General features: G+C 35.1%; 4 protein-coding genes and 1 long non-coding RNA gene across 5 annotated transcripts; 4 read left to right on the forward strand and 1 right to left on the reverse strand.

Annotated features, from left to right (window-relative positions):
* Positions 1 to 2,705: 2,705 nt before the first annotated feature.
* On the forward strand, positions 2,706 to 6,395 carry LOC118647910. The gene has a single exon (XM_036293856.1). It carries the CDS (start codon positions 2,706 to 2,708, stop codon positions 6,393 to 6,395), a length of 3,690 nt encoding a protein of 1,229 aa, XP_036149749.1.
* A 7,857-nt stretch (positions 6,396 to 14,252) lies between these two features.
* LOC105834049 (putative odorant-binding protein A10) lies at positions 14,253 to 19,306 on the forward strand. Its single transcript, XM_012676245.2, has 2 exons — positions 14,253 to 14,457; positions 18,953 to 19,306. Exons 1-2 carry the CDS (start codon positions 14,253 to 14,255, stop codon positions 19,108 to 19,110), a joined length of 363 nt encoding a protein of 120 aa, XP_012531699.1. The 3' UTR covers positions 19,111 to 19,306.
* Positions 19,307 to 35,154: 15,848 nt separating this feature from the next.
* LOC118647923 (probable medium-chain specific acyl-CoA dehydrogenase, mitochondrial) lies at positions 35,155 to 38,949 on the forward strand. Its single transcript, XM_036293902.1, has 10 exons — positions 35,155 to 35,416; positions 35,593 to 35,671; positions 36,709 to 36,876; positions 37,052 to 37,152; positions 37,399 to 37,479; positions 37,545 to 37,675; positions 37,752 to 37,860; positions 37,948 to 38,088; positions 38,170 to 38,445; positions 38,562 to 38,949. The coding sequence occupies exons 1-10, from the start codon at positions 35,402 to 35,404 to the stop codon at positions 38,712 to 38,714; spliced, it is 1,254 nt and encodes a 417-aa protein (XP_036149795.1). The 5' UTR covers positions 35,155 to 35,401; the 3' UTR covers positions 38,715 to 38,949.
* A 51-nt stretch (positions 38,950 to 39,000) lies between these two features.
* Positions 39,001 to 96,768, forward strand: LOC105832436. Its single transcript, XM_012673358.3, has 2 exons — positions 39,001 to 41,970; positions 90,958 to 96,768. Exons 1-2 carry the CDS (start codon positions 41,637 to 41,639, stop codon positions 91,203 to 91,205), a joined length of 582 nt encoding a protein of 193 aa, XP_012528812.2. The 5' UTR covers positions 39,001 to 41,636; the 3' UTR covers positions 91,206 to 96,768.
* On the reverse strand, positions 45,674 to 55,412 carry LOC118647924. The gene is made up of 2 exons (XR_004965072.1): positions 47,027 to 55,412; positions 45,674 to 46,161 (listed from the first exon to the last, which is right to left on the reverse strand). It is a non-coding gene; the product is annotated as an uncharacterized LOC118647924 (long non-coding RNA).
* Positions 96,769 to 109,274: the final 12,506 nt, after the last annotated feature.

The following is a 109,274-nucleotide window of genomic DNA, read 5'->3' on the forward strand; positions in this document are numbered from 1 at the left end:
TTCTGTCGGTAAAACAGACGACTTTAGGATTCCCTTAAGGGGATACTAAACTGCTCTGTTTTGTCACTAATTTCTAGGACACCGAAATCTTTTTATTGATTGCATGGAATTGAAAATCCTTCTCCAAAATTAAAGTATAGATAGTAATGCGGTGCGCTGCGATCAATTTCATACGAAAAACGAAAAAAAGTTAGAAAATTATAGTTTTGTTATCGACTTCTGTAGTCGACTCGTGACAACATTTGCTGCGTATAAAAGTTTTAGACTTTGTACGTATAAAATAAGCATGAAGCGCACTTGGCATTTCAGCAAAGAACAATACTGTGCTTTTAGAATAAGCCTAGGAACTTTAGAAAAAAAGTTTTCCGTGTTTCCCTTAAGGGGATGCTAAATTGCTCGTCAAACTTAATCGAGGTCGATAATGTAGAGTCATTTGGGCACGTCATTAACAAAATTTTGTACGTATTTCTTTTATAGATTTAGAAATCCTTTTCCAGAATTAATTGTAGAGAATTTTTAATTCTGTAAATTCAATAAAAAGTTATACATTGGAACAAACCCAGTGAACACAGTAATATAGCAGCAGTGTAACAGCAATGTAACCGAATATAACAGTTTACGTTACTCTGAAATTACACGTAACTTACATGTAAGTTACAATTTCCGACTCAGCAATATAACATGTTATAATTACATGTTATCTAACCGTTACACAACAGTTACAAAGAAAAATAAAATAAAATAAAAATTTCATTTTTTTGAATTTATTTTTATCAACAGCACATACTACATTTAGAATAAATTTTTGTTAATTAATTAAATTTAAATTGTTATTTTTTATTTTATTCTTACTTGCCGTTGCTAGGTTTGAACCCGGGACCTTAGGATTACGAACCTTGTACTCTACCTGCTACACCAATTTGACTCATCGATATGGGTACTTGTTATTGTCTACATAGACCTACAGGATGAGTTTTAATTGTGAGCATCGTCCACGTATTTTAGGAATGCACTTAGACAGAATTAAGATATATTGTTATTAAGCATAAAACTACTTATCATCTACGGAATGCACTTACAGAGGATTAGAGATATACTCCTAATGTATATTTTCCATTATTCTGTTTTTAAGAAGTACTTTACATTGTTCTCCTCTGAGTGTATGGAATTTCCCTTTTTTTTTTCTAGTAAACATAATACGTCATTCTACCCATATAAATAGGGCACCCTTCGACGACAGAGTCAGTTCTCTCAGTTAACAGTTCACAGTACGTAGTACTCAGAATCACGTAGTTATAAGTAATAATTGTAAAAATTTGTGAAATAAAGTTTTTTTTATAAGAAGAAAAACAACGATTCTTACAATTGGTGGCAGCGGTGGGATATAATTAGCAAATAGTGAAAAGTGCTTTTACTTCGAGGACAATATACTAGTTGCACTAGTTACCTCCGAGGAGGACCCGAAGATTATCCTGCTGTATCGAACTCAACGGGGACAGACTGGCGTGGACAGAGTACAGAGGGGTAAGAGAAATAATTGCCTCTGAAACGGAATCAAGCGAGGGTAGCAATATTCTAGAGTCAAGAATTTTCGTTACCGCTCCAATGTCGCGCGCACAGAGTCCTAACCGCGAGCAAACGCTCACTTTCAACATATTAACCGACAAAATGCTCGAAATGACAGACGCAATAAGAGAACTCAAAAATCAAATAACGGAAATTAAAATAAACGGACATGCAAATCAAATTCCATTGCAAACGATAAGAGAAGAGACTGTTGAACCTGAAAACATTATAAAAAATTACAATAAAGTTATGCAACTAATTCCGGAATTTGATGGAAATAATGTGGAAACCTTTATAAACCACATACAAACAGCAGTAAAACGATTAGCAGTCGATCAACATGAGCTGCTTCTCTGTAGCATTGTGGCACAGAAACTCACGGGAAGAGCAAAAAACTCAATTAGAACAGACACTACGCCAAACTTTCCACAGTTTTACGAAAAACTGAGATATCTTTACGGCAAAGCACAGAATATCTCCGCTTTAGAGGTGCAAAGAGACACCTGCATCCAACGTCAGAGCGAGTCCATCGATGAATTCATAAATAGATTTCTTCGCATACATGATGAAATCATTCACGCAGTAAATTCACAGGGCACTGGCATCGCAACTATTTGTGTACAGGAACAGCTATACCAGCAGAAAGCTGTGGAAGTGTTTCGCCGCAACGTAAAACCTGAGATTGGTGATCATTTGTATTGTTTTGAGTTCAACCTGCTCAACGAGGCATTCTCCAAAGCGAGAGCTTTCGAGGGAGAGCTCCGACTAAGAAAAATGCGAATGCAACGCTATGAATCTTCAAAAAGATTCTCTCAAGAAAAAACACGGTTTCAACCCAAGGAATGCAGCTATTGTAAGAAGCGTGGACATGAAGAAAAGGAGTGCAGAACGAAGGCATTCCACCTGCAAAAGGGGCAGCAAAATTTTCGCGAGCGTCAACATCCCAATCAACCACCGGACCGAGCATCGCATCATTTGTATGCAGCCAATCAGGACCTAAACAACAGCAACGACGAGAAGTCTACCAAGGACCCGGCGGCACGTACGTCAGAGCACCCAGAATTAAATTGAAGATTCCAGGTTTCAAAGATACTATTTTCTTAGTAGATACAGGTTCAGACATATCTTTAATACATGAAATGTTTATTGAAAATCATAACTTACTAAAGTTAGACGCAATAATTGTATCTGGAGTCACTACGCACTCCATAAAAACTAAATACGCGGTAGTAGTAGAGGTATTTGAAAAAAAACATACATTTCATGTATTAGATGATCATTCGCCAGTACAGCATCAAGGAATACTAGGTATTGATTTTCTCACAGCAAACAATTTTATATTTTCAAACGAGCGACTAATTCTAAGCGGAAAAGAATTTAAAAGGTGCGATAAACCGCATCCCGATAACGTGAAAAGAAAACAAGACGTGTTAGTAATATTCAAAGATGGCACTGGAGCGATCACGAGAATGAATGACTCTAATAAACCTATATTGCCGTCACACTTACATTCTGAGATAAAAGGCATTGAAAGTTTTTACGAGACATCAATCTATCCCATTTCAGAAAAGATATTAGATAACACGCGTTTAGAACTATTGAAAGAAAATACCCGTCTTTCACATATTCAAGAACATTCCAGCGAGATCTGGGATATCATAACGGAATTCCATGATATTTTTACCTTACCAGGAGACCCTCTTCCTCTTACTAAATTAATTGAACACGAAATTAAAACCTCGGACGAAATTCCTGTTAACACAAAACAATATCGTTATCCTCCAATACACCAAGAGGAAATTAAGAAACAGATTAAAGACATGCTTGCAAAAGGAATTATACAGGAATCAGATTCACCTTATAATTCACCCCTTTGGATTGTACCTAAAAAGCAGGATGCTTCTGGTAAACCCAAATGGAGATTAGTAATAGATTTTAGAAAACTTAATGAAAAGACCATTCAAGACGCTTATCCGCTTCCAAATATAGACGAAATATTAGATCAGTTAGGTAATGCGCGATATTTTTCTGCTTTTGATCTGGCATCGGGTTTCCATCAAATCGGCATGCATCCCAAAGACATTCAGAAAACAGCCTTTTCTACTCCAAACGGACATTATGAATACACTCGAATGCCCTTCGGTTTAAAAAATGCACCTCCTACCTTTCAAAGAATGATGAATCGGGGCTTAAAGGGATTAATTGGTAATAATTGCTTAGTTTATATAGACGACATAATAGTTTATGGAAAAACAATCGAAGAGCATAACAAAAATTTAAGAATATTATTTGAAAGACTTAGACAAGTCGGGCTAAAATTACAACCCGATAAGTGCGAATACCTCAAACCGGAACTTGAATATTTAGGGCACGTTATTTCGGAACAAGGCATACAACCTAACCCTAATCGAATCGAGAAGGTAAAAACTTACCCAGTACCAAGAAATCCGAAAGAAATCAAACAATTCCTTGGGCTAGTCGGTTACTACCGTAAATTTATCAAAGACTTTTCCAAGATAGCGAAACCGTTAACACGATTACTCCAAAAATCCTCAACCTTTCAATGGACTAACGAACAACAACATTCTTTTGAATCTCTCAAATCCAAGTTAATAACGCAACCTGTATTATCTTATCCTGACTGGAACAGACCGTTTGTTTTGACCACTGACGCATCTAATGAGGCCATCGGGGCAATACTCTCACAAGGAACAATAGGCAAAGACAAGCCATTGGCTTTTGCCTTTAGAACGCTTAATAAAGCAGAGACTCGATATAGCACTACGGAAAAAGAATTACTCGCAATTGTATGGGCGACAAAACATTTTAGACAATATTTATACGGAAAAAAATTTACAATCGTAACGGACCATAAACCTTTAGTCTGGCTAATGAACGTGAAAGATCCTAACTCCAGATTAATGAGATGGAGACTTAAATTAGAAGAATTCGATTACAAAATTGTTTATAAACCGGGAAAAACTAATACTAACGCCGACGGACTGTCACGAATTCCAGTAAATGCAATCGACTCCTATCTTTCCGATGAAGATATCGAACACATATTATCAGACATAATAAAAGAGAAACGCGAAATTAAGATTGCTTTTAACAAAGATCCAGTTCCGGGATGGTTAAATATTGATCCGAAATCTGTCTCCTTGGAAAATCTCTTAACTTTAATATCACCAATCATTGAGGATACAAATGCTGATCCTGACAAATGGACGTTATATTTCATAGGACCTATTAATACCAAGACACGAAACACTATAGACGCTTTAATTAACACGTACAACTTGCAGTCTAAAACTAAGACGATAATAGAAGAACGACCGTCTCAATGGTTTGAAGATAAGTTTCCACTACCAACTCCAACGAACGAATACTTACCTGAAAACGATTACGAAATACAAAAGGGACCATCATCTTCTCCCTCAATTCCATCCTCATCCAAACCAAAAGTGAATAAACAAATAATAGTAAGAAATCAAGTCGGTAGGCAAACCAATAAAACAATATTATTTATCGAAACCCCTCCTGAAATTACTAGAGAAAACGAAGTTTATGTATCTCCTCACGCAACTCACAGACAATTAAGTATTCAACTACATGACTTTTTAACTGAGAACGATCATCATCTAAATATAATACACGATCAGAAGGAAGTTAGTAAATTGATTTCAGTTATCGACGAATATTATCTTGGAGACAAATTATACATTTACGTTTCTCAGTATCTTCCAGAAATTAAAAATAAAAATGAAATTATATCGGATGCACATTCCGGCATATTAGGCGGTCATTATTCAATAGAAAAGACGCTTCAAAAGATTAGACAAAAATACAATTGGCCAAACATAACTGTTGACGTCAAAGAATTCATTGACAAGTGTGAATTATGTCAACTCAACAAGCCAGGTACTCAAAAACCTTACATCTATTCTTCTCCTGATATCCCACAAACTCCAAATGACAAAATATCCATCGATATCATGGGACCGTTTGAAATAACAAACAGAGGAAACCGGTATATCCTTGTTACCCAAGACTACCTGACACGATATATTCTCGTAGAACCTCTAGTAGATAAATCTACGGCCGCGATTATTAGAGCCTTGTGGTACTCCTGGCTCAGATATTTCGGAAAACCTAAAGAACTACTTTCCGATAACGCTTTAGAATTTACTTCTAACGAATTTAAGACACTTTGTGATAAATTGCATGTAAAACACGTACTAACTTCAGTTTATCATCCGCAATCGAACGGAAAAAATGAGAGATCACACTTAATACTAACCGAATATATTAGACATTACATTAACGAACAAGAGCAATGGGATATGATACTACCCCAAGCAATGCTCACATACAATTGCACAGTTAATAAAAATACAGGCTATACGCCTTACGAGTTACAATTCGGTAGGGAACCAAATCACATCTTCAGTGAAGAAGATGAAAGGGTAACCCTTCAAAAACAAATTGAAGACTCACGTTTTCAACACGAAAATAAATTGGAAGAAGCGCGTAGGAGCATACGCGACTATCAAAATTCCAATATTCCTATCAAAAATTACGTACCAATTGAAAGCAATGAGTTGATTCTTGTAAAGAATTTCAATGCCAAGTCATTCGAGCCACAATGGAAAGGTCCTTTTCCTGTTGTTCGACATGACAAATTCATAACATATCATATTAGAGAAAACGGAGAAATTAAACAATATCACAGAAGTGATATTAAACCTTTCGTTTCAGGCAATGGGAATGGATCTGATACGAATCATTCCGATACTTCTTCTCCTGATTCCCCAGGGTCATCTTACTGACAATGTAGAGAGAGAGAAGTTCAAGATCGCTCAGCTAGATGATAGTGAAGTAATTTACCTTGAAACTTTAGATAAAGTAAAATTATACCACGAACAATGGAAGATTGTAGTAGGATATGATTTATCGGATTTAGAGAAAAACTTTGCTATACTTAAAAAAGCGTATACTGATTTACTTAACCATTATTGTGTTAGTGAAGGGAAATGGATATGTTCCTCCCAAAAACGAATAACTAAGCGATTAGATCAACTAAGCGAAATAGAAAACGAAGTAGAGAACGTTCAATATTTAGCCGGATTTCAAAAGTTAAATAGAACCAAGCGCGGATTATTTAATTTTATAGGTGAAGTCAGCAAAACATTATTTGGAACTTTAGATGATACCGACGCGACCTATTATAATAACAAGCTAGATAAATTGTATGCGGATCAGAAAAATATTATTCAATACGTAAAAAATCAAACTAGCATAATACTTAAAACAATCAAAGGCTTCACATCCATTGCAAATACAGTAACTAACGTAAACGAACAATTCAATCGCCTTAGAAATGTATCACAATCTATTATCGACACTACTCAAAAACTCATTTTATTAGATTCATTTAGAACTATATTTATGCCAATTAGTGAAATAGAATTAACCCCAGCGAAAAGAATCGGTAAATATCAATTACTAAAACGAATCTATCCTGATTATAAAGTAGGTATTAAAGATAATTGTTTAACGGAAATTATTACAAAACGCGAATCAGAAAAATGTACAACTAAGTACATGCAAATTCAAAACACTTTATGATCCAACTCCATACAAATCGGGATTGGATTGGTATAGCTCCAAAAGAAGAGCTGGTGCATGTACTTTGTTCCGATAAAATACCTCGTAGCGCACGAGTCTTTCGAAATTTTATGCTTCATTTAGAACCAGATTGTACAGTAATTTCCAATACAGCTACTTTAAAACCTGACAATATAGCTGTAGACGAAATCGAAATACACAAGACTATTCATTTAATAGATCAAAAATCAATTAATGAGACACTCTTTCAATATCAATTAACAGATATACCTATGGACTTAATAAAAGAAACTCATATTGAACCGGAACGATTGCAAACTTTAGGCAAAACTTTAGAAGAATTAGATAACATAGCGGAACGAATATCAACACATCAAAGAACCATTACATGGAAAGAAAAATTTATGTATTATCTTCAATTGGCAGGATATATAGCCCTTGGCTCTGTCCTGTTTGTATTTCTTTATAAAATCGGATTATTTTCAAGCATTATTTATCTTTTGAAACAGCTGTGTGGAAATTGCTATAATCAGTGTAGCTTTGGAAATCGCGCACCTACGCAACATGTACATTACACGCCTCATGCTCTACATGTTAATAATGAACTAGAACCAGCAATTAGACGATTAGTCCGAACCAAAATTTGAATAAACCTCAAATTTCTTTATAAGGAGGGAGGTGTGAGCATCGTCCACGTATTTTAGGAATGCACTTAGACAGAATTAAGATATATTGTTATTAAGCATAAAACTACTTATCATCTACGGAATGCACTTACAGAGGATTAGAGATATACTCCTAATGTATATTTTCCATTATTCTGTTTTTAAGAAGTACTTTACATTGTTCTCCTCTGAGTGTATGGAATTTCCCTTTTTTTTTTCTAGTAAACATAATACGTCATTCTACCCATATAAATAGGGCACCCTTCGACGACAGAGTCAGTTCTCTCAGTTAACAGTTCACAGTACGTAGTACTCAGAATCACGTAGTTATAAGTAATAATTGTAAAAATTTGTGAAATAAAGTTTTTTTTATAAGAAGAAAAACGACGATTCTTACATAATGGCTGTCCCAACTTTTTACCATGAGAGATGGAATTACCGACTGCAATCTTAGTACACACATGTACGGCATTTGCACATGCATATGTCGTACATGTGTGTACTAAGATTGCAGTCGGTAATTCCATCTCTCATGGTAAAAAGTTGGGACAGCCATTAAAACTCACCCTGTATATGTAAACTGACGCGACTATATTATTTTTTATAAAAGCAATTAAATTTTGCAAAACATATTAAAAATAAATAGCATTAATTTATTTACTTATTAATTTTATTGTTAAATTTATCTTTTTGTATAACCTTAATAATTTGATGGAAATTGCGATCTATTTAGCACTAATCTTTGAACCGTTCAAATGATTAATTAGATGGTTAACTATATAGATCATAATTCTAAGAAAAATTGAATAGTATACATTTATTATTCTGTTTTTGTTCAGCACATAATGAATTTAGATTTTGTGCATTTTTTGTGCGCAGTAATTGTAGACAAACCGTTATTTTTGAAAACATTATCTTTATAATAATTTTTTTTTATTATTAAATAGATCTGTCATTCAGGATGTTATAATGTCTGATTTCTGAGTCAACTACGACGCATCGTTCCGTAATAACATTGATACGAACGTGTTATGTTACGATTATACAATTTTTGTTGAATAACTGTAACGCCAAAACGATGTATAACAGCTAAATCACTTGCGTATAACAAATATTACGTAACAGGTTATTTCCATGTCATATAGCACCTACATATCACAAGAATAACAATGTTAAATTACATGTAACTTCCATGTTATATTGCCGTTATAAAATGTGTTCACTGGGAATTGTACAATTTTGTCGATAAAACAGATAGGATCCCCTTAAACACGAAAAATTTTTTTTCTAAAGTTCCTAGGCTTATTCTAAAAGCACAGTATGCTGAAATGTCAAGTGCGCCTCATGCTTATTTTATACGTACAAAGTATAAAACTTATACGCAGCAAATGTTTTAACAAGTCGACTACAGAAGTCGATAACAAAACTATAATTTTCTAACTTTCTTTTGTTTTTTGTATGAAATTGATCGCAGCGCACCGCGTTATTATCTGTACTTTAATTTTGGAGGATTTTTAATTCCATGCAATCAATAAAAAGATTTCAGTGTCCAAAAAATTAGTGATAAAACAGAGCAGTTTAGTAAAATTTTCATTGTAGACAAGGCCTTAGTAAATACTACGCTGCAAAACAATATTTATAAATATACATGTTTTAAGAAACAAACACGAGCTTAGTTTTAATAATTAACTATTGTATATAAATCTTAATGCGTTATTAATACTGCTGAATAAACTGCTATGAAAAATAACTTTGTTATTAATTTTCTATTTTTAATTAATTTTAATATTTATTCTTTTGCATAATGTAATTTTACTTTTATTGTTGTATTTTTTTAGTTTTTTATACAAAATATGATAATGAAAATAAAATTTTAAGCAATATATTTAATTCAATTTACTTCGATTCGATTCGTTTCGATTCGAATAAAAAAATTCATCGATTTGATTCAATTCGCTTCGATATCAAAAATCTTTGATTTGCACATCTCTAGTACACTATATTAACACAAAATGATAACTAATTAAATGCAAAAACTGAGCAAATAATTTACTGTTTTTATATTATTTATAATATATTAGGTGCGCAAAAAAGTTCTGGGCTTTAGATTTCAAACAACTGAAATCACAATTTAAATTGTACTTTTTCTCCCGTCCTTTTGCGATTTTATAGCGTTGATGTTTAAGCCTTTTAAAATACCACGCGGTTTAATGTTGCAGCATAATCTTAAAAATCAGTAGCGTTCATGATGGCAATAATAAAAGAGCATATTCGATTTTCCATCCACTTCGCGTTTTATTTGAAGAAAAGCGCTGCTGAAGCCACTGAAATGATTTGTACTGCATATGGCAAGAACGCTGTAAGTCATTCTACGTGTGAAAGATGGAGGTATCAAAAATTTCGCCAAGGAGATTTCAGTCTTGAAGATGAACCGTGTACTGGACGCTCTCACCCTGGTGAAAATGTAAAATTGGAGCATAAGTTGAATGTAAAGGGAGAGTAATAGAAGCGTTAACAAACATTCTACGAAGGGAAAATTAAAACAATAAAATGTAAAAGAAGCGTTAACACTTCTTTTACATTTTATTGTTCCAATTTACGCTTTGTAGAATGTTTGTTAATGCTTCTATTACTCTCCCTTTACATTCAACTTACGCTCCGATTTTACATTTTCACCAGGGCAGAAGATTGAAATGGACGAACTACAAGCACTGCCGGGTGAAACAATCACGGCAGACTGCTATCAAGAACAATTGATTAATTTGATCGATGCGTTGGAGAAAAAAAGGCCATTTATATACTGGCTGAGGACGTCATAAAATAATTTTGTTACATAACAATGCCCGACCACATATTGCGAAAGCGACTCAGTATCTTATCTTTGCGTTAGGCTGGGAACGTCTCCCGCACGCGGCGTAAAGTCCAGACATAGCGCCTTTCGATTAATTATACTACCTATTTCGATCGCTGCAGCATCACTTGGCTGATACACACTTCGTGACAATTGAAGAAATACGAAAATGCATTGATGATTTTATTGCCTCGATTGAAGCCAGTGAATTTCTATCATCAGGGAATTCGCAAGCTGCTCAACAGATGGCAAAAGGTCATCGATGCAAATGGAGAATATTTCGCTGATTAATATTTTTTTGTTTATTTTTAAATAAACAAAATAAATAATAAATAAATTTTAAATAAAGGTTGAATTTTGCATAAAAAAGCCCAGAACTTTTTTGCGCACCTAATAATTAAATAATTTCTTAATATAATCAAATTCCGCAGTTATGCTCGAAATGTAGATTAATTCTGGATGAGCATATAAGGATTAAAAACGAGTGCTACACGTTATGTAAAAAAAAAACTAAAGGACAAGTCTATAGATTAAAATCGTAAAAAAATGTTTAGATATATAATCTTTTATGTGCTAATGTGGGAGGGAGGAAGGAAAAGAAAATTATTAACAGATTAGAAAATATTATTAATTATACATATATTTAGTTTATATTATAATTATAGTTAATTTATGAGTACAATACTAATTGTATACTGTATACTTAAAACATACGTATTATATGTATAAAATATTTTTATACATATTATTATTACACATAACTATGTATATTTTACAATTATATGTAAAAATAAGTATCTAATTTTAGTAAACTAACGTTAAGGTTAATAACCCAGACAGCACCAGATATCGTACGAATATTATACTCTCATACGTAATGTACTGTGATCATACCGAATATACGTAAAACATTCATATAACGTCTCAGTAGAATGTCATTTTGATATATCCTCAAGATAAACTTAGAATATAGCGACTGAACTTCGCAACTCCTACTGAATATACTGAGATTATATCTAATATACTCAAAACATCCGTAAAATATCCTATGATATATCTCATGTATATCTATCACATATTTCCAAAATATCCGCGTAATATCGAAAGTGAATCATGTCAACGCTATCTATGATCTGTAACGTTACGCATTTTCGTCTGCCGTGTGATGCAGACACGTGGTGAAGTGTAGGGTGTGAACGTGCGAACACGAACTCACGGACAACGTGGTTTTCTCAGGAATTACGCCCAGATAACTCTGGTATGTACATAAGATATAATATAGTAACGTAAACTATAATAATATATATATTGTATATATACATATATTATTTAGGTTATAACCTACAATTATCTGAGCATAATTTCCCAAAGCACCCCAGCGTATTCAACAGATATTACGCTTCATTTTTTGCGATAGCTTCCTGATGTGCGAAATGATTAATTCCTCTTCTTATTTCTTCTTGCTAATTCTGTATGTTTAATTCCTTGTTCCTTATTCCTCTCATTATGCATGAGCCCATATAATGTGAACATACTGTAGACATATTGTGAATATACTGAAGATATACTTTAGACATACGTATAACATTCTTAAGATATATTCAGTATATTCTCATAAACTGCCAGCGAAATTCTATGGGATAAGGCAACGCGGACATAGTACGTTATGAGTATATACTCGCCATATCACAGACGTATCTCTAATATTATACGAATATTGCAATATACTTTCGCAATATCCTATTATCGTTCTCATAATCTACATGTGCTGTCTGGGAATATGGTTAAACAATGAATGCAACCTTCAGACTAATCTTGTTCTTGGAACAAACATCACACGACGAGAAAACGAGTCTGAAATAAGGAAAATGAAGCAATAAACATGAATACCACAATTCAATTTCAAGTTTAAAACTATAAATTATGGAAACCACTAAAGTTAATAATACTGTGGCCATAATTTAAAATTCTTATTGGGTTTTTCCATATTGATTTTTTACTTAAGAAACAAGAAATGAATTCTTCTGTTGTCAGGAGAAACAAGAAATAAATTTTTCTTGCTGTCTAGGTACCAAAATTTATTTTGCTTTCTTTCTCCATGAACTATTTCGTCAATTTATTTCATTTCTCACTCTATTTATTTACAAAATTGAAATACTTATTTTATGCAACTTATCTTGACAAGATTTAATTTAATTTATGATTGAAAGATTTTCGAATTTGGCTGACGATTTATTAATATACATTCTAAAAAACAGAAAGTCTTTGCTTTACACTTTTTGGCGATATCTAACAATAAGACATATCAATAAAAAGATTTAGTTATTTTAATACCGAAAAATAGAAAAAGATTTGTTTCTTCTAACGACAAATGCAACAACAAGAAACAGGTTTCTTATTCTGATTAATCGTGATTCTTAGAATCTTTGATGTACCTTGGATTTTACTCGGGATACTTATGACTATTTATCAACTAAGATGGATTTTTCCTTTTTTTTTTACAATTATATATATATAATTGTAAAAAAATGTATATCGTATACATGTACATGCTGTATATATATATATATATATAGCATACAATAATTATTGATAATTATTAGCACAAGGTTACCTCTGTCACTATTATGTTTCATAGTAAATAATAAATTGTATAAAAAAGTAATTGTATGTGTGAGGGGGTGGAGGTAGGGAGAGAGAGAGAGAGAGAGAGAGAGAGAGAGAGATCGGGAGAAATTTATTATGTATTCGCATCCGTGTTATAACTTTGTAACTCATTTCAATTTACAATTAGACATGCTATTCAAACGGTTTAAATAAATAAATGCAAATGTATGTAATATATATAGTGTGTGTATGTATATAAAGGATATTTGAGTCAAATAAGGCCCAGTACTAAATAAGGTCCCTTTTTGAATTTACTATGCGCTTTAAGTCTAAAAGCATACAATTCATTTCTGTTAAATATAAAATTTTTTTCTATTCTCCCTCTACCCTCTCTTATAAAATGTAATAAAAATGTAATACTGAATAGTATTAAATTGACTCGTAATTATTATTTATTTTGAGTATTAAAAATATTAATACAATGCTTTTAATATTTAAAATAAGTATTAATTACTGATTAATTTAATACTGCCTAGTACTACTTTTTTATAAGGGTATATTGTTTTCTAAATATTAATCATAATAAAATATGCGAATACAAAAGACAAAAACTTATTTCTGAAATTTTCAGAGAACTAAAAAAAGCACGTGTATAAATATTCTTTTTAAATTATGAGTCGCGCGTAAATCAATTATGCTGACGCTTGAACACTAAGAAACGATTTATACCTTTGTTAATCTTGATTCTTATTTTTCCTTTCATTCATTATAAATACTGTCATTATCGGAATATAAGAACAACCAAGTTCTTATCTGTACTATGTTCACTCTGACACAACAGTTTTTTATTGTGTTGAATCTCTATAAATGGACTGTACGAGTAATTGATTACTTAGTATTTTTGCAGAGCTAATGTGCAAAAGGTAAAAGAGACAATGGCTCGGCTCAGCTTCATCGTAACAATCATCGCCGTTACATTGGCGTGCGTACTCGCGGAAGAGTATGTAGAGTTGTATTCGAATCGGTACGACGATGTCGATATCGAAGGAATTTTGACAAACGACAAACTGCGAATGCAATATTACCAGTGCTTCATGGGCACCTCACCGTGCAAGACTGCAGATGCGAAATTCTTTAATGGTAATCATATACATAAAATATCTTATGTTTATTGTATTATATTTGCTAATTTTTTATTACTTTAAAATTAATTTTTTATCTTAATAATTTATATCAATAAATTGAGTCAAAAATAAAAATATTATAAATAAGAATAACTTTATTCAATTAACGTAAGTTTTACAGTAATTTAATTCAAGAAATATTTTTTAATCATAGAAATGAATTTCAAAACGGGGAAGTTATTATAATTACTATAGTTATAATGAAAAAATTGATTCTAAATTATCAAAAGAGATTTACTATTTTATTACTAAAGAAAAAATGGATTTTTTCTTTTATTATATTTTGCATATAAGCATGAAATATTAAAGTAACATTTAGAAATTAATTTTATGTATATATATTTTAAATAAACATTTTATGAAGATTGATATATGTGTAGGAAATAATATGTTAAATGTTTATTAAGGAAATGAAAGAAAGTCACGCAAACTTATATAGCGTTCCATATAACTCTTAATTCGCGAAACGTTACTCGAAATTCACAAAATTCGTAATAAACTCGCAATTCTCGCAATTTGACTATCCGAAAATATCCGCTCGTCTGACAAGAAAATTATCTTTCGCGATTTATTTTAAAACAAAGAAAAATGCTTGCACACGCTATACTTCTCACACACATGATGATTTTTTCGAAATATTGTTGAAATATTTTAAAAATATTATCTCCAAGTTATGGTCGAAGTTTGTTCTGATGTATCAGATAGCCAAGTTTGTCTAAACTGTCTAAAGTATGCCAAGTGTCTGCTATCAATCGTTGTCAGCAAAAGGGCTACAAATTGCACAAGGAGTTTATAATATCAGAAGATGTCGACAAATTTTCATCGAAAATATGACAAAGCTTGCTGATTATGCTATGCCTACAGATTAGCAGCAGTAATCGAGCAAAATTTATTATTTTTACTCGATTTTTGTTACCAATCTTCAGTCAGATTGCCTGCATGCAGATTCAGCTCGATTTCTGCTATCGATCTGCTGTCAGATTCTGGTGAACAAGCTTTGTTAGCAAATCGTAAGCATATTGTTGAAATAACAGATGCCAATTTGTTATCAATTTCTGAGAAAATCTGTTGTCAATCTGTTAACATATTACACGCATTTTACTTACAAAGATTGTATATTATATAATATTAAACATTATCCCAGGTAGCAAGGTGACGTCTAATTGACGGCATTTTTTGGTCATTTTATGACGAACCAGACGTCATAATGTCGAGATAAAATGACGTCTAAATGTCGTAAAACTGACGTACATTTGTCTCATCTTAACGACGTCATATATTAACGTCAAAAATACGTCATTATTTTCATATTATTGACGTCATTTTCAAGAAGCTAGTATCGTACATTTGACGGTATTTTATTGTTATTTTTATGACAAAACATAGGTTTTTAGATTACATTTAATAAAGACGACATTTTAACGTCATTTTTATGACTATCCCAGGTAGTAAAAGCCATTATTTTGACGTTTTAGAAAATATTTCGGATACATGTCCTATATATGCAGTACTTGCATTATGAAAATATCGAAATAACATAATTATAATGTAAAAAAAAAAATCTACGTTGTTTCTCAACAAGCATCACGACCCACCACACCATAGTCACATTTGGAATTGCCTAACTTCCGCGGTCACCCATTCAACTCTGAACCGCCGTCGACGTTGCTTGACTTCGAAGATCGTACGCTACCTAGCCCTTCGTGATGATCCATGAACACTTGATGCTCATGAATACATATTTGTTATAGATCAGTTCAATAAAGAAACATGAAACTTGTAGTTAACTAATATTTTTATAAATAAATATAAATTTACAGTTTTTTTCCTGATTTTTACATATGCGAAATAACATGTGGAATAACTTATAAAAATATGTTTTTGCTCTGTTCTTTTGATAAAGCTAAATTATACCTTAGACAAAACGCAATATTTATAAAATATTTATAAAATGTTTATAATATTTATTTAAATATTTTATAAATATTTATCCAAATATTTTATAAATATTTTTGTGGTCTTAGATTTGACAAATCATAAAGATTTATTATAAATATTATAAAAATATTTATGAAATATTTATAAATATTTACAAAATATTACTTATACAAATCTTTATCTTTTATTTACCATAAATATTATATAAAATATTTAAGCTATATTTTAATATGTTGAATAAAGATTTTTTTCTTTGTATATATAAAATATGTGTAAAATATTTATATAATATTTTGAAAAAATAAATATTAATAAATATTAATAAATATTTATCATAAATATTATGTGCTGCCTGGGATGATTCTAAAATATTGATAGTATTAATTATATAAAATATTATATTAATTTTAATAATGTTGTTTATTAACCAATCTTTAATTAATGATTAATAGTTATAGGTAGCAAGGTGTCGTCCACTAGACCTCAATAATTCGTCATTTGAGGTCAAATCGTCAATTATTACAAAGAATTATAGTTAACGTCAGTAATTAGTCACTAATAAAATCTTATTAATACGTCGTAAAATGATCAATTAACTGACGTTATTAATTAGTTAAGAATATGACGTCGGAAATACGTTGTAGGATGGATAAATGACTGACGTAATTAATAGGTCAAAAAATGATGTTACTATTACGTCTTAATTTGGTAACATGACGTCCGCGACCTTAAATGACGAATTATTGACGTCGTATTAACGTCACCTTGCTACCTGGGATGCTATACTTCAATTTTAAATCCGGTGTATAAAACTGCATTATAAGAAAAATAAGAAAGAGAAAAATGTAATTAAAATAATTTTAAGATACTACAAACAAGTAAAACAATTTAAGGGAATGCTAAAATGCTCGTCAAATTTGATCGTCGGGATCGATAACGTATAATTATTTGTACACATCATTAATAAGATTTCTATGTATTTCTTTTATAGATTTGAAAATCCTTTTCTAGAATTGCAGTATACGTATTAATATCAATCTACGAATTGGACTTTATATCGAAAATAAAAGAATTTTTCAGATTGCTCTTTTTATCATCTGGATTTGCAATTATAAATAGTTAAAGTAGCTAATCTTTTTTTCTAGGCTTTTAATCTTAGTTTGAATTGCATGATATGGTTTGTATATGTTAAATTATCCCTAGGAATACGGTTTCATTTTGTACTGCATATACATATTTTATATATCGTAGGTTTTGTATATTGAACAAATATTGCCATCAAGTGACAGTTCTACGTACAAAAAATAATTTTTTGTTTTTTATATGATAAATTTGACTGTTTTCCTCTAGATTTTTGTGCGTACTTTGTACTTTAATTCTATAAAAGATTTTTGGAAATCTATATATCAATTAAAAAATTAGTTTATTTTAAAAGTATTGTTAAAACAAACAACGTTTGGATTATCAAATATTAACCTTAAAAATTAAATTAAGAATTAAAATTTTTAATACATTACTTATACTTTTATATTGTTTAACCTATATGCAATTTACAAAAAAATGTTTAATTTTGCTTTAAAAAAAATTATTTTTAAATTTCATTAAAGAACCAAGTTATGAACATAAAAACTATAGATTTTTACTTGTTTAATTGTTTAAACAAATCATGTTTTTATCAGTATTAATAAAATGCAAATTAAGTTGGAATTAAGTTGAAATTTCGAGAAACTATGGGAGTAGAAGACTAATGTCGATATTTTCATACTTTTCTCTATATACAAATATATGTATACATAAAAAAAAATATTGTCCATAGAAGAAAAAAAATTCACTTCTTATTCCGTTATTCGAAAGCAGCTATTCTCGCTGCAACATTGTCAGAAATAGAATAATAAAAGAAGAAAAAAAAGAAATCAATCAGCAAGTTCTACGAACAAATCTATTCAAAAGATTGTTTTAGCAATAGATTTTTTATAAAACATATCTTTTGAAGGATTACAAAATTGCATTAATTCAGTAATATTTGAAGGTTTAACGATTTTATTGTGTTCTTCGAATAAAACGTGTTTTAGAAATATAGACTTTAATTTTTTTTAACACATATATCACTCATTTACTGCAACAATTTTTCAAAAATAATTATTTTTTAATTATTTGTAAAAAAACAATACAAATATAAAGATTAAGAATTAAATTTGATAATTTTATTTTTTATATAACCGCAGTTATTACAGTAAAATCGTATTTAAAAATGATTTTACAGAATTATAATGATTCAAAACAAACTTATTTTCTGGAAAATTTTGCTTATTTTTAATTGTATGTTACAGCAAATGAGTTATGTGATTTGAGGCAATGTTGACAACTTTTTCAAATATTATTTTTAAAATATCAATTTTTTAAATATTCTCTTTTTTTTAATCTTTTTTGTTTTTTAGAATTCTTTATTATTTTTAGTACATACTTTTAAAATTTTATAAAACGGAGAAGTGTTAATCTTGTTGTGATTTCAGATGTCATAGGTGAAGCTCTACAAACTCAATGCAAAAGGTGTACCGAAAAACAAAAACATCTTTTGGACCGCCTTGCCGAATGGTATACAGCGAATGATCCCGAACTATGGGAAGCCTTTATTCATAAAACTATAGAGGATGCACAAAAGAAAAATTAAAGGACTTGGCCTGGTGATAATGAATGCTAATAAAACTTTGACAAAGTAATGAAATGGCAATTACCTAAAAAGTTATTCTTTATATCTGGAAATTTAATTTTATTGTTCAGAGAAGAAATTCATGCTGTAAATAATTTTGGAGATATTGTATTGTAGTACTATATATTATTGGAATAAATATGTAAAATAAATTCAATTTTATTCCTTTTATTATCCAACTATTAAGGGGATTGCTAGAGTCAGTTCGTTTTACTGATTAAACGCTATTATTTTCGGATAAGGCTCTTTTTATTGATTTCATAGAATTATAAATCCTTCTCCAGAAAGATTGACAGTAACATAGAATGCTAGCAACAATTTTATTTAAAAAACAAAAAAATTAGAAAATTATACTTTTGTTATTGATGTGTGTAGGCGCCACGTGACTTTCATCTGCAATACTAAGTTTTAAAGACTCTGTACGTATGTACATATATGTACATAATTATTAAACATCCTGGTCATTACATGAAAGAGTAATAATATACTTTTAGAAGTGAGCTAATTAATTTAAAGCAAATAAAATAAAATAAAAAGTTTAACTGTCAACATCGAGACTATATTATACAAATATTGCAAAGATATTCTTTTATAAACAATACGTGATATTAAGCAATAATTGTCCTGCAGATATTCTATGAATATTTGACAATAAGATATCTTAAAATTGATTTAAACTTGTAAATACAAAGGTATCTGATTGTGTTTCAAATATATTTTGCTATATACATGGGTGTTCCGAAATAAAAATCAATACACCGAAATGTATTAACAAGAAAAAAAAACGAAAGAAAAATATTGCTTAATAAATCGGTATATAAATAATTTAATACTGACTTGATTAATGATTTTTCTATTACAATATAATGCAAATCAGTTTCTTATTGAATCTGTTGTCAGATTATTATCACGTACTTAACTCATTTCTGCCGCCAATCTGACGTCAGGGCTTGTTAGCAGGTTTTGCTCGATTTCTGCTGTCAGTTCCCTAACGGAAAAATTTCTACAAAATTCTAAAAAAGCTATAAAAATTTACAAAAGTGTTCCAATTCTATCATTTTTATTAGAAAAAAATTGCTTCAAATCGCTGAAAAAAAAACTAAAAATCGAGTTTTTTTTTAATTGGTTTTTTTGGAAAAAATTACTATTTGCTGTATATATGCGAACAGAAATGCCTGGCTAATACTAACTAATATACACAAATTCCGAGAGGTTTCTGAATAATTAAAACGACCCAGGTGTCCTTGCAATGACATATTTCTGAGTTAATTTTGAAACAATTTTTCCTTTACGAAAATTTTATCCAAAGCTTACTTTTGAATTATTAAATAAAATAATTACCAAATCACAGGAGGCATATATAAAAGGTAAGCAAGGGCGACGCGATCATCTAACATGGGTTATTACAAATTCGATGTCTTTATACTGTTTGTTTGACGGTTAACTAATTTTACCGGAAATAAACATTTTTTTACATGGAACAACACAGAAAGAAATTTTTTTTTTAGATTTAATAAATTTTCTTTAAGTCAAACAAATTTAAACATTGAGATAATCCAGCCAAACTGATGTTTGAACTAACAAATGCAGTTGTTTGACTTTTCAAAAAAATAATTGTTTTTTTAATAAAATATTTTTTGAAAAATTTAATTTTTTCTTTGATTCAAATTATAATGTTATTAAACCATAAAACACTATTTGAGCGCATATTTTTCTTCTAAGGAGACAGAAGCTCGTGACCAAATACGTGATTATCACTACACGCAGAAAAAGGATTTGTACCGAAGCTAAATTTAGCCATGACAACTAAGATGTATTTTTAAGACGTAATAAAAAATACTACGTAAGCCCCGAGAGCTCACTACCCAGATAGCACAAGACGTCCTCAGGATCATCCTGAATATGTCCCGGGATGTCCTGGGATCTTGTCAGGATATAATAGTTGTATTATTGTAAATATTTTATGTATAAATTTGACTTCTAAAGTAAGTTTAGAATGTTAAATTCTGTAATAGTATTAATATGAATTGAAATTTTACTCATGTCTTGAGGACATCCTTGGGATGTCCTGAGGATATATGTATTCTAGCTGAAAACGTTATTCTTAAAATATTGTATAAAGAGTTTCATTAGCTACAAAATGTCTGAAGATAAACTTAAATATAATGACTGTATAAATACCAGACATTTTAGATAGCACAGAATGTTCTAAGAATGATATCCTGAAAGTCCTCAGGACATCCTAAGACAGTCCTCAGGACATTCTAAAACAATCCTCAGGACATCCCAAGACAGTCCTTAGGACGTCCTAAGAGAGTCCTCAGGACATCCTACGAAAGTCCTCAGGACATCCTAAAATAGTATTCAGGACATCCTGGACGTATAGTAATTTTTGAAAAAAACGTAAATTAATATAGCAAGTGAGAAATCTTTGAATATCATACGTATTTCTAGAATGTATTGCAAAATCAAATGTGTAAAAATGTTGACTTTAAAGTCAGATTGAATGTCTACACTTATTGAAACAATATGGCATATTAACAATACTAAAAAATTATAAAAGATGACATTAAATAATTTTTTAATTTTATTTTATACAAACGGCGCAAAAACAGTTTTTTAATAAGTTATTCTACATGCTATTTCGCGCGCATATGTAAAAATGACTTTAAAAAACTGTAAAACTTTATATTTATTTATAAAAATATAAGTTAACTATATATGTTTCATTCTTCTGACAACATCTATTGTAATGATCTATAACAAATATGTATGCATAAACAAGAAGTACTCATGGATCATCACGAAGCGTTAGGATGCGTATACGAAGTCAAGCATCGTCGGCGATGGTTGATACTTGGATGGGTGACCGTTTTCTCGGGTACAGAGATTAAACATGCTTTAACAGGTACAACTGTCGCTAAAACATGTATAGTCTTCTTCCTCTTACAAAATTATCGTAGAAATAACTAGAACTTTTAATTTTTTGTTAAAGTTTTTTTTCAATTCTCAAAAACTGTTAAAAATACTTAGAAATATTTAAAAAATTTTCTAAATTAATTGGAATTTTTTATTTTTTAAATTTTTCTGAGAAACGTTTCAAAAAATTTCTTATAAGTTTCTTATAAAAAATCGATACATTTATCAAAAATCCTAAAAAAAAAATCTAAACAATCTGATAAAAAGTGGTCATTGTTTGCTATTCCTGAGGATGTCCTGAGGAAATCCTATGGTATCCTCAGGACGTCCGATGGACTGTCCTCAGGATGTCCGATAGACTGTCCTCAGGATGTCCTGAGGACTAAAAAGTGGCGCTCGTTTGCTATTCCTCAGGATGTCCTGAGGACGTCCCGGGATAAAATCAGGACGTCTTCAGGATATCCACGAAGTCCGTCTTGGACGTCCTGAGGACGTCCTAAGGACGTCCGTGTGCTATCTGGGTACGATAGGATACCCAAAGAAAAATAGCAGATCGGATAGACATTGAATCGACATTTGTCTTTTAGATGTGTCAAGATCTAATTTGACGTCTATGTATACTTTTATTTACTGTGTAGGAAAAGATTTATAAAATTGTATGACAAAATATTGCAAAAGATTTATAATCCGTCAAGATAAGGGCATAGTTGAGAAAATAGATGTAGAAACATTAACCTTTTATAAAACATTAATAAATGTTTGCGCAATTAAATTTTGAAATAATATGTTTTAATTGGCATAACAATTGCGATATGGCAAATCATTTTAACAGCATATTTGCAAAATTAAATTTAGAAATAAATTGTACAATAATTGAGAAAAATATTTTAGTCGTAACATGTTTAAAACATTTAGAAATATAATTGTGCACAAAAAACTCAAATTATTCCCCAATTATTCCTAAATTATGATGCACAAATACTAAAACATGGAATGTGTAATATTGCATGTTTCAATATTTGTGCATTATAATTAATGTAGAAGTGATTTAAGAATTTCTGACTGCTATATTACTATCAATGAGATACTTAATTCTCCAACGGACACAACTAATCTGTCAAAGTGCTTTTTTTTAAATCTTTATTAAATGTTTGGTGAATAAACAATATTTGTTAAATTCATTGTAATACCTTTTGATATTAATTTTGAATTAAATATTAAAGATTAAATGCTATAACTCAATGAGCACACAATATTTTTTAAACGTTTTTTAAATATTTATTTTTAATTATTTTTACATTATTACCGTTTATTGTACAAATAATATTTATTTAATATTTATTAAACATTAGTTTTATATTAATTATTTATTTCAAATAATGAATTGGAAAAAATATTGATAAAATGTTAATTTAATGTTGATTTAATATTTATAAATTATTAATTTTTTATTAAAAATAATATTTAATATTTATGTAATAAAATAAAACTTAATATTTAAAAATTAAAAATAAAATTTAATATTTATGTAATATTTATTTTACAATTAAAAAATTAATTTAAACCATATTTTTAAAAATATTTATTTAATGTTGATTTAATATTTATGTTACAATAATTAATTATTTAAAATAATGATTAGGACAAATATTTATATAATATATATTAAATTGATGTTTTTATAATATCAACTTAACATTTTAATAAATCGTTTAAAATAATATTTAAGGAACATTTATTTAATGCTATGTAATAATTATTTTACATTTAAAGTTTAAAATATTATTTTAAAAAATATTTTACTCCTGGTTAAGAAGCTTCACTAATTATAATGGAGCGTAAATCAAATATAGGGTGCTGTCCCATAAAGCGGATTATGCGGAAGCGGAACGAGCGGATCACCAATCGCGAGATCATTCTGATAGAACTCTTTCAAAGATTCCGTCGAAACGGTCCTGTGATTGGTGATCCGCTCGTTCCGCTTCCGCATAATCCGCTTCATGGGACCGCACCCTCAGGGCGCGGGTCCAATAGAAATAACCATGATATAATAAGAAAGGTGTACCTATGAAGACTAGGGTATCGATCATGTAACTTTTCCCCTAGGATGGAATGTGAAAAATGAAAAATTTTACGTGAACTTTAGGACCGATTTCACCAACTCCGGTTACCTTAACCGGCCGGTTATTCCATTAGAATTGACCAATCGTATTTGTCATTAAGCAAAATTAACAAATGCGATTGGTCAATTCTAATGGAATAACCGGCCGGTTAAGGTAACCGGAGTTGGTGAAATCGGCCCTTAATGATTTCAACGATTATGTAACTTTTCGAATTGCTGAAATGTGAAAATTTTCACGTGAATGTTTTAGCCATGGGATTAGTTGGCAAAAAGGCGAAAATTTAGTAAAGTCTAGTAATTTCAGTTTTTTTAACTGGGGCTCGATTCTTGAATTCATTCGCAAGAGAAACGTATACGCAAGTACTCGCTCTAACAAAAAAGTTGCAAGTTTATTGGTTAATAGCCATACGATAACCAATAAAGTTCCAACTTTTCTGTAAGATCAGAATTTGCGAATACGTTTCTCTTACGAATGAATTTAAGAATAGAGCCCCTGAATATGGCTATGTAGCTAGACTTTTCATTGTCAATCAGCAAAAAAGGTATAACCAGGGGCTCGATTCTTGAATTCATTCGCAAGAAAACGTATGCGCAAATACCCGCTCTAACAGAAAAGTTGCAAGTTTATTGGTTAGAAGTCATACGATAGCCAATAAATTTTCAACTTTTCTGTAAGAACAGAATTTGCGAATACGTTTCTCTTGCAAATGAATTCAAGAATCGAGCCCCAGAGAGAAACTTGAAAGCGGCCACCGCGGCCTTTTTTGTGCGACCGATATTTGACTAGCATCAGCGCCAAACATGGATGTAAAGTCTGTTTTAAGCCTCGTCTACAGAAGTCGCAAGCAGCCAGTTGCAACTTGCGACAGCCAATGAGCGTCTAGTTTCTAGTTAAAACTCGACAATCATTGGCTGTCGCAAAACGCAACTGGCTTGCAACTTCTGTAGACGAGGCTTTACATTAATCGCAAGCAGCTAGTTGCGACTTGCGACATCCAATAGGCGCTTAGTTTCTAGTTAAAACTCGACATTTATTGAGTGTTACAAATTGCAACTGGCGACTGTAATTAATGTAGAACGGGCTTTACATCCACGTTTGGCGCTGATGCTAGTCAAATATTGGTCGCACGAAAAAAGCCGCGGTGGTCGCTCTCAGGTTTCTCTCTGGTATAAATAAGACACTATAAAAAGGCGATTTTTGGCGATCGTTTGGTATATGTATTGAAGTGTACCAATATGTACCAGGGGCTCTATTCTTGAATTCATTCGCAAGAGAAACGTATTCGCAAATTCTGATCTTACAGAAAAGTTGGAAATTTATTGGCTATCGTATGGCTATTAACCAATAAACTTGTAACTTTTCTGTTAGAGCGAGTACTTGCGTATACGTTTCTCTTGCGAATGAATTCAAGAATCGAGCCCCAGAGCGTTTTCGCGTGTTTAGTACTTTTTGGTTAAGGCGTAGCTAACCATTTTGGTACATTTCTGGTTGATACCAGCTATACCTTGCAACGAAGTAAGGTAGTTTTTTCCAAATCTGCGGTATGAAAAAAGAGAAAAGAACCAGTCCGTTTTAGCTATTCATAGTGGTACATGGTAGTGGTACATCATACCAAGATAAGCTCTACCCCTACCAATATCAACCTTGGTACATGTACCAAACGATCGCCAAAAATTGCCTAAAGTGAGTATTCTCCTTTGAGTATATATACATGGAGGAGGAATGCCAGCACTGAAAGTGTGTCCAAGATCTGTGCGAGAGAGAAAGGTATATCATGATACCTGCTCTCTCTGCGCATGCGTCAAACGCTATATGTACAATGGCTGGCATTGTATGTTTCACACACACATACAATCCGTAAATAAGTACAAAAGTGCACAAGAAGTGCACAAGAAGTGTTGAAACTGCGGTGCAGATAATGATATTAACGCATGCGCAGAGAAAGCGAGTATCATGATATACCCCACTAAACACCAAGTTACATGTAACGTACCTGGGGCTCGATTCTTGAATTTAGTCGCAAGAGAAACGTATTCGCAAATTCTGTTCTTACAGAAAAGTTAGAAATTTATTGGCTATCGTATGGCTATTAACCAATAAACTTACAACTTTCTGTTAGAGCGAGTATTTGCGTATACGTTTCTCTTGCGAATGACTTCAAGAATCGGGCCCCTGTTAGTTGTAATTTCCCACTCAACAATGTAATTGTAATATAACACGTGTGTTATATTGCAATTATATTATTGAGTGGGAAATTACAACTAACAAGCACGTTACATGTAACTTTGTGTTTGCTGGGACCTTTCTCTCTCGCACAGATCTTGGACACACTTTCGGTCTACAACTACATGAAACCATAGCAATTTCTCCTCCATGTATATATACTCAAAGGTATTCTCACGTCCGCCATTTTTCTTCAAACTAGTCAAGTAACTAGCATAATGTTTTATATACAGGGTGTCCCAACGCACGTGGGACATTACTCGTAACCATTACTCGTAAAAAGGTAAAAGGGGATCGAGATGAATATAAAAGTCTAATATTGTCTTGGGTTAGGTCTTGGGTTAAGTCTCGGGTTAGGTCCACCAATAATCAAGGTATTAATTTTTCAAATTATGCGAATGAGAGCGCGCCGAGAAAAGAGTTTGATCCGCTTGAGCCATAACACAGAAAAAAATCTATTATAAATGTTTGATAAGCTTTTATTATTTACTGTTCACAATTACGATAGAAATTAATTAGATTATTTGAGAATTCCATACGTTAATAACAAGACAATATTGGACTGTTATGTTCATCTCGATCCCTTTTACCTCTTTACGAGTAATGGTCCACGTGCGTTGGGACAACCTGTATATAATACATCGCAATAACTTTTACAGTCTCAAGATCATAAATATCGTGTCTTTGTTTTATTGTCGCATAAAGTTTGGTGTTTCCAAACATTATTGACGTACATATGTACAAAACATATTTAACTTTTCATGCTAGTTACTTGCTAGTTTGAAGAAAAATGGCGGACGTAAGAATACCTACTTTTCTAGTGCTCTAGTATAACCTGTTGACCTAGTTTACACCGAGCACTTGGTACGCGTATCAAATAGTAAATAACTTACCTACTAGTTTACACCGAGCACTTGGTACGCGTATCAAGTAGTGAATTTAAGCTGATCAGCCAATGATTAAACACATTCAATAGTTATTTACTATTTGATACGCGTACCAAGTGCTCCGTGTAAACTAGGTCAATGAATGTGTTTAATCATTGGCTGATCAGCTTAAATTCACTACTTGTTACGCGTACCAAGTGCTCGGTGTAAACTAGAGCATTGGCCTAGTTTACATCGTGCATTTGATACGCGTATCAAGTAGTGAATTTAAGCTGATCAGCCAATGATTAAACACATTCACTAGTTATTTACTATTTGATACGCGTATCAAATGCACGATGTAAACTAGGCCATTATTTGATACGCGTACCAAGTGCTATGAGATAGAACGATATGTAGTAAGGTGTCGTCTTCGTCACTGCCCTAGTTTACACCAAGCACTTGGTACGCGTATCAAGTAATGAATTTAAGCTGATCAACCAATGATTTAACACACTCACTAGTTATTTACTATTTGATACGCGTACCAAGTGCTCAATGTAAACTAGAGGTCTGTTCGCGTCACATGCCCCAACATGCTCCTATTCACCCCAACGCACTCCAATACGTTGATTCCGATGACGCCAACCTATTAGAATGCGTTGGAGTGAGTAGGAGCATGTCGGAGCATGGCGACGCGAACAAACCATAGGTTACTCAGTTGGTCTGGTTAAATTACCGATTACCATGACCTAGTTTACACCAAGCACTTGGTACGCGTATCAAATAGTAAATAACTAGTGAATGTGTTTAATCATTGGCTGATTAGCTTAAATTCACTACTTGATACGCGTACCAAGTGCTCGGTGTAAACTAGTAGCATGTTTTGACGTACGGTAACTGTACGTTGTACAGATGCTTAAATTACCATACAAGTACGGTAATTACCGTACGGTTGGCAACACGCTGCCATAGAGATATATAATATAGCCTTAGTTTACACCAAGCTGGTACGCGTATCAAATAGTAAATAACCAGTGAATGTGTTTAATTATTGGCTGATCAGCTTAAATTGAGGGTGCGGTCCCATGAAGCGGATTACGGGGAAGCGGAACGAGCGGATCACCAATCGCGGGATCATTCTGATAGAACTCTTTTAAAGATTACGTCGAAACGGTCCTGTGATTGGTGATCCGCTCGTTCCGCTTCCGCATAATCCGCGCCATGGGACGTCACCCTCAGGGTGACGTCCCATGGCGCGTATTGCGATACGCGCGTATCGGGCGTATCGAACTCTGCAACCAATCACAGACATTCCGCTGCTTTCAGTACGCCGAAATATGTCTCTTATGTCCCATGAAGCGGATTACGCGGAAGCGGAACGAGCGGATCACCAATCATGGGACTGTTTCAACGGAATTTTTGAAAAGGTTCTATTAGAACGATCCCGTGATTAGTGATCCGCTGATTCTGCTTCCGCGTAATCCGCTCCATGGGACATAAGAGCCACATTTCGGCGTATCGAACATACACACACACAAGCATGCGTGGCCATTTCTAACCTTTTCGTGCCCATAAGAAGTACACAAAAAGTGACAAGAAGGAGTACCACGCGTAGTACTCATAAATCTGAAGAGGTTATAGTAAAAAGAAGTAAATTATATACACCGCCCAGTGCACACGCCATGTAACATTATACGACTGTGCATATATATGTGTGCGATCCGCTCGATTATGAATTTCCGCGGATCGTCAACGTATCAAAAACGGCGGATCGTCTGTCATTGGTCGAAATTTAATACGCCCGATACGCGCGTATCGCAATACGCGCCATGGGACGTCACCCTCAGGGTGCGGTCCCATGGAGCGGATTATGCGGAAGCGGAACGAGCGGATCACCAATCACAGGACCGTTTCGACGGAATCTTTGAAAGAGTTCTATCAGAATAATCTCGCGATTGGTGATCCGCTCGTTCCGCTTCCGCATAATCCACTTCATGGGACCGCACTCTCACTACTTGATACGCATACCAAGTGCTCAGTGTAAACTAAGCCCGAAATCACATGGTGCGGAATAGAGCTGCGGAATAGAACGTGCGTCATAAAAGCAGCCAATCAGAGCTTTGCCGCATTAGAATGCGTTGATGCGGCAAAGCTCTGATTGGCTGCTTTTATGACGCACGTTCTATTCCGCAACTCTATTCCGCACCATGTGATTTCAGCCTTAATGGAAGGGCCTTGGTGCATCGCAACGCGGGGAAAATCGACAGACAGGTGGATATATTGCCTGCGTTCAAAAATAGCTTTAGCTGGTGTTGGGAAAAAAGGTTAAGTTGGTAGTTTTGAGAATTCCCAACGCTGTGTTCGGAGCTGGAAGTAGTTGGAGATCGATCGAATAGGTGCATTTAGTGCAAATGACAACAAAATATCTTAACAAGCGATAACGTACGCACGTGTTTTATATAACTTATACGTACGATTGCTGAAATTTAGCAAATTCAAGGTAATCCTTTTCCTTTGTTTAATAACACTTAAATGTAAAATAGAGTAAATGTAAAATAACATTATTAATAAATAAAAAGCAAGAAATAAGAGGAACATTAAAATTCTCTTAATATCTTTTATTGTTGTGTGGTTGTGACATAAAATTTAACAAATTACTTGAAATAAAATATTTTCTTAATGCAAATTCATAAATTATTACTTTTCGTAAATTAACTAATCAATATAAAAAATTACTGAATATATAAATAATTATTTAATATAATGTATTTACAGGCTATTTCTTTTTATATTGTTGAACAAGAAACGAAAGTCAATAAAAAGAATATACAAATTTAATCAACATTAATTATTATTATTATGGAAAAGTTATTATTGAAGAATATTTTACTCAAAAACATGTTTGATTCTTCTAGTATAGTTTATCGTCTAATAACAGTGATGACGACGATGAAGAATTACAAAATATCTTGTTCAGTAACAACACAAGATGAAAGGAGAAACGTACCAAAAATAAAAAATTATTTGGAACACATTGTAGCAATCAAGTTATAATACATAAAGAATTATCGAACTATTATTCGCATACGGTTGTACCTTTTATTTTTGCTACCTATAAGGCATAGACGGCAACCATTATAATAAAAAATATTAATAAAATTTAATGTTCTTTTTATTCTTTGCTTTTTATTTATTAATATAAATGTTAAACTTTATTTTATATTTAAGTGTTATTAAACAAAGAAAAAATATTACCTTGAATTGACTGATAAATTTTGGTTACATAAAATATATGCATACGTTATCGCGCCTGACATATTTCATTGCTATTTGCACTAAATGCCCTATTTGATCGGTCTCCAACTACTCCCAGCTCCCAGCTGGGAGAAAACGAACGCAGCTTTGGAAATTCTCAATACTACCAACTTAACTTTTTCTCCCAGCACCAGCAAAAACTATTTTCGAACGCACCCATTCTGTCATTTTTCGTGTGGGAACAGGTTCGTAACTATACAATCTGAGGCTCAATTCTCGAACTCGTATGAAAAAAAATTGCTTACAAAGATAATACTGGGGCCCGATTCTTGAAGTCATTCGCAAGAGAAACGTATACGCAAATACTCGCTCTAACAGAAAATTGTAAGTTTATTGGTTAATAGCCATACGATAGCCAATAAATTTCTAACTTTTCTGTAAGAACAGAATTTGCGAATACGTTTCTCTTGCAAATGAATTCAAGAATAGAGCCCCTGTGCATTCATTAAGGGTGCGTTCGGGGAGACACTATTAACGCTACAAATGCTAACGCTATCTGAACTGTTTGTGGAGCCAATAGTGGAGCGGTAGTGATAGCGAGTTCCGTGAACAGCTATAGCGTAGCAAACACTGTTGGGCAGTTGATTAGCCACTGCCAGCAATATTAACAAAATGTTTATATATATATTAATAATTATTTATGTTAACAATGTTACTCAGTATATTTATTATTATTTTTCTATATATATATATATGATACTTATTTGTTTACATTTATTTTATATTCAATATTTTAATAATTATAAAATGATTATTAAACAATTAAATTTTTCCATGGAAATTGAAATTATTGAAGTTCACAAAATAAAAATTATTAAAGTTATTTACGATCTTATTAAATAAATTTTTTAATTTTTAAATAAATTAAATAATAATTAATAAGTCCTATATATTACTCTTTAATTAAAATTATTTTATATGTAATAAAATAAAATAATTTAAACAATTTCCTATAAATTTTTATTTTGTTCCATTTTTCTATCTCAATTCAAAATCAAATTAATTAATTATTAATTTATATTTATTTTACATAATATTATATGTTTAAAGCTTATGCCTAATATAATTTTTTTATGTAAATTTATGTTCTTTTGTACTATGTCGTATACTGTCGCTCTTGAATTGCATTAATTATTTAAACTAAAATTTTAAAATAATATATGATTACGTTATTAATTTAATTGATAATAATGATACTTAAGTCGTTTACATATTTGCAATTGGTACAGAAAAGGATTGCATTTTAAGACAAACAGTACATGCAGTGTAATGAATCAAAATAGTATATATTATTATATACATATTTTTGATGAAAAATAATATTAAACTCAAAGATCCAGTCTTGATCATCTTGATAGAAATATATTAATGAAATATTTTACAGAAACTTTTTTATTTGATCCCTTTTTATTATTTATTAAGATTTATTAAAATGCATTAAAATTTATTAAAAATTAATATTTAACATTTATTAAAATTTATAAAATTTATTTATATAATAAATAACAATGTAATAAAATAAATTTTATGAATTTTAAGAAATTTTAACAAATTTAAATGAGTATATATTAAGGAATTTTAATATATTTTAATAAATTTAATAAATTTTAATGAAACAGATCTCCTCTCTCTCTCTCTCTCTCTCTCTCTCTCTCTCTCTCTCTCTCTCAATGAAGAGAGATTTTTAATTAAATATTTTCATTAGGACATATAAACAATTTCTTATTTTATTCTTTCAAGATCACGCATAAATTTTCTCTAACCTTAAAAGAGAGATAGCACGTGATGTTTAAACAGACAATGGTGGGGATTGAACCAAACGCTATCCATGCACTACCTCTGAAGCAGTAGCATGGATAGCGCGCGTTTATGACGTCAAACGCTACGGACAGTGACGTCATCATAATTTTGATAGCGCTATCTAGCGTCTCCGCGAACAGCGGTAGTGCTGCGTAGCGCTAATAGTGAGCTCCCCGAACGCACCCTAAATGGTACATAATTTAGAATCTAAAAGATGCATGCCAATAAATGAATGCACAGTATTACTTTCGTATGTAAAAATTTTTTGTACTAATTGTAACAGCCCAAGGCCCAAGTAAGCACCAAGTAGGTAGGCTTGTACCTGTCGTACCGCTCGTATGTGCGCTTCTTTCCTTCTAGAAAATGGAGTGGTGGAGATGTCCAACACGAAAAGAGACAGAATATATGAGAATATATTCATGGCTCTGTCACAGTTTAGCTATAACCAGTTACGACAGTCAGCGAAATTCTTCGTATAATATTTTACGACGCATGCGTCAACTGTACTATCTAAAATATGGTGGACATGGCGAGCCACGCGGTACGAAGCTATGGCTTAGTTTACATCGTGCATTTGATACGCGTATCAGGTACCATATTCGTATCAAATTCGTACTAAATATTTAGTACGCACGATGTAAACGCTGCCGGATCAATTTGGTACGAGCGTATTGGCTTAGTTTACATCGTCAAAACCTTAGTACGCGTATTAAGTTTGGTGCGCACCAAAGCCTTAGTACGGGCGCGTTTACATCGAATGTATTAAGCATGTACTGTGAAAAATATAATACAAATTTAATTCATGTTGATGTCTTCTACTAAGACATTTTCACACCGGTTTTTAGATTTTAGCACTGAGGTTATGCTCAATTGCTAAATTCTCTCTAAAATGCGTTTTATGCGTTTACATCGACATTTGTATCACTTGGTACGCGTATCAGTTTAGTACGATACTCCTACTTGATACGCTCGTACCAAATTGATCCGGCAGCGTTTACATCGTGTGTACTAAATATTTAGTACGAATTTGATACAAATATGGTACCTGATACGCGTATCAAATGCACGATGTAAACTAAGCCATTAAGTAGGAGTATCGTACTAAACTGATACGCGTACCAAGTGATACAAATGTCGATGTAAACGCATAAAACGCATTTTAGGCCGGTATTCATAATCAAATCTTATTTCAAGATCGTCTCAAGCAATGTCTTAAGATGCTAATACGGCTCTGTGATTGGTTGATGGCATCTTAAGACAGTACTTAAGATGATCTTAAATATAAGACCCGACTATGAATACCGGCCTTAGAGAGAATTTAGCAATTGAGCATAACCTCAGTGCTAAAATCTAAAAACCGGTGTGAAAATGTCTTAGTAGGAGACATCAACATGAATTAAATTTGTATTATATTTTTCACAGTACATGCTTAATACATTCGATGTAAACGCGCCCGTACTAAGGCTTTGGTGCGCACCAAACTTAATACGCGTACTAAGGTTTTGACGATGTAAACTAAGCCTATGAGCTAGACATGTGATAATTGCGTGTTAGAGGTTATATTGTGTGAATAATTTTTCAGTGATATTAAGCGATATTAATTAGGTATTATTTTGAAAAGATTATTAATGAAGATCATCTTCAGTGTTTTTTTCATAATCATTTATTTTGAAATAAATTATAATAATGAGTAAAGTTAGTAAAGGTGGATTTTCCTGTGTCATGTGTAAAAACATATCTGAACGAAACGCAGGAATAAAATTTTTTTGTTTTCCAAAAAATCCATTTATTTATTATTGTTTAACCTCATTTCAGAATTTAACTTTTTTTAACTTTTTCTGTAATTTTTTTTATTTATTCACTTATCTCTTTAATAACAATGTGACACGAATCATAAGAAATATTTTTACTATCTTTTTTTGTTTTATATCTTCGAATAACGCGCTTTCTTACAATCCAAAACATGGCGGATGGTCACGTGACTAGGTAACATAAACATCAAAGGTTCCGACTGTCGTAACTGGTTATAGCTAAACCACAGTTTAGCTATAACCAGTTACGACAGTACAGTCGGAACCTTTGATGTTTATGTTACCTAATCACGTGACCATCCGCCATGTTTTGGATTGTAAGAAAGCGCGTTATTCGAAGATATAAAACAAAAAAAGATAGTAAAAATATTTCTTATGATTTGTGTCAAATTGTTATTAAAGAGATAAGTGAATAAATAAAAAAAATTACAGAAAAAGTTAAAAAATTTTATTCCTGTGTTTCATCCAGATATGTTTTTACACATGACACAGGAAAATCCACCTTTACTAACTTTACTCATTATTATAATTTATTTCAAAATAAATGATATTGAAAAAACACTGAAGATGATCTTCATTAATAATCTTTTCTAAATTAATACCTAATTAATATCGCTTAATATCAGTGAAAAATTATTCACACAATATAACCTCTAACACGCAATTATCACATGTCTAGCTCATAGCTTCGTACCGCGTGGCTCGCCATGTCCGCCATATTTTAGATAGTACAGTTGACGCATGCGTCGTAAAATATTATACGAAGAATTTCGCTGACTGTCGTAACTGGTTATAGCTAAACTGTGGCTAAACTGTGGCTCTGTCGATTCTCCCCGCGAGGACTTCGGCATATAGCAATGACCCCTCCATTAATACAAGCTCTATGGCTAAAAATCACATTCGCCATGCTGCGCCATGCCATCAATATACTTTACTTTGAGAAGGAATTAAAAGATATATTTTCTCTCATTCTGACCTAGAACTTGATAAACCGTCTATCCCTACTTTTCTGCTGTTGAACTTTGTACTTTAAACCTGTACAAAACAAATATTTATAACTCTGCTCTTTCTTTGATATCATTTCTTAACGACAATTTTCGCATTGTCATTAGTTTCTGCCACATTGTCGAAAGCAACATTTGAACGTGTTACTGTCTTTTATTCTGTTTAGAAAAAGTATTGTCAATACACAATGATGCTCAGAAAGGTAAGGAGCAAAAAAAATCTATTATTCAAGTTGTTCGATTGTTAAAATTATATTGTGCAGTTTTTTTAATACTCTATGTTATATTTACAATTAGATGATGGTAGTTAAAATATTATTATTTGAGTTAACTATTCAGTTAAAGTGTTAAAACATCTATTGTAAAATAATTTTTTTAGGTATTTCGCCCAAAAATGTGCCAAAAAATGGCACGATCCTTCTCAGCAGCTGTTGAATCTGCGCAAGGATATTCTTTTGGTTAGTATATTTGTAATATCTTAGGTAATATAAAATATAGGAAACCATGTTCTTAAAGAATGAATCAGAATAAATAAAAATCTTAAAGAAATCTAAAAGATTTGTACCAATGTAATATTTACAAAAGTATTACTATACTTTAGACACACACACACACATACATACACACATACATACACACACACACACATATATACTTATATAAGTACAATTATAAATAAATGTTTAATTAACTTCAAAGATAAGATAAATTAAATATGTTAGCAAATAGAGAAAAGCATGATTTTATTATTTGATTGTTGTTTTATTTTGTTTGTCTGGTGTTTTATAGATTGACAATATTTAATTTCTTAAATAAGATAAAACATTTATATATTACGTTTATGCTTATTTAGCTTTTCCATAAAAATATTATACTTTATTTTAATTTGCATAAATACATTGAATATAAAGTATATTTATATTATTTATTTATATACATATATTATTATGAAATGTTATATATAGAAAATTTTATCTCATATTTGACTTAAAAAAATATTTCTGTAGATATATTAAAAAATAAATATGTACATATCCATAAAGATATATAATTTGGTGTTTACATTATATTAACTACAGGACTATCGTATCTCATGATATTTTAAATAATTTTTTTATATTAATAGTTAGATATTAAACATACATCTTGTAATTAATTTTATTTTTGTGATAATATTTTGTGATAAGAAACTTTGTGATAATATTTAACAAGCACATTTATATTATATCAAATAAATAAAAGTTATACTTACAAATAATTCCATATATATCATATTTAAATTAACGAAATGTTTCTGTACATTTTTTCATAATCATATTTTAATATTTTTAACTATAATGTAAATATTGTAAATTGTGAAAACATTTTTACAGTTATATATAAGATATTTATATTTTATTTGATTGAAATTTTATACATATTTGTATATTACATGTATTACATCTCATTTTAAAGAATAGTTATGAGTATTACTATATCTTATTGAAATTTTTAGAACTATCTGATACTCAAAAGGAAATGCAAGAAGTAGCGCGAAAGTTTACTAGAGAAGAGATTATCCCAGTAGCTGCAGAATATGATAGAACAGGAAAATATCCATGGGATATTATTAAAAAGGCATGGAATATTGGTCTTCTAAATAAAAGCATTCCACAACATTGTGGTACGTTTGACATATCAAATTTTATTATGAATGTGTGTGTGTGTGTGTGTGTGTGTTGTGTGTGTGTGTGTGTGTTATAAAACACAAGTATAGTATATAGATATAGCATAATATTGTTAGATAGAGAATAATGCTGATGCAAGAATAAAATTTACAAACTTATAACTTATTCCAGGTGGTTTAGAAAGTAGTATTTTTGATTCATGCTTGGTTACTGAAGAATTGGCTTATGGATGTACAGGAATAACAACTGCAATAGAAGCTACAGGTCTTGGAGTATGTCTCTTTTTTATTATGATCTCAGTTCTATATTACATAAAATTTTAGCAATAGTTTTTTCAATAAAATAAAAATTTTTCTTTGGTTTTATTAAGTTTCAATTCCTTTGTTAAATCTTATATTTTATTTATTTAATATAGCAATCACACATACACACACACGCGCACGCGCGCGTGTGTGTGTGTGTAAAATTTTTCTAGCTTTATTATAAATATACATATATTTATATTTTTACCTATTTAGCAAACTCCAGTTATCATAGCTGGAACAAAGGAACAGCAAAAGAAATATCTTGGCAGACTTTTAGAAGAGCCACTTGTTGCGGTAAATTTACAATTAAATTTGTATGTAAAAGTTATATATATATATATGTATATATATATTTGTAGGCATATTGTGTTACTGAACCTGCTGCAGGATCTGACGTGGCAGGTATCAAAACTAAAGCTGAAAAAAAAGGAAAAGAATGGGTAATTAATGGCACAAAGATGTGGATCACAAATGGTGGTGTTGCCAATTGGTACAATAATATACTCCAATATTTAGCATTAATTTTTAAGAGCATTATTTACATTTTTAATTTTTTTATCATATAGGTATTTTGTTCTGGCAAGAACAAATCCAGATCCAAAAGCTCCAGCTAATAAGGCTTTTACAGGTTTTATTGTAGAACGTGAAAGTGATGGCTTAACTCCTGGTCGTAAGGTAATTACGACCAATATGATAGACTTTATTTATATTTTATTGAATTCTATTAAAATTTTTACTGATACGACTCCTTTTCACTTTAAGGAAATTAATATGGGACAAAGAGCAAGCGACACACGAATGATAACATTTGAAGACGTTCGTGTTCCCGAAGAGAATGTATTGCTTAAAGAAGGAGAAGGTTTTAAAATAGCTATGAAGACTTTTACTAGGACACGATCACCAGTAATGTCTATTCATTCGTTAAATGCCAAATAAGTTTAATATAACATTTATGCAAACGTTATCTTCACGTTTATATTGCAGGTTGCAGCATCGTCTACTGGTTTGGCCCAGAGAGCTCTGGATGAAGCAACAAAATATTCGATGGAACGCAAAACATTTGGTATACCGATAGCGCAACATCAAGCAATAGCTTTTATGCTAGCTGATATGGCTGTTGGCGTTGAAACTTCTAGATTAGCATGGATGAAGGCAGCCTGGGCTGCTGACAAAGATTTACCGAATGCTACATTGCTCGCTAGTATCGCAAAATGTTATGGTGCTGATGTAGCTAATAAATGTGCTACAGACGCTGTACAGGTACGATGTAATAATTTATATATCTATGAATTTTATGTTAAGTTGTAACAGTCAGTAAAAGGCTCGAGTATGTCCTCTTTTTACAATTTGTCATACATGACAATTTTTCAATTTAGGTTTTCGGTGGTGCGGGTTTCAATTCAGAGTATCCAGTAGAGAAGCTTATGCGCGATGCGAAAATTTATCAGATATATGAAGGTACTTCACAGATTCAAAGGTTGATTATATCGCGTGGTCTCTTTGACGAAGCTAAACAAAAGAGCAGCTAAATAATCATGTGCCAATTGAATTATGAAGAAAATTTGAATTATAAAATTTATTTTTATAAAGAAGTATTTTTTTTATAGTATTCTTATACAAGTTACAAAATGGTAAACTTATATCTACATTTAACATCATATATGCAATGTTTATACTCTTAGAATATGCTTATACTTTTAAAACATACATTAATATAAGAAAAAGTTGAAATTTTTATACTTGAATGTGATATTGTAAATTTGATATAATTATTTAAAAAAATATGTCAACTACACAAATTATGCAAATTTTTTAATGTAAATAAAGAATTGTAATATTTCATGAGAAAAAATATAATACATATTTTATGAAATCATAATTCTTTTTAATTTATTCTGAAAACTGATAGAAATTATTTAAGAACGATGTGAATGTAAAAACTAACAAAGTATTAACAAAAAAGCAGATTTGTATACAGTGTTAGCTACAATTTTAATTGCTCCGATATACAATATTTAGTTCTTTACGTATTTACATTTTTATGGAATTTAATTTATGGCGGAGCCTTTATTGTGTATTTAAAAAAATTAAGCCCTCAAAAAGATCGCGATTTAAATAAAATCGTTCCATTCTTTAACTCTCGATAATCTTTCGCATCTCGGGAAATTTTTTATGTGGGTCGATTTCAACACATTCGTACTCTAGCAAAGGGATGAACAACTAGCAACTATAGGAGAAAAAAACGCAGACTCCTAGTCGCGCAACGACGTCAAAGGCGAAAGCTCGCGAACGCGGGAAGCTTGTGCGCGTTTTCGTCGTGACACGTTGAACCATTTCAAAAGGGCCGCGCTCCCATAACAGACGGCGCTAGCCGCGCCACGATTGGGAGTGCGTTAGTCAAGTGCATTGTTCATTGAAAACGTATTACGGTTGCATTATGTCCGTCGAGCCGTAGCCTTTTTCACGCGGTTTTATTCGGTGAGAAGTCGCGCGTGACGAGTTATGCAACGTGCGCCGCGTAAGGGCGGCCCGCGCCCGGCGATCGGACCCCGCGGCAGCTGACCTACTTAGAGCTCGGCCTATCATCGTCGTACCCCACGACGCGGCGGCGAATCGTGCCGCCGATCGCGCGAGAGAGGAGAGGTTCGTGACGGATCCCCGGGTGCATGTGGCGAGAGAGCGGCCGGCGGAAAAGCCGGCGCACGAGATCGTTTCCGGGGGAAAACGTAATTGCGGCCGCGGCCGCCGCCGACGGCCGTGATCTCGCGGCACGAGCACGACGACGGCGGCGAGGGGCGAGGGGAGGGGGCCGAACTGCTTTTGGAAATTGCGTCTTTCCGTCCGCGACGGAGTTCGCCGATGGGGCGCGCAGGGCCGTAGCCAACGCGCCACGGTCACGGGGCCGTTCCTCGAGACTTGTCTCTCTCTCTCTCTCTCTCACACACACACACACACACACACACACACACACCGCACGCGCGCACACACTCCGCTTTTCGTCTTCTCGCTTTTATCTCTTTCGTGTCACGTCTCTCTCGTCTTCGTGTCACGGAAGCGACGGCACGTTGTCTCGGCAGTGAGCGAGAAAGTGAGTGCCGCCGGCACGCTCACAATTTTCCCTTTCGTTCGAGACCACTGCCGTACCGGGTATCCGCGCGCGCGCGCTGTCCGATCGGAGCGACACGTGCGTGCGCGCGCGCACGCGTACGAGCGCCCACACCATGCATACCGGCGTTGTTTCACGCCGTCGGGAGAGGATCATCCCAAAGTTCCCACATGACCCCGACCTTCACCGTTTCGTCGCGAATGACGCGATCTTTGGGATAATTCTCGCGTAATCTCTCTCTCGACTCGGACCGCGTGGCACTAAGGAGGGCTTCGTCAGGTCGATTTGAAATTTCCAGCCGATCCGTGGATTCCATTCTTCGCCGGGAAGAAGAAAAGATAGTAGGAAAGAAAGGATCTCAACGGGACGGAAGACAGAGACGTGTGGCGTGGTAATTAGGTAGTACGGTCCTGGCGCGGCTCTCGTGCTGTCAGTGCGCGACACTGCGCGCCGGATGCTCGCTTGACTTAGGGAGTGCCCGTGCCGATGCAAAGTGTAAGTGAAGTGGCCTACAGACCTACATTTGTCTAACGTTCCATTTTTTCACGGGCCGACGGGAATGGGTGGTTAACGAGTATCGCGCGCGTCACCTCCGCTCCTTTCCGCGGTGAAGCGCGGCCTGTGCGTGTGTCTGCGATGCCGTCGTCCCGTGATATACCGACGTTCGGCTGACGAGACGGACGGGAGCGAAAGAGACCGAGAGAAAGATAAACGGGCCGGACGAGGACGGAGCGAGCGAGCGAGCGAGTTAACCGTGGCGGTGCTGTGCAGTTTCGGTACGCTCTCGGACACGGCGCTTCGACCGGCGCGCGCCCCGCGCGTACTCGTGAAAAGAGACCGAGCGAGAGACGGAGGCAGGGAGAGAGGGAGAGACGACTCGTGAGCGTGCGCGAGAGTGAGAGAGAGGGAGAGCGGAGGGGAACGATAGGCGAGCGCACGAGAGGGAAAGCGAGTGAGCGTGACGTTGTCGGCAAGGTGGGAGAGGGGGAGAGAAAGAGAGAGTGAGTGTGAGCGTGGAAAAAGAGGCACGGAGCGCGCGCGCGCGCGCGCGTACGCTACGGAAAATCTCGTGGAGAAAAAGGAGCGAGCGAGAGAGTGAATGAGTAAGTGAGTGAGTGTGTGTATGTGTGTATGAGGAGAGAGAAAGAGAGAGAGAGGGAGAGAGAGAGAGAGAGAGAGAGAGAGAGAGACACACACACACCGAAAGGGATATGTAAAAGAGTGTAGGTGTCCTTCCGAGAAGTGCGTGCACTCGCGGAAAACAACGTGCAGGAGAAGTGGAGGGAATCCTGTCTATCCGTTTGTCCGTCTGTCCGTCTATCCGCCGGGACACGCGAGGCCCGGAATGGCTGCGAGGACAGGGGCGGGCGGGGGTGAGACCCCCGCGACTGTCCTCGACGACAATGCCGGCATCGTGACGACGACGGCGGGTCCCCTCGCGGAATCGTCCACGTCGTCTTCGTCTACCACCACCTCCTCCTGCTCCTCCTCCGTTACCGCCGTCGCCGGTGCCGCGGTGCCAACGGTGATCCTGACGGAGAGTACCGCTACGAGCGCCGGGAGCCTGCCCTTGACGGGATCTCAACAACAGAGCAACTTGCATCAGGTGCATCAGCCGCAACAACCGTCGCGACAGAGAATCAACCTCATCACCGACGTGGCCGTCAATGATGTCGCAGGTAACCTCAATGACTCTTAACTATTCGCTCTTGGAGCCTTTGTTGTCGCTAATGTTGCCGCTTGCCAACCCCTCCCCCTCCCTCTTCCTCTTCCTCTTCTCTTTTTCTCTCCTGGCTTTGCTCTCGCATCTTCGTCTCTCTCTTTCTCTCTCTCTCTCTCTCTCTCTCTCTCTCTCTCTTTCTCTCTTTCTCCTTTCGTCCGATACTCTTCATCTCTTTTCTGTCTACTCCTTCCCTTCCTCGTGTCTCGAATCCTCTGTCGTCTGTTGATTCGTGCGCGCGCACATTCGTCCGGGTTCTCGAGCCACTTCCGAATTCGTAGGACTCTCCGTTGTCATCGAATAAACAACGAAGAAGCCGGAATACTTTATTCTTCCCTCGAGAGAATCAAAAGTATGAGAAGGAACGGGACGTTCTCGATACAATCGAAAGGCATAAATTAGCAATTAAGTGCAAATTGTTTAATATCCGCCTGCGCGATTGGATTTTCGCCGAAGTGCATTCAGTCGCGATCACGTGGACCACGCTCGCAGACAGTTGCATAGAGAGACAACGGCCCCGCGTTCCTGATTTAGTGCCGACTCGCGTAGCGGTGTTGTAGTGGCGCAACAGGCGTTTCGGAACGAATTCCGTAGCCGAGTCGCGCGCAAAGTCGCCTCTTCGTCCGCCGTCCGTCATCGTCTCGAATTTAGAACAGACAGCCTTCAAGCAACTCCCTTTATGAATGCCACTGGTTGCAGCATACCCCTCGATCCTCTTCGCGGGGCAAAATAGCGGTTCGTCGAAACGAGATTCGGCCGCCTTTATTTACGTCGACACTCTTCCCCTCCCACTTCCGTCTCCTTTACTCCTTTTTCTCTACGCCTTTTTTAATTCTCGTACTTTTCCTTTCCTCTGCGACGCGACGCGAGAAATTGCGAGTTTTTCTCGAGCTATATTCTGATTAAAATGGACAAAAAATGTATCTTCTCTGCAAAAGTAATGATATATACGAAGAAAATACGTCAACTATATGAAAATGGGTACTTATACGAACTAAAAAGTTTATTAATTACTCTTACTTTTTAATATTTATTTTATTCAATAATATGGTTCTGTATATAGCGTAAAGTGTTTTAAGCGTTTCGATTAATATATTAACGTTAGATAAAAAACAAAGAAAATATAATAAAGAAAAATATTTTATTGAAAAAAAACTGCCTTGTTCTAGAAAATAATGAAAACAATTTATTGTAATATATTATAAATAAATAATATTTATAATGATTAATTTTAGAGTGATTGTTACTAATTTTTGATTATTTTCTACATTAAGTTTTTTTCAATGAAACATTTATCTTTATTACTTTCTTTTCTTTCTATCTAATATTAATATGTTAATATGTGTTGCTTAGAAGAGAGAAGGGGCTTATAAACTACTATTTTGTTTTATTATTTTTGTTTTATAAATAACTCAGTAAAAATTTGTGACACAATTCTTGTTAGTACAAATTTGTTACCCATAGAGTTCTACCAATCATATTTAAGCAGAAGTTCTTCGGATATACATAACGAACATAATTAACAATTTACTAAAAAGGGAAAAAAGATTGCGGTTATGGGACCTGTAAGGGGATATGAAACTTTACCAACAAATATTTTCAAAATTATTTTTAATTCTAAAAAATAAAACATTAATGCTGTTTGGCGGATCTTAGGTATCAACATCACAAAAGTATCAATATCTTGTACATAATATGACACAAAGGAATCAAAAGTATAAATATAAAAATCTTTGATTCTTGCGACTTTGCGTATTATAGAAATACTATAAAAGGATTATAACAAACAATATTAGCTAAGTGTCGTAAAAATATTGTAAAAAATATTACGAGGGAAGAGATTATGGAACTTAGATTTGCGATAATTGCAAGGGTCCAAAACGTAAGCAGTATATTTTACACGTCAAATGCATGCACACATTACGCCAAACATTAAATTTAATTACGTCATTTGAAAGCTATATTCAAGCTCTTTAAATTACACTAATCTTAAAGTTTGATATCCGACATATTTCTCAAAATGAGGTAAAGAATAGACACCTATAGAACTTTCGGCTACTTGCGATACTGAAATGCAGCTTTTATGACAACAAAACAAACACTAATGACCAGTGGCTATGTTATAACATCTAAACAGTATATAAAGAAGTGATTTGGACAGTTATTTCCAGAACTCAACATAAAGTATACGAGATATCGCGAATTCCATAACCGCCTTCTCTGCTCTAAGAATTAAAACACTTCATTATATACAGAACCACATTATTGAATAAAACAAATATTAAAAAGTAATAATGAATAATAAACTTTCTAGTTCGTATAAATATCCATTCTTATAGCTGATGCATTTTCTTCATATCATTGGATGAAAGAAAATCTGTACTGTTGTACTCTTATTTTAAAAAGTAATATCTTGGGATTTTACACATTTTGTAATGCCACATTAAAATAATTTTGTACAAAATTTTTCTTTGAGGGGACTTTCTTAGACACACACATATATATATATATATATATATATATATATATGGCGCCTCTTTTTGTACTTTTTAAAATAAAAAATTAATTTTGTTATGATTGTAATTAATTTGTAAGTATTCGCGCGGATTCTTTGAAAATTCCAGTCAGTTTTATTTTAACATGGTAAAATAACTCATTATTTCATCACTTAGAATTTTAGATAATTTCGTTCCAAATTTCCAAAACATAACCTGCTTTCTATTATGAAAATTTAGTGACTCAGTTTTTATATATAAGATAACAAAGATCGTTGGGGCTAAAATACTTCACGCGGTCTTGACATTTTTACAATATTAATATTATAATATTATTTATTTTTAAAAATATAATGTAAAAATATAATTTGATATTATTTTGTGATCTAATCCCATTTCACATTTGTTAATATAATTTTCAATTTAGTTTTTAGTGTGTTTATACTATTTTTATACTTACATAAAAAATGCTTTTTTATATCAAATATTCCTATAATGTAAAATTGAAGTAATAAATTATGCAACAACTAATATAATTACTTAAGTAATTACTAATGTAATTATTTAAGATTATTTACATTGTTTACTTTATTCTACATATAACTAAACTACGGATTTGTACACCTTTAAAGAGAAGATTTATATTGTTTAATCTTTATTCTGAAAAGCTATTTTTGGCATTTTTAAAATGTATATAAATTTTCCTTTTTAATAATTCTTTTATATTATTATATTATTTAATGTCTGCAGAATATATATATACACACATGACATTAAAGAGTTAAAAAATTTTTTTAATTTATTATTTACAACAATTTTTCTAAATCTACACATTTTTATAAAAATTTACATAAGTTTTTTGTTATGTGTTTTGTATTATATATAAATGTATGATTAAATACATTTTTTACATTAATAATTACTAAGGTGCATAAATTGTAGATAAGATACGTACATTTATTTATTAAAAAATAATATTAATATATGTACATATTATTACAAAAATAATTTATGGTACTACAATACTCCACGCAAGTAATTACGTTACCAAAAACCGTGTGGTACTTCAAGTTAACTTTTCGCAGGTGATTCTTATCCTTTTCCCCTTCTCTTCCTCTCTGCCTTTTCTCTCTTCTTTCTGTCTTTCTTTTTCGTTTTATTTCCCTCTTTTTCCTCTCAATGGCTCTCTCCAACTGCACACCACTTCTTTGTTTTGTCTCTGCGTTCATTCGAGACGAGCCGGTATTCCACGAAGCTCGTTTGCAAAGTATCCGCACGCTTCTACCCAACGCGACGATGACTCCACTGAATCATTTAAGTATAGTAGACTGGGGCAAGCCGGTTCCGTTTAAATACAGGTGCTAAATAAAACGATGATCAGGAAGAGAAGCGAGTTAATTATTATTTCACAAATTATGAAAATATTTTTTTAATACTTGAAATTTGATGACGTTTTTGTCGTGTTTTTGAATCCATGAAATTATTAATAAATTTGTCAAACAGAGTTTTTGTTTTAATATTTGCCCCGTTCTTCCACTTGTCCCAGTTTATCCGTCCATTTGTCTAGTCATCTCAAACCTTTGCTCCACTTCAGAATTATCTAATTAATAAGTTGCATGTTCTTAGCCGCTCTTACCCTGCTGTTATTCTCTGTGCTTTTTAAAAGAACCACAATCGTTTTAATAGGGTTACATAATGAGAATCAAAGAAAGCAAAGTTTCTTTTTCGTATTATAACTAGAGTCCGACCGAAACCGAAACCGAATTTTGGTTTTCAAATCAGTTTCGGCCGAAACTGAAACCGAAACTTTTTTAAAATTAAGTTATACATAATTAATATAATTAAATTACGGAACAAACTACATATTATTAATAAAACATATTAATTATTTAATAGAATTAAGACTTTTACATAAAATCTTATCAAATACAAATAAAATATTTTTCTTCGAAAAATGAAACAAAAACATATTAAACTCTATTTAAACATAAAACAATATAAATTTTTTTAAACAAAATTAATATTTTCTAATTTCTATTTTGATTTGCACAGAGTTAAAATGTAATTAATAAAATATAAATATTTTGTAATTTCTTAAGAGCGCTTTGCGCAGTACATGACCGACCGAGTAAGCCAGCTGAGATCGTAAGATGTGCCGGATACAGAGTTTCGACAGCAAAGATTCGGTTTTGGCCATTTTTTGGCTGAAACCGAAAATCGTGTTTTGGGCCGAAACCAGCCGAAACCGAAACCGAAACCGAACTTTCGGTCGGACACTAATTATAACCTCTTCACTAATATATATATATTTTTTATCGTGTGCAATAGCATTACGTGAGATACAATCCTAATATAAAAAAGTAAGTAAAATGAAAGATTTTTATATTTCGGGAAGGATGTATTTTTATGTAAATTAATATTATTGTATTATTAATCTAGTTTTATTATAAGTGGTTGCGTTTAAAAGTCCGAAAGTAATGACGTGCAATTTTTAAATAAGTTAGAAAGTATATTACTCACACAAGAAGCACAAAAATCCGCCATGATCGTTTATTCACCTATCTAATTCTCTACTTGAATTGCGTCATATACATATATGATATTATATGTATTGTAATTATAAATAAAAGAATCCTGATCTGTGAAATAAAAAAGCAATGTACATCGTCGCACAAGTATCGCTGCATTTAAACGTTGAACAAAATCTGACTCGCGAAGACGTGCCGGACGCAACAACCCGTGGTTGAATCTGTTCGCATAAAATTTGCATGCGATTTCGACATATACGAATTAAAGTGGATAATTAGTGTCACGGAGGCGTCGGACGGTCGACCTGCTCCACTTTTCGCGCGGTCAGCTTCCGTTTTTTGTTTTTTTTTGCAACTATCGGCAAACGCCGTTGGGTCGTTTTTGAATCACAAAAATAATCAATTTCGTTTGTAGATAAATTCGACGATACATTATAGTTTCAAAGAAAACAGTCAAAGATTAAATATAAAACGTTCGTGCTCACTCGTTTTTAATTCAAGGTATATTAAACTATTTTATGTGACATTTTTGCTATTTTCTCAAGAATTATTTCTTTAAGCGAATAATAATTCTTTTTTTATTGATTTTTTTCTCGTGGCATACTCATAGACATCCACGAGAATAAGTAGTTATTGAATTCTGTATTGTGTAGTAGTCGGGAAAACTACTTCAAAATAAGTTATTATGGTTCCGATGTTCCACACGGATCAAAATTTGTAGAAACGCGTTTATACTTTCATCGTAATTTATCGACCAGACATCTCCGTACTCACGTCGCGCACTATTGTCGACTTTACAACACGCAGCAAAGCTGGTTGACGCTTTCTGTTACGATGCGTCGAAGTAATTTATAACAGGAAAGACAATTGTGTGTCTCTCTCACGTGGCTGACAATGACGTGACACTCGCCGCTATGATCGCCGAACCATACCCGGAATTGTGTTGGCACGCGAGATCACCATGCGTTTCCGGTAACATCGGTAAACAAATGATAAATACCGAGTTGCAAAGCAATTTTTTTTAAGATATTTTTTACAAAGTTATACCTTTTATTAAACACGTTTTTATCTGCTTAATCAAAATCTTATGACGAAAATTACACATGAATTATGTAATTATATTAAATACATTTAAAAATAGTTAAATTTGCTAATTGTTTGCTTAAAGGAAAAACAATATTGTCTGTGAATGTTATACTTGAATATGTCTCATGATTTTCTTATCGACTCTTGAATGTACATCCTTTTTCGGATGAAGTATGAATGATGAAGACACAATCGATTGTCACTTGATGAACAAGTACAAGTGTCGCTGTTCATCGCGAAACGGGTATCAGAATAGATAATGTATAGGAAATGACATAAAATTATCAACAGGAAGTATCGCGCACAGCTCCTGCCAATTTGATAATGTAGCGCGTGAGATTCCGCCATCGGAAATATTCCGGTCGCAATTTTGCAATTGCCACGCATATACTAATGATGGCTTAATTTGGATACCGGCAGCTTAACGCGAGTGCAAATCTGTCATTATTGTCCTCTAAATAACAATTACACAAAGTATAATCTCTTCGATATTGTACAAAGATAATAACTAAGTAAAAAACGATTAATAATAGAAACAGAACCAATATGATGCAAGGTGAAGCGATTAGTCCAAAATGAAGTGATTAGTAATTACCAAAGACCCGAAATAAAATTATGGTTCGGTTTCAGTTATGATTTAATCAAATATTTGGAAACTACCGGTTTTCAGTTTCAGTTTCTTGACAAATAAAAAAAAAAGTTTAAATTGCGGTTTTTTCGATTACAGTTTCGATTCTTGATCTTAATATCACTTAATAAGTAATAATTGAATAGTAATTAATAATATTTAATAACATGTAATAGTAATTTAAATAATTGAGTACGTAGAGGAGGCAAAGGTTGATTTGAATTGTCCCCATAAACTCATTGCATTGCAAAAGAGAAAAACAAAGAATAATGAAGAGAACCAAGAAAAAAAGACAGGAATAGTTGTAAGCAAAATTGCAAGCAAAACGTAGCAAACAAAATTAATGTATATTGTGTTTAATTAATATGATTAATAATTTATATTTAGAATATATATTTAATTCTCCTTTCTTTGTTATAAATATTGTGTGTATGTGCGTATATAAATGCTTCGTTTAATATAATTTTTTTACATGGTAAAAAAATTCTTAATTTAAATTCTTAGTAAGACTTTCTTATATAATTCCTTACATAATATAATATATATAATTATATTTTAGGCCTCGTTTCGATGAATAATAATATAGTCGCGCTTCCACGCGACTACATTATTATTCATCCGGACGAGAGCCCGGATATAATTTAGATCGAACTTCACTTGCTAAGTTTATTTAATTTTATAATTATACATAATATAATTCTTATACGTAATACATATTTAATAAATAATATTATTTTTATTCATTCACTATGTTTCACTGTGTGCGACAGTCTGCGGTCCACTTGACGCTATAAACGCTCCAAAGCATTTTATTGACCAATTACAACAAAGAATTTCATGAATTGATTAACCAAAAAATGCTTCGAAGCGTTTATAGTATCAAGCTAAACCTTAGCCATAAGCGTAGTAGAACCAAATCCAAAATTTTGCCAAATTTACCACGCGGAGTGTGTTACATTTGAAAGATATGCATAATGTAATCATGACATTGGTTTCATCATTATCGAAATATTATTAAAATGACCAGTTAAGAAAAGAATAAAAAATTTAAATAAGTCATATAAGTTTGTACAAAATAAATTGAAACAACTGAAAATATACTGAAAAGAACTATAAATCGAAAATAATTTAATGATTTCGATGTTTTAAATTTAATAGAATTTTAATATACTTTACGCTCTGACTGTAACGGTTGTGAAATGTTCGGTTTCGATTCCGGTTTGACTCGGAATCTTGATAATTACGCGTGTCAATATATTAATATAAAAATTACATTTTTATAATTATCTGAAATTATACCTTCTATGTAATTAAAATATTTTTTGCATATAATTAAACATAAATTTAAATGTAGTTATAAACAATACAAGATTTGTAAATTAAAAATTTACAAATGATCTATTATCTCTTATTTTTATATATTCATAATAGTTGATTGTATATTTCACGAAACTACTTGAAAAATCGGTAATGGTGTAGGCAAATAAAATTACTTAATATATGTCGAATCAATTAAACAATTGAGTAAATTTATTATTACTAGTTGATTTATAATATGTAGAATGTACGCAAAAGATTGAGGCAGTTGTACCGACAAATTTTATAGCAACATGTTGCATTTATCTTATTTTGACGAACGCAATAAAGCAATTTTCCTAGAAAGAAAAAAAACTGAATTCAAAGGGTTCAGAAGTGTATGCCAATTATAGTTAATTTTTCTTAGGTAGTTTCACTCAAAGCTTATAATTTTTTCAATGAATACGAAGCTCGTTGGATGAGAAATTTTATTTCTTTGCTTCAAACATTTTCCTTTTTTTGTGTTTCTTTTTTGTATTTTATTTGTGACTGGTGTACTTTGTCACATTTCAAACTTTTCGGTCTGTTTTATTGTCGTAACAATGTACTTTATATTTTGTTTATGATTGTTACGGCAGTTTCAGCGTGAAATATAAATCAGTTTGGTCGGCTTTTATTTGTACGAACGTAACGAAAGAATGAAACAAAGGAAAGATTCCTGCTGTGCTTTCATCATGAAATTTGGCGCGTGCCACACAAAATTCAGAAATTCTACCGCTCATAATAAATTCAAAGAGAGGACAAGGCGGGTGCACGCACGCAGGTAGAGTCCTTAGAATAGACTTGGACTAAACTAGAAAGTCCCTATTCTAGGGATTCTATGTAAGTATCGCGTGATGTACACTGTTAATTTCCATTGTCGCAATTGCTCCAACTCGATATTTGGTTAATTTGACTAAACCAAGTAATTAATTTGAGTAATGTTAAATAAGTACTTACTCGATATATCGTTGATTTATTAAATTTAATCTTTCTATTGGGTAGGAGCAATGGCGACCTATTAAATCGTTAAAAATGATTTAAATTAAGTAGTTTGACAATACCAGTTTAACAATGTAAATAAGAGTGCATCAATATCCATTGTTACCAGAGATACACTTGTTGCGCATCTTGCTTGCATCAGGCGAATGACACACGCTTCGCACGCGCAAAATCACTTACGTGATTTATGTGTGTTCGGTTAAAGAAGAAAAATTTCATTTCTTACCCGAGCGAAAGGTCTCATCATTCATCCGAGTCATGGCAAATAGAAAAGCAAGGGAGGAAAAGTGAGTATTGTTCAAAGAAAAATGTAACGTTGAGGGTAAATTGATTGTAGAAGTATTCGATGTTGTGCACACGCAAGTGACGACGATCCCGCTTTCACTTTGTTATTACGTAACAGCAGGGATGAAAGATTTGGTTACGGTCGTGTAACAACATTGCCCAATTGTCTCTCGGACATTTTACAACGCCGATGTAAATGCCTATTACGATAACATTGTATTGTCCTTTGTCGTGTAGCGCGTGCGCGCGAATTATTAGATAAACGTAATTTTATCATGTCACTTTTAAATTAAAAAATTTGTAGAATTGGGAAGAGGTAAAAATATCCCTTTTTATTACATCACGTGTTTGTGATGTAATAATTTTATTCGTAATTCCACGTACCTATCTAACTGCGTTTTTTGCCAAATTATGTATCGGATTCGGACGAATATTCTACATGCGTGCACTTTCCTCTTTCTTTCATCATAAATTTGGGTCGTCGATGACGGAATTTCTTAATTTCGTCATGCCACGTGTCAAATTTCATGGCGAAAGCACGACGGGATCTCCTCTTTTGTTGTGATACGAATAAAAACTCGAAACTTTTTAACACAAAGATTCAAAGAACTTTTACCGCAAACATGTGACGAGAATCGGAAAATCGCGTAAATAACTTATTGATATGAAATTTCTGCCTACATTAATATAAGACACTTAAAATTTCGCTTAAACATCATGAGAAAGTACTCAGTTTTGTCTTTGATATTTTATGATAGGCATGTCGAAATAAAAGTTAAATGTATCTTATAATTAAATATGTAATTTTGTCTGAGTGTACAAAAGTTAGCCATGTGCTTCTCGAACTCTATAAAAGGTGTCCGAAATTCTGGCAATTGCGTTTTAACGTATGGAAAGAAACCTGCGTCAAAAGATACGACAATGATAGAAGGTATCTTTGAATGTTTCAATAAGGCGTCGATAAATTACGATATCTGAATAGAACTTTCCCTTTTCTGTCTTTATTCGGAAATAATTAAGATAACAATGGACACGCGACCCTCTTTATACTTATATTTTTTACTGTCAATCCTTTTCCATTTCATCTTTATCATTTACTCCATGCATTAGTTCCAGTAACTTTTCATTAGTGACTGTCTGCCTTTGATATAAAATCGTCTTTGAAGGAAAAACACCTTTTTTTTTTTAATCATTCCGTTTTGTTAAGGATATTACGTAAGAAATATCTATATAATAGAATCTCGTTTGTTTTCCAATTCACAACTGATGTTGCTTCACATTCTCACCAGGAGGTGTGTAAAGATGCTCCGACATGAATGATTTATGTCTGGATCATATCTGTCTCAAGGATATTATATAGTAGTGGACAGACATAAATTATTCTTTTATTTTATTCATGATTTTTTTGAGTTAGCCCAAAAGACATTTAAAATTATGCAATTGTACTATGAGGAGGTAACTATATGTTATCTCCTACTGTGAGGTTCGTAAACTGTAGCTTCCGTAATGGATTCACAGAATCTAATTGGGGTAAAGCGTACCATGAAATTTTTTTAAACAAAATTTAGAAGAAGAAAGAAAAGAAACGAATAGAAGTGAATTGAGAAAATGTTACGAAAAGAAATACACATTTCAAGATTTAGGTCGCTTCATGCTTATTTTACGTAATTTTTTTATTTTGTCAATCCGTCCAACTTATATTCATCATATTACATCCAATTTATATTCTAATAGGAGTTGATGCTAAAAAATTTTTTTTAAACCGTTTTGTGTTCAATTAAATTAAGAAAAAAATAAAAGGAACAAAATGGTTATATATCACTTTCTTTTTACGCCGTAGGTGTAATTGGGAAGGTAAAACAACCGTCTTTTTTTCTCAATCCACTTCCACGTATGATTAAAAGAAATGCCAGGGATAACGTCTCTCGTCGTTGCACCGAGATATTTCCACCGATTTTGACGCGCGAAAGAATCTTTTTTCCTTTTCTTTCTCCCCGTTTTCTTTCTCCATAAACGCAAATACTCCCGGATTGGTGTACAACCGGTAACACGTAAACGACTCCTACATACGCGGTTTTTATGACACGAGCACACACGTCCACCACCCACGCCGTTAAAGACGATGAGTCCGTTTCTCCTCCGTCGCGGCCGCTATTGAATCGCTTGACCCACTTTGATAAACTCGCATTGGAATAACTCAATAGTACCGTGTCGCGAGCCGACAACAGTAATTATTATTCAACGTCTCCCGGGCGAGGCCCGGGTTTTGATTTGCGGGAGAGCGCACGGTGTACATACACGCATACGCACGCATACACGCACGCACAATCGATATATGCATCAATTTATCTAGATAGATACCTGCATATTCGGGATATACTTAATTCTCGCTAAAGCTTCGTGAAATTAAACGCGACACTGTCGAGCAAGCCGCAGAATCTTCGCATGAAATTTGTAACTTGATTACTTGGTTACTATTTTAACGACTAAAAGATAATTTTTTTTTTATTAAACAATATTTTACTTTTTTAGATCCGGCGACGAGGTTTGCAATGTATTCCACCAATTTGTCTTGCTCTAACGCAATACCTTCCTCGATTAACGGTAGATAGATACATCGTGCAGGTCGCAAGAAATTTACGTTTTTAATATTATATAAATTTGCAGTCAGCACAAATAATTCGCATATATCGAGGAAACATGAATAAATGAGTTTAAAAAGTTGATGCTTTATTAGGTGGTCACGATATGATTACCAAGTCGAAAGGAATAATTGCAAAATAATTTTTTAAAAAGATGTATTTAAATGCATATCGAAGTCAATTTGACATAGCATTATTACTTCATACTTTCTACAGGACTTTTAATTCTATTCTCCGTGATCCGTAACAAAATTCGCTGTCGGTTATGCTGACAAAATTCCATCTGCCGTCGCGTGGCGCCCTCGCGTTGTTATCAATAACTACCATCTCGCTCTGATATCTGATATACGGGACTGATATTTATGCAAGCATATATGCACGTATTGCGATAGACTTGGGCGCATGTCATGTTCGGTTTGTCGCGCCAAATTCTCATTATTTTCTTTTTTGAAAATATTGGCTCTCACCAATCGGTATGTGATATCGTTCTGATATCGATTTTCTGTATACTATTCTGTACTTTGGAGTACGTCGAATTACGTGTAATCTAACAAACCGAAGGAGGCAATGTTAAAAAGACGAAAGTGTTAAAAGGTTTAGCACGTGGTGGAAACGTTCGATTTGCTCAGCCATGCGTATTTAGAATGTAGAGCGATCGGTGATAGAACGGAACGCAAGTGAGAAATGCAGTGATTGATTGCGATACAATAGATATCCGATTTTTATATAGCTATTCCAATTTTTTCTTTCTTATTCGCGCGTGTGTGTGTGTGTGTATATATATATATTGTATATATATGTATGTATGTATATGTATATATATGCAAAAAAAAAAACAAATATTTTATATTGTCTGTAGACAAAGAATTCTTTTTGTGTGTTGCACAGACAAACCTTTAAGGAAATTCATGTACGACTTTTTAATCAATAGTCGCGAATTTTTTGGACTATTATTTTATTCTTTTATATATTTCTTTTGTATATTATTTTATATATTATTTATTCATATACTTTGTATATAAAGTAAATGGTTTTTTAAGATGAATTAAATTTTCAATATTCTTCTTTTAAATTAAAATATTTTTTTAGATACTAATATGACTTGAGTTCTGTAAACGCTATTTAAATTTGACAATTTAAACTATTCTTGAAAAAAAAGTTCCAATTTTATGTAAGAGGAGTTTTATATGTAAATTTACGAAACAATTAAAGTGGCAGAATAATACAGATTAATAAGTCAAGGAACGAGATTTAAATTTTTAGAAAGAAAAAGGATGAATATTTACAGATCAGGCACAAACACGCACGCACACGCGCACGCACACACACACACACACACGCACACACATACAAAACATGCCGCAAGATCTGAGATTTTATGTATTTTACGTTTTTTTAAATTAAATATTAATAATAAACTGTCGGCATTATATATATTGTTTGTGGTTATTAAAAAGTTTGCGATTTATATTTTATATAACCTAGTTTTTTATTTATGTGCTCAATAATTACTAAAAGAAAAATTTATACTTCCGGTGAAAAATTGAACGACTCCCATGAACTATCTTAAAATTTCGAAACTTTAAGAGACTTTCTAGCATATATGTACGACGAGCTTATCTCATAGTTCACGAGAATGTATATTGACACTTAAGTAATAATTCTTGTAAGAGCTAAATCTGCAGTACTTCGCTATGTTCACATGAATTACCTTAATGAACTTTACGAATCGCAAAACTTTGAGTCTTTTCATGTAACAAAGTAACTGAGATTCTATATATGAAATATAATTGCAAATTTAATTGAATTTACCGTGAAAATATACAGATACATGAAAAAATGATGTATTAAGGGGATGCTAGTGCTCGTCAAATTTGATAGTGATCGATAATACAGAATCATTCGGGCACATCATTAATAAGATTTCGTATATATTTCTTTTATAGATTGGGAAATTTGTTTCTAGAATTACAATATACGTATTAATATTAATCTATGAATTAGATTTTATACCAAAAATAATTTTTGTTTTCAGGTTCTTTTTATCATCCTGTATCTGGATTTGCAATTATAAATAATTAAAGTAGCTAATCTTTTTCTAGGCTTTTATTCCTAATTTGACATGATCTTGTTTGTATATGTTATACCTAGAGAAATACGGTTTTATTTTGTACATATATTAGAGGAAAGGCGCCAATAGGATCATCACTTTATTTTTGGACTATATTTCTTAAATAATGATTAGAAAAACACTTTTGAAAACACGAATTTAAATTAGAAAGCATCTTCTATCAAATGATATAGTGATTTTTATAATATTATTTCGTATTTTTTAAATTATAATTAATGTTTTCGTGACACATGTCAAAAAGGGCATCTGACAAAATAAGCGCCTAATTTGGAACTCGTATACGATCGAAGTATTAATGTTACTTTTTGTTGATTCATACATCTTACCTAAATTATGTAATTCTATAGACTCATATGTTATTCTGTTAGGTTAGGTTCGTCCAAGTAGCATATTTTTTAACAGCTTTTTTCGACTCGCCTATTGTCTCTCGATGTAAATCGTGAAATTTTATGTGGAAACGTTTGGGTTATTATACATATAGATTATATATTAAAGTTACGGTCACGACCTAGCTATACTACGTTCACGGCGTAGTAACAATTGTTATAGGCTGGTATTCATACATAGAGAGAAAGATTTCTTTAGATTTAATAAACTTTTTTTCAAGACTAACTTCTTAATAAACTTCTTAAACACAAATACAATTGTTTGACTTTTAAACAAAGCAATTGTTTCTTTTAATTAAAATATTTTTTTGAAAGAATTTAATTTTTTCTTTGATTCATATTATAATGTTTTTAAACAATGAACTATTTGAGCATATTTTTCTTCTAAGAAGACAGAAGCTCCGTGACTGAATACGTGATTATCAGTATTACTACACGCAGAAAAAGGATTCGTTACCGAAGCTAAAATTTAGCCATAACAGCTAAGTTGTGTTTTTAAGACGCAATAAAAATAATACATAGATCCCGAGAGCTCACTACGATAGCATAGGTTGATCCGTTCTTCAGGTGGTCTGCTTATGTAGCTCTGAGAGTGTAAATTTCATTACGAGAAGGGTGTCGCGTCGTCGCCTAGTAGCAGTCCGCGAACTATATCGCGGCTGCTGCGGCCATATAAGATTATTTAAATCACATAATGTTTGTATTTGAATTAAATATTTCAAGTATTATTTTAAATAATAGTGATTGTTCCGTCAAACAATATAATTTAATGTAACGAAACAATCAAATTTTTATTTAATAAAATAATATTTTGTAAAAAATAACGTTTTTATTTAAATAAAATAGTTCAAGTATTATTTCAAATAATAGTGATTATTTGGTCAAACAGTATGATTTAATGTAACAAAACATTTAAATTTTTATTCAATAAACTAATATTTTGTAAGAAATAAATTTTTTCCGGCAAAATAAATACAATTCAAACAAATACATACATTAAATTCAAACAAACAGTTCTCTTTGTGTAGTCAGGTCTTACATTTAAGATCGTCTTAAGATGTCATCAACCAAACAAAACCGTATTAACATCTTAACACTTTAAGGGGCACATTTTTTGTAGCAATTATGTCGGATAGATCTTGTCGTATTTGTATGTTTCAGATCATGCGGAAACCGAATTCGAGGTCAAAAATTAAAATTTAAAATGGCGGATTTAATATGGCGGACGTCAAACATAAAAATAAACAAAATATAAAGAGCTTGTTAATGCTAAGCAAAAATAATAAGATAAACAGGTCAATATGTCGAGCTAATACTAATTTTTACAATATAATATAATTTATTAAATCAAAAATATATTGTTATAAACAATTGTTTCAAAATTTGTTTAACAATTTTAACAGTTGTTTTTAATAGCGTTTATAATAATATATAATAATATTTTTGATTTAATAAATTGTATTATATTGTGAAAATAGGTATTAGCTTGACATATTGACCTCTTTATCTTATTATAAAAATTCAAAATTTGGGGATAAAAAAATATAGCCATATTCTCACAAAATTTCTAATTAAAAAGATCTCTTTCGATTTTTTGTTAAAATGCATAGTTTTCGATAAAAAATTCCCGGAATTATATTCTTAAAATTATTTTATCCGATATTTTGTAGCCGCCATTTTGAATTTTACATTTTTTAAATCATTTTCATAATCAGCAATCCAAATAATTATTAAGTACGAAATTCTATACAATTGACTTATTAAATGAATTAATTAATTTCATAAACTGAAAATATCATTTTTGCAAAATATTTTGTTGAATACAAAATAATAATATACTTTTTGCAACTTCAACTTTATATGACTTAGTTTATTATCTCTAGAATCTAAAATTATGGTTTAGAAGTTTATTTACATTCAAGAGGCTTCTAGAACGAATTTATCGTGAAAAAAGAACATTTTTTGTCATTGTTTGATAACAATTGCAAAATGCATGATTGATACAAAACTCGTATAGAAGTGTATAGTTCTAACATTAACAAGTATAGAACCATTTATTTTATACAATGTAACAGATCTCAATTATATTGAAAAAACCGAAGAAAATAAGGTGGAAAGTATACTTCCCATCGTGCCTTGAAGGGTTAAAACAATACTTGAAACCATCTTGAAATAAGATTCGACTATGAATACCGACCATAGGTAAGATTAGTAATAAATCTCTGATCTTACGGAGTGTTCCAATTTATGCACGGCAACTTTATATTAAAAAATGCACTACGAAATAAATAAAAAGAAAAAGTTTTAGGGAACTACAAACATGTAAAATGATAGTAATGTTATCGATACTCACTATTGTTTGAATTGTGCAATTTGCAAGAGAAAATCGTGCGAATTAAACTCTCTTTTAACGAATTCGTTTTTAGCAGATTTTACGTAGAAAAGAGCATGAATGTATGAAATGTCACGTTCTAATTTAATTGTCCGTTTTGAGTCAATACATTTAAGTAATTTACCCGGGGATGGACAAATTTGTGAGGTTAATTAATCTTCACCGAAAAGATAACGAATTATTATAAGTTTGGTAACGAGGATCCGATTTCTTAATAGTTTTAAAGTGCGGAAAGTTAACTTCAAAATCAATCTTTTTAAGTTTATATTTTAATGAATTAAGAAGGTCAATTTTAATAAGTTTATATTTGTTTTGTTCAAAAGGTTTTTCAAAAGTTTGAGTCAGAAATTTATCTAATTCTGCTATTAACATCAGAGAATCGCGACTTGTGATTATAGCTTGATTAATTTGATATTTCAATCTTTTAATTTTCACACGTTTACCCCACTTTTGGGGTAAATCATCTAAATATTTAGAAGATAGGTTTAAATTCTTTGTTGCCACGCTTTGGGCAGAGACAGGATTCAGGCGATCTGTTGCCACGCTTATGTCAGCGACAGGACCCGAAAGATCTGCCTCTATACTCTCGGCAGCGACAAAGTTAAGATTAGAACTGTTGCCACACAAATGGCAGCAACAGAATTTAACAAGGGAATTCTAAATAATCTTTAAAAGAGGAGTTAAGTTAATTACCTTTATTCCGAAAACTGATTTCGAACAAACCCTGAGGTTTTAGACCCGGCTGACGCTATAGGCTAACTGCAGATTAACAGAGTCGTTCGGTAAGAAACTAAGATTAGACTTCGACTATGACAAAGTAACAAGACCGCTGATTGACTGACTGATTAAGACTAAGACAAGACTAACTTACTTAAACGCATTGATTCTCTTATTTATACCTAATTTCCCTCTACATTTTTCCCCTACGCAAATTTATTTCTTTGTGGAGGAGGAAGGTTTTGTCTCAGGGTGTAACCCTATGCTCGATCGATTTTGATTCCGATATCGACCTGCGCCTGGTACCATCGGAAACCAAATAAGAAATCAATATTTTTCTACTGTTTGCTGCATTCCAATGTTTAAGATTGAGTTGAAAAATAATTTACTGAAGCTAAAATTTATTATTTAAAAATATGTTTACTTGTATACGTTACAGAAATATGAGTTTTTACTTCTTTAATTAACCAAGCGGATCATGTTTTTATTGATATTCGTACGGTGCGATGTTTAGTTCCGAGAAATAAGAGGATTCCAATTTGGGAAACTTTCAAATTTGGTACCTTTCCTCTATATATCGTAAGTTTTGTATATTAAACAAATATTATTATTAAGTGACAGTTCTACAGTAAAATAATTTTGTTTTTGTTTTTTATATGAACTTGATCGTTTTCCTCTAGATTTTTGTGCGTATTTTAATTCTGTAAAAGACTTTTGCAATTCTATAAAGCCAATTAAAATACAAAGTGTTAAAACAGATGACTTTAGGATTCCCTTAACAGTATTGGTGTAATTGAAAATAATCATGTCATTTCAATAATAATATTAATTTTTAAGGGCAGGTGAGGTAGTCCTCCGCGATTGAGGCCATATTTTCTTAAATATTTCACATTTTGATTGACAACAGAGCTAATCGATTCCCATTGTTAAATTCTTAAAGTTCATTATTTAAAAATTTTTTTATCTCATAAAGGTATAACTAATATAAATTTATCTATAACATAATGATGCATTACCTATCCACTTAAAAATCGATGAAACCAATAACATTTTATTAAAATAAAAGCATGGCGTATTTGTTTTATTAACTTTTATTAAATTGAGATTATTTTTTGTTAAATTGCTGTTAGCTAGTGCTGTTTTTTTTTTTGTTTTTTTCCGATATACGTATTGGAACGTATTTTGCTTAGACGCTTCAAAATGTAGAAAGTACTTTTTGTATGAAAATTACAAATATTTTTCAAAACTAAACAACCTTCCTGCCGCTGCTGAACGTAAAAATTCTAAACGCTATCAAAATTTCAATTCATAGCTCATCGCAATAACAAAGGTCACGTTTGTAACCGATGAAATTGATAACTGCGTTTTTAGCGATTGATCTGCTTAAATACGATTCTACGTCGTTTGCGGTATATACGTCGTATTCGCAAGCGTTTCTAAATACGCTCGATCAACCTTGCTGCACGAAGAGCCAAGGTCGTGTCCCAGATTTTCGTGAAAATTAATCACGAACTTCTGTCGATGCCGCGGAGATTTTGAAAAAGAAACAAGCGTGCAATTGATACGCGCGCGCGCAGCTTCCGACGCTTTCCTTCGATTACCAACCGATAGTGCTGCTCGCCTTTACGTCATCAGGATCAAAATTATATAGAATACTCGATAACATAGGGTCATCCATTACAAGCGAAGCGATGTGTTCCATACGTCGAGAAATAAAGGGATTTTTTAATGAAATTTAATCAGATCATGTTTCTAAGTTTTTCAACAATCCAAATAATTAAATCAATATTTATATGTAATTTAATACTTGACGTTTGACAACTATTTTTTTGAAATGATAAAAAGACATTTATGCTAGCGCCACACTATGCACGTATTTGCGATTCGTAATTCATAATTCGCGATTTATCTGACCACTCGACCAGCGAATCAATGTGAATGACGAATCGCGCATGATGAATCAACGAATTTTTTCTCCACACTATTCATGAACGTCAGATAAAACGCGAATTACGAATTACGAATCGTACGAATCGCAAATACGCATATAGTGTGGCGCTAGCATTAGACGTTTAGTTAACGTTAACAAAACGTTTGGAAAATAGAACCGTTCGTTCGAAATAATGGAGAATAAAAGACCGAAAGGTAATGCTGATGCGTAACTTAGATTTAAATTTGTATTAAAAAAATTAATTTTCATTGTCTTTACAATATCGCACATTGTTCGTCCATTCTCCATTTCCATGTAGCGCGTTAAATTTTGAAATCATTCCGTCGAGCTCCGCGCCAAGGCGCTGATCGCGCCACGCGCGTCGAAACGATCCATCTCGCTCCGAGCCGCGCCGCTACATCCGCGCGCTCATACGTACGTTTCTCGTGCTAGTTATGATGAATTCGATTGGGTAATACCAGCACGGCACTGCGCGGCGCGGCGCGGCGCGGCGCGGTGCGGTACGCCGAGGCACAAGAAGTGACGCCATGGGACACGGTCTGTGGTTTTTAATACGCGTCCTACTTTCCGCTATCTCTTCACGGGCATGGTGTGGCGCAGGCGGGGCAGAGCGGGGCGGGGCGAGACGGACAGCCGGCCGAGTGAGCGAGTCGAGTATCGCCTTCTCTGCGTCTCTCCTTTTCCCCTGCGTCGCGACTCACCGCGCTTCTCTAGTTACGCTCGCGCGTAAAGAAGCGTGACGTGATTGGCGCGTGTCGGTAGCTCAGCCTCTATCCCTCTACCATTTCAGTATAACTTTGCGTTACTATCTCTTTCCCTTTCACCGTTGCTATTTCCCTCTCTTTGTCATGCGCGCGTCATCATACCTTTGCCGGTAGCGATCGAGATAGACCGCCGAGCAAGAGGGAGCGATTCGTCAGGTAAACGGCGAGAGAAAGAAAGAGAGAGAGAGAGGGAGAGAGCAGTAGCAGGAGGAACGGACAGAGAGGAAGCAGATAGAGAGAAAAGTGGCGAGGAGGGCGAGAGCGTGAGATAACGACGCGCGCACAGCGCGCGTTATATATGGCTAGAAGGACTGAAATTGAAAGTGGTCGTCCCACTGGCCCACTGACCTGATTACCCACTGACAATGACATGAATCCTTGCCTCCCACTGCACTCTCCCGCGCCTCCCTTCTTCCCGCCACCGTATTGCGACCTCTATCTTTCTCTCTCTCTTTCTCTTTCTCTCTCTCTCTCTCTCTCTCTCTCTCTCTCTCTCTCTCTCTCTCTCTCTCTCTCTCTCTCTCTCTTTCTCTCTCTCTCTCCCACCGTCCTTCCTCAGCCACGTACGGGGACGCGCGGGCGCCTTATTCTCGCATCTATCGCTCGCCCCGAGTCAACGACGACCGCGGCGATGGCGCAGGCGTCGTCCACGTCTGCCACGAGGACGCGCACAGGTAATGCTTTTTTATCTCGGTATCCATAAATCGCCGCGTCGCGCCACGCCGCGCTGTCCGCGCAAATGGAGGACGCGATGCACGAAGGCCACGAGGGACGCAACAAGTGCATTTCCGAAATGACGCAGGTCGCCTAAAAAGGGAGCAACCTGGGTTTGATCCCCGGGGACGGGGCCAAACGATCGAGCCTTACGATCGAGGCGCGAAAGAATTCGGGGTCGCGAAATGACGCACCGACCCTCTGGGGTAACCGGTAAAATTGAATTTTTTCTGTCGAATTTATGAATTTACGAAGGGCGAGACTTTGAATATTGATAATCGGGGTGGTTAACGTGCCCTAGTTTCAGTGAAACGTTTCCACATAGTCGCATGTATCAATCTTACGCGACCCGTGTTCATATTTAAACGACCCACTTTGGGAATTAGAGATTCAGTCGTGTATTGTTGAAACGTAAGAAGCGAGTTTTTCGAGTAGCGGGGCGAATAAAACCTCGCTCTGGCATTGTACCAAAAGAGTAATCGCAGGCCAGCCTAAAATGCTCTGCGTACAGAGCCGCTCATTTTCGAGCACATTACGTGGCCAAAATTGCCAAACTCCTAGCTTGCGGAGATACATCCTAATAGTAGTGCAAATCGCAGCGATCGATGCGAGATCAACTGATTTGACAATTCATTTGTTTTAATGTTAGCACAGGAATGCACATTAATTGTCGCTTGGAATTTCCGATATAGCCGAGTGATCGGCTTTGTTCTGGCGTATAAAGATTAAGGGTATCAATTCTTACACGCGGAACGAAACGCTTTGGAAACGATCACGCGCTCGTGGGAAACACGTGAACAGTAAATCCCTCTAACGGATGGCACTTTCTCAAGATGATCGGGAATAAATCGAATTACATAAACGTTTCAAGAGCGGCCGATCGTTTTCATAATACATATGAGCCGACTTTATTCATGCGTAGAAATGGCGGCCTGCTTTTTGTCTCGCTATGCTTCTCCTGTCTCTCGCCCGCGGCCCGTTAAACCCTGTTTATTGAAACACTCGTGAGGCGTTTTTACCGTCATTGCTCGCCCAACGAAATTCTCTCTTACATTTTAATTAGTTCGCGTGAGGTAATCCCTGTGGCAGCGTGTTTTTTTTTTTTTTTTTTTAGAAAGGGCTTTGGGCCCAAAAGTGTCGTAAACACGCGTACGAAATAGGTAAGATCGAAACGGTTAATGTCGATGAAAAATGTAATTTTAGAAAAACCAAGACATGAAATTAAATATCGAACAGCTTTCAAAATGGCCTTTTTCTTTCATATTAGGAAAAGGAATTTGTAATGTATTTGTAATTGTAACGTGTGCAAAATTTAATTAATATTTTTAATCTATGCGTTCACATTATATCAGATGACAAGAGAAACGTAATCTCAGAATAATGTGGAGAGAAACGTTACACGGAAAAGTAATAATTTTTTTAAAAATTACTTGGAGAATAGATTTAAACTTTCGAATGCACTGCGAAACCATTGACGTGTTTGATTATTGAAGGTTATGTTAAGCTCTTGACTTCCTTGACGTGATTAAGTAATATTGACAAGTGACAAGTTTCGGCCCTTCTCAAGCATGTTAGCTCATATTAGTGTGTATTTCATTTGAACATCCGCACAAGAAAACAGGATGCGGGCACTTCTTACCCGCTTATTGTTCGTACAGTATAATATTTTATTAGTCCTCCGCGCTGTTTTTGCAAAAGCATTTCTTCGCAGCGCTTTCATGATTTCCGTGTACTCACGAGATAGCGCATTCGAAATAGAACGTTTTTTACCTTATCGACTTGCGCGCCAGTTGAATACCGAAGTCATTATTATATACTTGGTCAGGGTCTGGCACTAACATGGCTCATGACAATTCCCCGATAATCATTTCCACCGTCTATAAACAAAACGCTACAGAGTAGTATACTTGAGATACAGTTTTGCAGCTACGTTAATTTTCTGATAATTGCGCTTTTGTGAATAATTTTCCATTTGTGTTGACGCAATGCAATTTGATGTGTTCTGGAAACAATTATAAGCAAAAATTACATATATGTAGTACATTAAAGAAATTATTCAAACTAGTTACGGTTTATGCTTACGTATGTATTTTATGCTTTAGAATGCATAGAAGCAAAAGAAAAAAATTGCCATAAGAATAACGTATAATTTTGCAAAAAAAAGTTAGAAACTGATACTAAGAATTGGTTTTTTTACCTAAGCTAAGAAGACAAAAAAATTTTTTTTTTAATTATCCATTTAATTCATACGTACAGTTCTTATTATAAGGGAGGCTAAGAGATCGATTGAATTTTCCATTTAAAATTTGGTGCGCGGGCCCAACATGTGCCCAACGATCATTCGTGATCCCTCGGGGCCTCTCCACTCTCGCTTTCGGCGCAAAGAAGGTGCTCTTTTAGCGGGATTTCGTAATTCTTTTTCCAATCCGGGCGAGCCGTGAAGTGCACACACGCACGCATTCCCACGTACCTTCATTCTTCTGGTGACTGTATGTCGCGAGAATTATCTGAATGTCTCTCGCTCTCTGTGCGCGCGCGGTGTGTGTGTGTGTGTGTGTCTCCAATACGACACGTTCTCGTGCGTCCGTCTACTTTCGCTAGTTTGCGTAAGAAATATACGTTGAAGAAACCGAATACTCGTATTCGGTTAGTATTTCGATAACAACTGGAGTAACGTGGTTTCTAATCAACAAATCTTCTTTTTCTTAATGGATTATCTTAAATATCTGTGACGAAATTTATGATTTGTTTAACCAGATTGTTTCAAATAAATAATTAAATTTATATTAATATTTTTTTATTTTGAGAACATGACTTGTAGGATAAAGAAAAAAATGGGATTAACATTTTAAAAAGTGACAATGTCTCAGTTATTTTATGCATAAATTAATCAGATAATATAGATTTTTAACAATTGCTAATAGAGTATTTTGTTTTAATTTACTGCACATTTCAAAATGATAAAATTGCAAAACTACCAAACTTTCAAATTTTTAAAGTTTTCGCGTCGAGATCGTTGGTTATTTTTTCGGTGCAGTCTAAGGATAAAAGTGAAATTGTACACACTTTCCGTTTGTACTACAATCAACACTTGTGGTTTCTTGTCGATTATATCTCTTCCCTAAACCATTTACATTTAAATAATCGATAATGCGAAAAGTATTATGCAAAAAAGGTGCAATTAATGTTTCTCCTATCTTAAGTAACAGATAGTCATCGATACTTGAAAGTCTCGAAAGTATTGTTGCCTCTTCCGCGATGCTGATTGGCTCTTTTGCTGCGCTAACTTCATGAGAAACTGTCATCGTGGAGTTAGCAAATAATAATTTGGTAGATGGTTATTATACAATTATCGTTGCAATTTATTTTTAATAAGTAAAAAATAAAACGCTGAATAACGTACGCGTAAGCATAAAAATATGCTTTTTTAAGACAAGTTTTTCTTTCACAAAAATCAAATCGTATTATCGTATTATTGAAACATTACCATCACTGAAGAATACAATAAGTTTAATCTAAAAAAAATGATATGATGACGCTTTTGTCTTATTTGTGTGCAAATGTATCTCAAATTTTCGGTTTGTTATTTTGAGAGAAAGTTACATACAGGTACACAAATCGTAAAAATTTCCAAATCCCTAAGATACCGATGTACTCTCCTTTGTTAAATATGCGCTGCATCGCGGGACCTTGCAGCTACCCGTCGCGGCTACATAAATCTGAACGTGTGTCTGACTCGAGCGAGCAAAGGTCTTCCCGTATGAAAATCGAAGGACGCTCGGCGTTCGGCCTCGCGCTTTCCGCGCGTATTGCGTGTGACGGCGCTTGAAATGAAAACATGAAAAAAGAGGAACGCGCGCCACGCACTATCACCCCATCCACGCCATTTCGATGGAGGTCACCCGGTGAGTTAAGTGGGTCTCGACCACTTGGTTAGTATGTCACGGCGTACTCGTTGTTGAATAAACTTAATCTCAATACCGCAGTTAATAAACCAATCGCGACAGTCTCATGCGATCCTCTTCCCTCCCTCTTTTCTTTATTTTCTTTCTTTCCGTCTTTGTCCTCTCTTTTTTTCTCCCGCACTCTCTTATTTCCTATTCTATGTAGACCGCGAATATTTTTCTCAGGGATGTGTCGGGCTATCATGGTCGAGAGGTTGATGAGTTATTTTTAACTGAAGACTCGTCGAGGGTTTCTCGCGAAAATAATTACATGGTCATTCGTTATTTAAATTCATAAACCGTGTTATTTTAGATTAAGCCTATTAAATATTTTTACTTTTTTGCCTATAATAATTTCAAGACTAGAATAGTGATTTTATATTAAATTCATATTATTAATGATTTTATATTAATCCTGACATATTTGAACATGTTTTAAAAACTACTATTAGATATATATATATCATTTTTTACTGAGAAATTTAATGAATTAAAACTATTCGCATAACATCAAAATTTTAATACTACGGATTCTCTAATGTTGATTTTCCGAGAAATATCTAATTACGAAGACATACTGAAAATTAATTGGATTTGTTGCAAACGACGCTTCTAGAATGTAAAGTTCAAATATATAAACAAAACTTTGTTTCTTAATTAAATTTAAGTGAAGTTTGTTGGTTTATAAAATTTAAAAAGCAGAGATCTAATTGCTCAAATATACAACATCAATGGAAAAGCTAAAAAAATTCAGCAAACTTAAGAAAGTTAATTTTTTAAAGAATTATCTCTATATTCATGTACATTGATTTATGTATTTAAAAATAATTTATTTGAGAGACAGTAATTACAGATTTTTAAGTAAAAATGAGAAATGTAGGTTATTATCATAAAGTTGCGTATTATTGGAAAAAATTATAAAATTTGGTTGGGCTGTTTTTATTTTATTCATATGCCGTCTTTTTTACATCGATGAAGCATGCAATAAGTTCTGCATGATTTTAAAAACAATTTTCCAACAGTATTGAGCGGAGATTTAGTCTTCTGTTCCGTGACACGCAAAGCTCCTTAGTGTCCGTACACCTGAGCTCTTAGTCAGAAATTAAGCTCCTCGATATTCTTGTAATACGATCTAGACACGCGATGGACAATAATGTCTTACGTCTTTTTCCAAAAGCACAATCGCGACCGGATATTTGCCAAACGTGTCTAACTGTATAAATTAAATTGATTGCTTGTTATTACATTAAACTAAAGCAACATTAGAATATTATTTTTTAATCTTCGCAATATATATAAGAAAAAAAAGAAAAATATATAATCATAGTGGCAATTATGCAATTAAGTACATAGCATGAATCAAGTCAAGAATTTAAAATAGCTGCCTTGTATCAGAGATATTAAAAAAAAAAATTTGCTTTGATTGCATCATGGTAACGCGATCGTTAGCGACCATTTAAGCGATTGCGAATGTTTCGCAAAATCTATTTATTCGGGTTTCAGGTAAAATTCAGGCATCCTACCGCTCTTATCGCCGTATCCCATCCATTCGGGTCGCCCGTCTACCCCGGTGACCCGGTTTCGCCCACGGGCAGTCGATTTCGTGAGCTCGTAATTTCTGTAACTCGCGCGCATGGCTATCGATTATGGAGCTTAAAGTTGATTGTTCAAGAGACGCGCGCGAGCAGGTTTATAATTATAATTTGAGGCCGGCGCAAGTGGAATCACGGCACATTTTTTTTTTTAAATCAGTGTATTATGTTGCACTGTACTCCACCTGATCTGTGACGAAACGGCGATGCTCGATATGTGTATAATATATAATGTTGCATTACCTTGGATATATTTAGTAGTGCAAATTTATGTCTCCTTGGGGGTTGATTTTGTTTCTGGCATAAGATTCGCGAAAATAAACATGCCTAACTAGATCGTTGTTAAATTGCAATACGGATTTATTTCTTAAATAATAAGAAAAATTAAGATAAACTTGATAATCACGTATCGAGAATTAATTTTTGATATTTATTGCACTTTGATATTATAACCAAGAAGTAGAACTTGATTTACAATAGAATTTTTAATTTTACTCATTTCTCGTGTACATCGCTTTATCTTAAAATTAAAATTAGATTAAATTAAATTTAAATTAGCGTTGATGCTTTATTAAATTACTTAAGCAGTGTAAAACAATACAACACAATATAATGCTAAAAATAGTAATATAATGACAATACAAAATAATGATAATATATACAGTAGAAATGTAGAGTAGAAATTAATTTTTTTATAATTTATAAAAATTTATTAGATGATTATATCATTGTAGAATAATTTTTACAAAACATATATAATATTTGGTTACATATATGCACTATTTCTCTTCGCATTATAATTCACAAATTATATATAATAACTTGAAAGTTTCTTTCTTAGCATTCTTATGGGGAGATTCTTGACACGTAAAGGATTAATAATAGACATGACGTTTGCGCCGTGGCACGCTAATAATCATAGCCGCCAGTTTTGTTCGAAAACCACGACCCAGGGTAAGAAAAAAGAATTATCTGTCCGTGGCATGCCGGTTTGTAACAGGTCGCTTCAGTTTCGTGTCGTTCATGATCTGAGACCCTGAAAAGGAGGGAGATCAGGGAGAGGGATAGGCGGAGAGTTGATACATCGAGTACATCGAGATGATTTCGCGACAGCCACGAATTCACCATGGTGTTTTGAAGGCAGACCGAGAATGACCTTGGGCCCAATTTTACTTCGATCCGTTTTGGCGGCATATTACGACGCTCCTCGATCGCCTGCGGCTGTCGCAAAAAACCGCAAGTCAATATATGTAATACCCAACATACGGTCGCGCGAAGCGATCCACTATGATTCGAAGATCACTCGTAATAATTATTCGCTGGACAAATTTCTTGTATAGACTATCTTGTATGTTAGTGCGGGTCTATATTGTAGTAGAAATAAATACGTATTTGATTATTTGCCAGTAATGACCCGTTATTGAATGGCAGGTTCTTGACCAATGATTGACTGCCATATATCGATCAAATGTTGATTCTACTGTAATGTCTGGCTATCTTATGTGGGTACAAGCATATCTAACAATTCTTCAAAGAAACCTTATACCAAAGAAACCTATATTAATTAGAACGGATGATAGTTTTACATAAAAATACAATACTGCATACGTACGAAGGCAAAGAAAAAATATTGACATCGCGATAAATGATTATCTCTTCCGGTATTCTTGATAAGAAATAATGGAATCTCTATATATCGATCAAATACTTTATTTATTATTAAATAAAAAGTAATGCGAACAGAAATTCTCTTATGAATCAGTAAATTTTAATCTTTTCTTGTATTATGATATTCACGCATTTATAAAAGTCTCCAGCATTAAAATGTGTACGTTTGAATAATTTGGAATTTTGGTAGTTGTGTCCCTTTACGCTGTATTAACTTTACGAGAATTTTATTACCCGAGGATCGCGTATCTAGTACACGGTCGTATTATCCTTTATTGAATTGTTGTGGCCGAAAGTAGGACGTCGCCAGGAAATTCCGTATTCAGTCTATCTGATAATGAAATATTCACCAGGATTTTTCTTGCTGCCATTTCGTAGGGAAACGTTGTAATTGATCAACGTCTATTCCAGACCGTGACTTTAGCCTACACCACAGCATAGAAATATAAAACCGCGAAAGAATATTTACCTGCTCCAATAGTTAATAAAATGCGAATGCTGACGTAGTAATGTCGAACATTTAACTTTACATCTCATAAAGTGTCATTTGACTTTTTAAGACTTCACAGAAACCAATTGCAAATAATGCCTCTGCTCTTTCCGCAGTTCGCTCAACGGTTCGTATCTTCGCGAAATGTTCACTCTCATCTACACGTTTCATCCTAAGAATGTTTTCTGAACGTTTTATTATTTTATTTGAATGCTTTTCGTGTGCAAGCGCAATACTTTTTCTTTAATCTTTTGTATCAAAAGGCGTTTTTATTAGCTTGAAAACTATAATAGAACAATAACATAATTTGGATTTTCAAAAAGAATTTTCTTTGCACGAGAGTTTATATTTTACCAAATTATCACGAAAATCTTACCCGCGATTGCGGAAATATATACAAGCTTAACATTATAAGCTTAAACCGGAAAAGTCCTTATAAGACGAGCAAAATAGCGAATGCGAGATAGAGAAGGAGGACGGATAAGAATGTGTGTCTAGTTTAGTGGGCAAGTAGGTCGCGAGGGAAACCAACGGCGACGTGGGTTACGCAACGTAGTTCCAGTGTTATACAACTATTGACTCACCGGATTAACAAGCAGGCTGGGTGAAAACGAAAGCTGAGTGCCCGTCAGGCCGCCTTCGCTCTCCTCGTCTCGCCTCGTCCCGCCTCGTCCGATCGTGCCTCGCGCTGCGCCACTCCGCGTCGCGCCTCACCACGCTTTTGCTCGCGAGAAGCGTCGACGTAGGCACGCGCGGTGGTATGTATGCCTTTACGTGAGAAAGATTATGAGCGAGGCGCGATCAAGCATTTGTACAAATGGCGTGGATAATTAGACACGTTGTTTAGCAATCAGCTAGTTTGCTGCGGATTCGCTTGGAGAAATTTGTTGTTTGTTACGCTAAACGTAATACAAATCGCGTGAGAATAAATATATCGTTAATGCTGTCAATCATTTTGTTTCTTAAAATGAATCAACCGAGTAAAATTTTGATTTTGTATTATAAAAATAACTTTTTAATTAAAATTTTTTTAATTAAATTTATTGGAGAACAAATGGTACACAATAGAGTTAAATGAAAACATATATATTGATTTTAAACTACTTTAGTAAAAAAAAAAATTTGGAAAGCAAACTTTAGCTTCGACAGCACCTGGCTTTATTTTGCATTTTCGTTTTTCCCAGTAGGTGACGACCCTAATTTTAGCACTTTTAATTGACTGGCCTTTAGATTCTCGGTTACCTCGCTGCCTCGGGAAAATAGCTCGGTAGAACCGTAGATGCAAATCGATCCGCATATTTTTTGACGAGCACCGTAAAAAGAAATCAGGCCACTCGCAACGGCGGCGCGGTGCGGATTTCTTTCGCGCAAGGCACGCGACGAGGCGAGCTATGCAAATTGCAGCACAGAAATCATCAGCTGCCGTAATTCGATCTGAACGTACTTCTCGGTTTTTCATTCTAACAATAAGTATAGTTTTATAATAGTAAACATCTCGCAATGTATCTCTTTTTTGTTCATTGCGGCCTCTGTGTTTCACAGAATCGCGAAACATCCCGCGCGCAAAGAGAGCCTCGATCAGCTTGAGTGCTTTCCCATACTTATCGTGGTTCGCGCAGTGAGTCGATTCTTTACCTCGATCGAGAGCGAAGTAGCAAAGGCGACGTTGCGTAAGACGGTCGGCTTTTGCTTAACCGATTTCAACCCAAACGGTCGAGAACGACCGCAAGTAAAGTGCTCGGAACGAGATTCATCTGACCGATTCTCTTTTTTTTCTCTATTGCGCTCCATGTAATTTACACCACGAGATTCGAGTCTGCCCAAGAAGATTGTCGTTCATTTCGCGGCGTGAGTTTTACAAAATAACCAAGCATCAAAGAGAAAGACACTAAAGTTACCGCAATTTCCACGTATTTACTCCATCGTGATAGCATGTAAACTCGAACAACCGTTTTCTGCTTGAGATCATGATCGCGCGTTTACAGCTGTTTGCCTTGAGCCCTTGATTACACTGTACTTGATTATATGTGCAATATATGAGTTACGTCAATGTAATGTAATAGCTGAGAAGTGAAATTTAGCACGAAACGTTTTGGTGACAAAGGGACTGAAAAAAAAAAACTGTATTTTGCTGCAAATTTGTAAGAAAAAGAATAAAATGATACCATGTTGGAGCAAAATCCTCTGAGTTGCTTCCGATATGACTTTATATGTATATTTGCTATCATCTGCTATCATTTTTTATTGGAAAGTTAGATTGTTATCTCCGTTAAATATTATGGCGTGTGATTTTAATGTCACTTGCGGGGGAGATTTCTTTCTTTGACCTACATGTTCGGTAGAACAGATAAGACCTCGTAACACTTAAAGAATACATCATTTACAGTTCGTGGTATCGAATGATTTCATGTAAAAGCGTTTTATATATACATATATATATATATATATATATATATATATATATATCGCTATAAATGTGTGTGTGTGTGTGTGTGTTTCTTTCGCGTTATGCCGTCATACGACATGCAGATCCACAAAGTCTAATACACCGATAAATTTACACTCGATAATCAATAATTATCTTATAACGGCACCCATTAACGGCACAAATGCGAAACTGCGATAGCTATAATAGTCTTGCGTTGACAAGAATCCTAGCACGAAATTAACTTACTGATTACTAATTAATTTTATTAATTAATTAATTTATTTATTAATTATTATTTGAGATTTATGAAGAGTTTATAAAGAAAACAAATTTTTCACAAAAAATTAGAAAAAGTGCGCCATTTCTCGGTTGAAGCGGATCTTAAAGTTTAATGATATGTTCATAGCAATTATTGTTATTAATATATTTTTCGCGCTTCTTTATTTTAGCATACGCAGTTGTTATGTTTGTCTAAAGTAATTCTCAAGTTATAAGGTGCTACGTGTAAGATCGGGCCCAAGCCGCGAACAAATATCTCGCTAGAAGGAGTACGGCAATACTGTCCATTCGTGTTTATTTGCGGTGACTCGCTTGGTCTATAGATCCGGTTTAAGATAACTGTGCGCGTTGCTATTTCTGTCTCTGCACGGATGGAGTCACTTTCGATTCTTTCGATTCTTTCGATGCGTCCGGTCGCACCAAACCAGTTTCTCTCTGTCTTTCCTCATTCAAATTAGCGGCAACAGCAACGACGGTCGTATTCACACTGCCACGGGAGGAGGGACCACATCGTGTCTGTCACCGAGCCGCTCGCTGTCTTATCGAGCAGCCGGATCGACGAAGGTAAAGCAGGTCGCGATACATGTGCCTCGTTACCGACCTGCCTCAAATTGCGCGCGAGGCGCGATTCTCGCCGCGAATAAGAACACTCTATTCTATTTCGGAGAATAAATATCGCGCCACGATGGTCTTTATTAAAAATTCTGTGAGACCGAACTTTTCTACGTTTAAATGTAATGAATTTGCCTCTTTATAAAGTTAGGACTGGACACGCGCGATTAGTTCGAGATTTGCAATTTATTTGAGTATTATATATTCATGTTGATTTGCTAGCAATTTTTTGAAATAAACAAGCACGAATTACTATAAATAATTGATTTGTGTATAGAGTTACATGGTATACAAGCAGTAAACAACAAACCATGCGAGGAAGAAAGTCTATACATATTAATGAACAACAATTCTTTGCGAATGGCAAACAGCGAATTAAGAATTACAAGTTGCGCATAATTTGGTGCTAACTTAAGACTTTTCGATTGTTAATTTAAAAGAGAAGAAGTGACGCGAGAATGATTTTAAAGTTAATTTACGAAACATCGAGAACTTATTCACGCGATAGTCTTTCGATACATCGTAATGAAAGTGAAAAAAAAAGGTTGAAAAGCTTTCTCAACTAAATAACTTATAACGTTTCTTTTAGCTTTGCGCTGCAATAGTTTCGATCTCTTTTGTAACATTTCGGCTTCGATTTCTGTGACTCCCTTAACATAACTTCTCTCGAAAAATAAAATGTTAATCGCGCGAGCTATTTTACATCACGGTTTCGCAATAGCTCTCTGATTGAGTATGGAAATGTATTTGACACCGAAAAGAACCGGTTTGCGCGCTTGATCGCGCGCTCCAGCTAATCTTACGCGCGATGCCACATGCTTACGCGTACGACGCATAATAGAGATTGACGCTACGTTAGCCGTTAACGTTGTGGATCATTGACAGAACGATTTACTAATCGCGGGACACCGAGCCGACCGGTATAAGTACCTACCTCTATCGTGCAACGAAAGACGACTTTAAAAGGCGGCACCGAACTATCTTTTTTCGTGTGGCGCAAGACAGGCGGACGGATGTACAGAGTACATTAATGCTACGGCGTTTCTCAATTTTCTGATTTCGAATCTGGCAGCCCTTAATTACGACACATCCAAGAATGTGATTGCATTTCAAAAGAGCTCGATAGATTTAGTCGTCTAAGATGATTCTCTAAAACGATGAGTTACCAAAGACCCTTCCCCCTGCCCCCGTTATCTCTGTTCTCCCAAACTGAAATAGTGAAATCGGCTCCAAAAGCCCCCGTTACGCAACGAGGAAACATTAGGCTGAGGAGGACCTGTTGACCAACATCGGAAACATTACGTACCGTATTACATTCACTAGAGTATTATTCGACCCGTGGCTCGGAAGTGAAAGAAAGATTGCGAGTAGCCTAGAAAAATTTCTCTTCTTTAAACCTCAAATTATTCTACAACGTTGCGCATTAATGAGTAATTAACTGAACTAAATTAATCAAGTTATACATATAATGGGATTGAGGCGCATTTCAGAAAGAAATTTTTTCCAAAAAGTTTAAAACGCAAAACAAAAAGGAAAGTGATAAATGCCGGAAAAGAGAAGCAACATTAAATATTAGAATAATTTGAAATTTTTCTTGCGTGTACCTCACACAACGGATTAGAAACTAAACTTATGTCTGACAATGTCGAAGGATAAATATACTCGAGAAAGTCGTCAAAGATAAAGGCCTCGCCATCTCAAATAAAGGAAGGAAAAGAAACTGAGGGAAATATGTCGCGTCTTCCATCTCTTTTTTTTCTCTCTATTTCTCGTGCGCATGATGATTGTCGATAATTATCGAGAAAATGCTACAGTTTTGTGACCTAATAGAGTGAGAGAGATTCATTTTGTACGCGAACATTCTCGTATCGCGAGCAAGAGAACGAAGAAGGGAACAGGGAAGAGACGACAAATGAAAATAAACTGTTGCGACAGTTTGTCCGTCCTTTCCCCTCTCCCCTTTCCCCTCGCTCTCCCTGCTCCCGCCTCCCGGCGCGTGGTACCTTTGCCCCACAGCTAGCGATAAGTGCTGCCGCAAGGGGTTGTGGGTGGATGAATGTGATCAATAAGCGGTGACATACTTACCGAGTAAACCTGGCCCAGTTTCAGCGTGACCTCATTCCATCGTTCCTCCCTCTTCCTTCTTCTCCGCCGTTCGCCATCCATTTCTGCTTCAACCCCCGCCGCGCGCTTTCTTTCTAACCCACCCTCTCGTCAGTTTTTCCTATACCCGCCGCTTCTAACCCTTTGACGCACGATGCATTTCTCACCTTGGTAAAGTAACGTTATAAATTGTCTACGATAAATCATCAATTTTATCTTTAACCTGAAAACTCTAATCGACTCTTATTATTATTATTATTATTATTATTATTATTATCGTCATCATTGTCCTCTTGTTGTTATGTAATATTTAAATTTTTACATAAATTTAAATTTTTGTTCGCGTGATTTATTATAACTTGAAGATAAAGTAAGATTCTCGATAAGGTAAACAGAGTCCTACAATTAAAGTGATATTAAATTACGCTTTTGCTCGTGGGCATACTTCATACTCGTAGGCGTTTGTATCAGATCCAGCTCTCAGTAAGCTAACATTATAGAGTAATAGAAGTAATTGATCAAAAGTATATATTGTAGGGGTTAATTCATAGGATCGCCTAGATCGCGGTCTGATGTACGACGAATCGATTTGGTACGTAGCCGTCATTGATATTTCGTCACACGAGAATATTACTTAAATTATGAGATTCACAACGGAGATGGTCGTTTACGTAAACACAACAGCTTACTGCAACGTGAGATTTATTTTATAAATTAGATCAGGAACTTAAGACGCGGAACTGTCTAGCGAAATCCGAGTTGCGCAGTCTGACCTAATTACCATTCGTATCACTCGGAAGCTTCCATTTGCATGACATGTAAGCGCTTTATCAATATGTATTTTTTTTATTTTTTTTTTTCATCCTTTTTTGATCCGATAATAAGTTTCGCTCTATTTACACGCCAAAAAGACACACGGAGGAGGAGGAGTAAAATATGCAATGACCTAAAAACATCATTCTGACGCTATAATTACAAAAGCTTGATTTTACAGTTCGCCGGGATTTATTCCGACTGTAAGTTTTTGCAGAAAAAAAATATCATTAACGCAAATCGCTCAAAGAGAATATGTTATTAGTGCTAGATACCGCGCAGGATCTTCGATCGTACGCTACGTGGAAAGAGTCTGACCTTTAAATCCGTGACACGGTTAAACCTTCCGTTGCGAGTGTGCGCTCTCGATTCTGAGAAGTGTTAATTTATTGTCATTACAGAACGTGTGCGCGTAATGTGAGAAATTTGTTTATTATTATATTGAATTAGTAATCATTGAATACATATATCGCGCGATTGCGAACATCTTTGATGCAGTTCGCTATTTATCTCTCTATTTACATGTCACCGCCATATTATATTGTTAATGTATTATTTAGTATAATAATGTAAGAATTGAAGTTAACAGAAATAATTATTTTCAAAGAGAATTCTCGAGAATTTCTCGAGAAGCTGAGTGTCAAGTGCAATGAAAATTTTTAGCTTTATTCAACAAACAAGAAAATTGCGAGAGCGATGTAGACATAAGACGAGGATCGCTGAACCGCTTGTAAGTGAGCATACTCAACTTTCGGCTAAGAAACATATAATGACGCCTCGTTCTTCTCGTTGATCTCGTCCATCTCAAGATGGTGTTTTCGGTAATGAAGATAAGTCCAGTCGTAATTACGCCGATCATTAAGCAAGTCGGACGAGCCATCGTTACTCGGAATAATTATGCATTCATTAGCTGCCGACCAGCCCGCGCCCTCCTCTCGTATCCTCCACTGGCTGTTTATCAGATATTGCGAAACGCCGGCGCGGTGGGACTTGCCTGTCTCGACGTAGGAAATGACGTAGGGTGAAAAACGTAATTGGCGACGTTATCGCGTTAATTCGACGATACGGTCGCCCGTGACGCACCGTACCGCGAATGGTTTCGTAATTCATTAAATTTTGATCGGCGCAGAATCGTCGTTGATCCGTACGTCGAGCCACCCGAATGTAGTGGCGCTGTATATTTTCTCGTGGACGTGGATAATGGTATAAAACGCGATCGATTTTCGTCATCGATGAGTACAGGACAGTCGGTGGCTAAACGACGAGTCAACACCGGCGAAACGGTCGCGGAAAGGCACACAACTCGTCCTCCCCGTAACGAAACGCTCGGCTGCGCTAAAGACTGACCTTGAATGTACTTATCTACCGATGGGAAAGACCGCTCGCAACTGGTTGCTACGCGTCTTACTCGGCTTGTTCTGAATAATTTCACAGCTTGTGTATATCGCGGGTGCCGCGTTCATTGCGTGAACCGTCCTGACCGAGACGAAGCGATCACTGATACTCGAAACTTCTGATCGACCTAATATCTTAAATCATTCTAAAACAGAAAATACACGTAAAATATTAAAGACAAATATCAGAGACTACTGTGTTCTGACTTGACCCTTGAAATTCTGTTTAAGAGATTGTTGATGAATTAGTTAATTTTCATGATAAAATTTCGATCTTTCCTCTAAAAACCAGGAATTCCAATCAGGGGTCCGCGAGAACTAAATTAAGGTCCGCAAAATAAAGTCACATTGATTTTCAATTAAAAGTTCTCTATTATAAAAATATATTTAAATATTATTCTAAGTTTAATGTTAACTAAAAGTTATGATTCAAATTTATTTTCAAATTCTCGGAATGTTTATTTTGAACCTTGGGGTCCCTGCACCGAACAAAAAAGTCCTAGTGGTCCCTGGTCAAAGAAAGGTTGGGAACCACTGCTCGAAACTGAAATATCAATACAACAATAGTTTTACAGTTACTTGATTGCGAAAGGAAGAACTCGTTATGATTCAAGAATTACTTCTAGAATTGAAGTAGAAATTGATATTCAATTAGATATCCAATACGCACTCTTGTATGTTTAAAAAATTGAGACTGCAAGTGTTGAAATTTGTAATTAAGATTTATCAAGATAATTGAAAATTGGAATAGAATGTTTTGTGGTAGCAAAAAGTCATTTGAAATTATATGTCTACTGTCTTTCATTTTTGTAATATTCGACCTCTATATTGATACGTCTTACATCTAGCGTTTGTCTCGATGGATAAGTTCTCGGAGCAAAATCAAATTGGGAATGTTGCATTATTAATAAATAACTCTATAGATATTCTATAGATATTAGGTAAACCACACGGTGAAGAGTTTCTCCTTAGTCGTTCTCTTGAGGGCCCACACGCGTTTCTGATTCGTCGCGACGATCTAGATTAGGTAACGGCCCAAACCGATCTACCCGGATCCGAGTTGGCCAGATTTGGTCCCGTGGTAATGCAATCATCTCACAATTGTGTCTACCTCTATATTTCATCACGAGTCGGATCTTAGCCGAAAATCCGTTGCGAGAGAAACCGCAACTTGTGGCGCATATGCACGGATGCATATGCAGACACACGGGGAAAGGTGTGCGCGCCCTCGGTCCGGTCCGCGCGAGCTTGTCTAACAGCGAGAACGCGCTTCTCTTCTGCGCGCACGGAGAATTGTGTCAAGGGCAGAGGCAACGGGGCGGCGGAGCCGAAACGAAACGAAGCGAAATGAAACGAGAGTTTTACCTGCCCCTGGACTGCCCGGTCCGTCCGCGAATCTTGAAATCTCGCCATCTTCCTCTCCGGCTATGAAATCTCTTCTGTCTCCGTCCGCCTATCGTTCTCCACGTTATTTCCACGAATCGCATCAAGATTATCGGTGCGAGCGTCCGTCGGCTCCGTCGGCGAATCCTTTTGCACACGTCATTGGAAGAAATGAGAATTATTAATCACGTGTCGACCACGCCAGCCCATCATAGGTATACGTCATTGCGGTCTGTGAAAATTAGGGATGGCCACTGCGCTGATATAATGGATGGAAGGAGGAGGAAGATGCCGACTTGAAAACAAGATTAAATCGCTGTACACACAGCGATATTAGAAATGTTGGCGTAACGATATAATAATATAATGGTGCCTGTAAAACTGTCAGATTAATCGCATTCAATGAAATGCGAGCGAAGCTCGCGCAAGAGCTTCTATCGTTCCTGAAGAACGAAGAAAATTATAAGAACGAATTTGCAGTATTCACCATGCGCTGTCACCTTTATTCACTTTCATCTGCATATACATTAAAATCAGATCGCGAACCTCCGCTCGACCTCCGACCCTCCGGGTTGGAATTTGGATCAAGGAGGGCTCTTTGCTCAGCGAGCGTGACGCCTTTATGGTGCTTACACACGGAACGACCGACACCCGCACTCTCGAAGACTAGTGAATCGATCGCGCGAACAGGATCGTTATCGACTTATTGCCGGTTATCGCTGATTATATATATATCGATTACGTCAGTGTAGTTAATCGTTATTTTTATTATTATTAACTCTTTGTCTCTTTCTAGTTTCCCGGAAAGAGTAGAAAGGAAGCGGATAATTATTTGTAGCAATAGATAAAAGGAAATTTATTAATACCATCTGAAACTCGAGAGAAGATGTTTACAAAAAACATGTTTTTATCATAAAAGTAACAAGTTAAACTAGTTAGATTACTAAATCGCCAACAAATCGTAATGAATATTATTATATGGATATGAGTCACTCTTGCGTTTCTAGGGTATTGGCGGTTCAGTTAATAGTAATAACGGCGATAAAATTACATAAATACTGGCTGACGCGTATTCACGTTCCATGTAGTCTTTGGTTCTTATTGGTATTATTCATTTAATGCTGAATGCATCATTCTGATTTTTAGTTGTCAAAAGATTCATAACTATTACTTTTAGCGAATACGCACACGAGAATGCAGAAAAGAGAAACGGCAATTAAGCGCACTTGCAACGTATGCAGCGTGATTTGCGAAATTTGTAAACCATTTTGTTTTCTATTAATAGATCAAGTTATCTCTGAAAAATTCCGGCTTTGATTAGATCTTTTGGAATTTTAAGGGCAACATAATTGGGAGAAAGCGTGAGACTGTCTTCTCAATGAGTATTCAGTAGGCTTTGGACGGCATGAACGGTACGTGAGTTCCTCCGATTTCGTTTACTTGCCATACAACCTTATTTTTTTATATTTATAAAAACTTGAAAGAATTATACCATATTTCACGAAGTAGTACAAGAATTTTTTTTTAAACTCTATTTTGGAACCCAAACGGATCACGTCTAACAATAAGTGAAGATATATTACTCTCACCATTTAAAAAAAAAAAAACCCATTTATAGTACTTCGAGATTGTGGTACGGTGCTTGATATTTAGATATTCCGTTATATACCCACATAGAGATGTTTAACGTTATTGACTACGATACGATGGGCGCGCGAGAGAGCCACGCTTGTTCGAACCGCATGACAAAGTAAATCGAAATCGAGTGACACAATACCAAGTGGAATTGGGACAACGGCGATATATATGACCGCGCAGAGGTTTTGTTGCGGTACGCCTTTTTTCGCGCTCGACGAGCGCGCGGATCTCTCGGCGCGTACGAGCGACAGAGAAGGAGAAACGGACACAAAGGTGGCTGAGTGCATCGAAGCGAAACGCACGCACGTCTCGACACCGCGCGTTTCATCGTATGCATGCCGACCGGCATATACATCTCCTCTCGGCCGCGAGACTCAGCCGGTGGATTCCGATCCGAAGGGACAAAGGAAAAATCTCCGCGCGATTTCTTCCGGAAGATGAACTTCCTCCTGCTCTCACGCTCGCGTCCGCTTCGGTAATGAAAACGCGGCGGCTTCTCCGTAAAATTTCGTGTCCGACTTGCGTTAACGGCAGATCGATACGAATACATTTCGATGCGGCAGCGACTTCGATCGCCGCGGAAAGCGATAATTTATTTATGTCATACAGAGCACTGCTTGCTTGCACCGTTGACTCTACAGCGGTTACGCGACGATCTTTTTTTCTTTTTCATCGATATTAAAATTTAGATTCTCAATTAAAACTTTTGTAATTGCAAAATTTTTAAACGTTGACAATTGAAAATTTTTAATGAAGCTTTGCTTGTTTTCAAGTAAATTCTAATTTTAGTAATTTTTCACTTGAGGTTTAATTAGCAAGCTGTCTCGATATCGAAAATCCATAAGTTGTAAAAAAAAACAAACTAGTGCTCGTTGGAGTTTTCGTTAAGAAAAGTTCCAACGGATAATACCAACAATAGCAAAGAATTTTTTTAATGAGCAACATTCGCATGCGAAGATTTGCGTATAACGGGTTTTAAAATTGCTGCGATTTTCGGCTAAATAGCAGTGTTATTTTGTTTCCTTTGTGTCGCGCGACGAGAGCAGCACGACGAGGGAAGCCAGAATTAGGACAGCGGGTGCAATTATTACGAAGGGTCTCGCGTTGGCGAGCCTTTTTGCCTCTCTTCACAAGCCACGGGAACGTGGAGGAGCGCATCGGAGTGGAACGCACCGCGTCTCGACACTCTCGGTACTTATATTCAGTCTACGCGTACGCAAGAGAAAAAGAAAGAAACTGGAATCGCGCGACTCAATGCCGTGTACTAAATCTCAATTGGAGTCGCATCCGCTTTCTGCGTCTTTCATCGTCTATTACGTGTATCTCTGTATCGATAACAGCGGCAATTTCTGTTCGCAATTGGAATTTTCATGTTATTTCGTTGGCTCTGTCGTTCGATATCACGTAAAGAACAAACCTAAAAGTCGAAAGATTTTTTTCTCTTTATAAACAAGACACTGAAAGAAATCTTTATCAATGTGTTGATATAAAAAAAATATAATAAAAAATAAAAGAACATACATATATATACATACGTGTTGGAGTAGTAGAGATTACATTTTTATTTAGGATTTATTAGATTAAATGACGCATTTTATTAATATGTCTTTGCAAATTCTAAACTATCTTGTGACGCATTACATTAAAATTAAAATAAAATTTAAATGATTTCCAACTACGCAAAGATGCGTATCTTTTTAATTTATTCCTAAGTGGCCACAAGTGTCGGCTGCTCTAAGAACGAGTACGTAAACAAATGCGAATGCTCGTCTGAAAAACGTTCATACACGGCCTTTCACACCCGACATGGATATGCGTAATCCTATGAATATCCGCCTGCGTCTGACATTTTGCGTATATATTCGCGCGACCATATGTATTTTCGTCTCCGACGTTCATTTCTTTCGCTCCGCAAAATATTTTCCCACGCGGAAAAGAACAAGTCGCAAAAGGCGAAGCGCTCTTCTGTCCTCCGCGTCCGCGTCCGCGTCTCTTTTACGAGTTTCGCGGGCGCGCGGTGCGGCGAGGCGCGCGCAATGTTTAAGTCTCTACCTGTTATATTCCGTGGCGTGTCAGCCTATTTATATCGGCCTAGATTCCGCTTTTACATCGCGAGCCACAGGTACGCGCCCCGAGGAACACCGACGCGCCGCGCGATTCTCTCTCACGATAAACGCGCAATTAATTTTTGCGAAACTGCACCCTCGCGCCCAGCAAGCACGTTTCATGCGTGCACGTCCCTCTCTCCGCCCTCCTCCATAGACTTGCACCGTTTACTGGTTCACGTGGTGCGTGTAAAACGAGACGTTGCGTTTACATAAAGGGGCGATCGTGATTTCGCAAGAATGCGTACGCAAAGAGAATGGTTTTGCTAAGGTATTTAAAAATTTAGCTATATAGAAGCAGATTTGAAAAGAGTTTTTTGTTAGACTATGATAAATTAATTATGTACAGGACGCTCAAGTTGATCGTCAGAATGTCAAAATTTTTGGCATCTTTCATCATGGTTGAATGTCCTACTTAATTATTTTGATCCAGTTCAATAAAATTATTTTCAGATCTATATCTATAACTAAATTGTTAGACTTGTAAAACTTCTTATAGTGAACTATGAGTATAATTTAAATGGCGATAAAAACGTTTAAGCAAGACGCTATTATTAAATAAACAAAAATAAACAGGATTGAGTTATCAGTCCCGAGTCGTATACTTGCCATTCATATTAAAAAATGGAAACGATTAAAAAAAATTGATTTTTTCATTGTTGTACTTCATTGTTCTACCTTCATATTATATATTAAGCTTGTCACTTTCAATCAGATTATTCCGTAATTTTATTAACAATATTTAATCCTGTTAATTTGATCGAATAAATTAATTGTTCTTATTAGCTTACTTCTAAATACTTACTTGCTATCCTTTTCTAATTCTTAGAAGAGAAAAAGATGAGAACGATTAAATTTTAAAGTTAAGCTACACTGATGCAAACAGGCTTAAGTGTTAAACGCAGCATAACTTGATATATTCAGCAATATATTAATTATAACTGTATAAGTATTCGATCATATTATAAAAAATATTTTGTATTTAAGTGACGAGTGAAAAAGCAGAAGGAGAAAGAGTATTATAAAATCTTTATAAGAGAGAAATTTTTCTATAACTTTCCCTCGTGCTTTTGCTACCGACTGTACCAGTGAGATTTAAAGAATCGTGTCGTGGGCCGAGTTCGTTGCCCTCCGTTGTGCTTTTTACCAGTGCACAAAGGGTCTAAAGTGCGCATACCTCTGCGACGATTTAGAGTTCTCGACGGAAACCTTACACATCGGCTCGCCTCAGCGAGTCATCGCCGATTACTTTAGCACGCTGCTTATTCGGACGGTTTACGAGTTCCGTAATCGGAAGGTATGTAAAACAATGGCCAAGTTCCCTCTCGGTTTCAGTCGCGACTCGATGCGATTTCCTGGTATCGCGATACGTTCTCGTGGGGATACGCTCTCTCATGCCGCTCGGAAAACGTATTATATTTTCCCACGTCGGCATCCGTCGAGCACGGCCTACTTGGCGCCGCGTAAAAAGGGCTCGGCTCTAAATCGGGAGCAAGTTTACACGGCGACTATCTCTCCGCTCTAGCTTTACGGGTTATTCCCCAATACCGGCGAGAGTGAGCCCGGCGGCTGCGGCGCCCCGGTTCTGTCCGCGGATGCGCGCCCAAAAATCCCTCGCGTTCGATTGCGTTCAACGATTGGCTCTGACATCCACTTTATTTACTGTACTGTCACGTCAGTCGAACGATGAGTCAGTAATTGGCACCGCTAAAGTTACTGGCGTCCCGCCGCGAAATATTTTTGTCAATTTTTCGCGCCTTTTAAACACTGTTAAACTCGTAGTGTCAAATTTTACTTAATTTGAATAATTTTTTACGATTTCATAGGTCGCCATTGCTCCTACCCAATAGGAAAGTTAAATTTAATAACTCAACGATATATTGAATAAGTATAACTTACTCAATATTAATCAAGTTAACTACTTGATTTAGTCAAATTAACCAAATATTGAGTAGGAAACTGGCGACTCAATGGAAATTAACAGTGAAAACTGCTCCATTAATAAGAGTATTCTTATTCTCTCAATCTGATTTTGATATACATTAAAGTAATGAATTAAAAAAAAAAACATGATTTCAGCTGTTTAAAAAACAAGAAAGACTTATTTACACGGAATATTTCAATTCAGTTATTTTAATAACCGAATCTCATAAACGATTAAATGTCCTGGCGAATCGGATTTTCATTTTCAAGTACGTACCGCGAAATTCTGGAGCGCAAAGCGACTTATAAAAGATGTACGTTATCATGACGTAGATTCGAAATGTCGCCGAATTGAAATTTGGACGACGTTTCATAGCACGGACGTGCTGAAACTAAATTCGTCGCATTTAACTCGACACAACATTGCGCGCGCGCACGCGATGCGATTTTTTCGCGAGTCGGTCTCTCCGGGGTTCTCTCGACGCGTGAGTTGCAGCGTGCAGCCAGGCGTGCTACGGTGCGGGGGCTTTCGTGCGTGGAATAGGCTCAAGGCCTGCGCCGCCGCGCCGGTGTAACGTCAGAATAACCGACTACTTACGGCATACTCTGCCTACTGTTCACTGCCGGTATACACCCGGCCCCGAAGAGAGCTACCTGCTCTCCTGATTGATTGATCGATCTGATGAGATCGAGGATTGGTGGAAAGACGCGCGCGCATAAAATGTCGAGTCGTATGTGTTCATCTCCGCGATGCTTACAACGACGCTTAAATCTTCGCGTGCAGGCACGTCCGGTGAAACGTCATTCCACATAGAGGCTTTGGGAATTACTTTTATACATGCAACACGAATCTATTAATTTGTTTACGTATTGCAATATTAATATATTAATCCACGTTGCCCTCTCATTAAAGTTAATATTTAGGAGCCGTCGATGATGCTAGAAAATTTGTACGAGTAATGGACGGTCTTATCTATTGTTTGAAAATTATTAATTGAAAATGTTTTGTCTGTTGTTAAAAAATTCTTGCATGATTGAGATTATTATATTATATTAAAAGCGGAAAATGAGAATTTACGATATTTTGGCGAAAATATTTTATTTAACTACGTTACTATATGCAATACTTTATTTAATGAAAAAGAAATATATATATATATATATATATATATATATACATACATACATACACACACACACATCTTTTTTGTAGCTCCTAATTAGCTATCACTAAATAAAACAAAATTCGCGGAATAAATCACCAATAGAATCTTCATTACACAGTACGCACGCTTGTAGATACAGACTTACGCGTTTACAATACGCACACTATATTATAGATAAAGACGAGTTGTAAATTTTTTTATTTAGTATAATATTTTTATTCTTTCTATTATAGATCTTTCTATTGTAATCCTTTTCTAAAGTAAACTATCTTATTTTTTACTAGTTAATCAGACTACCTGGGTAACTGATAAATAGTTGCATTTTTAAAGAGTTTTTTGGGCTCTAAAAAAATCTAAATTCTATACGTGACTCTTAATATATAAGATAAATAATACGATTGTACAATTATATGACTAGAAAACCCCATTTTTTTACTTTTTTAATATTATGTCCGAATTTAAGGCAGAGTCGGTAATAAAAGGTAGGAAAAATCGTCTAGGTTAATGTGACTCAGGTTAATCTGCGGAGGATTAAACTATGAATATATTATCAATAGAAGATTATACAAGTTGAATTTAAATCATCCAAATATTCCTTATGTGATATTGTCACACATCCAATCGCCGGTTTACGCATGATCACAATCAATTTTCCTAGCTTTTACTTTTTCTTGATAGCTATCGTTATTTGAAAAATATATTATATTTTATTATTTCGGAACTATATATATTTTACGAACGAAAGATTGCGTTTGACCTTAAGAGATAAATCTCTGCGTCGTGCTTATTAGAGACGGAATTCCGAACATGATAATTTTTATATTTGCAAAGTTCATTCTGATTTATGGTATTTCCGCACAGGAGTGCGAGTGTATAGCATACTTCTTGCCATTCGATGTGCATTAATTGGACGGTAAGACCGAGCACGTTCCCCGCGCACAAGCGGAATTCCAGTCTAGTAACCATACGTGCGATTGCCGGTTTAAACCCTTTAAAATATTTTCCACGACATGATAATATACCCGAGCATACACCGAGCATTTTCAAATTTGTATCAACTATTTCTTTATAGTTCTCATCATTTCAAGATTCTAGAATGTACGATCGTGAGATAATAACGAGAGTTTAATCTGACGACCTAAAGATGAAAAAAAAACTAAAAACTTTGGCGAAAAAATTCAATAAAAAAGATTATTAATTGAACAAAATATAAAAGTTTGCCAATAATGATTGAAGACTAAAAGATAATGGATACATTTAAATAAAAAAATAAAGTACAAATATAAATTAGGTCATTACGATTAAGAAAGTCTTACTTTAATTCAAAAGTAAACGCATATATAGTAATACAAATAAAAAAGAAAATTAATTTAATTTTTAGTTGTTTTTAAATATAGTAATTCTTTAAATAAAAGAAGATTTAGGATATAACACATTTGTTTTGCATCACAACAGGTAATTTAAAAAAAAAGGATTGTGACAAATTTATTTGTACGAAAGGAAGCGCGTTACTATATAGGATTCAAAAAGCGCCGGATTAAAGCAATCATCTAGATTACACGGTATTGTGAAACGAAACGATTCCTCGCGATTGGATCATCAGGATTCATAAATCGGCGCATAAATTCGAGTCATCATACGCTCGATTGTTCATCCATAATTTTTCCTGGGAAAAATCCGGGCCGGTGTTTCTTTACTACATTTCTCTCTTGCACCACGCAGGAAAGCGGGATATTCGAATTTTCCGCATGACGTATATACGGTGAAAAATATCAGCGGAGGAGATATCGCGATTTCATGAAAAAGATTTTGGGATTATTTGTGAGAGATTTTGGAATTTATTCGGGAGTGATTTATGTATTATAAGTTACTTCAAAATATTACGAATTTCATTGATATGTACATAGATATAAACTGAGGCGATACGTCATTGTCAATATAAGCTCTAAAAAATTGGAACATGTCGAAATGAAGGATTTACCTTAGAGTTAATAATTGAGTTAGATTTAAAGTTAATTGATTTAATGTCTGAAAAGAACATGTTTAAGACTTATAAGTTTTATAGTTTTGTTTGTCTGAGAGGGAGAAATTCATTATTTTATCATCTTTAGATACGAGAATTCTCTTTGAGTGCAGGTATAAAGTTATTTAAATTTTGTTTTGTGTTACACTGAAAAAAATGTTAATTTAACTAAATTTTCTAACTAAATTAAATTTTGTCTTCAATTAACTATTTATATATTTCAATTAACTATATAAATACTTAAATTAAAATTTATGCATTTAAGTTAAATGCATAAATTGAACTGACAAAATTTTAATTTAGTTGGAAAATTTTGTCAAATCAACAATATATTTTTTTCATTGTCGGTATACGAAAGCTGGACTTTCGAAAACTCCTTTATTATCCTCGGAAAATTTTGGATAGCAATTTGTGATTGACATATATGTATACGCGAATACAACGTTTACTTTAATATTCAAATTACCAGCGTGCGTATTAATCGAAATGTCAAGTTGGTCGCTCTATTAAATTTTGTTAGCAAATAGAGGCTCGGCGTTGGAGCGTATGGGGGCGTCGTGATGGCGCGTCGTGAGGGTAAAAAAAAGAGAAAAGAGCAAATAGGCGGAGATAAAGCGGGACAAGCAAAATAGTGAAGAATATGCGAATAATCGCACCCCTCTAAAGGAGATTGTTGGAATGAGGATTATTGCAGACAAATTGTCGCGCAAAATCTTAGCTTGCAATTCAAATTGAGACCGCTTGAATTTAACGCGCTTGATATCGACGTATATGTATGTATATATCGAATTCAAAGGCTCACAACGTATAACTTCTAACGATATAATCGCTCTTCATCTCTCTGTGTCATAGCAGCCAATCAATCATCTGGATTTCAATATCGTCGTTATGTAGAATTTTATAAAATTTAAACATTTATGTCTTACGCCTTTATAATGTAATTTAATGGATGTTTTTTTTTTCGCGAGGAACAAACGACGGAACGCGACATCTTCTCGAGCGAACGTATTATAATATTAACGTATCGAAACATTGGAACGATAGCACTCGAATTTCACGTAAATGGTACTTAAGGGAGGATAAAAGCAAGCGAGAAGAGGAGAGAAGGAGACGCAATTTGACCTACAGAGAATGTATTAGCCATCGGACGAGCGAGCCCTCTGTGTGATGCTTAGTGGGGCAAGGGTGAACTGCATACATATATTGACGACACAATGCGATAATGGTGATGGTGACGGCGACTGTGACGGCAGCGGTGTTGCGTCCAGACGAAGAGAGCGAGAAAGAGCGTGGGGGATGTGAAGAGGGGGAGGGGAGCGAAACGCCGGTTCCCGTAGATCGGGGGAGGACGGGACGGGTAGAGAAGGGTAGCTACAGAAGGGCGCTAGTAGCGGGAAGGGACGTGGCGGAGTGCGGTCAAGTGTACTGGGTAACTAGGTCAATGAGAAAACCGAGAAAGAGCGACGTTGTTGTGGGAGCGCAAGCGCAATCGCGCCCCCGATCCCGGCCGCGTCCTTCCTTCCTCCCTCCTTTCCTTTCCTTTCCTTTCCTTTCCTTCATCCCCTGTTTACCCTCTTTTCCGAAAGTCCTTCCCGGAAGGTATCCATCTCTATAATGGAACAATTCGAATCCTCATCTTTCTCATGCATGTCGAATCATTCATTTTCCTCGTCGAGCAGAAGGAGGGAGTTCAATGAAGATATCGAGATATTACTCTGTTGTTTATGGGAACGCGCAAGAAAATCCTTTAAGGAAAAGTTTGTGATGGGACAAACACATTTGTTAGCACAAATATGGCTAACTTTTTCCCTGGACACTTTTTTCGTTCGAATCTTAAACGAGATGTTCGTTTTATTTTAATCTTAAAAGAGATGTCCGTTCTATTGAAATATGACGTTATAAAGAAGTCTCTTTCTGTATGATGTTTATAATATACTAGGATATTTTATTTATTTAATAATTTTAAAAGGCGATAAAAGAAAATTGCATAATACAAAACATTTTAAATTTTGTTTAAAGAACTGTTGATCTTTGTTTTTTCTTTAATTTCTACTAAATATCTTTACATTTTGGTATGTTTGGTTTTTATAGTTTTGCATTTTATTTTATTTTTTATCTTACACACACACACACACACACACACACACACACACACACACACACACACACACACACACTCTCTCTCTCTCTCTCTCTCTCTCTCTCTCTCTCTCTCTCTCTCTCTCTCTCTCTCTTTCTCTCTCTCTGTTATTTATAAATTATAATCATTTAATATTCTATATTTAAAAATGTCACTATTTAGCTTTTAAAACATTTTAATTTGAAATAGGAAGGAAGCTATCTCTCTTCTTTTTTCCGTCTTCCTCTCGCCGCTACTTACAAGCAACTCCGGAATTGACGCCGGTCCAAAGTTCTGTTTCTCCAAGCATCCTTTATACTATCAGCTACTTAGTTATGGAATTTGCAAGTTTATTTGGTGGCGTTCATAATTCAACCGTCCTTCTTCTCATCGAATGGATATCATCAGCCACTGCTGCTTCATGCTCAAGCATCTTTCGTCTATTCGCATACCAGTAACAAAACGCTTATACGCGACAGACGCGAATTTTTGGACGCTGCGGACAATTCGTACAACTTTGTAAATGCACTGAAAAAAGTTTGGTAATAACTACCAAATATTGAATGAATTAATGCTAATTAAATTATTCAATTAATATAATGAAAAATAATTTTATTTTTAAAAATATTTAGAAAATATAAGTATCTATCAAACGGTTGTTTACATTATTATGTTCGTGATAATATCTACTAAATATTTGGAGAAGAAAAATTATTTTTGTGACTATATGTCAATCGAGTATTTAATTGGCATTATTTCACTCAACATTTAATAGCTATTAACTCTTTTTTAGCATGGGACACGGGTATGTTGCACAAATTTTGAGTAACCTCGATTACCTGGCGCGATACACCGAGCACATCGATAGCGATATTACTGAAATTATAATTGCGAAATTAACAGAAACGTGGTCTCTATATTTAAAGAAAGAAAAGGAAAACATTATTTATTATCGTATACGAAATGATTCAAAGCATAAAACTTTGCTATTTGTAATATTTAAGCGTAAATTTAAGCTCTAATAGGATAGAATCATTTTATAGTAAAATATATATCGATCAGCGGCGAGATTATCTGTTGTCGCAACAAGTGTACGAATAATGCGCATACTCGTTGTTAATCGCGCCGCCAATTCACTTTTGCTGACATATTGTATTGTTAATATTGTCGCACATACAACGACGGCAAACTTGCTTGCAGACAACATTGAGCGGCATTATTACCGTCATCAAATTTGCTATCGTCGTGCTTTATCGTGCGTACGCCAGTATTTGTACCGCCTACCTTCCTCTTGAAAAATATTTCAATGTCGTCAAATCTCTACATGTTGTTGCCCATCTTTTCTTTGTCTCGGATAAGCAACATAACAACCCCCTTTCAACAACACGCGGTTCCAAGTTGTCGCGTCGCTCGGAATAAAATGCTGCGTCGGGGTTCGCGCACGCGTCAATCTCATCTGTGTGAGTGCGAACATTTTACTACATATAAAAACACACGCGCGCGCAACACGTACACACGCATGGGGATCCATTCGAGCGTCGAGCAGTACAAGGTGGTCCAAGTGCATCGGGTAAATGGGTCAAGCGAATTAATTCACGCTGGCTGGCAAGCCGCGCGCTTCGTCGTGTCTCTCGCTACACACAACAAAAACAATATAGAACGCGCTATGGTTACAAAGTAAGAGCTAAGCGAGACACGCACTAAATGCAGTTCGCGGAAAGCGTATATAACATAAACACGAAAACTGCATTAACGGACGCTGCTCTTGTATCTTGTCTCTTAGGGGAAAGAAAAAAAAAAAAAAGAAAAAAAACTACAAAACTGATAGATGCTTTTGCTACCTCGGGCTTTTACAATTTCACGACGAATAAATTAAGTTTTGCTATATCTATTGCCCTGCGATTCGCATATTTTTATGTATTCTATTATATAACTTTATTCTTTTGATGTGATACATTGATCTGATTTTATATGTCGTTTATTTAAATTGTGTTATCGTTTTTAAAAGTATATTGAAGATGAAAATATTTTAGTTTTTTTTTTTCACGTAAAAACTATTGTTTGAAATTCAGAACATAACTTTCCTAATCAATTTCAAATTTCAAATTATCAATAATAAACGCAAAGGAAATATGGATGTGTTATGTGAAATTTCCATAGTCCATAATACGAAAGAAAGTTAACTTGCGTTTTGCTCGATGTTATATCTTTGAATGAAGATTTATATATTATGAATTTATGTTATCGTAACTTTGCTTAGTTATCATCGATGCCTCTCAAAACGTCTTCCGGCAAGAACGACGGAAACTTATGCGTGTGCGATTGCCTTATCACGTAGAACAAACATTGCAGTGGTCACAATGTTGCATGGTCACGTTATGTGAGCACGAGACGTATTTATTTCCGCGCCAATTACCAAATTGATGTCGTAATATTCTATTCGTATAGTGTCGCGGGGAGGAACAATGTCCCGGATTCCCGCAATGTATGTGGCATATTATAATTAACGCCACAATTGAAATAATCTCATACATATAGCGCGAATATAAAATATTATAAAATATAGGAATACTAAATAATATACTTAAAGTCAAGACAATACAATGAAAGTAGTTATTCTTTCTACTTTAATGCGCTTTCTATAACTGTTTATTAAAAGAAAAAAAGTTTTTTAATATTAAATATAGTGATTTATTAAATTTGAAAGCGCGAGATTACAGATGTTTCGCATCAGGATTTATAGAAGATCTTTATTTCACAATGTAGACAGTTGGCGAATAAAATATACCGAACGGAAACTTGATTGTGTCGTCAGCATACCTCTGTCGCAGGTTATATCGACTTTGATTACTTCAATCTACACACCTGAGAGTATTGAGATAAAGTCGCTCAAGTCTTGCGTGTCCGCACGAAACCGGCTTCTATATCGCTCTTACACCGAGTGCTCTTAAAATTTTGTATAATATCATTGCAGTAATTTTTTAAACAAAAAATTAATATAGTTACTTCACGGAGAAAATTTTATATTAAAATTCACTATGTATGATATGTAGCTGTGGATCATAAGAAAAAAATTTCTAAGAATTATATACCACACACTTGCACACATATTATGGCAATTTGATGAAAAACAGTAAAAACTTGTTTAATTCCTTAGTCTGCGTTTACCGCTTACCATAGTAATTTTTGGTAAATTTTCTTCGTGTTTTTATGAAAAACTCAATATTTTTAAAAAAATTTCTTAGATTGGGCATTTCAATATAAATAAAATTCTAGTACAACCTGATGTAATGTTAATTCAGACTTTATTATATTCCGAAAGCTTAAATTGAAAAGATTCTTTGTATTATTTACAAAAATTTAAAACTCAAAAGCATCATAGCAAAATGTTATTTAAGCTGCAGTAAGTGCAATTTATGAGTTTAAATTTTTAGCGCAATAGAAATATATCTTTGAGAAACGTATGAAGAGAGTACGGGGACTGAATAGCACTTGCTATTGTCTCACACAAAAATATGTTATACGTTTAGAAAATATAAGCAAACAATTAGTCACACATTTCTTTTACGCTTCTTAACTTCTTTGAAGAAAAGGTATCTCGATTTTTTACACAATGACACCCTGCAGTGAAGTCCTATCCGTTGACACATGGGTCCCATTTTACAGGGGGTACATGAAACGCATATAGATCTTAACGAGTGGTACTTAGTCAGAATTGTGCTCGGCGAGTGTGCACAAATATACACACAAAGAGACGCGTAGCGTCGGCGTCGCCGGCGGCGACACGCATGCGGATCGGCTGGTAACATTGGTGCCAGCCAGAAATCAGGTCATTCGTATCAAACTGACCTACATACCGTTATCATCTGTATTATCGCCTTTGATAAAGCGTTTATTAACCGCACGATTATACACTAGTAAAAGATCCATAAAAGACGTTTTTATCCCCTTCTCTTTCTTTTCCTCTTATAGCCTAACTTCCGTCGTGACATTGCGTGTTTGTAGTACATTGAGTCGTCAGTTTCCTATTACCGTTGTGCGTTACTCCCTTTGATAGTTAGCCCTTTGGAGACTTAATCCCAGGGCACAGAATAGATATCTCGAACTCTTATCTTTCTCCCCTTCCACCCTCGCCCTCCTCCTTCTGTTTTCTTTTCCCTCAATTTATGTGGCCTCCCTCTGCTTCCCTCCAAATCTCTCGTTTGGCGCTTATCGAACTCCCATCGGTTTGATTTCTTTTTATTTATCCCTCACCCGCCTTCACTTTGACGGCCGCGACGGTAATAATAATTCAGGGTAAAAACGCCTTATCCCTCTCTCGCGGCGTCATGCTAAAAATAACAGGCAACAAACGACGCGGCTGACCTCGTCCTGGCCACCGTCCTTCCTCAACGCTTCGAACTCTTCAACTTGATCTAATTACATATCTGCCCCCGCAAACTTTCGAGCGAGATCACGCGGATGCGTATGGAGAAAACGATCGATTCTCCTCGATATTCGTCTAATATACGACGCGTAACGTCCTTGAAAGAGCGCGAGGGAAATTCCGGAAGGCTAAATAAAGGGTGGCTGCCTGTCACGTGACATATTATTTGCGGGTGGACAAATTAAATATTGAAAAGTCTGTCTTGGTGAGGAAAGATAATTCAATATTTCACAGTATCGCACCTCCATCTTTCGAGCACTGTTTGTCAAAGAGAATTTGAACATAATTCTGAATTAATTCTTAAAATCTTAAATTACTGAGCAACAATTAATTGTTGCTTTAGTGAAATTAAACTAGTCTTTTAAGCTATTGAAAGGATTTCCCACGTATACAATTTCTTTATTCGAATAGATTATATATTCTCTTAGAAAATTAAAGGTTAAACATATTATATATATTTTTGACACAGCAAAATGTTACATCTTTTTTGCCTTATTACTACGTCATTAACATTATTATTATGTATCGTTGCTCATTAACTTATCTCTATCAATAAATTATCATTTTTTGTGTAATGGACATTTGCATTCTGACAACAAACACGGAGTAAAACGCGTTGCAAATTTTCCGCTAATTCAAAGTTAACCGAAAAGAACACATTTTCGTAAAACTGAATTTGCGTGAGAGTATAAAATTAAAAATCGGAAAATCTTAAAATTGATTAACTTAAGAAATCGAATTATTTTGAATGTCGCGATTTTAGTTAGTGATACCCTTGACCTAGAAATAGCCACGGAGGGAGCAGTTTACATCTCAGCGACTCAAAATAGAACAGACATTTTCGTCGATTCGTCCGACTTTATTAGAATTGTCGATAAATGTCCCTTCACAGTTAATTCGAGAACTTGAATTATTATCAATATTTTACTTATTTTTTTACATTATATATCTCTCAATTATATAAGAAAATGTAAGTAAAAAATCCATCAAATTAAGAAAAGTGATGCAGAAAAGTAATTAACTGTATCAAGACGGACTGCTTAAAATGAAGCTTCACCAGATGACACCGTCACCTTTTTACGGCACATCTTAATCTGACACTTGAATTACTCTCGGGTCTGGTTAATTTCTCTTAATATGCGCATGTATAAAAAGATTAACAAGAAATTACTTTGTATAATTTGATTTCGTTAAAAAGTAATATCCCACAAGGCTCTAGAGTCAAGGAAATTTTATCTTATTTCATTATTTCATTATTTGTAAGTTTTATTATTATTTGGCGAGAAAAATGAAAATCAATTATCGTTAAAGTTCACATGCTATATAAGTATCAAGTATCTTATATTGTATATAAAGGAAGAAGAAGAGAAATTTGATCAGGCACGAATGACCTGGATACACCGTTTAATATTTTAGCAATTTAGAAAATAGAGCGCAAAAGATCCATCCCTGCGAGCGATCGTCGTGAGATATTCACGGATGACGATAGAGGGAGACAGAAAGAAAAGTAGGATCTGGCATTGTGGACGGCGACGCGTTCTCTCACTGCAAGCGAAAGTGCAAGCAAGAATGTCGAGAGTGATCGTGACGCGACGGAAAGAGGGAAAGAATCAGCGGCTTACTTCACTCATGGCGCGCGGCGGTGAGTTTGCTTGAGTCGAGGGGTCTCGTCGAGAGCGAACTCTTGCATCTCCGTCGCGTAACCACTCGACGTAACAGCCGTAACAGCCGTAACTAGTACCATTGCCAATGAAAGTCGGCATCGCGGAAAGTAAAAGCGGATGAGCCAGTTTTCGCGCGCACGGCTGCAGCTTTGCGACGGGAAACGGAGGGAAAAAGAGAGAGAGAGAGAGAGAGAGAGAGGAGGGGGGGGGGAGACAGAATCACAACGATAGCGTGCAAAGACCGGTCGACAAACGAGAGCGAAAGACTTTCGCCCATTCATTGCTCGACGCGACTCTCCGACTTGGCTTAGATAGTTATATCTGTTGCGTTGTCTAGAGCTCTATATTTAGAAAGAGAGAGAAAAGGAGAAAAGGAGAGAAGGAGTGACAGTCGACTTGAGGAATTTGATTGGTGCATGACGGATTGTTTGATCCGTCTTTATTTCCGTAATTATTTTCAATTAATGATAACGCGATTTTTTTGTTTAATTATAATGCTATATAATTAGTATCAGCGATTTATTACGATTTATTACTCAAATATATACAGTTTGTTTGTTTTAACAAGTAAACCTACCCAAGTGTTCCATTCCGATTTTGATAAAATTTTGCATGCGTATAGAGCATCGAAAAATATTAAACACGTATTTTTTTATATTGGCCCATAAAGCATTTTAAGGGTAGAAACCACATAAAATGTCAATTTTTCCGCTTTCTTGGCCTGTCCGTAAATGCTCAATATCACGAAATGTTTGAGAAAATTACGTTTCCAGAGGAACAAAGCAATTTTTATGTTATCAAATCCGAATTCACCCGAAAATTTTAGACTTTCAAAATGGCAGATTTAATATGGTGGATCGATATTTGAAGAATATCATGATTCTGTCGTAATCGGCATACATTTATTAATTTTCTGCAATTTACATATCTCAAGGTCTTCAGAGTAAGAAGCAAATCTAGAATCAGATTTTGTAACTCAAAATGTCGGATCCTTTTTTAATTCGAAGAAATTAAGGAAAGCGAAAATTTGACATTTTAGGGGTGATTTCTACCCTTAAAACGCTTTATGAATCGATATAAAAACATACATGTTCTAATATTTTAGTATACACATGTAAAATTTCGTCAAAATCGGAATGGGACACTAGGTAGGTAGGTTTACTTGTAAGTAATAGAACAATAACAATATAAGGTCAATCGAGACGAATCTAATATTGGAAGTTTCTTTTAAATCAATTAATTTATTGAATTCTTTATTTTATTCCGTGCTAAAAATTATTACAATTAAAATCGATACGTTTTGGTTTAACTTGGCTTTCTTCAGTCAATTAAATTATTACATTAAAGCTAAAATGACATCCAAAAAGATTTTTTGCTGATATAGACAGATTTTTTGAAGTCACAATTAAAATGTGTCGCTAATTAATAAATCTGCTAGAATTTTGGCTGTAAATTCTGCTTCTATCAGTTAGATTGATTGAATATAATACATGATGTATATATCACAGTGTTTGCTAATCATTTATCTATTTCAGCTAATTTTTACACACATATAATTTTAAAAATTGCAAGATTATTTTTTGTGTGGATAGAATTATTACATTATACGGATATATTATCTATTACATTAAAGTCAAATAATTACATTTTACGTTCCAATATACCGAATAATAGCGTAAAAACGATATGGTAAGTTCGCAATGTGGATAACCCATAAATCTAAGTATTCTTTTCTCCGGTTTTTCTTTACAGGTGAATCACTTGTAAGTAGTGACACTGAAAGGATCACGATGAAATTGATCCTTTGATGAATCGATCCTGAATATTACAACATAACCATCATACACAAATTATTAGATAATTCCGACCGAAAAAATCTGTTATAATTTGACTCAACTTTTTCTCGCCTGCAAACGAGAAATAATTCAATCTCTAATTTTAATTATTGACAATAAGAATATCGGATCTATAATAATGATTTAAACAAGGAAAACCCGGAGAAAAGAACACTTTAATCCATGGCTCATCCGGATTGCAAACTTGCCACATCACTAATATTCAGTTTAGCAATTATTTGACTTTATGTAATAATCTATCCGTATAATGTAATAATTCTATCGTTTTAGCTTTAATGTAATAATTTAATTGACTGAAGAAGGCCAAGTCAGGCCAAAACGTATCAATTTTAATTGTAATAATTTTTCGGCATAAAACTGAAGAATTAAATAAATTGGTTGATTTAAAAGAAATATCCAATATTAGAGTCGCCTCGATTAGACTTCATATTGTTGTCATTTGTGTAGAGTACTTTAAATTTTTATAATTTTTAATTCGAGATTGTTGGTCCTCACTGGCGAAAATATTTATGTTCAATCTGTTCAGTATTGATTAGAATTACAAATAAACTACGTACGACTGTAGTCATTATGCACTATCGCGTCAGTAGTTTAATTAAGATAAAAAATATCTCTTCTGAGATGCAGGTAGAGGTTAGTATCTTAATTTTATTCGATTTATATAGATGAGAATTTATTGTATGTTAATATATTTATTATATCGCGTGAGATTGCCAATAGTTGGATTTTCAAATTGTGAATCAAACATTTTCACGCAATGCTAGACGCGTGCGTTCGCGAATACGTAATGCCGATGCCAGTGCAATTCATGACGAACGATACGCAGGCGGCACGTCATCTCGCGAAATCGTCGGACATTTGCGTCATGTGTTATGGGAAAACATTTTGGCACGTGCCGCCTCAACTTCGTTTTGCGTACAGTCGGAATTGTTTCGTACTATTCAAGATCAATCAGACCTCGATAACAATTAATACATATTTTGAATTCGATAAAATTTGAGAAACCCCTCTTTCTCTCTCTCTCTCTCTCTCTCTCTCTCTCTCTCTCATCTTGCTTTTATATTAAAATAGATACAAAAAAGAGATAAAAGTTCGTGTTTAGAAATTAAAGGTTTTATCATTTTGGTTTCAATACAACGTCTTTTTAATCCTCGGGGAACACACCTATTTTTTCAAACACCGAGAACAGTTTGGGTTAACGTGACTCTGTGCACTTTTTCATCCGCTGCCATTTAAAGACAATCCGATTACTGCCAAAAAAATCTGAGATAAACTTTAAACATTTTTTAATAAATTTATTTAGTTCAAATGTTTAGTAAAAATTATTAACATAGTTAAAAAATTGCGAAAAAAAGAAATTTTCCCCAAAAGTTTTGCTTAAAAAATTATAACTTTTTGAGTTTTTAATTATTTTGGCTAAAAATTTAATTTGATATTCTCAAAATATGCCTCTTTTGAGAAAAAAATTATTCTATAGTGCAGCTTTATAAAAGGGTATTTATTATGTAGATTAATAAAGGTCATTTTTCAGGGTAAAAAATTATGTGTTTTAATAGAAAAATAGCATTTATTTGTTAATAAAACATGTAAACATTTAAAAATTAACATTAATATTAACATTTAATATTTAACATTTAAACATTAACATTTCTATTCATCTCCGGCACAATCGATACATAGATAATTGCGATGATCATCGCACAATGCACGAAAGCATGATGGACATTCCATTACAGGTTTTTTGTCTTGCTAATAATGATTGTGAGCTGTCTTTACTGGCACTAATCTGCATTTCTAATAAAATATTTTGATTCGGAAAAACGACGTTTGGTACACACTTGGGTCAAACTGATCCATAATCTACTTTGAGCGACTGCCAAACATTTACTGCTGCTGTGCCTTCTCACCCAAAAAAATGTTTTGCTGATATAGATATATTTCTTGATATCACAATCAAAATGTATCGCTAATTTTTGTATCTCTTAGAATTTTGGCTGTCACGTATAGAATTTGAAAATTCTGCTTCTATCAGCTAGATTGATTAGATGGTAGTACATACACAGTATTTGCTAATTATTTATCTCTCAGCTAATTTTTGCACACATAATTTTTGTTGAAGTTGCAAAATTATTTTTTTTAGTGATGCGGAAAGCGTTTCTATGTACAGTTAGAACCCAAACTACCGCCAGGGGATTTTACGCCCGCTAATTTTAAAACTGCTTTAAAGATATTTTCGAACAAAATCAATGTATGAGTCAAATTAACCCAGTGTGTTCCCCGAGAGTTAAACAATAAATTATATTCATGAGCTAATAGATTATAATAATAAACTACTAAATAATAAATAATAATAAAATAATAATATAATAAACTAAAGATAGCGAGCATAATTTTTTGTATATTAATATTAGAAATATTTTTTAGAATTTTGAAAGACCTTTGAATTATCCTGATTATTAGGAATGACGCGAATCAAAATATGGATTTTTTTATTTAGTATCAATTACATGATTAAACTCACATTTTTTATTGATAAATTCTTTTATTGCGGAGCGTTTGCTCCCTCGACATATTGCACAAATCTTACCTATGTTGAAATTATGGCTGCCGTGCGATTCACGGGAGTTCCATATGTAGGTACATGTGCACGTACTCGTTGCACGTCCAGCTCAACCGGAATTATTTCTCAGGGAAATTACCGGTCATTATGGTCGCCGATCATTATCATTGGCCTTACCTTTCGTAGCGTCGAGTTTCACGTACCCGATTCTCCCTTCAACCTTGAAAATCATCCCACTAGTATTTTCGCGTGAAAAGAAACGAGAGACACATGCCAATCGAGAGATATTTGCCTCTCGTAATCGTATTAAATAATTTTTCGGTCAAGGTCAAATTCGTCCATGGCTTTTTTCAATCTCGATAGTTGATAAAAAAAGAACAGTTTACAAAGGCATGCCATAAGTGTTTGTTACAATTGTCGGATATTGCGTGCACGTAACACACGCCGAAATTATGCGCGTTGAATGCACGAATTTGCATTTGTTACATGTAAAAAAGTGCATAAATTTTGCCGGTTTACTCAAAACAGAACATTCATGTGTTTTGCCGTTGAATGTAAAAGTATGTTGTAAATTAACTAGCAGTTCTAAATTATTAATATCATACAAACTGCATTAATTTTTTGAATATTCAACACTTTTTATTTAATATTCATAAAATTTAGTTTCTCAAATCAGTTAATGTCATTTGAAGATAAAAAGGTATATCAATGTGTATTATCGTCGGAATTATTTATAACGGATATAATTCGGATAGAATTTAAGCATTTCAAACATTTTTGAATCCAAAATATCTGCAAATTCTTAATATAAAAGCCAGCTGATTTTTTCAACAAAGTAATATAAAATTTTTATTCTTGAAATTAATTCATTATTAATAGCAAGGTTTCTTTTATCTCTTTTTTTATTTCTTTTCTCCCTCTCCCTTCCCTGCGCTTTCCTCCCCTCCCTTCTCACTTAGACTACCTCATTTATCCATACGGATGAAATTTGAACCTCCACTTTTATAATTGTGATCGAAATATCAATATCTTTCTAATATTTCGACATTTTTCACTAAAAGTTTTATCCCATTTTTCGAAAAATTACAAATATTGGTTTTACAAAGATATTTTAGGCAACTTTTGCATAGTAAATGAAAAAAATCAAAGTATACACTTTGTTTTCTTAGTTATTTTTTATTTATTAAAAATAGGACAGCAAAGCTGAGCATTTTCCTACTGATTGATTCATTAATTGTATATAATGTACAATATAGTAATGCTACAATTTATGTAGTAAAAACCAAGATTTAATTATAGCAAGTTTGAATTACAGCAATAAAAATGTCGATGCTTCCAGAAGGCAATATTATTTGAAAGTCATTAAGAAGAGATTAAAATATGTCATAGAAAGATATACTTCCTCGAGATACATTATGCCTAATATACAGGGTATCTATAAAGTCTTCATCTCCTATGTTTTGGAAAAGGTTCCAAATTATCGACAGCTGTGAAATACGTGCTTAAATCGATTATTTTGTCGAGCTTCTCTATTTCCCAATTTCTTTAAAAGAGTGATCTTTTACTTCGAAATGATCGAACACTTCATGGCTTTTCACAATTTCAAAGCATTTCTGAAGTATAGGGATAGAGATAGTTTTATAGACATTCTGTGAAGTCTGTACGCTCTCCCTTCCTTTCTCTCATTCAGGTTCTTTTTCCATTTTCTAAGAACATTATGGTACGAGGCATGTAAAAAATAAAAAGAAGTTTTTATTAACTACGCCGTTTCGAAAGAGTATTTATTTTTTCCTACGCTGAGAAAAAAAAGTGTAGTTAATTTGACTAAACTTTTCAACTTGATTAAATTTCTTCCGTTGAAGCATTTTATGCATTTAACTTAAATACTTGAACTTCAATTAAAGTATTTATATATTTAGCTGATATACGTAAATATATTTAAACTGAAAAAATTTAATCAAGTTGAAAAATTTAGTCAAATAAACAACTTTTTCTTAGTGTTCTTCACAACTTCTTCTTCACGTCTTTTTCTACAATATCTCACAAAGATTTGATTAGAATTTTCTCAGATTCTGTTCTCTTTTGGAAAAATCTGTAAAATAGTACAACGATGCATTATTCGCGCAGGTAGTTTTTGCGCTTCGCACGCGCATCCACGCAGCCAATCGAGGTTAATGCGCAATAACACCTTCACATTCCGACCGTTCGTAATTCAAAAACTACCGATGCGTTATTTTTCGATTATCGGTACTAACGTCGTGAAAAAAATAATTTGGCCGAGAATTGAAGAAACGAGGAGACGCTTTGTAGACGAAAGACACGACGATAGTTTATTTTCAAACATTTCTTTCTCTGTGTACAATCTCATATTTCTCTCTCATTACTCTTTTCCTCTCACTGGTACATAATAGCGTGTGTATGCGTGCGTGTACAAATGAGCGCAACTCGTAATATTGCAACAATACGTACGTCGATGCGTCGATGCATCGCGCGCGCGCGCTCACGTACACGAGGAGGCACACATAGGCATAGATACGTCACAAGCGCACTAGCACGTGGTCTCGCGGTACCCCATGTGGGTAAATGTGTCAAGGACGTGCGAACTGGCCTGCAAAATGACGATTCGCGTTTCGTGGATGAAACATCGCTGTCTCTTTCTCTCTTCCTTTCTTCCTTCTCTCTCTCTCGCTCTCTCTCTCTCTCGCTCTTCATCATCGTTTCCGAGACAAAGCGAGCGGCGATTTTTGCGAAATCTTTATTGCAAAAGCATGGGCATAGACTTGAAAAAAATCACGTGCCGAGGACCAAGCTCTTTTCAGAAACGAAAATTCTCACGATCTTCCACGGGGATAAAATCGATTTTACTCTCGTCAAATTTTATTTAAACGATTCGCCGAACAAATTTTAAATCACGTTATTTCATTATTGTCACTCGAATTGGCAAAAAATTGCCACTTTGTCTCAGGTAAACTTGTCTAGAAACGAGGAGAATCTGGGTTAAACAAATATCGCTCCAGGTCACTCCGTGCAAACGGCACGCGAGGCGTAAATAATCGGTAACAGCAAAAAAGGAACAACTTTACATTGGTATTAGTTTCCCTTGGTAGATCTTCGTAATACCGCATTGGAATGCCTGAAGCTGAACGCGCGATTTAGATACTCTGAATTTTCGTAAGCGTAACACAAAGGAGAATCCTGCCCTCCCTCTCCCCTCTCCGCTCTCCCCTTCTTCCTCTATCCTACCTCACCCCACCCATCCCGCGACAGAAATATTCATTACGTTAATATACGACGTGTAACCACACAATCGGTTAGATTTTACTTTTAGTTTCGAAAATGGGATTGCGGAGTGGGGATGGGCCTTGGCACACTTCGCACACCGAGACACGCCGTCGGTGGCGAGAGAGCGCGAGCGCGAGAAAAAGAGAGACGTACGTACACACTACACACCGGTACACTCGTATTCCCCGCGACGAATATTACAAAGCTATGATTCCGCAGCACGAGAGTAATCGCATCCTGAGACACGGTATTCGAGAAACGAGCGCTTCTATCGGAATCATATCCTTCCCGTTCCTTATTAATAACGTACATTATCCGTATAGCCTCCTTCAATGCCTTATCGGCCCAGCCGTGATATGCATTATCCTGTCCGAGCAGATTACCTGCGGAGCTGTTGTTCCAGTTCGGAGGACAGATCGTTTAAGAGAGAGAAAAAAAAAATCATTTCTCGAAAAGAATATTCACTCTTAAACTCTAAAAATATCCACTCGAACCACATTTATACGCGGTTGTATCGCGAGATGCTCGGTTCGGCTGAAAATTCGCCAAACTCTACAGCCCATTTCAAACCTACGTATTGTTCGTATGGATGCGACATTTAATTGCAACATGCACACAACACATAGTTTTATCGATTTATTAGTGTTTTGTCCTCAAAAGACCAGCGCGGCACATTTTTCCAATACTCCGATGGGTAGTAGATATTACGATGTTCTCCATGACCTAAATTACCTCAATTCAAAACAAGTTATCTGAGTTTCTGAATCTGGTTCACTTCTTTTTTTATCTTTTATTATGCATCTCATAATCAGTTCAACTGCAATTTGCATTGTCTTGGTTCAGTAAATTATTTCAGCGCCCTACTTTAAGTACAACTCGTTGCTTCCTTTTTTTTTTCTTCAAAGAAAGGCCACTCGATCTTATCAGATATTATTGAATTTATACCATTATCGTTATTTTACTTACGACTTTTCTTGACAAAAGATAAATAACATATCTTTCTAGTATCCATAGAACAGTATTAGATATCGTGATCTTTTCATCAAGTTACTTATCCGCTCAATTAGCCATATCTACGTTAGAATAAAAATGTTTTGTTAAATAAAAAATTTTTTTTTTCCAAAGAAATTCACATTTTTTACTTTTTGCGGCTGACAACTAGGTCAAGATCCCTCGAGTTGGAGCGTGTTTTCTTGGCAAGTTTTGAACTGTTATTACGGAGGTTCTCGAGGCATTCGCGCAGCGTATTCTCGTATATCGCCGCGACAATCACCTCCGATCGACGTCGCCAGGTGAATTCACGCGCGCATCTCCATTCGGCCACACGGGGCCGCTTAAAGGATCATCCTGCGACGCTAATTGACCCAGAAATCAAGCGTAATACCCGCGATAACGGTCGCATAATTTCAGTCTATACGGGTAAAGGACTGCCACGGCAGCGTGGCTGGCAGGCCTTGTCACGGCTGTCGTCGTTATCGTGTCGCGTTGAGTCCTAGGCTCGTGTAACGAGTTTACGCCGAGTTGCGGAATACAGTCGTGTATATGTATATAAGCGTAGGGTGAAATATAAATACGAGGAAGACCAAAAAAAAAGTGCACAGTGGCGAGTAGTAGGTCCGCCTCACGTTGCGACGACGATGCTCTCGTCGTCGCTTATTTCACTTATGCCACTCGGTGATCCGCAATTATTTTCTCTCCCTTCTGCGTGCCATTAATCGGTCGTGATAACGAACCGACGACGAGAGAGTGGACCCGCTAAACGCGTCGCATCGCGTCGACGGCGAGCCTCCACGTGCTAGCTTATTCTGTCGGTGACACGCTAAACGATATTATCATTAATTGGAGCGTTGCAATTGGACCGTGTTACGCAACGCGGTGACACCAAGTGTCACACTTTTTTTTTGCAAATCAACTTATTCGAATAAAGAACAGAACGTTCTTTTTATTTTCTTCCTCTTTTCTTTCTTCTTTCTTTTTTTCTCCCCCTTCTTCCCTTTTTTTAATCAACTCAACCGCACCGCCCGGGTGCAATTGCACCCGATACCGTAATACGCAACGCGACGCGTTGCGTAACGCGGTGCAACCGTGTGCCGAAAACGCCGACAGTCGAAAGTGAAACCGATTCCGTCCGAGTCTCCGCTGCGACGCATTGCAGCTAATTATCTTGCGCCGGGAGCGCACGCAATTTTAACGCAATCGCGATATCGCGTTGTAATAACGCGAAAAAAAAAGAAGGAAAAAAAAAAGAATCGGAGAGGAGAATCTTCAGGCTCGCGGACGCGGACGTACCCGTATAGTACGACGGCTGCCGAACGCGCGGCATTGCGCCGCGTCGATTTTACACTTTGAAAGTTTCTGGGTCACGCGGCGTGCGGATGGGCTTTCACTTTCCTCCGTTCCTTCTTCCGTTCCGTTCTTTCGAGCGTGTTCCGTGCTGGCCGCCACGCCGGAGCCCTTTTCGCTTTCGTTTGACCCTTTTTCACTCTCGTGACAATTCTTATTCTACCTGCGTCGCGCGTCGGCTACGTCGTCGGCAGGGATCCGCATCATCCGGGACGCCTTTTTCCCGTGGACACCTATCCGGTCGACGACGGCCATCCGATGAAAAAATAACGCGTGAGCGTGCGCGCGCGTGCGTGCGTGCGTACGTTCGAACGTGGCTCGCTCACGCAGGTACTCACTTCCGATCCACACCGGGCCCGAACAAAAGACACAGGCCGCTGTTTAGAAGCACGGCAGTACTTACAATGAGAAACGGAAGTTCGATCGATCGTGTGTATTTTTTCAGCGGGATTTGAGTCATGGCCCTCGTTTGCGCCTCCCGTTTCATTCGCGGATTGCACGTCGTTACGGACTTTGCACAGTCCATTACGTATATCGCGTATATTCAAATAAAATAGTCTTATATAGTATACTGCTTTTCTCGAGTATATCAAATATTAACGTAACGGTCGCAATATACTTCGTAGTCATTACCCATAAAAATGTTTCAGTATCTATATTATAAAAAAGATATTGAAATATACGATATTTTACGAAGGTTTCTCAACGAGTTTTGCGAACGTGACGAATACCTTAAGTGAACGTCGTCGCCGGGACGGCTCACTTTGTGCGAAGAGTACGGCATTTCGAAAATTTCCTATTGACAAAGTACGCTTATCGTCTCCGTGGTATAGTCTCCCGGCTGTAAGTAAATGGCAGAAGGAAAGAGCGGATGCGCGCGTTTCGTAACGAGTTCTTTTTCTGGAATTAATGTTACTCTTTTTTTTTGTATGTGTGTGTGATCACGTTGCGCTTCATCCTTTACCCACATACTCGCTTCTCGGCTTCGAGTCGGCTGCTACCGACCTCGCTACGCAAATCCTTATCGAGCTTTCTACACGCTTTTGTGCTGCTTTCGTGCTGTTGTGGCTTGAAAACGCGGGCGAGTGCAGAGGCCGAAATTGGAGTACGTTTTAAGCGCTCGATAATTATAAACATAGTCTTATATATATATATATATATATATATATATATATATATTCTAATAATTTACAAAAATAGTTTTATATTATAATATTACGGAAGCGACGTCGCGTCTAAACATATTTCTGGAGCTACTTTTTTCGTAGTACTCCTGTAGGCGTGTTACCACGTACCACCTCGGATGCTGACGAAACCGACGGTCTCTCGTAAATTGCTTTCTTTGAACGATAGTGCTAGGGCCAATCTACGGTACAGACGCTTAATCTCGAAACCTGGTGCACCCGATACGATGACAACGATGACGACAAAACACGCTTACGATATTCCGCAAGGCGTGCATTCATGTATGCACGCGCGCGCGTTCGCGCATTTTTTGAATGTGTGCGTGCGTACAAGTGCGTATGCGAGAATACGCGCGTATACACGCGCTGTTACAGCAGAAACGCTCGCTCGTACGAGAAAGAGTGCGAGTGAATAAATGAGTTGGGTACGCGGCAGAAGGGAGGTATGGGGAGGGGCGTGCGAGGAAGAGAGAAAGTGAGAGTGAGCGCGGTGCGTCGGGAGGGAGGAGGGACTTGGTTGGAAAGAGAGAAAGAGGCATCGCGGCTTTCCACGCTGGAGGTACAGTACGCCTGTACGAGGTAGGAAGGCGGACGGAGGGCGATGCAGGGGGCGCGGGGAGAGGGAGGGAAGAGGCGAGAGAAAGACGCATGCACGCACGCACGATGAAACGCGGCGCGGGGGTGGGGGGGAGGGTAAGGACGGAACCCGCGAGACGGAGAGAGAGAGAGAGGGGGGGGGGAAGTAACACGAGGGGACGCGAGGTGGCGGTGAAGGAGAGAGCGAGAGGAAGCGAGACGCGGAGGAGGGCTACGGAGGGAGCGCGCGGCGTACGTAACGAGAGGGAGCGAGTCGCGGCTGCGTCATGTTCTCAACGAACTGGGTCAGTAGGTCTCCCCACCGCGCTCCCGCGCCGCACATCCACCGCTTGTATACGTGCGTACGTACAGGCGTACAGTACACACGCGCGCGCGCGCGCACACACACACACACACACACACACACACACACACACACACACACAAGTTGGTGCGCTTGTCTCTCTCGGGGAGTGCCAACGGCGTTGCTGTTGACCCAGCCGGGCGCGCGCGCGCGCGCGCGGCCTGTACGTGTTTCGTGCTCGCGAACGCTTACTTACTCGCGCTTCTACCTGACGATGTATCCATCGTGCGCTTTGAAAGCAAGAGTCGCTTCTCTCCGCGTGCGCGCGCGCT

Source organism: Monomorium pharaonis, chromosome 11 (assembly GCF_013373865.1).
Source record: "Monomorium pharaonis isolate MP-MQ-018 chromosome 11, ASM1337386v2, whole genome shotgun sequence".
Classification (NCBI taxonomy): domain Eukaryota; kingdom Metazoa; phylum Arthropoda; class Insecta; order Hymenoptera; family Formicidae; genus Monomorium; species Monomorium pharaonis.

Bases quoted from the DNA above. Each gene is read 5' to 3' on its own strand.
- LOC105834049 (XM_012676245.2), top strand. From the start codon at position 14,253: ATGGCTCGGCTCAGCTTCATCGTAACAATCATCGCCGTTACATTGGCG. The intron at 14,458-18,952 runs GTAATCATATAC...TTGTGATTTCAG, and splicing joins AGATGCGAAATTCTTTAATG to ATGTCATAGGTGAAGCTCTA.
- LOC118647923 (XM_036293902.1), top strand. The intron at 37,861-37,947 runs GTAATTACGACC...TTTCACTTTAAG, and splicing joins GCTTAACTCCTGGTCGTAAG to GAAATTAATATGGGACAAAG. The intron at 38,089-38,169 runs GTAATGTCTATT...TTTATATTGCAG, and splicing joins TTACTAGGACACGATCACCA to GTTGCAGCATCGTCTACTGG.
- LOC105832436 (XM_012673358.3), top strand. From the start codon at position 41,637: ATGGCTGCGAGGACAGGGGCGGGCGGGGGTGAGACCCCCGCGACTGTC. The intron at 41,971-90,957 runs GTAACCTCAATG...AATTTGAAATAG, and splicing joins GGCCGTCAATGATGTCGCAG to GAAGGAAGCTATCTCTCTTC.
- LOC118647910 (XM_036293856.1), top strand. From the start codon at position 2,706: ATGTTTATTGAAAATCATAACTTACTAAAGTTAGACGCAATAATTGTA.